This window comes from Nipponia nippon, unplaced genomic scaffold (genome assembly GCF_047370975.1).
Source record: "Nipponia nippon isolate SJK-2023a ecotype South Korea unplaced genomic scaffold, ASM4737097v1 scaffold_18, whole genome shotgun sequence".
Classification (NCBI taxonomy): domain Eukaryota; kingdom Metazoa; phylum Chordata; class Aves; order Pelecaniformes; family Threskiornithidae; genus Nipponia; species Nipponia nippon.
In genome coordinates, this window is record NW_028262334.1 from 10,027,007 (window position 1) to 10,164,103 (window position 137,097).

Here is a 137,097-nt window from a genome sequence, read left to right on the forward strand (position 1 = left end):
TAGCAGCTATTCTTCAGTACGGCATCAGTGAGTTTTCAACAAGCGGTGGGAAATGCAGTGACAGCACAGCTTGATTCTGTGTGTGCCTGGTGAGCAAAGCGAAGGTGATAAGGAGAGCCATCCAGCTTCCCCTGACCTCCAGTCCAAAAAGTTTAATCGTCCTGTGACAACCAGTCGTGGTAGCTACGGATGATCCATATGCTGCTGCCAATTAGTCTCCACTCATGGGAACAGGCATTATATTCCTCATAGAGTAGAACTGTAGAATCAGAGACTGTTTGGGTTGGAAGGGACCTTTAAAGGTCACCTCGTCCAACGCCCCTGCCGTGAGCAGGGACGTCCGCAACTGCACCCGGCCGCGCTCATCTCGCACTCGCGTGCGCAGGCAAGCAACCCCCTGAAATGATTAAAATAGGAGGCAGGCGCCATGTTCTGGGGACAAGGTGAGTCCGGTCCAAAGCCTGGTGTGGTCAGTGGGCGCCTGGCTATCAGCTGCCGTGGATTTCGACTCCCAACTGTTCTGTGTAGGCAGCTGCCGGGCTGGTGGTTTAACGAGGAAAGAACAAACGAGCATGGATAGTTTTGGAGGTGTCTGATGAGCGAAAGCTCTCAGGCAGGTGGCTGCTTCCTCCTGCTAAAGGCAAGATGTCTGGATCCTGGCCACCCTCGGTCCAGCCTTCTGCTGCTCATACCAGTCCTGTAATGAATGCTGTTTAATAGGACCTGAAGGTAATCAGCTAAGGGAAAGTAAGTTCTTCTTCGCCAAGTCTTTGAAGAGATGCTGAAATACTTCTTATGAAGAGCTGTCTCCACGTTGGACACTATGTAGGTTTTTCTACCCATTTTTTCTTGGGAGGTTCTGTCACTGCCTGACAGACCAGGAAGATTACGATTTTAAATTCCATGCAACAAAATATGTTTAAACAAAGGTGATAATTTTTCTTATATTGGATATTTTGGCATTTTCTGCCTACCTTCAGCACCTTCCTTTTTCAGAGGAGGGCTGTGAAAACTCTGTTGGAGGCTGTACTGCGTTACCAAAGGAAGCCTGCGCCAAAATCAGCCAGGAACGCTTCCCGTCTGGGAGCGGGGGCAGGCTGTTGTGAACAACCACGGAGCTTTCATTAATTAACGGTTTGGACGGGGAAATGGGGAGGGTCACAGCGGGGATTCCGCGTTCCCGCCGGGCGACCTGGGCAGAAAGCACCCGCCCAAGCGCCCTCAGGGCTGCCCCGGCCTCCCTGCCCCGGCGCGGTGAGGGGGGGCCCAGCCGCAGCCACGGCAAAAACTGAAATACAATTAGGTTCGGCTGGGCGCCAAGCCCTGGGGAGCGCGCCCCTCCTCGGGCAGCCCAGGGGATACGTGCCTGCATCGGCTTCGTGTGCGCGCTTCGTCCCGCTGGCGGGACGCGGCCGCCGCGCTCCCCTCAGCCTTCCCGCGCTGCCCGCCCCCAGGCCGGCGCGGCCCCGGAACGCCGCTCGCCGCCCGTGTTTCCGCGGCGCGGCCTTTCGCCGCCGCACCCGCACCGGAAGGGCGCCGCGGCCGCAGCCGTCCGGGCGCCGGCTGCTCGGCGGGGCCCACGGAGCCGCGTCCCCGAGCGTCCCCGGGCCGGGCCCCCGGGCCGAGCCGCCGCCATGGGGAAGAGGCAGCACCAGAAGGACAAGATGTGCGCGGGGGCGGGCCGGGGGGTGCGGGGAGGGCGGGGGTGCGCTGTGGCGCCCGTCAGTGACCGCGCTGTCTCGGCAGGTACATCACGTGCGCGGAGTACACGCAGTTCTACGGGGGCAAGAAAGCAGGTGAGGGGGGCGGGGGCGGGATGGCGGGGCGCGGGGGCGCGGGGTGAGGGGCGGGATGGCGGGGGTGCGGGGTGAGGGGCGGGATGGCGGGGCGGGATGGCGGGGGTGAGGGGGTGCAGGTGGCGGGGTGGGGGGGCGCCATGGCGGGGGGGGGGCGCTGGTGCGAGGTGCGGGGCGCCCCGTTGGCCTCAGCGGGGTCGCCTCACGGGGGCGGCCGGCGGAGCGACCGCCTCGCCCAGGGCCTCCTCGGGCGGCGGCGGGCCCGGGCTCCCCCGGCCCCGGGCTGTGCGGCGGGGGGCCGAAGGGCGGCGGAGCGGGGCGGCGTGGGGAGGGCAGGAGCTGGAGGTGCAAGGGCGGGTGAGCTCTCGGTGCCCGCGGCAGCTCGGTGGCCGCGGGCAGGGCAGGGCTGGCAGGTGGGCAGCGTTAACCCTCGCGGCTGAACCCGGTGCCGTCAGAGCTCTGTTTGGATTCTTTCTGACTCTGGATCCAGTTGAGGAGCCTACCTGTGCTCTGCACGAGTCCGATCTTAGTTACGGTTTTGCAAGGTTTAGTGTATTTGTCCCTGTCATCAGTAAATTGCCACCACGTATATGGCAAAATGTAACTTTCAAATGTTTCTTTGTTACCTGGAATGCCACGTATTTATTAAAATTCTCTTGTGTCTTTTTTTCCATAAACAGACCTTCCACGAACAAGTTTCAGACGCTTATCATTTGATCACTGCAGGTAAGGCAACAAATTTACATTGTCGTTATTAAATGACTGTCCTGGTTTCGGCTGGGATAGAGTTCATTTTCTTCCTAATAGCTGGCGTAGTGCTGTGGTTTGGATTTAGGATGAGAATAAAGTTGATAACACACTGATGTTTTAGTTGTTGCTCAGTAGTGCTTGCACCAGTCAAGGCCTTTTCAGCTTCCCCCGCGCTGCTGGCGAGAGGCCGGGAGGGGCGCAGCCAGGACAGCTGGCCCAGACTGGCCTAAGGGCTATTCCCTACCATGTGGCGTTTAGCTCGGTATTTCTGGGGGGCGTTGGCCAGGGGGCAGGGACCGCTGCTCGGGGACGGGCTGGGCATCGGTCGGTGGGTGGCGAGCAATTGCATTGTGCATCACTTGTTGTTTTTTATTATTATTATTATTATTATTATTATTATTATTATTATTATTATTATTATTATTATTATTTTCCCTTCCTTTTCTGTCCTACTAAACTGTCTTTATCTCAGCCCATGAATTTTACTTTTTTTTCCCCGATTCTCTTCCCCCATCCCGCTGGGCGGGGGGAGTGAGCGAATGGCTGTGTGGTGTTTAGCTGCCTGCCGGGTTAAACCACAACAGTGACACATCTGTTTATCAGGCTGTTGACACTGAATGATTACTGAAGCCATGTTCTTCAGAGGTAGTTACTTTCATTGACTTGTGCCTGCTATGATAGTAGTGCAGCAAGAAAAAATCCAGTAAGAACTGAAACAATATCTGTACTTGCCATGATTAGTGTCTGCAGAGTTTGGAGCTGATGGCTAAAAGAATACACAAGTGATAAAATAATTCAGAGCGATTATCATGTACATTCCAGTCTTGCAAATCTGTGTAATCGGGGCTTGAATCTACTTTTCCCTACTCAGAATATGCTTGGTCAACCACTCATCTTCCTGAGGCAGTGATTAGGTAGATGGAAGGAATATTTGTGCTAATTTTTTGTGTTTTAGAGTTTACTGCTTGAAGTGCTGGAGTGAAAGAGGGGAGTTAGCAGAGGTGGGTTAGAAATCCTCTTGTAAATTGAGTAGTTCAAGAAGTTACCGTCGACATCTGCCAGCTCCTGCTGCTTGGCTAACAGCTGGCTGGATAATGGATGCGGCCCTAACAGGGGATGCTGAGTGTGATTGCCAGTTACTCCCTAGCCTGTTTCCGTGCAAAGACAGTGAGTGTTTCTGCTTGAACCACCTTTTGTGCTGGTGGGGCCCAGCATGGCAATGGAAACGGGCTGGGGAGTATTACAGCACCCCATGGATCTATGGCTGTGGCACATTACTGAACTGCACCAGTTCCTTTCATGGATTTTGTTGTTAACCTAATTTATGTAGGATCAGGTAGTGGGTATTGGCAGCCACTCAGTATTTTCATTGGTATAGGCCTTGCTTTAATGTGTAAGTGAGGCAGCAAAATGTTATTTGCTTATATCGTTGGGATTTCCAGCTGATTTTGCTAAAAAGAATGTGTACTTTTTTTCTAGTTTGTCTCTGCAGCCATTTGAATATCCAGTTTGCACACCAGATGGGACAGTCTTTGACATACTGTAAGTTACTGTCTCTACTTAGCTTTATTTTCATGTTGCTGAACTGGTTACAGCTGTGTAATCACCATTTGCTCTTCGCAAGTTGGCAAAAATAATCATGCCCGTCAGTAGAGGTTTCTGATGGTGCTTGTCGCTTATTACTTTATCCCTTCTCTTTTCAGGAGCATTGTTCCTTGGATAAAGAAATATGGAACCAATCCAATCACAGGAGAAGTAAGTAATGATGGGTGTATTCACATGCTGTCTTTGCATTCCTTATGCTCAGTTTTCTATTTAATGTGTGGGAGAAACAAAAATGCCTTAATGAAAGCAAAAGAAGTTGAATGGGAGTGCTATTATGAAGTATGGTGTTTGTGAGATCAGGTTTGCTGAAATTAATGTCAAGATTTACTAGGGATCTCTTTTTAGCTAAAAAAAAAAAGGGGCTTCTGGATTTGAGACCCGATATCCCCTCAGTGTCATCCTGCTGATGATCGTTGTAGTAGAAAATAATCAGCCTCGGACTGTGTGTGCGGAAGACAGACAGCATTATATATGGGGGTTTTGTTTGTTTTTTGTTTGGGTTTTTTTTTTTGCATAGGGTTGTAAATAGTACGGCAGAGGAAATGTACAGTTCATTTATATAACCTCCCAGGGAATCTTGCCTTTCCTACAGGTGTGGCATAATTAAAATCTGTGTAGATGGAAACACGAGCTCTTTTGTTACTGCTAGTGATGCCCAGAAGCCCTGACTGGCCTTTAGCGGCAAAGACTCTGCTGCTGCCTCGTATAAGCAGAATTCCAGTCCGTACAGGGCAAGGGGCTGGCACGCTCACCTCTCCCTCTGTGATTAAACTTGCAGTGATGTTTCCTAACCAGAAGGATATTTGGCTTTATGGAGATTAAAGAGATTACTAGGTGATATTACGAATGGTACGCTTAAACTGCAAAATCTTTGAGTTGTCTTGACAATGTGTTTCGGAAGGCTTCAGACCTGCCTCTGCCATGATAGTTCACTGTGAGACTGGGATTTCACACTATGATCAGCAGCTTAGTGGTTTTTCTCCCCCCTTTTTCTGCGTAAATGGAAATTATGAAGGGACTACTTTCTGTAGTAGTGTGAAGTTGTAAAGCACCGGATAAATATGAAGTACTGGAAATATTTCTGTGTTGGAATTATTTTTTTTATGGTGTGTTAAAAGAGAGTGAAGTGTTTGTGAGGGCATAGAGGAAAATTTTAAACAGAAATTGTTGCTCGAGCTGCTGAAACTTGTCTTTTCCTTCAGTAAGTGCAGTTACTTTCCTGAGCATTAGGTGGCAGCCATTGCACAGGATTGTTGGTTTCTTGCAGATGGCTTTGTGGTATGAGATTACCTTTGAAACATCTTGTGTTTGATTAAAGATTTTCCCAGCAGACAGATACGAGGAGAAGCTAAATACAGATGCAGCGTTCCAGACTCTAAACATGAACAGGCTGGCTGAGACTCAATATAGCAAACTGCAGGTGTGTTTGTGTGATGGAGAGATGGTTGAAGGTCTGTCTTCACACATGAAAAGGCCGATGTAATGTTGAGAAGGAATGGAATTACAGCTATTTCATTTGTTTTCGCCAGCCTCTCACCACCTTGCTGCTCTGTGCATTGGTTGGGAGTTTTGGGGTGTTGCCAGATCATTTTTTTTCACTTAGAGCAGCTCCATGACACCTGTTCTCTTTTCCGACTGTGAACCGTGATGTGGTTTAAAACTACTTCGGGTAAATGCTAAGCAAGAAGTGTAACGTGTTTAGTGGTCTTGTGTAATACAGAGAAAGGGAGATTGTGCAGAATATACTTGGTGAACCGTAAATGCTCCAATGAAGTCAGACTTTAAGATCTGTTAGTTTACCCAGACTTGTGCTTCTGTCGTTGATCTGCAGCGTACCTCCAGCTCTCCTCAACACGCGTCCCCTTTTCCTCTGTATCGCTCTGTTTGGGGAGCCCTTTCTTCTTCCCTTTCCTGGAGGGGTGGCCTTGTGCTGCACAGGACGAAGGCGTTCCAGACCACTTGGAAGAAAAAGGAGGTGCTTGCTCTCCAGAACAGCACACAGCCCTGCTGAATCCAGCCCTGTGGAGCTATACGTTGAGGAGTGGGGTTGAAGGAAGTGTTGTATTTTAGCCTTTGTTTCCAGAGGGCCAGCTCCAGTCGTCGTCGTTGTCGGAAGGGGAGGACGGCGTTGGCAGGGAGGGGATGGGGGTGCTGGGACAAGGCGGGGTAGGTGGCAGGGGCAGTCAGTGTGTTGAGCTTGGGCGTCTCTAGGCTGTACTGCCCTCTATTTAATCTGTCGTGGTGTGCGTGCCTTCTGTTACTTCTACAGCTTGCTTATTGTGGAAACGAGAAAATACTTTCTGTCATGAGTTGGTGACTTACAGAAACTTAGGACTCTGGGTTTGTTTAAAAAGGAATTGAGCCAGGTTAGCTGCAATGCCATGTTTCGTACGGTGACTTATGAAGTTACTTTGCACAGATTAATGATTTGTCATTGGCGATGAGGCTCTGGAGAATTTTTCCATTTTTTTGTCCTGAAGTTAAAAATGATAATGAAATCCTTTGTGGCTTGTACTTGGTTTGCTACAGGCCAAACATTTTGGAGAATAGGCTACTTGGAAGCGGTGTTGTTAATGGTGCGCTCCTGATACTCACTCATTCTGTCTATAGCTGTCTTATTTCTGAAGCGGACCCCTCAGTGGAGAATTGGAGAGCCTTGCAATCATTAGTGTATTTATCTTCGCGGTGCTCCCAGGGGGTAGGACTCTGCTAATCTTTCATTAATTGGATGTTTGTGAACTGATCTACAAGTGACTACTCTGATTCTTCTGAGTCCTAAACTACTGGACCAGCCTTCCTCTTTAAAGAAATTTTGCAATGCCAAGATCGCAATTATTCTTTGATTTGTTTAAACTATTTTAAATGTTTTTGCTTTCCTTCCCTATACTTCCTCATGGTTTACTTTTTCTTGCTTTTCTGAACGTTCTCCTGAGGTGCAGTATGGACACCAATATGCATTTAGGAGAAACAAATCACCATTGACCTTTGTCTGGAGTTTCCCTTGAGCTATTCCAGAAAGTGACTTTAGATTTGGGTTTTTCCCCCCCTTTTTAATAATGCATTGGGGCAAAAAATACTTCTGTTATTACACCAATAATTTTGGAAGAAGCAGTGCATCTCTTGCAGCTGAACTACAGCCTGTCAGATGGCACTGGCTCACTGACATGTTTTGTCAGCTTTGTCAGGACACCGCCCTAGCTGACGCTTACACTAAAATTGTGTAAAATAAAGAGGAACGTCATAGCTAGCTCATTCCTTTCTACTGAGAACAGCACTTTGGCTTCTTGGGCTTGCAGATAGTTGCAAGCTTGCCAGAACGTTTCATGTAGCAGCGATATGGCAGCAGTGACCAGCATGCCCACACACGTCAGCCAGCTGGGCTCAGGAGTACCTGTTCCCAAGAACAGAGATTGGTCAGAGCACGTCTGGCTCGTTGGAATCTCAAACAGGAACAGATGATAGATCAGCGTGCCTTTTGACAGGAATTTCAAGGAAATTGTTCTTTGTTGCATGGATATGTTGTATGTGGGCTGAGCCATTTTTCTCCTTCGCATTGTAGCGTTTCTGATGTAAATACCTATTTTTCCAGTCTGGTTCAGTGACACTCTAACTGCATGTGGGCAGGCCAGATTATTATGGTTGTAATTCAGCCCCATTCGAGGCTCTGTAGCCTTGGGCAACTATCTTTTTTCTCCATATCAGAAATAGCTACGGTCTCTGTCCCTCGTTCCCCCTTTTCTGTGGGAATTTACTTACTTTGGACAGTTGAAAGTCAATTAATCACTGGTGTTTGCTTCTAAGGCTTTGTTCGAAAGAAAATTTTGTGACTGTTTTAAAGTGCATCTGCTTTTAAACTCGTACAAGAGGGCTCACCTCTGTGAATTCTTTCTGCACGGCTCAGAGCAAACTAAAATCCATGTGTTTGCTGATCCTGCATAACCCAGACAGGCAGTCCTCATGTTAAGGGCCCCGTGCAGCTGTGCGGTTGTTGCCTGTGTATGTCTTGAAGGGCAAACAGGATTCGGTCGAGTTAATTTAGCTTGGGCTTAACGTATGCCTAAGAGTCAGGTTAAGAGACCTGAAGATGCTGTGTGGTGGATGTGTGAGGCTAGGAGCCAACGTTTCTGGTCCAGATGGGGCAGAGCACAATTTGTGTTGTGCCCTGTCTCGTGCAAGGTTAGGATCCAGACCTGCAGGCCAGAGTGCTTTTTCCTAAGTGTCACAAGGTTGTAGCTTCTTACTAGGTTAAATAGGAAAGTTTTTGTAAATTCTGAGGATTTTTCTTAGGGTTGGGAAAGCCTTTTGCTTGGGCTGCCTCTGAAGATAACCATAAAAAGGAGTCTAGGGCATATAAAGAAGTAGTAGAAGGCAGAGCCACTGACATGGAAAATGAGGACTAACTTTGGCCTCAGAAGGCTGAAAATCTCTGACTTTTCCCTGTAGGACATTTGCCTTCTTAAAAGAGAGAGCTGTACCCAAAGTTTTGCTCTGTGTGCAAGATAAATATTTGCTATTGTTCTCCCACACTCTTAATCCTGTATTTACCAAATAAAAATGACTTAGGGTGAGATTATGACTAATATGATCAAATAATTGCGGCGGTACAGGTGCCTGCCTCATGCAGTAAGCATGTCTGATCCGCGCTTTGAAAGCACCCAGAGGCACGCATCTTGTACCTGCGCTGCCCTGCAGCAATGACGGAGCCTGCAGCGGACACCTCCTCGCTCCAGCACTGCTCACGTAGGAATGTAAGCGCTGCCCTTTTTTCTAATCACTTGTTTGAAATACAGTTTGATAGGATGATGCCTGGCTGAATAATTACAGACACTTTCAAAACCAATAACTTCTTACCCTCAAAAGAAAAAATTGCAACCAGGTCTGTTATTTCAAAACTTTGGAAAGTCATTCTCAAATACACTCCTTAAATATGTTTATTAGCTAATTCCTCTCCCAAATGCTGGTGGCTATTGTCACTTCATTTTACTGTGAATGCGTGGTTTCTTTTCAATTTGATCAAATAGATTTCAGTCTGTCTCATAGAAATCAGTTGCTGGTCTTGCAGTGAGAGGAGCTTGCTGACCAGGTTAATGGAGAGGATATGGAGAAGATTACATTTTTAGTGCTGAATTTATTCATACCACTTTAAAAATGAACAAACAACCTTACAGCACTTTTTTTTTTAATGCACTAAAGTCTTTGGCTGTCTAAATAAGGGAAATCCTGCCTGAAAAGGATGCAGAAATTAGAGCAAAGGTGAAACTTCCTTAAACATAAGTGTGTTTTTACCGTGTATGTATTTTGAAAGCACAGATACAGAAATAGAAAGCACTGGTAATTGTTTCTTCACCCGAGAAGCGAACATAATGAGAAAGAGGGCTTAAGTATTTTTTTTCTTCTTTTACAATATTCTGAATAAAGAAACGGCAGCCTGTCAGGAGTGTGAGAAATATCAAGTACTGTAGGAACAGGTGTCAAAGTACAGGTTAAATTCCAGGCAAGGCTTTATAGTTCACTACAAATTGCTCTCCACCTCTATCAAATAATCAGCGCAGAGCCCGTGCCTTCCTGCAAGTGCATGAGCTTCACACGTTGCTGAGTCAGAGGTGTCGAGATGAAGATCACAAACAAAACTCATCCAGCCATGAGCTGAGTGGAACAGGTCTCCGGCCTGACCAGGGGAGAGGACAAGTCAAGTTTCATGTGACCCGTATTGGCTAAATCAACAGTGACTACAGCTTTTAACTCTGTTCCTATGGTCTGTGTGGTAATTTACTGCAGATTGCTGCTTTAATTGTGTTATTTCCAGGTGTGTTTCTAGATAATGAGCAGCAAATAATGGATGTCATCAGACAAGGATTTGTGGTTTGAAGCTGACCTCTTTCATGCCAGCCTAGCAGTAGCTGCTGTTGGAATACCTTGTCAGGAAAATGTAATAGCTGCAGATAACGTTCAGTGTGATGCACTTTGAGAGTACTTCTACCTTTCTGCAACATGCTGGTAATACTGTCTTAGGATTTTGATGGTCTTCTGAAGATGGCATGCTGCAGCAGGAGTCAGGTTTTCCTTGTGACTTTTCATTTTTTTCCTCTTGAAAAGTTTTCTTCATTCTTACTGTTCCCAGCGGATTGTGCTTACTCTGAGCATTTCCATTCTTTGTCTAGATATAAAATACTGAGAGGAAAATGCTGTGTAGCCCTCCATAGGCAGGCCATCTCCACATCAGTTTGCCATGTCTAGAGTGCTGGGACGGTCTAATTAAGAGGAAAATAATTTGACCAATTGAGATATTTTTCATTACGTAGAAAAATTCAGAAGTGAGACATTTTCTTTTTCCCTCGGCATCAGAGCACAGCACCTGAAATCCGAGTAGTCTGCTACGTTTTCTCCTTGGGGCTTTGGAAATGAGTGATCATTTGGGTGGATCAGTAACTTCAGGTCTCATTTGGCTGTAGCATAACTGATGTATAAATGAGAATTTTAATTCTTCTCTAGAGAATGCTTTTCACATAGACGTCAGAAGAAGTCGGCACATCTTCAGCTTTGAAATTCAAAGTATATTTCTTAATTTGTCTGATGCAACTCAGTGAAGTCTTCAGATACTGCATAGGTGTAAATGTCGGTTCCCCCTTTTTCTCCCTTTTGTTAAACTTATTTTTTCCTGTACATTCGAAGTGAAGGAGGGAGGGTTTTTTCTTGTTTATTTGTAAGAAAAGTTTCAGTGGGGGGTGGGAATGCAGTTTTGTTCTGGGTGAGTAATAGCTTATTACGGAGCAGAGAACAAAGCTTACAGAAATAAAACCCAGGGAAGCTTTGTTGTTGAAAAATGATTCAGACAATTCCAGCTTAGTTGGTTTTCATGCGTTGCAGAAAGAAGGGTGAAGTGATCAGGAACAGAAAACTGGAAGACTGTCTGAGGTCTTCGGCTCTCGCAATCTGCTTTGCAAAGTGCATGCTCTGTCTTGAGCCGGCGTTTGCTTTCTTCCTGCTCTGGCTGCCGAGAGGTGGTTCTGATGCTTTTTCATCTGATGGATATCTTCTGTAAATGTTGGGTTTGACCAGCTTAGTCTCGTTTGTATTTGTGCCAAACCTGTTCTTCCCTCTGTTAGTGTTTACAGCTGTATATTTGGTATAGAGGAATTTAATGCTTTCTTGACATTTTCTTGTTGAGACTTGTATTTTCCTGTCAGATGTTCTTCTTGCCTTAAACTTCTCTATACCCTAAATGGTCACAGTTGTCCTCCGCATCTGTTTAATTTATCTTCTTTGAACAGAGTTGATCTTAATCATACACAGTAAATGCTGGGTGAATGCCTGGTACCGTGGTGGGAATATTTGCTGATCTCTTCCTGAAGTACTTTGATAATACTTTGATATGTTACACATGATAGCGTAAGACGGAGAACAGCTTCAGTGTATGTGTTGAGACATGAAGGGTGCTGCCAGAATATGATAATTTGTTGCATTTTCTCTTGCTAGCTTGGGTCATTTCAGAAGCAGGGACTTGTTTATAAGTAAGAGAGAGCCAGGATGAGCAGTGGTTCTTCCTTTTCTTTTTTTGTTTGTTTGTTTGATTCCAGTTGAATGTTGCTGCCTGTATTTCTGTGGCCTGTAGCAGTCTTTCAGGCATGGATGGTTACAGCCGTCATCATTAAGCATCTCTCTCCAGGTGCGTTTTTGTCTCGGGGCAGCAGACATAGGCTGCTGTTCAAACGCCTAGAATCCACTTTGAACGAGATGAACTCTTCAATATGCAGCAACTGAACCGTGTCATCTTACCTCATTTGCTTCAGAAATTATTAGCTTTTAGTCAACAGTCTAGATGAGTTAATATTTGACTAGTGACCATAAATTTTCAAGGCCCCTGGATAGAAACATACGAGGATATGATTCCTGCCCGGAGGAACGGCCAGAAAGTCGTGTGTCATAGCTGGAAATGGTCATAAAACAGGGGGGGTCAAGGCGATGAAGGTCCTGGTGAGGCTGATGACCTGGAAGATGACGCCTATTTTGCTGGGTTTTCTGAAACTTTCCCACTCTCCTTTGTTACCAGCAAACACATGGATAGTTGGTTGTTTCTCTTCCAAAGCTGTATCTGTGTGTTTTACAGCAGTACACCCAGCACCACTAGGAGTTAGCCTTTACCTGTCCCAAAAGGAGGATTTATGTTTCGGTTCCCTCTATCTTTGGGAAAGAGTGAGGGCGAAGAAGATGAGATTTGCCTAGACTTACTGTTCAAGTGCTTTATCAAAAGGAGACGTTTAAAACCCTCCAGTGTTATGAGTCAGTGGCCAAGCTGCTGTGCCTCCTTCGCACCTTGCTGATGGGGATTGTGCTGGTGATGGACAGTGTTTTATCTAGTAAGCCAGCTCGGGACACAGGCAGATAAATATGTCTAGCATTATTCCTAATGCATTATTTCCCTTACGGCAAAAAAGTATTTACACCTAGGTTTTCCAGACCGAACAGATGGTCTCTTTTTTCCCTTTTCCATGTTTTGGTGGAAGTGTGCACATTGGATGGGGTTTTGTGATTGTGACACTTGAGAAACTAGCAGCTGTGAAATGCTCTAGCCTTAAATGAGATGCGGCATGAGGTTTCCCCCAGATCCTCACTTGCCTATTTTTCCCTAAAATTGGAGACTAGCTTTTTGATGCTTCTGCAAAGCTTCATTTTCCATGAACCAGGTTGTATTTGGCTGCGGGTCTCTGGATTGGTAGACTTCTGACTGCATTAAGACTGCAGGTTTAATCTTGCACATGAAGGTACACATCTTTTTCTCATGGTAATTTCTGTTAATGCGCTCTTTGATAGAGCAACATTATTGCTAGTATCTGTGAGCCATGTGTGTTATCAAGCATATCTTTATGATTCTCTGGACAAGGCTTTGGTGACCATATGGTGTCAGTTTAATTAAAATTTAAATATGGAAATACAGGGGTCTGGAAGTGGGTAGTGAAGTCTCTTTTGTGTCCATTTCCATACCAGTTCAGTAGTAGATGAAAGCTGCAGTTAAACAGCAGCTTCATCCAAGAATGTGAATTGAGAGTATCTTTTTAGCATTTGGCAGACAGTTGTCCACGTGATAAATATCTAGCATTTTTGCTGTTGAACTGAACATAGAAATGATACCTCGAATCATGAGACTCTTCTGGCCTCTTGGCTGCTGACCCCAAATTTTTCATGAAATATTAAACTACGTGAAGATGGCTTATCTTGTTAAAACAGCGCTGCTGTTTCCAGTCACATTCCCATAATGTGTAGACTTGCTGAGGATTTCCAATGCCTTTTATCATCATTAAATCCATTTACGAGGTCTGAAATAAGTAACAGTATACATGGAGTTATTCCAATACTATTCATTCAATTCATATTCCCACATTTCTTGAAGGTTTTATAGCAGGGAAAATTGTAAGAGGGCTTCTTAAAATGTGACATTGTATACAAAAAGTAGCAGGTCTCCTCTTTAAAGGAACCCAAGAATTTAATACAAAATTCATTTGCTGTTAAGCTAATTTGGTACTTGGTAGGCAACATTGTGTTTTAATATTAGTATTTGGTTTGGCTTTCTCTTCTATTTGAGGTAAGGCTGTGTTGCTTGTTTTGGTGGGATGAGAACCTACCAAATGGCCACGTCAGCCATGGATGATTTTGTCCTTGTGTTGTCAACCAGTTCAGGCGTGACACGTTAATTTTTTCCCTGCGATTATTGTGCGTTCCTGCCAGAGGCCATTCGGAAGGGTGTCCGACCCCCAAGTGCGGAACATCTCACCACTAACTCAATTACTGTTGGTAGAGCGGGAAAGTCTGTATTTGCTAAATACAACTCTTGCCGCACATCTACCAATGGGTGGAGAATCAAATGAGCCCATTTTGACTGCTTTTCAGCCTGGTGCGTATCCAACAGGGTCAGAGCCTCATTAACAAGAAGAACATGCAGCCACGGACCAAAGGGACTCGGAGAGTGTAACTAATTGATGCGCGGGGATTGTAGGTCATATCTTCATGAGACACACAGCGATGACAGAGAATGATTTAATTCGAAGCAATCGGCATGCTTCATTCGCGAGCTGCCACAGTGCCCCACTAACCTGCGCGTCGCAATAACCTCTGCCTCGGCTATCAATAAAGGATGCTGCCCTTCGGGATGCCGCAGGAGCGAGGGCTGGCAGCTGACAGATGAGAGCGCGCGGGGCGGTGGGGCTTCTCGCTGCTGCGGGAAAGTAGGTCATGGCCAAAAGTAGCCCTGGCTGCCTTTGTGGAAGTGTGCCTGCCAGAGAGGAGTCAGCTGAGAAAAACGCTTGCACGGGTTTTGGGTTTGTTTTTTTAGCCCTTCCTTGCTGTGGAGCAGCTGGCACTGTGCGCTGTGAAATGCGTCTGCTTTCCAGTATTCTTGCATAAAATATTTTTAGAAGTGAATCTGCAGCTCTTATTTCTGCTTAGGGGAAGTGGTGCATGATTATGGCCTTTTGTTTTCCTTAAGAATTTAGAATTTTAATTAGATGAAGTGTTTTTAATAAACATTGCTTTTTCGTTGCTTTCTTCACTGGAGATTGGCTGAAACTGGACGGTAGGTGCGTGTCGGGGAAGCTCAGGTTGAAATAGTTTTGAAACTCAGCTGCGTATGCAATATTTGAACTCTCTTATGCTTTGTTAGTAATAAGAAATACATGAAAGCAAGTACTTTAACTCATTTTAGGATTCATTCACTCCTGCTGTCTCTTCCCATGAAGACTGGTGCCTGTTTGTGGCATAATGGTCATTTCCATGGCAACAAACTGTGTGATGGTGCTTGGAAAGCTCTGACTTTTGATGGAGAATAAATAAAAGCGGATTCACCCACACGCAAGATAACCCTGTTTTCATGTGAAATGAAGAACTCGAGAGGAAAAAAAAAATATGATACAGGTTTTCTATATCATGTTCTTTCATGGTTTCCTGTGTAATGTGTAGGTCTTTCACAACTGGACCTACTGGCAGTCCTGGCACGCGGGCTGGGCTCCCTCCTGTGCGGCTGCTCCGTGTGCGGTTGCCTGATGCTGCAGCCTGGCCACGGGCGCTGAGCTGCCTTTGTAGGCTATGGCAATCCTTTGTAGTAGATCATCGCCTGGTTTTGCTGTTCTGGTGCTCCAAAGGTTTCCTTTGACGAAACACTGAATCCCCCTCTTGTCTTTCCATGCATTAAGACATGTTAATCAACTTCCCAAAATATTTTTGAGGTGTTGCCCTAATTATATTTCTCCTACGTATTTCTCATATACAACTCTCGGTCCATTTCCGTCCCTTTTCATAAATGCCTTGCCCAAACAACAGCCTTTATCGGTAGCAGGAACTTCCCTCGTGATGCAGCGTGGGACTGCTTGGGCATGGAGCAGTTGCCAGCTGGGCTGAAGCGCGGGGCGGCTCCAGAGGGTGTGAGCTGACGTGCCAAGGTCACTTCTTCAGCACGAGCTCCACAGGAGGCCCATCTGCGGCAATAAAAGTTTATAATGTTCATACGGCACTTCAGTATAGAGTTCTCATCCTGGAAAAAGACTCCAGACAGTGCATGTGTTTCAACTCCTATATGAAAATCACTTTTTTTTATTTACTGTTGACATATAAGACTGTGTAAGTGCTGGTCTCAGTGGGGAACACATGCCAGCACGAGCAGCTGATGCACCAGGAGTAACTGGTGCTGAAAACTAGCCTTTTTCCATGTTATGGAAATATGTGACCTGAAATACCATACTATTTCCCTGGGTATGGAGTAAGAGTCCGAGGACTTGGCAGCACTTCTAACAATACATCATACGTTGACAGATGAAAGAGCGTACTGCAGCTTTTGCTGCCTTTAGAGTTTGTACAGCAGCTTAGTCTGTCTTTTCCACTAAATTTCTGTCGAGGTATAAATCTGAATCTTCAGCCATGCTAAACTGTTTCTTAGGGAACTGCTTCCATTTTTGTTTAAAGATGATCTGCTCACATGTTTTGGGGATAGCTCAGGTCTGCCAGGAAGATAATGTAAAGGCCTTCCTTCAGATTATCGATGTTCCCAGCGGCCGTATTTCTAAAGAAGCTTTTACCGGAATGTAATTTTGGGGCTTTTGCACAACATGTGCACAGATGGATGCTGCTTTGTGTTAATAAGTTGTTTAGGTTGAACAGATCTGTCCAGGATCATATGTTCATTTTGGCAACTCTGCTGTTCCCCTACTACTTCTTTGACAATTTTGTTCTAGTTAGAAGATAAATAAATGAATAAAGCTCCGCATTCACTTAGTCATTTCAGAACCTGCCCTTGCCTTTGCTGTCTTTCTTTGTACCCCAGCAACGTGCAGATGTTCGGGTTGGATTTTTTTTTTTTGAGAATCCGCTTAAGGAAAAACAGCAGCACTGGTCTTCCACTGCCTAACTAAATATCACCTAACCTGGCTTCTTCCCTTCCCCGTCTTATTCCTACTAGCCCTCATTGCTCTTCTTGCTAATAAATCAGAGAGATGGTTACCTTTCTGGCAGCAAATGAGCCTGCCAGTTGGCTGAAAACAATTTGAGAAGTGCCTTCCTATAAATGAATGAGTCCAGTTGTCAGGCCGTGTACTCTCTGAACCAAGAATATGAATTTTGATTAGGCAGAAAAAGCACACTGACTTAGTTTCACATGATTTCGTTATCAGTCTTTGCCATAATGATTGAACTAGGAGCCTCGGCAGCGCGGCTGGCAGATCTCCACTCGTAGCTGTTTATAAAGAACTGTCTGGGTTATAAAAACCTCCCTAATCTGTTCAGGTGCGTGTTTTGAGAAGAGAACCGATTGTTTCTTTTAAAAGGCTTGTGCTGTCTGTGCTTTTAACGATCAATTTGGCAGTGGAACAGTCTCTGACAGCTGATACAATCAAAGGGCTTGTTGGGAGGTGTTTAAACCTGAGGTCCTGACTCAGCCTTGCAGCTCGCTGGGCTGGACTGTGTCTCCAGCCGGGTGCCCCCGTCGAGCGCTACCTAACCATCCCGGCGGGCTGGGCTGGCGGGCGCCCCGCTCGTGGTATGCCCCGTCGTGCCAGCGATGCGCCCAAATCATATATCCACCCTATTAAATGACTGGCACGCGTGGGCCTGCCCTGTCATGTTGCTGAAGGCGCACTGTTATGGTGGGCATGCTTGTGGCTTTCGTGTCTCAGGGAAGGCTGCGGGGAGGGAGCGGCCTGATCATCCAGAGGGTTTGCCAGCCCGATAGCTCTTCCCTCCCTGTGTCAGAAGGCCCCTCCGGAGAAAGGGCGGCAGAAAAATGCCGTAGGCATTCTTCTGACGAAGTGTGGGAGGGCAGGAGCTAGCTTAGTTTGCGGTGTCCTCTCTGGAGCGGGAGAACATTGCCCTCACTTCGTCAGCCTGCAGGACCTCCCGACCTCGGCTGCCATCTCCGTTCCGTCTTCCGTGGAGTTGTTACCTGGGGATTAACTGGCCAAAGATCCCCCAGGGTCTGCCTTCGTGACCCCAAGCGCCCCTCCAGAGAATTTGTGCCTCCGTTTCTCTTCATTATTGCTAGTTACCATGCGGGCTCCACTACACGTTTCCTGAAGTGAAAGAAAAATTACAGTTATTTCAGAAAAGGTAGCGAGCTTGATTGCCAGAATGATTTGTTGGCTTCGCGACTTTCATCAGAGGTCCCTTCTGAATTGCCACTTCTGATCAGCAGCGCTGATCTTTGCCTCTTAGCTTTTCATGCAAACTCACCTTCCAATTTGTGCTAAGACAGAGCTGCACAGCTTCTGAAGGTTGTTCGCTCTGGTTAGCGCTGTACTGTGTCCAACTACAGCGCTGTAAATACACATATCCCAGTTCTCAGGCTCCGTGAGCCTTGGTTTTGTGGGCTGGCTGTGACTTAAATTCCCAGGGTTCTGATGATTCAGATAACTTGCAATATATTATTAATAAATTACATGCTATTAAAATCCTAACACTGATGTTATAGTTTCCTTTTATTTCCACGGTTAGATTCTGTTGTGATTAATTTTTTTAATGCTTCATTTTCTTTAGAAACTAGATGCCAAATCACTTATAAAGCTGAATTTTGCTAAAAACAGTGAAGGTAAGTGCAGTAATTTTCTGTCTTTTTTTTTTTTTTCCTTAATGAGTGCTTTAATAAATCTTGGTGTGTCTTACTCATGGTGAAGTTATGTGGTTTGTGTTTTCTATCATGGTTTTTATTTTCTGAATAGAACAACTGTTTCTTGTGACATGTTTACCTTTAAAGTTCCATTTCTGTTTTCTTTACGCTGGGGAGCTGTAAATTATTCAGCAATTTCATTTTACTATAGCTAGTACTGCGGTAAGGTACTATTTACTTTAGGGAAAATTTTCAGGAAAGGCTAAATTTCTATGATATGTTACCTTTTTTCTAACTTGCCTATGCCATTATTTGCTATTCAGTTGGTTTTGAGCAGCTTTTTGTTTATCAAATGATTTAGACTTAAATAAACATGTGGGATTTTATGTATAGCAGCACACGAGAAAGCAGCCTTGAGCTTTACTTCTGCAGGGTTAAAGATATAAAATCTGCCATCTAAGAGCAGATGCTATGAATAAGAGAGAACGGTGGAGATGAATTCATCTTTTACAAGGCAGATAATGATTTCTTTGAAACGAGAGTGGCCAGGATGAGGTGGGAATAAAATTTTGGAGTGTCTGTCTCCTTATCTTACCAATAGTCCATAGACTACAAGGTCTTTTTTCTAGCTGATGGATTTCTTCTGCATTTTGTGTTCCGTCTGTCTCAAGAGCAGAGTGTTAAAAAATGATCGATAGTCACTGTGGCCAAGGTTTTTGAAAAATATTGTGATATTGTGCTTTCCTTAAAGAAGTCCAGTTCACGATGCTGGGGTGGAATGACAGCAGCCACGCAGTCTCAGAAGCCTTTTCCTTAGAAAGGTGCATGCTGTGTCATTAATAGATCAAGGGAAGATGCAACAAAAGAGGAAGAGTAAAATGTTGCATTTCTGTCTATCAGCAAACTTTTCTTTAAATCTTCACATATAGAATGGTAGCTATATATGTAGGATCTTCTCTGTTCACACCTATACAATAAAAATGGTCTTCAGATACTGCAGTTTCCTCCATTTAATGATCACTCCTTAGCTGGGTACTTTCTATCCAGATCAGCAAGTGTGGCCCTCAGCAGCTCCGCTTTTGCGAGAACAGAAAACACGGTGATTTGCTCTTTTTTATGCAGCTGGAGTGAGGCCTCACATTTTACCAACATGTTTCTGTACCCATCAGTTGGGCCATGCCCTGCTGCCACCTCCAAAACCCCCTTTCTAAACTTCCTCTTGCGTTGCAGACCCTAGTGGCAGTGGCTTTCCTTCAGCGCTGGTGGCACGAATGGAAGCAGTCCTCAGCTTTTGCTCGATCTGTGTGCTGGAGGTCAGAGTGCCTCCTCTGGCTGATCAGTTCATGGGTACATACTCTGTAGGCGCCGGCCTCTCTTACCTTTGCAGGCGCTGTGAGCAGTCTCTGTTCTGGTCTTCCTGCTGGTTCTGATTTTCAGATGGTAATTAGGAAAAAAAGAACCGAATAGGCCCAACCTATTTCAAAAATCTCACCCAAACCCCCAGGTCTAGCAAACTGATCAAGTATTAATAACCTTCTTCTAATTGCTTTCTGCTGAGATCATCCAGACATTTTTCTTTTTCCTCGTACATTGCCTGCCATCAGTTTGCTTGTTGTTGACGTGCTTAATATTTATGCTGACCCTCCTGGGGAAATTCACAGCTTGATTAGAGCAGAAGCTGGGTTCCTTATTGAATAACGTGTTCAGATTTAATGGCATTCTGCTTGCCACATTTGAATACAAAATGCTCTCCTCTCCTAACAGCACAACAGCTGCCGTGAACTTTTTTGTTGGGCGTAAGCTAAACTTTATTCCTGGGAGCGCCACTGAAAATAGGGCACATTACAAGGTACAGGCTCATGCTCTCAACAGAGCTTTGATTACAACAAGAACAATTATATTGTGGTACTTCATAGATAGCAGGCAAGTTGGACAAAGTTGTGTGTTGGAGGATTGAGGGCAGTAGATTTCAAAACTGCATTTTCATTGCTTGCTTTCCGGTTCTCTTAAGTGTGACTTTTTCTATTTGGCACTGAAGAATCGAAGCATAGTTAAAACACCATTAAATACACACTAAAGTTACACTTCATTTTAAAAATTAATGTAAATATCCTTCACAGAGATAAGAGAAATGAGATCTTTCAAAACAGTTGCAGTGACTTCATGCCAAATTTAAACTTTTTTTCGCCTTCATCAGGTAAATACCACTGTCCAGTGCTGTTTACTGTATTCACCAATAACTCCCATATTGTGGCCATCAAGACAACTGGAAATGTGTTTGCCTATGAGGTAGGTTCTCTGTTGCATTTCGTTATTGATTTTCTATACTCGATGCATTTCATTCAAGATCACAAAATGCTTCAGAAAGATAGCTAAGTTTTGTTCTTGTTCTACAGCCAGGGAAATTAAAGTACAAGGAGATGGACTGACTTCACGAATTGTCATCCGACTTTTGCATTCAATATATGAACAACACTAGAATATGATTTAAAAGATATTTTTAAAACCTTTTCCTAAGTTAATCTGCATGCACTGAATTTTGTAGACTAAATGGAGTAGCTTTTATATGCTCCTCCGTTGGATTAATAGACAAATCTTCTGTGGTCTTCATTCTGATACAGAGTCATCACCATAACACAAATTGCCTCATTTCTACTCATATGAATGAATGAAAAAGAGTATTTTAAGTGGAGCTGGGGAAGGAGCAGAGAGAATGCCTTAATGGACACTTGAACTGCGTTTTTATTTGTGTTTTGTGAACGTTTGTGTGAACCCAGGTGGAATTTTAATTGTGACTTGTTTGCATAATCCTTACTGTAAAAGCAAGTTTTATTTATTTTTCAGTAACAAATCCTTCAATTAATGGATCCATATCCAGTGTTGTAAAAAGCCTGAACACTGAAGCAGCTGCTTTTTGAAATCTGTTGATGGGAAATTCCGGTAGAACTTTCAGATACTGAGAGAGGAACAAGCTGAAAGCATTGCCATCAGGGAAAAGGCTGGATTCATCACGTTTTTGAAAATTTGCTCTGTTGTAGTTGAACTGTCTTCATTCCAGCTGTGAGAGCAGTCAAGATTAGGTTAAAATAGGAAGTATGTTCTGTTCCTTCTGGAAGCATGATGCTTTGATTGCTGTGGTTAAAAGGCAAGGATGAGTTTAAGAGTAGTCTTTGTTAAATGCTTGGCGATACTGTAAAACTATTGCTCAGTTTGCCACAATTGGTAATACTGGGCTTCCTAAACAAGCTGTGCCGAGAGGGCCTGTTTCTCCTGTGGTGTGCCACTTGAAGCAATAGCATTTATCGGCTTGTTATAAGCACAGAATTAATTTATGGACTTCTGACGGTACTGGAAAAATATTATTGCTTTCATCTGAGGCGAATAGAGGACATTGGGGTGAATAAGACAGATTCGGGATTTTTGCAGGTAGACCTCCACAGTCGTCTCTCTGCATGATGTATTTGTTCGTAACGACAAAGCATTGATTCTCACTATGAAATAACACGCTGCTGCTTTGTTGAGCATCAGTTAATTTTCTCAGGTGAGCAGAAGCGTTGCTGCAGGCTCGCCGCAGCAGTTGGGGCGGACAGAGCGCGAGGGGCTAACGCAGCTCTGCCGTTGTGCGCGCTGGCCTGGGGCGCACGTGCCTCCCCGAGGGGTGCTGACGGGGGGAGATGCGGGCCCCTTGTTAAAGCCGCCTGTCTTATACCATCTGGAAAATACTTAGAAAACTGCAAGCAAGAGGTTTTTATTTTGGCAGTACTTTTATGATGAATTTGGTTAAAATGATATGCATAACTGTGGAATGGAGACTGCAAGGTTCTTTTTGTTTGTTTGTTTAAAACAAGCCACAGAAAACTGTTGAGTTTTGTAGGGGTGAAAGACTAAAGCTTCTCGTCTGTTAAAGTACACAATGAAAATATTGCAGCTTCCGGTTAGAATGAAGGGTGAAATTGTTATCTTTATCATTTGTACTCTAAGGTTTTATTGGTATCGCATATTTACTTGTAATATTTACACATTAGAATCCAATTTTTAATATCTGTGACTTTTGCCTGGCTGTTAGGCAGTTGAGCAGCTGAACATAAAACCAAAGAGCTACAAGGATCTTTTGACAGATGAGCCCTTCACTCGGCAAGACATTGTGACACTGCAGGTAAACTTTTCTCTCTGTTACGTGTCTTATAATACGGCTTTTTTTCAGAGGGTGAAATGTTGCTATGTACAGTGTTATAGCAGGAATCTAGAACAATCGAACAGAGAAACGTTGTCTGTGTGCGTGTCTTGGAGACGGGTAGAAGGTGAACTGCTGTATTTTCTTTGTTATCCAGATGAGCCACAAAGATGCCATATAACTTAGAGCTTGACAGATCCCTAGAGTGATTATTGTGTGCCTTGTAGATAAGCAGATTGTTCAACTTTGTAAATTGAAGGAGAGAAAAAAAGATGGACAGAAAAAGTAAAGGATGCCATGTAAAAATGTGAATTTTGACAAATGTATTTGCAGTTGCTCACTATTTCACTGCATCCGACTGAATATAAGATCTTGTGCGTAATTGTAACTTTTAGATATAAAACTACACATAAGATTCTGGGTTATTTTCTGTTAATCTCACCTGAAAAATTGCTGTGACACCTCTCATTTATTGTGAGACTTAACAGAAGTGCATTTGGAAAAGACTGGGTAGAGGAAAGGGAAAGATATGTCCAGAACCATCTTCAGCTCTGGACAGCCAACAGTGCGTGGTCCATGTTATCAAAAGAAATGTGATTTAGAATGTAAAGTATGTAAACTGTTAGGAAGTCAACACGTTACATTAAGATTGTGCGCCTTACTCTTTTGAAGGTGCCTAAAAGAGTCAAAGCTTCAGACAAGCATTTTTTATAGAACGTTTCTGTAAATGTAGAGGAAAACAAGCAGCAAACCAGAGGGTTTGCTTTAAGTGCTTGCTTAGAATGGTTTTCTTCTGAATAGAGTGAATACTGATTTTGACAGAATTAAAACCTAAACTAAAACTGCATTGTGAATTTCAGAGTGTAAAGATACTTATTTACAGATGAAGCTTAGTATCAAAAGATCTAAAACTTTTGTTTAAAATTAGGCATTTTTAAGCTTGCATGATTTCAAAATAGGGGAGGATTGTTGTTGTTGTTGTTGTTGTTGTTGTTGTTGTTGTTATTATTATTATTATTATTAGAGTCGTGAGTTAGTATGCATCTCATGAACAGTTGATTGCCACTAACCAAGACTAATGCAGTCTAATTTTAATAGAAAAGTATTTTTCATTTATATCTAAATTTAAATGAAATGTATCCCTTCTTCCCTACTCCCCAGTGCTGAACAGTAAATATTTTTCCTCTGTTCCTTTGGGCTTATGGCTGTTCAAGCTAATGCAACAAAGTAAAATGTTTTTAATCCAATAGAAGCAAAAAACATAGCTTTTTCAGACTGAAAGCTCCCAACAGAATGCTATTTGAATGTAACTGCATGGTTGCTAATGGATTTGGAACGGTAAAAAAAGACAACATGAGTGACTAAAAATGTTTCTGTGCATGAGTATGGAAAACCAAATTATTTTGAACAAAGAATTGCAACGTGCAGTCATTTAAAAATATTTTGGTATGTTTTGTAGGTTTGGAATTGAACGTATGTATCAAGAGTGTGTTGCTGTTACGTGCCTACCTTTGGTTTTTCATAAAAGCAAACAGATGCTATAGTCCCCTAAATCTCAAAATGCAATAGCTAGCAATTTAGGTGTTCCATAGGTGGATTTTTATCAATATTTTTCACCTTCATTCTGTTCTTGACATGTCGGGTTTCTGTCTTGCTTGGAGGAGTATGTCCATTAACAGAAACTAAGTAGACTGTGACAGTTGTCCAGTCAGTGGTGCAGTCATCCTGCCAGCTACGTGGAGGTCACAGCCAGACGTTGCCTGTACCTCTCTCACCTCCGTTTAGGATGACACTCGTAATGCCTGAGCAGATTTGTTTCTCTTAAGTAAACAGCTCATTATGGATTGGCGTTAACTTCTGCAGTGTACAATCTTGTGGTATGTTCTTCTCAAACAAGTTTAGAAATAGCAAAAATACCCCCGTCTTGGGATTGGACTGGAAGAGATTTTGACCACCTGAATGCTGTTAACCAGCTAAAGTTTAACCCTTCACTCAATTAGTTTTAAAGTATTTTTTTCAAAAAAGGGTTTTCAAGAAACAGGCTAACATGGCTTCGGGGTGCTGAATGAGAAGTAAGAGCCAGTTAATGCGCTGCACAACACCCACTGCAAACTTGCAAGTGTACCTTGATTTCCCTACTCAAACGCTGCCTTGCTGTGTTGAGGCCAGCATGCATCCCAAAGCGGTATGACTAGCCTGGGCATTAAAATTGCGTACGTATACGTGGTGTAGGAATCTGTTGTTACTTTCTTCATGTAAATTGTCGAAAGGCGGACCGATGTCTCCTCTACAAGCTCTGCTGTTGACAACACTGCAGGCAGCGTGGTGGCTTCCCACTGCCAAGCTCTGCCACCTGTGGCTTTGTTGCTTAGCCAGAGTTCGTGACTGCAATCTGTTGTGTTTCAATTTGTGGCTCTAGAGCTCTGTCCCAAATCCCGCTTCTCTTAAAAACCTTTCAATTCTGTGTTGAAATTTATCACTTTGTTGTTTTCCCATTCCCCCGCGTAAACTGGGTACTGTGGCATCTGAGGGAGCTGGAATTGAGGGTGAGTGGGTAACGCTGACCCTGCTGTTTGGCAAAAAGGTAGATATAAAGGAAGTGGCTACAAAAAACGTTCTTTGCTTTGCAAATAACAGCTGAATAGGACTGTCTGTAATAGCTGTGTTTATCAATAGAAAATAGCGTTTCCAGAGGCTGATTCTGAATGATGAAGCAGATGAGGTACCTGTGTTTGGTAGTGAAATACAACATGATAAATGGAAATTTTGAATAATGTATGTTTGCAGATTATTTGTATGATCACATTTTTCCTTATTGATACAGAAAGGGCAATCCTACAGCTGCTAGGGATGTTCTTTTACAGAATAGCAATTGACCTCAAACTTGACCTCTCTCTCCTAATGTATATAATTAAAAACAAAACAAAACAAAACAAAATTTACTCTTTCCAGAAGAGAGAGAATTGCATAAAATTCGTTTTTCTGCTCTCAGTGCTAAACATTCAAACACTAATCATAATCCATCCCTGTTATCTTTTCTGGTGAGCACCATCTCAGCTGGTCGCTTTGCCTTCAGTGATAGTTATTTGTGTCCTATTGCTCTTAAGTTTCCTTGTTAAAAAGGACAAATTATTTTGGATCTGGAACTAAAAAAAGCAAAATCACAACTTTAGTTGTTAGTAACACTATCTTAGATCTATGATGTGCTTCTCCTTGTAAAGGAATCCGCAGTGCTTCCTGCACTTCCACATATAGAAATTGCTTTTTTCCCCTGTTGAAATGCAAATGTCCTGGGGTGGAGGATGGCAGTTTTTCATCAACATATGGCGATATTATCCGGCCCCTCGGGGCAGGAGGTAAAGAATAATACCGTATCCTGGTGTGAAAGAGACATTACCAAAACTGAAATGTAGTTATTCAGGCAAAAGACGCCATGGATTCTGGCTTAATATCTTGCTGATAATGACAGAAATACACGTGACATTATTCTGCATGAAATCCTTCCTAGACACCAGCAGTCCTAGTATGACTGGATTTTTTAGACTGCAGCTCTTGACCCTCAAGTTGAAATTTCCTTTTCTTAGCTGTCTGATCTTGCCACAAACTCAAGTCAAGCTTTCCATCTTCTACAGCACAGGTGTTACATTTTTCCAAGTTTCTCTCTCCTTACAGTTTATCATTATTTCAGATAATTTTTCTCTCAACGGTACTGGTTCGTATCTCTTCTAAATGGAATATTGCTGTTGTGTTTTGTTTGTGTTTCTCATGACTCTAAACCCGCTTGTATTCTTTTACCTTGAAAGATGATCAGCTCAGCCTAACTTAGCATGCCTTGCAAATGTCGTGAATGTGCTACCAGCTGACAGACAGCTCAAGTACTTGAAGATTTATTAGTTATATTTAATGGGTAAGGTATGATGTAAAGCACTCGGAGATCTGTGGGGACAGGCCATCTGTAGGAGGAAGGCTGGTGCTGTTGCAGCTTGCTTGCAGTGTTCTTACCTCCCTTTTCTGCTTCCCATTCTGGTACGTTGCTGGTCATCATTTCACTTTGCGATTGTTTTAAAGGTAGGATTCAGTATAGCTTTGAAAGAGTTTTGACATAATAAGATTGCATTAGACTACGATTCAGAACTAGGTGATTCTTTCAGTCCTGTGTTTTACAGGTCTTCAGCTAGTTTTCAATCTAAATGTTTAACCTAATTTGAAGTTATCTTCCAAGTAAATTTTTTGGGGGTGTAATTCAGTGTTAGATCTCAAGGTCTGCTGTCCACCATTTAATCTTTGTGACAAAATCTGGTCAACAGTCTGGTAGAAATTATTATTCATTAGTGTTACTGTAAATTCCATGTGTTTCGATCATATATTTTGCAAATTATTCTTTGTGTAATGATGTGGAACTTACGAGCAAGCACTTAAATAAGTATAATCTGGCCTCCCTCGCATAAGGGTGGGCAGGCTGAAGCAAGCGCCTGCCCCGGCTCCAGATGCAGAGGGAGGAGCGGGGTCAGGTAGTGCTTTGCTGGGCACGGTGGTGGGCTCCGGCAGTCCTGCGGACCTCTTCCCATCGCAACAAGTGCGAGAGGGTCCTGAGGAGAGCAAAGTAAGAATGCTGCAGTACCCTGCTTTCACATCCCGTTTGGTAGGAAGTGTCCAGAGGAACTAAGAGCAGTTTCCCCTTTAGGCCCCTGTCCATTCTTCATCCTCCACTGCGGCTCTCTTCACAAACCAGAAACCACAGCTCTCAAATTTTTGAAGGTACAGCAGAAATTATTCCTGCTCTGGAAACTCTCAGAAGCTGTTGCTGGGCTGTGTGCCGGCAGGGGAGGGGGCTTAGTGAGAAGTGTGGCTCTGCTCGACGGGAGTGCTTGCAGGTAAAGCACTCTCTGTGCCGGAAAAATTGCAATAACCCCCCCAGCCCTGCTGTGCCAGTGGTAACAGGCACAGTCCTCTGCAGGCAGCCTGCCGAGAGCCTTCCCCGATAGATGCACGCGAACAAATGCGTCTGCGTTGCGCCACAGAAATGGAGGTGGGGTCCTGGGAGAAATAAATAGGCAAAAAGAAGTCTGGATAGAATGCAGACAGGTTTGCTGCTGTTAAAGGAAAAAAAAGGCTCATACTGTTTTGTGCTTCCTTATGTCAATTTTATTGTTTCTGTACAACCTAATCAGCCGTGGACAAGACATGGTTCCCGACAAGCTGTAAAACACCACTGGCATTTGTGGCGGGAAGCATAACTAATGAGCTAAGTTGGAGGTAGCTGAGCTGCACGCTGCTAATTGATATTTCACTCCTCAGCTATTTCTCCTTTGCTCTTTGTGTGACAGAAGGTCAGAGCAGATTTCCTCTCGGTTGTGGGTGAGGGCGAATCCTGCACCAGTGCATGTGCAGAGTGGCTGGTAAAGAAGTGACGCGTTGGGACGTGGCCGGCGTATGAAGGTAACGGTCCTGAAGAGAATTAGGGATGCAGCATGGCCGACAAAAGGAATCAGGCCTCAAAGAAATCACACGGTCTAAAACTGCGCTGCATTTGGACCTGCTTTTGGGGGGGGTTGTGTGTATGGTGCTTAAGATTAACGGCGTTCAAGCTGTTTCCCTAAGTAGGTGAAACTGAAAATGATAGGAAAAAAACAAGTGGAATAAAACTTGAGATTAATTGTTTTCAGAGCTCAGCTTTCAGGAGAACATCAAATATGAGAATTTTAATAGTCATGATAGTTAGCAACCCTTTGAAGTCTGTATCTGTGCTAGTAATTTGCTAAACTAAAGTTTATGGTTTGTAACCTTAATAAGAAAAACCCTGAGACTGCTACCCATGGTAATTTGAATACACATTTTTAAACATGCTAAGACAAACAAAAGTAGGCCAATTTACTCTTCGTGGTTCATCTTCCTTTCTGGTTTCTGTGTGCTTACGCAGAACTTATTTCTTCAGGCCTTTGGGCTTGAGGCCTTAATCTTACCGGGACGGGGAGCATCCCCGTGAGTCCAGCCTTTCTCTGACCAGGAGAGGCCGTTCATTCATTCGAGCTCAAGGCTCTGACCATGCAGGTACGGGGTGCCGTCCCTGGGGTGCCTTGGTCGGACTGCTCTCATTCTGTGCCCAGTAACTGTCGTGGGTGCAGTGAGAGGAACTTGGCAGGCTAATTATTAGGGTTTAGGCAGTTTTCTTCCTGAACTGGTATGTCTAAAGACCATGTGCGCTTTTAAAATTTACATAGACCTACCTTTAAAAAATGTGTATCTTGTGTCGTAGGACTCGGTGCCATCAGTAAGGAAATGGTTTGTGTCTTCTGCAGCACAGGTTGGACTGGTCAGATGTGCGTCTGCTCTTGGGGATGGTATAAGCAAATGGTGTCTTGTCTTTAATTTAATATTCACTGCAGTACTGTCACACTTAGTATGCGCGTTTGTCTAATGCTAATCAAACTAATTCTAATCAAACTTCTCCTAGTGTGTCATGATGCTATATTTTAGAGGGAGTAATCAATATGTCAGCCGCTTGTCCTAGGTGTCTTGTGTAAGATGACGCTCAAATTTCGACTTGGGGAACCATTTTTGAGGGTTTTTTCCACTGACAGAGAGAAACTGGGTGTGGAGTAGGCATGTGGGTTGTCTGCCTTCTCAACGCATGCTGAGACTCCTGCTTTGCAGAATCAGGAACACGAGGGACAACACTGTAAATCAAACCTTTGTCAAGGTTTCCATTTGAACAAATGGCCCACCTAGATGTGATGAAGGACCTTGTGCGGAGGACCTTGGTCTCAGTTCTCGGGCTTGGGGTTGTCTTGGGTCTCTCAGAAAGCAGATGGACGGCTGTGGTCCGCAAGGAGCGGGAGCTGCCCTGTGGCCTCTGCTGTCCTTCATACCATAATGGACGCGTTGCCTGTGGGGAGGTGAGCGGCGATTTGGAGAGCCCTGAGAAATCCCTTGCAGGGAAGGAGACTGTAAACATTTTTGCCAGAGTTGGTCAACACCTGCAACTGGGCTGGTTAAGCCAGGTAAACATTTGAAGGAACTGCGGCTGTGAAACAGTTTGAACTGACCTGATTTGTGGTACCCCGAGCACAAAATACTTGGTTTCATAAGGCACTGGCAGATGTGATGTCCTTTTATTTATTTTTAAACAATCAATAAATCAGTAAATCAAGAAGCTTTACTTAGAGGAATATAGTGAAGATGTTTTCTGGTTCATCTTTACTGCTGTCTCCTGCCCTCCCTTCTGCCCATGAAAAGTCGGTTTCAGGAGTCAGTCTTGCTCATCAGCTTTGCCATGAACAGCAGACATGTGGATTGCTATAAATCCATTCGTCTCTATTAATATTAATATACAGATTATTTTTTTTCCTTTCCTGGAAAGGGTAAGAGGTCTTACTTCCTTCACCTTTTGAGGTGGTACATTTATGTGCAAGGCGGTGATTTCTGTCTGGGAAAGCTGCAGCTCGTGATTACTGAAGAGTATCTGGGAGGAGGCGACCTGTGTGGAAACACAGAGCTCTTTCTCCAGACTTTCTCCATGCATCTTGTTGACTGTCAGACAGCGAGGCTGAAATTATCTCTATTCATACATACATAAATATGTATGTGAGGTAATAAATAATAAATACACCTGAGTGCCAGTGTCAAAGGATACAAAAATGATTAAAAAACAGGTCCAAATTTCGTATTCCTTAGTAGTTTTATTTAAAGATTGTCTGTTTCTAATGCAAGATCTTAAAGATAAAATATCTGGGTTTTTTGGCAGTCCGTGCCTTGATGAAGATCTGTCGGAGTGGTATAGTGGGGCAGGAAACAACAGAAAGTTATTATATAGCGGTTGGGAAAGGGGACAGCAGAAAGCCAGGAGGTCGTCATTAGGGTGCAGAATCACACAGCTTGATTTCAGAAATGTGTTTTGCTTTTACTACCAGCAGTTAAACTAAAAATGCACTCTTTGGTGGAAGCATACCATTACAGGGATGAATAAAAGGCATAATTCGATAATCTAATAAGTGATGGAGCTAACAGCTCTGCTTGTATTAATCATTACTTTTAGCAGAGGTGGAATTGTTGGAACTTCTTACCAACAGTGGTGGTCTGAGAAGCTTTGTTAAATTTATTTGGGATAATACTATTCATGTCAGTGTCACAGTTCTTTGCATAATACGTTGCATTATTTTTCTTCTGAACTTGAAACTATTGCATAGTATTAAGATATTTTGGGATTTTAGATTTTGAATTGTTTTCTGTAAGATAGACTTTCCAGAAATGACTGGGTGTCCTGGGCTGATGTTTTGACCTTTCTGTGCTGCAGAGGAGCTTGTGGAGAAAACCTTGAAGTCATTGTAAGAAGAGGATTAAGGGCTGTTTAATAATAGTATAATGTAACCTAGATCACCAGTAGGCATTCCTTGTCTTACTCTCTCTAACAAAAGGTCAAAGTTATGCAGAAAGTTGCCTAGAGGTAGTATAAAGACTCACAATTAATGGACTGTGTATTTTTGCTCTTTTCCTTGAGTGGTCACTCAATAGAGTTTTCATAATACCACTTTTTGTTGCTTTTTTAATTATTATTTTTTAGTTTTAAAAGTAATTCTGTAAGCACAGATTTCACTAGTAAAAAAAAAATCAAAACAGTTCTGACTGCAAAGACTTGCTCTGAGGTTTATCTGTATTTTGAAATGTGTTACAAAAGTTTACAGAGCATGTGCAAATCAGGCACACTAATGTGAATTTAAATCATAGAATCATAGAATGGTTTAGGTTGGAAAAGACCCTTAAGATCATCGAGTCCAACCGTTAACCCAGCACTGCCAAGCCCACCACTAAACCATGTCCCTAAGCACCACATCCGCCCAGCTTTTAAATCCCTCCAGGGACGGGGACTCAGCCCCTGCCCTGGGCAGCCTGGGCCAGGGCCTGACAGCCCTTTGGGTGAAGAAGTTTTTCCTAATATCCAACCTAAACCTCCCCTGGCGCAGCTTGAGGCCGTTGCCTCTCGTCCTTTGCATAGCTCTTAGACCAAACCACAGAACGAAGGAAAGAATCAGGATTGCATCTCCTCGTTCTTTCTTCTCACTAGGATAGGGTAGACTCAGCTTAGTTCTGTTACTAACTTCTGTAGGCAAAATATGTGTAATATTATGTTTGGGACTCAATTCCAGATCCCTAAGGAGCCTCCTGTGAACAGGCTTATTGCTGACGTCAGTTGGGCTTGATTGGTTTATATTTTTTCCATCTTTCTGTGGTTTGGGGAGTATGGAAGTTATTCCCTCTCTCCCTATTTGTTTGTTACGGTGGTGTCTGCCCCTCAGACTGGTCTGTTGCATGGAATGGGTGCCTAGCAAGGTCTCTGATATTTGGGTTTTCAATTATTATTTTCAGGATCCAACAAACCTGGATAAGTTCAATGTCTCAAACTTCTTTCATGTTAAGAACAACATAAAAGTAATTGATCCAGGTAAGGATGAATTGAAGGTAGGCTGAGGCAAATATGCAAATTCTAAAGACGGCGTTATGGAATTGACACTGTTTTCTGGGTGGACATCCCTTTGTGGCTAGTGGTAACTTTGAAATCTTCTTGGAAACATGAACAGCTTGTTGAAACTGTGCCTTTCACATCAAATGGTGGTAACAAATTTTGAAGCAAAGACATCATTCTTTGAGAAATCATTAACTATCGCTATTGAGTGCTCTTCAAACATGGAAAGCTTTCCATGTCCTTTAAGAGTAGGTAGATGAAAGAGAAGTGAGAAGAGGAGGAAAAATAATTTGCCAAAAGGTCCGTTAGCCTTGTACCAGAACCACGACAAGGAAACCTACATCTTCCCATACCTGTCTGCTAGACTCCCTTTCATGTGTATCAAAAATGTGTTGCCCATCCTTCTGTCTGGATGACAACGGACATCTTCCAAATTAAAGATTGGTATAGATTTTTCTAAAATAGTCCCAAAATTATTTTAATAATAAAAAAGAAAATGCCTTTTTTTTCTTTCTAGATATCTAAGAAATTTGCTTCTCAATTCTTTTGTGATTTTTTGATAGCTAAATGCTTCGTAATATCTGCTAATATGAAATTGCCGAATGAAGAAAATTCTCTCCTTTGTACTTGTGATTTCTTTTAGAACTGTTTCTGATGAGGTCTAATTGCTGATTCTAAGCATGGTGTGGTTTTCTGGGTCTTATTATGCTCATCTCTTTTTTTTTTTTTTTTAAGCTACTAGTTCTGCAAGCAAGCATCTCTCTCTCTGTTAACCCACTAAAAACAAGTGGGTATTGTCTCAGAGATGGAATGTTTAATATCCAGCAAATAGTAGGCATACCAAGACAGAGAAAAGTGGAACTTGTAAAAATTAAATTAAAAAAAAAAAAAAAAATCAAATTCTACAGTCCAGTCCACCAGCCTCCTCCCCCTGGTGTTACATTAAAGATCTGATCTTGGGATTTTTGCATCACAGGCCTGGCCATTCAGTGAGGAGACAAAGGACAGAAGTTTATATCTTGTCTTTATTGTTCTATAAAAATTTTACAAGACTTGCATGAACTTAGATAATTTCTAGTGGCTTCAAAGAAATTTTTGCAGTAGTTGTTGAAGTAGTTTTTTTTCTTTTGTTATACTTCATCATGTTGGTGTTTATTATGCTATATTTCAAGTTATACTGTTGTTAGTATTATGCATCGCTATTTGTTACTGTTTCTGCAGGAATAAATATGTTACTAGAGCTTTTTGTTTTAAAAAAGTAGAAATAATACCTGGAAGATTTTTGTGTGACTAGATGTGTAATAAACTGAAGAACAAAATAGAATTTTCCTTTTAACTCTGAATTATTAACTTTGTCTTATCTAGATGAAGAAAAAGCAAAATTAGATCCATCTTACTATTTGAAAAATACAAATACAGAGACCCGAGAGACTTTACTGGAGCTTTATAAGGAATTCAAAGGCGATGATATTCTGGCAGCTACTATGAAGGCTCCTGAAAAGAAGAAAGTGGATAAGCTGAATGCAGTAAGTTGATTTAATTTGTAGTTTGGCACTGATTGACTTCTTCAAGAATGGTAATAGATGTTCAGCTTAGAGGCCATATTGCAGTCTAAACAGACACTAATCCTTCTGTTTTCTGTTACAAATGGAAATTTGTCATAGATGAGAATGAGAATCATATTGGGATTCCTTAGAAATACATCGTATGTGTCAGTGAGTTTCTCTTTGTTAAATCACTGTAAATGAACCTAAACATTTTAGAAATGGAGCGCAATAAGAAGGAAGAATCTGTATGATGTGGTTATGAGGTATATGTTGGCAGAACCTTTTTTCCCAGGTTGTAATCTCTTGCTTTGAATTTGTTTATCATTGCTTCCTGCAGTTGTTGGCAGAGAGAACACACCTTAAGGGCAGCGCAAGTGAATCATTTCTGGTGTGGGGAAATACATAAATGATCCACAGCTGCTTCTCCATTTTTTTCCACTGGAATGCAGGATTTTTAGTGGAATATTTTAAAGGATGTTCTTCCAGGTGCATGTTACTGTGTGTTCATGGTTGTCAAGAGAAACAGTTGGTCTGCATCTAGAGTTCCTACATCAAAGGCTGTTTGAAATGGGCAAGGCAGAGTAGTATTCTTTCCTTTAGTTAATTCTGGGATGTATGTGTCTTCATGCTTTGATTATACTTAGACAAAAACGAATAGCAATGCAGCATACGGCTTTTAATGAGGAGGCTTAGTGACAGATTAGGGAGTGTATGTGACCAAGGAGCAGGATCACTTCTGCCCCTTTTTCAGGGCATCGTAGTATTATAAGAAAACAAAAGATGTAGGGAGAAAAAAAAAGAGGTGAGAGACAACGGTGGGTACTACACATGTTGGAGAGTCAGATTGTTGGCTCACGATGTGGATGGGCATAACTGTAAACTTGCATAGGGTGCAGGGGAACCTTATGGACAGAGCATTGGCCTGATCTGTGTTCTTTACAGGCGTTGCCCCAGAGCCGCTAAACGTATCTCTGGGTTTATTAGATCTTTGTCATTTACTACAAAATCCATGTGTGACGTTCACATTTCCTTTCTGCAGGAGAATTACAGAGCTCAAAATTGACATTGGGAACCACGGGACAGTGCCTCTGCACGCAGAAGGGCCATGCGTGGGGGGGGGGGGTTTGCTTTCCTCCACAGTACCTCTGTGGTTCACTGGATTTTCCTTCCACTTACTCAGCAACATTGGAGAATTTTACAGATGTCTTGCCAGCACTACGCCTTTCATATCCCCACCTGTGGACATACAAATAAATTCTGATAATAGAATCTGTATAATGATGTATTAAACAGTAGTGGAAGCAATAAACCCCTTCAGCTCAGCGCATGGGTAGCCTTACCTAACTGGAGTTTCATCAGAGCAAATGTTATGGGGAACAGATGGAGAATTATCGCGGCATCGTGCATTTGTTTCTTTCTATAGGAGCAAGAGCGGAAAGTCTGCCTTCAGAAGGATGACGTTTGTGTGTCTCTAGTGCTTATATAGTATCCTTAGTAGATAAATTCTAAGATCTAATGTCTTTTTCTCTTGCTTTTTCTTCTGCGAACAGGCTCACTATTCCACTGGAGCAGTAAGCGCTTCCTTCACCTCCACTGCAATGGTGCCTGAAACTACCCACGAAGCAGGTACCAGAACTACCTAGCTACAAGCTGTGTATTTACTGTCCGGTTTTAAGGTGTGCTCCCTAGCACATATACATTTATGAGGACTGAAGGAATGCATTGATAATTGATCAGTAAGGATGCCACGGAAATGTATTCCCTGAGCAGATATATCCTTTCCAGTGAGCTCATTCTGAAAATAAGGGAGCAATTATGAATTAGCTTTGGCTTTGCATGGCAGTTACATATGTTGAACTGAAATTAATGAGGTATTTTCTATGCCCAGGGACCACAAAATGGGATATCCACTTATGTAAGCTAGGAATGAAGTATAATCTCTCCTCAAATAGCATACAAAATCTTTACCACCGTTTTGGCCTTGCTCGGTATTGGTTAGAATTGACAGCAAATTTTATGGTGATGACTTTCGATTTACTGCTTTTCAAGGTTACACAAAAATGCATTTTAGTACAATAAAGTTATCCTTTCCTTCTCCAGCCTAAACACAAATGTATAGAATTTATTTAATTTTAGTATTGGTTAAATAGCTGAGCAATCAGCATTCCCAGTTGAAGAGAAAGGTCTGGCTTTTGGCACTAGAATTTAGAAGTATGTCACACACTTAGGCAAAGATTGAATACATTGCTAAAACTACGTTTACCAAGTTGAGTTCCTTTCCTTGGTGGATTACAGTGATTTGCAGGTGAATCTTTGAGTGTTGAAAATATCTGACTAACTGGACGTTTTGACAAAATGGAAGTGGAAACGTCCTAGATTGATCCTTTGGTTTGACTTTCCAGTAATGTTTCCAGTAACTTAGCTTCGTTTGTTTTCAGAAATGGGTAGGTCCTCATATGTCAGCAATTTGTGGTTGACTGATGACTACCTGCTTGGCTTCCAAGTTTGACAAGAAACAATTTGGTTTCAAAGTAACATTTGTGATTGGTAGACATTACTTGAAAATTATAGTTTGTAATATTGAATGCTTCTGTGTCTTAAAAATATAGATGATATTGTTGGCTCTCGAGGAGTTGGTGGCTTTCTATAATGGAAAGTGTTTTGCACAGAGATTAATGTGAGGTTATCGTAGTTGAATTGCAGAGTACGATCCTTGAATTCCCAGTACCCCAGGGGAAGAGGTCAGACAGTAGAATCTAGCAATTTTCTGATGATTTCTAAAAATCAGTGAGTAAGCTTCCAGAGAGCTAATTATTGTCTTTTGCTTTGATACAGCCGCTATTGAAGAAGATGTCGTGAGATACAAATACGTGAAGAAGAAGGGCTATGTGCGACTTCACACTAATAAAGGAGACCTAAACTTGGAGCTGCACTGTGATATGGTACTGTGTGCCCCCATAAGATGAGCCTCTCTAGATAATAAACAGAATAGGAGCTGGCAATGGAAATGTCCAAAGAAAGGAATAGTGTGTAGTTGTAATAGACACAGGTAAATAACTAGCTTTCAGTTGTTTTGGTGTGTTTTCATACATACACAAAACTCCATTGTAAAATGTATATGTATTATTTTATATACTATATTACTATATATATAAATGTTCTCTGTGAGTAGTCCCATACATTTTAGTGGACTACTCACAACATGTCAAGGTACGTGTTCAGAGCTTCAGAGGGTCAGGATGATAGTGACCCAAACAATGACAAGGAGGGTAGAGAGAAAAAAGAAGGAAGAGCCCAGAGAAGAGAGAATAACCCAAGGTTACACAGCAGGTTACTGGCAGAACCAGGAAAAAAACCTCAGTGAAACTGAGAGCAGTCTGTCAGCCTGAGTACATGTAGTTAAGATCCCCAGAAACGGTTAGATTTGCTTCTAAATCCTGAGCTTTACAGAACAAACCTAAATAAAAACCTTCAGAATATGTTTTTTACTTCCTTCTGTCTCAGTTTTTAAGGTTCAGGTTTTCAAAGATCTTTCCTTTGCCATTAAGAGGTAGAAGTTCATTTTAAAAAACAACGGACTAGAGTTTTTATAGTCAATACCATCTGATTCTGGGGGAAATCTGTGGCTCTAAAAATAATAAACATGGCAAGGCTTGTGGTAGACGGATGAGTTGTGGTGACACTGATGTCTCGGACGTCACTGCTTGCTAGTGTGCTGGCTTATTTATTTGTACAACTACATCTATAAAAGGAAAAAAGTTTTCAATGTAAAAAGCCCAAAGCTTCCGTTGTTTACGGATTTTTTTTATCTCAGGAGATTATAGGCCTGAAGGTAGATGTTTTAGGAAGTTGCAGGATGTGAACAGGGGTTTAAATGGTAAAACTTCTGCTTTTTAGAAGTTTTTTAGGCCAGTGGTGCTAGCTAGGAGCTGGGGTGCCTGGTGTGAAATCCAGAGATGCGCTGGGAGAAGGCATCCTTTTTGGCTTGGGAGAAAGAAAAAGGAGCAAACAGGACAAGCCTGCTAGCTTTCCCTTCCTTTCTCTCGTACGAGCAAGGAGCAAGATACGTGTAAACATTGCAAGCTGATCTATGGAAACAGTGTGAGAACCTCCACAGCAGCGTAGCATGCTAGTAATTCTGTAGGTCCCTGTCATCCCTACAGGTGTTTTCCATGCTCTTAAATAGTAACACTGTGTAATAAGGCAAAAAGCAGAGGATGTTAGTACAGCAATATTTGGGGGAAGCAGCAGAATGAGCAGATTGCATTGAATCATTTGTTTTGCCGTATGTTCTCAAACTGGCTCCTGGCTAACGCAGGCTGGCTGCAGCTATTCTTATCAGCGTGGTTTTTCTGGCCACATGTGGCTGGTGTCGCTCAGTCCTGAGGGCCCAGTCTCAACTGCCCATCATAATCTCCCTGGATGATATCCATTGCGTTTCCTTTTTTCCAGATGAATCCCTGTTCATCTCCCTTTCACACACGCTGCTTCCTCATGCACACGGTGGAAGTGTGCACTGTTTTACACAAGCAGACCTGCCTGAACACTGGCCTCTAGCCATCTGTTTCTTTCATTTCTTTGTGTCGATTAAATCTGTGTGAATTAAGCAGACCTTTGGCACTGCAGAGGGGAAGAAGATATATATTTAGAATAAGTAGGAAAAACTTGCTGCTTTAAGGAGGTTTTCACAACATCCACTTTAGGTCATCATCCTAGGTCTATTAAATCAGTTCTTCCGGGAGGTGCTTGTTTTTCTCCCTTTACTATATAAGGAGTTTCTGCTTCTAACTTTGGTTTTCCTGAATCACGCTGAGGTTAGGCACATAAGGTAGCTCAGTGCAGATAGAGCAAACATCTCACAAACACAGAACACATACGTAGGTCACAAACATATACACAGATCAGCTACAGTGGATCTGTTGAGATTGCAAAGCCAGACACAGAAAATGGGGAAATGCCAAAATCAAGCCTTTCTAAACACATTCAGTTCACCGTGCTTGTGAATATGCATGGTAATAGTCTCAATTAATCATATGCTGAGTTTTTTATCAGCTCTCCTGGCTTATTCGGTGCACAGACTGAACCAGTTCTGGGAGCTATTTGGAACTGCGTAGTGAAATGGTTTATATGCAGGATTTGGTTTTCCTGCAAAAGTGTAGAATGTGGGTAAGGTCCGTGAATGCAGTCGGGGGGATCTGGACTGTATCATAATGCTCGCCCAAATTAATGTTGCACAGGCTTTTTGGTGCCTGACTTTTCAGCCTTCATGATTTTTTAATGTAGTTGGCATGGGTACTACCCCAGCTTTTCAGAAAGAAATGGAGAAACAAATTTCAGCCGAAGGGACTGTATTGCTACACACCTGTATCACCAGCAGATTTGGGACCCCTGGACTCAACGCCCAGATCTGCGCTACTTGAGTGAATGAGAGAGACGATAGCAGTATTAGGTTGTCACTGCTGTTTGAATTCAGCCAAAATATGTGTGATTTGGGGAATTCATACCTCTCCTCTCTCAAGCAGTGCAACTGCAGGAGCAAGTATGTGATTTATAAGCCATATTATAGTGGTGCTTAGCTGCTTTTTTTTTTTTTAAAGACTGAACACTGCCTGACTGGTGGTTGTCTTGACCTGACCACAGGCTGCCTTTTTAATTGCTGAGCGATATCCTGCGCTCTGGTTATTATGGAAGCCACCCTAGCAGTGGTTGTATTTGCACAGTACTGCAAATACACGATTGTGAAATGCTTTAGGAAGCTTGAGGATGAAGTTGCTATATAAATATGACAAATGAATACCTGTGTCCGGAGGTAGGACTTGCAACATTCAAATTACATTTTAAAATAGTCTTACAGGTTAGATTTCAATATAGACTTTGAGGTGAAGTCTTCTTGCTGAAATAGAGAACTTAAGAGTGTATGTCTACTGAAGCTTCGATTGTATTTTCATGCCTATGGACTGTCTGTTTAAGCAAAATATCCTTGCAGTTGTGCTCTCAGCAGCCGGCACTGCTTCTGAAGTCTACCCAATATCCCCTTTGCCTTCGGAACCCCCCTTGGGTTCTTACTGCCTCTCCCTTCACTGCTCTTCTGCCTCCTGTTCTTTCTTTCCCCTGTTTTTTATGAGCTATCTCATATGGAAGTATGGATTGTTTGGAGTTCAGTCTATATCTGTATGTATGTGTGGAAACTTTTGTTTCCTGGGATCTTCGTACACTAGTACTTGAAGGTGCCAGTCAATAAGATTGATAGTGATGAGATCCTTCCTAGCACCAAAAACCTCATCAAGAAATGTTTTGTATTGATCCAGGGGAGGAGATCAGTGCTGCAGTGTGATTGAAGTCATCAGTTACTTTGTGACAGAATTCAGAAAGAGAGCATGAAATAAGGCTAGAATCCCAGTGTTTTCTGTGTTTGAAATCACTTGTTCAGAGCATCAGAAAACTTCACTTAGGTTCCAGAAAGATGATGTGTGGTGTAAGTCGTTGACCTGAGAAAAGGCAATAAAGACTTTGGAAGATAAGCTGGAATTTTTTTTTTTTTCCTCCCTTTTGAATTTGTGCCTCAAATGAGCAAAGGTACACTACTGTTCTCTCTCTGCGTCATAGCGGTGTGTAGTGCTCTTTGTTGCCGTTTGTTTTTCTCCCAGTCTTCCTATTCAGATACAGTATGTTCCTCCTGATGGGGACTAATCAGATGGCCATTTGTTAGGGACATTTTCCAGGAAGCGGAGTTCAGCTGGGCATAAGCAACATTTGTTGTATACACTAATTGGAAACAAATTTACAAAAATTCTACTTGCCAGAAGTAATTCTGGCGAGTACAGAAGATTTAACAGCATCCAACAAGTGTTATTCTCTCAGCTCTAGTCTTATGCATCGCCAAACAAATAAATTACGAAAAAATAACTGATGAAAGGCAATGAATGTCACTGGATTTCTTGTATTTTATTTACTGTGATTTTTCTAATCTCATCAAGTTCTTTTAGCTGCTTTAATCAGGATGCTGCTGGGAACAACTGTCTATATCATCCATGTGTATTCTGCTGTATTAGTGACTGTAGTGATGCAGTTACACCTTGCAGGTGGCGGAGCAGCCTCTTAAGGCAGGGTGGAGGCTTTACCCTGTGCAAAAAATCAAATTGACTTGGGTTTGGAAGTAGAAAAGCAGTGTGGTGTGAGGGATAGAGTGGAGAACTAGGAGCTGGTAAACCCTGTGTTCTGTGCCTTTGCCACGGACTTGCTGCATGATGTGGCTATGTCATTTGCTTACAGGTTTTTTTAAATCAGCGGCATCACATTTTTTTATTTCACAATGAGCAATAAATACGGGCATAATTTTTAATTCTCAGGCAATAAGATGTGTCATAGATGCCTGATCGCTGGAGGTAGGCTACACAAATAACCTCGGCTGCCTGTTGGAATCAGCAGCCCTGCATAAGAAGAGGCAGAGTAGCAGACTCCTAGTCTCTGCACCTCTGAAAGGGAATAAAAAAAAATTCCTGCTTTCGCCTCTAGTTGCTTTGAGGCTTTCCTGTTGAGTGCTTTACTTTATTTTCATTGTGCTATGGAAACATAAATACAAAAAAATCTAACACTCCAGAAGACCCCGTCGAAATGATGATCAGGAGGTTTGGTGTGCTGTCGCCCTGCTCTCCTTGGTGAGTTCTCATCGTACAGGTGGTCGCTGTGGGGTAACGAGCTGGTGGTTAAGCACGTGCCGATAGCAGTAATTGAATACTAATCCCTAACTGCCATGGCAGTTTTTGTAAATTCGCCCGTCTCTCTCAGGTTTAATACTTTTAAGGTTTAAGGGCAAGTTGGCATAACAAAGAAGAATGTGAGATGCATTTCAAAGCTCTATCCAGCACTCCACAAATGCTTTTTGAGGTTTTAGGACCTGGCAAACTCTGCTTAATGATGATGTCTTGGCATAACTATCTGAAGAAGCCATTATTCTACAAACACTGGTGTTTTAATCTTTTGAGGCCCTCTGACCTGTTAAATATGCCTGTGCTGTATAAATGTGTAATCTAGCCCCTGGTCTTTGAAATCGTCTCTCCTTTTGTGTGAGGGACTTGTGAAGATCAGAAGCCTGTAAACTTCTTATCCATTTCCAGTGGGAAAGAAGTGAGTTGCTGGAAAAATCCTGTGACCTCCTGGCATGAGGAGGTTCCCCAGTCTTCCCAAATCTCTCGTTTTCTTTCTGATTTAAACGTCCGTTCTACTCACTTTCTGTCAGCATTGTGGTGGCACTGTCCGGCAAATAACTGGCTGATGTCTTGAGCCGGTGCCTTGTTCACTCAGTAATATGGTTGTAGGGATGAAGGACAGTCATCTTGGCAAGGTTGTAAATGGCTTATTTGGTTTTTTTTTTTTTATCAAAGTAGGTCATTGTAGGAAGAGCTGCAACTTTCAACTTGAGAAAGCAGAAACGCTTTCGTGCAAGATGTTAGTAGGAGATGCCGTATCTGGATGCTGCCGTTGTGCACTTGTCCTCAGTGCTCTGTTGCAGCAGCGAGGGGACAGTGGGAGTCCCCGATGTCCCCTGCTGCCCGTGCTCGAATGGGGCGTGCGGTGTGGGGTTAAGGGAGCCTCTCCCTGCGCCCCGGGGCTTGCTGCCCTCGGCGCTCTCTGCAGTTTTCCGGCAGCCTTTGGCCTTGGGTAATTGGTGGGAAGGCATTTTGCGCGTTTGGACCTTTCTACCTCCCCAGCCCCCCGACAAGCTGGATCTGGGGAGGGAATCGATTGTTACTGGATTGTGTCACTTGTTTTTTGACATTTGACGGTGCAGGCATCCCATAGCAGCTGCGTCTGCCACTTAGTGATCCCGAACCCGAGGATGAGGTGGGCGGTGTGGAGTTACACAGCTGCTGCTCTTCATCTTCCTCTGACACGTTCCTGTTCGTACCTTGGCCGCTCCAGTGAGAGCGGGGTGACCTTGGGAGGCTGACAGCTACCAGAGCCTCGCTGTCTAGCGTGGAAGTGCTTACAGGTAGCATCTTCTGAAAAGGTGGAATTTATGTGCCAGTTGCAGACTGCCGAAATGCCAGGGAGCCGCTGCGGGACCTGCGATACTCCCGAGTTTTACAGCTGCTGGAGGTTACTCAAGCAATTAAAGTTGCGTGTCATTTAGAGTATACCTATGTCCTGCTTGCCAGCCCCATCCTCATCAGCACCCAGCCCTGCACCGCGCTGTCTGACGAGCTCCTCAACCCTTGCGTGACTGACAAATCTGAGAGGGGGGAGACGATTGTTTTCTCTTCTACCACTGCAATAAATAAAAGTTAGAGGAAAAGTAATGACTGCGGCTAGGGATGATGACTCTGCCTCTGGAGAGCTAGTAGTTAACATTGACAAATTAGATGAGTGAATTAGATGCCTTGTTTAACTTGAGTTGTGCTCAGCTAAACTGATTGATGGGCACTGTATTTGCAAGGAAGTGAAAAATAAAACTGGAGTATGTCATTTTTTTGCTGGCATCTTGTCTAAGCTGAACATTTCGCTTAGGCTTTGAAAAAGTTTTTGGTAGCATCATTAATGTCAATACTGTTGAAGAAATGGCTTTGAAAAGTGAAATTTAGCTATCTGCTGGAATCTTTGCTAGGTAGCTAATGAAATTATGGTGGGTTTCTGTGTAATGAGAATGCAATAATTCTGCTCTTTGTTCTAAGCAAACTTTGAGGCTTTGAGGTAGCAAAATAGGCAAATGTTTGCTATCGAGTCAGCAATCTATTACCTGAGGCATCGTTTGCTTGTTCTGATTCTTTTTAATATCAGTCAGGGTTTGGCCAAGTGTTTTACCCCGCAGCGCCCTGGTGCTTTCATCTCTCCCAGTGCTCTCTCGCTGGAACCGTGCTCTTCTGATGACGGATCACCAACTGACCTGGGCGCGTTGGCTCGCTCTATGACCAGATTGAGAATGGTGTCCCTTAGGTGAACGGTGTCTTTTTTGCGCTGAGCCACCCTAGGCAGCTGGTGTTCGCCACCACAACCTGTCACCGGCCCGACCCCTCTCGCGTGTGGGGAACTGTTAGCAGGCAGGTGGAGCTGGCAGGGGGTGGCAGTCGGGTCTGTAATAAATGCGTCTCCAGAAGGAAATGTCATGGGCTGCCTGCAGTGAAATTCCCCCTGTGCTCTCGCAGTGGGCTTTGTGGAGTTTGGGATTTTCTTGTCTCTCTTGCTCTGAAACAAATGGAGTGCAAAGTGAAGTAGGGTAGCTTAAATTGCCTTCCAGTGCAGTATTATGCATTGAAATGCACTAGAAACATTTATATGTCCAGTTTCTTTCCGTGACTTAGTGGAGGGAAAACACTTGCACCTGATAGATGGAGATGCCTGAAACTGCTCCATTACAGCTGCCTCTGACTAAGCCTGTGGGATGGGTAGGCTACGAGGACTGCAGATTGAAAGGGATGGGGTGAACCGAGTTTAAACCTTACCAAATCACCTCTTTATGGGCTCACGCATTAAAAGAGTTGCTAGAATGAACCATTGCAAGAGTGAAAATGCTCTATGTAAAAAAAAAAAAAAAAAAAAAAAAAAAAAAAAGGTAAATGGACTAAAGCAAAACAAAATCCACCTTGCCTTTTAAGGGAGATCTATGTTAAAAAAATTGCAAGCTTCATTTGAAGCTTTAGAAATTTCCATCACTAGTTCATGCCTCTTAGTAGCGGGATTCTGGCATTTGTGTGATAAGATGAAGGCTGTAAAATGCAATTTTAATTTGTGTGGAACAAGCTTTTCATTATTTCAGATTATTTCTGCTTTGAAACATGGGGTTAATGAGCATATATCAAGGCCCTGTAGTTTAGTGCAAGTACTACAGTTCATCCAATTTAGAGAGACAAAGAGAAATAAAAGGGAAGTGGAATTAGCACAAGGAAATTATACAGATGTGCAAATGACAGCTTCTGAATGCTTAGTGTGAAATTTCTCTTCAAGGTTCATGCAGATCCTCAAGGGATGGAGCATTTTGAAATGATTAGCTCTTCACATAGTAAAGCCTTCTTCCTCGCAGTCATGGCAACGACTCAGAAGCTCCTCTCTTTTCCCATCTCCCGTACCTTGGCAACAGGAGTGCGCAGGTCTTTAATCTACTTCTGGTTGGCTCTTCAGCTGCCTGATACAAATTCTGAGTTAAGGTAACTTTTACAAATGTAATGACCCATTTTAACTGATGAGAAAGGAAAGCTGCAAACTGCGGAAGCAGCTAGTGACCTGGCTTGGTTCGTCTTACCCCTCAGGTCTCAGGATGCAGCAAGAGAGGTTAATTTTGCCTGGTTTGGAGCCACCCTTGCTGGCCAAAAGGAAACTAAAATTGGCTCAGTTAATACTTACAAGGGGAACAAGAGAAAATCTGCATTTCTTCTAGAACTTTATAGTAAGGACTCAAGGTTTTTTTCTGTTTTGCTTGGGTTTTTTTTAAATTTTATAATCCTTTCTTTAGTGTTTTCTCAGTATCCATGATTTCATAATCAGCCTCTTGTCACTGTTGTGTTTGCATGGTCATAGTAGCGATCTTTTTTCAATTCTGAAATTTGTCTGGGCCTGGTAACTAGTAGAGTGTTGGTATTTCCATGTAGAATTACCTACTAAGTGTGTTAGCTAAATGGAGACTTAAACACAATTAGAAAACCATTGGGCTGTTTCCCCATTAAATATACATGTCTGTGAGCCAAGCAAAGCATTTGTGTCATCTTCTGGGATAAGTATTCCTCTGGATTCCTGTCTCAAACCGTGTATTAAAATTTTACCACTTGTCTTGGGTGTGAATTTTCGACAGTTGAAAGACAGTTATCTGGCATCTACAAAATAAACGGGGAGCATACTTGGAGCAGGAAACTCATTTTGATATAAGTAAGTTGTTTGGGGTTTTTTTTTTCCTACTGTTTGTCATTCGGAGAGAGAAGTGTCTTTAAGTTGAAGGACATCATACAGAGACACTGCGTTCGCCTATGTGGTCCCAACTTGACCGAAGAAAAGGAGGATTTCTCGGGACTGTCCTACCACACTCTTCAGAGAGAAAAGCCTTCCACAATTTTAAAATTTGACTTCTTAGGACTATCACTGCATCCTTCTCAGAAGATATTGCAGTAGATTTAAAACATCACCTTTTTTCTGTCGGTGGGTTTCAGATCAACAGGTTAACAAATTAAGGTGGCATTTTTCCCTTGACTTTCTTACATATATGTCTAAGTCATAGTCAGCAGATTAAAATAATTTAAATCATTTCCTGCTTAATGGGAAAGGAATAAAGAGGGAAAAGTTAGCTGCTGCTGTCGAGGTCCATTTGAGACAAGAACAGCCAGAAGGACAAAGCGAGCCTGGAGTCCATTGTCAGTAATGAGGCGCCAAGAAACCGGCGTTACCACCTGCACTTCTGCATTTCCAGGTGCCTTGACCATCCCCTCCTCCTTCAGAAACTGTGTGAGGCAAGTGGTATGGAGGAAGTTTCTGAAGAAGTAGACAGTTTTGCATTCCAAGACCGCCAGTCTGACATCTTCCACAAGATCTTACACTCAAATAACAAAGTCAGGTTTGTTTATATGTATTTCTCATCAGTCTTTGTAGTTGGAACAAAGACTTCAAAGACTGGCTATGTTTGTATGGTCAATGCAGAATGTGACTTCATTACTTAGGATCTGCACCTTCCCCATAAACCTCAAGCGTTTTTCTCCTGCTTTGGGCAGGATGCTGCTTTAAAAAGTCCCTGAAATGTGCTTGGCAGTGTGAGATTTGGCAGGAACATTAACTGCTTTGAATAAATCAGATAATCTGAGCCAGATATTCTAGATCAACTGCATGACTGAAACTGGGGTTTATTACTGATTGAATGCAAGCCTTTTTATTTGTGTCTACTAAAAAGCACCATAAAAGGTAGCAGTAATGTTGCTAAGGAACTCTTTACCTGCCAGATGTATCTGTATGATGCATCGGGTGACCATGGGAACCAATTCGGTGGCAATTATTTAAAGAAAACCTTGCAGTGAAATGATTATTGCGTGTATACTAAATATTTCTGCAGTTGCATTTGAAAAGCTTGTTTCTCAGAAAAGATATAATAACTAGACATCCATTTAGAGAGAAGGGTCAGCATAGGTCCTACATAAAAATACATTACTAGAGCCAAGTTTTTTGATGTATATTTTACAAATCATGTTTTGAAAATAAATAGGAAATCTGTATTGGGTTATCAACGTTGTGCAAATTTAAAATGGTTTGGTATGTATTCCTAGGGGACTCCGACTTTCGCCTGATTTCATTTTTCTTAAAAAATTAATTACAGGTTGCTGTATTCCCCCCAGAGAACTTATTAACTATGTCTCTCTCTCCAAAGAGTGCTTGGTTCTCATGAGATGAAGTGCCATGGGCTAAAAGCTGCTGATTCCATTTCTGATTCATAAAGAAATTTTTTAAACTTATTTTTATCCTTACTGACAGTTTTCATGAGTGATAACTAATAGCACTATGTTAGGATCAAGGCTGTTACGATATTGTCTTATAAAGGAAGCATACGGTGCACAACTGATTCTTCAGGGGTTGAATTTTACTTGAAAGGTGATGTACAAAGATTATTTTCAAGCATATATGTCCAATTCGAAGAAAAATTTTCAAATTTGCTATAAACATTGAAACTGTAGGAAAACCTCCTATTGCTTGGAACAATTTTTATGGAATATATTTACTTACAAGTTGCCCTCAGGATGCTACCAAAATACACGTCCTAGTGGCATTCTACCATAAATCCGTTATGGTACCATTGCTATTTTAACCCAGTAATGAATTATATAGGAAATCTGAGATAATAACTGGTGTAAGATTGCATTATAATTTGTTTATTTTTCCAGTTATGGCCCAGCTGACAACTGTCATCTATATCTGTGTAATTAAGAAAGAATCATTATAAAGAATTTGTAAGGGCAGGTAGAGTTTGTTTGGATAATTGAGACATTTCAGTGTCAATAAAGAGGGGTGAGAATGATTGTGTTTCAGATGAGAAAATATAGAAAACTGAAGTTCTGTATGGTTCTGGATGAATACTTGTATGGATCTGCTTTTAAAACGGTAGAGATTATTTCATCCTTAAATGGTTGTAATTGGGTTTGCCTGATTTTTTTTGCTTTTAATCACTTCAGGTTGCATGGCTCGGTCTCGCTGTCTCTCTGCGGCGCTCAGACCAAGAATGATGTCATACCGATGCCAAGTGAATCAGGGTCTTTCAGAAAGAGGCTTCAAGTTTTGTGTTCATTTACAGACATTGCGACTCATGCTGAGGCTTTACTTGCAAGCACGTACAACAATAAGGATATTTTCAACACCTGTAACAACTCAGATTAGTTAGATGTATTCTTTTGTAAAACTGGAGTATATTTATGCACATGATCCACAGTGGGGCTGGAAAACGTGTCCAAGTATAGAAAACAGGCTGTTTCTGTACTTGTACTGGTACACGTGAAGGTATTTTAGTGTTGCAGGGAAGAGAATCTGTGCAATTACAGTGGAAGGATAATTAGGTAAAGTTTTTCAGAAGGTACTGTTCGAATGCCATGGCTCATAAATTTAAATAAATGGCTTTAATTTGCACTGTAAAAGCAAATTAGAAGTTGGCAATATATTTAGCTTTCCTTTTTTTTATTTTTCCTGTGGTCTGGTGACTTGCGGGGTCAGTCCCGTTTTTAGTTCCAAGTGGTCAAGAGGACCAGATGCTTCTCTCCCAGTTAGATTCAATATGCTCACTTTGAAATAGTGGAGAAGAGAAGTCAGGTTCTTTCTTACTCTGGGAAATTAACTTTTTTCAGTGCTAGAAGTCCCCCTTTGAAACAGGATTACAATACACTGCTGGAACTAAGTTACTTGAAAGTCTCTAAGCTTACCTGCTTGCACCATCATTATGTCTACTGGGAGCTCATGTTATCTGAGCTAGTGTTCAGCACTTCTTTGTGCTAATGGGAGGGTCTGGGTTTAATTTACTTAACGCAGTGTGTGTCTCTCTAGCATACTTTAAAAGAGCATATATTATATCTTTTTTCTGTAGACAGAGACTCATTCCTCTTCAAGAAGAGTCCTGCATGATTGTTTCTTTGCAAGGCAGAAATGAAAAGTGATTCTTGTAAACAGTGTAGCGACAAATTTGATTGTCTAAAGGTATTGCTTAATTAAAACTTCCGTTTGTCTTTCAGACACCCCGAACATGTGAAAACTTTATCAAATTGTGCAAGAAGAACTACTATGATGGAACAATTTTTCACAGATCAATTCGTAATTTTGTGGTGAGTATTGAATAAATCCCGTGTAATGCACAATATGGGATGTCCTCAAAATACTTATTTACCTTAATTCGGTTGTAGTTTCTTCCACCCATGACAACTTGCAATAGGTGTATATTAAATATACCACCAGAACAAGGATTGTCCTAACTTACTAAATTTGTACTTACTAGTCTTACTAACAACTCCGTCTGACTCATACTGTCACTTGGAGCATCATTGCGTTTAGTAGTGCTTTTGCTGGCGTTCCAGACAAAGCCTTTGAGAGTCATTGCCTTGGCAAGGCTCTTGTTATCTTCCCCAAGCTGTGGGTGGGTGGTTAATGAACAGAAGCGGGGGGACAGAGGGAGAGGGAGAGGGAGAGAGAGGAATGCTAATTTGGATAAGTAATACTGTGGCCTGTTGAAATCCCATTCATATGAAACTTTAGAAAGCAGCTGAATTTCTGTTTCAGGCTGTGGTAGTTGGATACTGTCAGATCATCCTTTCCCGAGTGTGCTGCAGGTCTGTCTAGGTGCCCAGGCTTTCTTTGTGAAGGAGTTAAAGAGCACCTAGTGAACCAGAAAGTTGACTTTGGTAGTCAAAGGTCTCTATTTACATAGGTGGAGTCCGGGCAGCTTCGGGTATCGTAGCTGTCCTCTTAACTTCCTTTCAGAAGAATTAACAACCTGATCCTGAAGACAGTGCCCGTCTTTCAGGGGACATCACTGAATGTTACATTCCATCCTGTCATCCTAAAAAAAGCTTTTTTTTCTTTTGACAGCACTGTATATCTCGTTCGTAGTTAAACTCAAAATTGTGCTTGTGTGCTATTACTGTGAAGCTAGTTATGGCACGCTCCCTCTACTGGCATTAGAATGCAGAACATAATTTCTATAGATCCCGCATATATATACAGTGATTAATTATGCTGCTGAAAGATTGGTTTCACATGGGGATTTGTTCTCCTGCAGATAATGAGGGGGCTACTGGGAAATATAGATTCAGATACAGAAAATATTCCATATTCCCTCATTTCTTGCCTTCCCATCATGTGGAGGATTGGTAGCAAAATGTAAAGCCTTTTCATTTCCAAAAGCAATGCATCATCAGTTAAAAAGCAGGCTGTGACCCAGCACATACTAGAAAGGATGATCTGGTTAACCCATTTGAGACTGTTTATTTTCCCTATTTACCCACGAGAGACCTATTATTTTTATAAAACTGTCAATCTGCTCTTGGGTAAGTAATGTAGGAGATGACAGCCAGCTGATAAAAGAAGCTCCAGATAAATACTAACGGTTTCCTTGTTGCTAACTTATCAACGTGATACAATATAGAAGGAAGAAAATTGAGCAGAATTGGCTTTTATGGCTTGTATTTAATGTCTTTCACACCGATATGTATGTAACCTATTGATTTTATTTAAATTCTGCAGATCCAAGGAGGTGATCCAACTGGAACAGGAACAGGTAAGGTTGAGTTTGAATCAAGTAAACTCTTTTCACTTCCTGCGCTGTGTTGCTACATTAATTTCCAGACACCTTGTAGATTAAAGATCTCTAAATGATGATATGTGGTAGATTGTGAGTATTTCTACTTTAAAGGAGAGGTTTTATCGCTATATTTTTATGACCATTTTAACTATGCTCAAAATTTCATCTGATATATTCTCAGTCTAAAACTTGGGCACTCTTCCATGTAGAATTCTTGTTGGGTCTTTGCTTCCGTTTTCTTCCGGAAAATAAATAAATAAAAATTATAATGATTTTACAGCTGGCCTTCCAGGGCAAAGAACAAAGGAAGAAACACATTCATGCAAAGTTGCTTTCAAATTCAGCGTTAATGAAAAACTTGAGACCTGCCTCAGAATTGGTGAATGGCCAGATACCATCTGTTCTCCCAGCTAGTTGCCTCGTAAAGCCCAAGCTGCTCTTTTTCTAACTTTTAAGGATCACTGTTAATAAATTCTTCTGCCTGTTCTTTCTCCCTTAGTTGGAGATCTGCATAATAGTGGTATCGGAAACGGTCAGGACACATAGCAGCTGAAGGCTCCTTGGAGCACTGCCCACCACAGTAGAGATTTCATGTAATATCTCTAGTTGCTGCTGTAAATTTGCACATTTTCCACTTGCACCTTTTATCTACCCACTTGCAGATGTCACCAGCCCCCACAGCTCCTCCTCATCTGGTCCTGTGGAGTTCTGTGCATTTTTATTCTAGTTCGTACATGTGTCGCTCGTATTCTTCTGTGTGTGCTCACAGGTCATCCAAAAAAAGATGTCTTTGAAGTTGTTCAATACTTTAGCTCTGTTTGCTTTGTAAATAATGTTAGTGTGAGTTGCCCGACAGCTTTTCTTCTGCTGCATGTGATAGTCAACAGTTGCATACTCTAAGATTTGAGACTAGTTAAAGGTTCTGTGTTTTGATGGCAAAAGCCCATTAACAAGATTTGTTACCATATATGCTTGGACTGTCAAAAGAAATGTGATTTGATTTTGTTATAAGGAAAGTTTCTGTTGAAATCCCAAAAGACATCATTAGGAACATCTTTTAAAATGAGAAATTAAAGAGGTGTCAGGAGACAGGAGAAATTTAATGGGTTGACTCAGACACCTTTCGCCCTTGTAGGGTGGAGTTCAGATCCTGCTGTGGAATGAAAATTAACTTGCTGGTGTCGTTCTTGCCTCTGTGCAAATGGTAGAAGTATTGTGAGACAGCACAATTAACAGTTGGCAGAGGACTGGCAGTGCAGCTGCATTGAAGGTCAAGACTCAGCTCTACTGGCAAAGCAAGTAGGAAGTAAAATGCAAATAAGCCCATAGGAGGAAAAAACTCCTATGTACTCTTTTATTTCAGAAAGGAGTCTAATGACCTCTAGTCTTTTCCATCTTGTTTTTCTCCTTGTCATTCTTAATTAAAAATGAATATATTGCAGGCGAGATGTCTTGCAAACATCTGTCAAGACTATTTAAGTTCTAATAAAATGGACAGTGTACACTCAGATATGAGTGTTGCAGATTTTTAGAGACTGTTTGCAATTAGCTGCATCGCTTGGACTCTGCAATATCTTCTTTGCAACTGAATGGATTTTATTTTTTGAATACAGCTGCATTTTAGATAGCCTTACTTAATCACTTATTGAATATGATAATATCACAAGAAAATGCTGTAAATGGACAGCCTGGTGGGCTACTAGATTTCTCTTGAACTGTCACGCCTGTGTGTTTAATGCTTACTTAAATGAAGCCGCTTAGACAGTGCCCAGAGTGCAAGTAGTCGATTTGTTCCTGACTGCCTGATAGATCCTGGGCACTTGAACGTGAGGCAGAAATTTCACTTGCCTATCTCGAGCCACATGCTATCAGAAGGTGGCCAGACCTAAGGTGCCTGTCTGGCTTTATATTCTCTCTGCAGCAGGATGGCCGGAGGAAGGTACAGCTCAGCAGCCGTGTAAGAACATGGGGAACGTAGTGACGTTCTCCCAGGCTCCCGTGTCGTAAATATTTTGGTCCATTGGTTTGCGCATTGTTAATGTGATCACAAGCATTCGTGTTAGGAAGGTGATCGCAAGCATTCATGTTAGGAAAGCTTTGGGGTAAAGCACTGGGATTCAGTACTTTGTACCTTTTTTACCTGGGTCGTATATGTTATTTGCAGTATAAATTCCCTTTTTTATTTCTTCTGGCAGCTGGAAGGAATTTCAGTATGTCTTCAACTCACTGCTTCTCAGGAAAAGAATAAAAACCTGAATCTTTGAAAGCTAAAAACTCCGTAAGATTGAATGGTCTCTAGAAGTTTACTGGGGGAGTACATAACTTGACTTCCGTAGTATCGGAGAAGCATATTAGAGTAGAACAGGGCTTTCTTCCTAGATATTTCAACTGGCAATAGGGAAGACTATTTGGAGGTTACCTTTTAAACATCAATATTTTAAACTGCCAGAATTGTTTCTGTTACAGCCTTTTGTAAGAAGACTTCAGGAAAAAAGAACATCCTTTGTTTCCTCTTCCACATAGAACATTCGGCTTTAACTGAAATTTTCTGGCCAAGAGGTTTGGGATGGTTTTTTGTTTCTTTGTTTTTAAAAAAAAAAAAAAGCACGTTTTCCAAACTCATATGTGGAAGGTGCATTAAGCCTTGTATATATATTTTGTTTTGTTATATTTACTTGATTATTCCTGTTCATCAGCTCAGGAACTAGAACAGACTTGTTCAAAAATCTTCCCACCATTTGGTTTCTGTCATCTGACATTCATCCCATGTTCAGCAACAGGTGTCCGGTTTATGGTTGCAACACCCAAATGCTTAGATGATCACCCACTCCATTGCTAACTAAGCCCAGGACTGTTCGGCTTCTGGGTGGATTTGGGCACGTTCAGTACAGCATGGCGTAAGGTTACATGTACGCAGGCTGCAACTGTGCTCTCGGCTCACCTAGACAAGTGTGCTCGTGTTTTGGAAACATCTCACAGATGTAAGACGCCAAGCTGGTTGTCGCTGCCTGTCCACTTCCACGGCTACTCCAGCTGAACAGTCCTGTCTGTAAGCAGCACTGATCCTTACTTCTGTTTTGTTTGTTATTCAGCACCCCAGTGTGTCCTTTTGAGCCTCTTGTTAGGCTGTCAGAAAAGTAACTGTGACCCAGCAGACACGTGAAGGACAACTGGTTCCTGGTACTCAGCAGTTAACCTTGGGATGGAGGAGGGTGGAAATTAGCAGCATGGCATCTAGAAGTTGAGATGCCACACTGGGAAAAGAGTGGGGAATAGAGTTTTACCTTAGCTTAGCTGGCAGACCTGCATTGCCAAAGCAGTTAGATGTACAGTCCTGTAAGGCTGACACTGATTTAGAGGACCAAACTAATTTTCTACAGCCTTCAACGTAATGTTTCATAAGACTACTGGGAGAAATTTTATTGTGCTGCAGCAGCTTATTTCTTTTCTAACAAAATAACCACCCATAGAGGCAGTATTCAGAGCAATAAGCTGAGTCATGGTCATTCTTTGTAATGATTAATTATTTGAAAATGAATTTTAGATTTGTGATGTATTTCTTTTCCTGCTGTTCATAACAACTAAGAGGTTGCACATTGTGAGTAATTCTGTCTAACTCATGTTAGTGCAAGTGGAGCAGCTGCTCCGTATTTTCAGTGTTCCAAATAATAGAAGAAAATTTGCATGTCGGAAAAATAGGTTTAATATCCTAAGCCCTTTGTATGAAAAAGGGAAAACTATATGCAAAGCATTACACTTTCAAAGCAGCACAGGCATTTTTCAGCTACTCTTACTTGCAACATGTTGGAAGGTCTTATGAACCAGTTTGTGTGTGCCTCTGTCCATTTATGAATCCCGGAGGGCACAAAGGAGGCATATAATAGCTGTAAAAGCCCAAGATAAAATACCACCGGTAGGTGGGAATTGCATTTTGGCTGGCAACGAGCAGAGCGAAGGACTTTGCCCACTCCTCCTCGGAGCTGTCAATAGCGAAGGGACTGTGGACAAACTTGGTCCGTTCCGCAGTGCGATTGCCTAACAAGGCGAGTTCCTAAAACGTAGCAGGTTTTAGAGCCCCTTTTCTTGCATGACTGAAGCTCAGCAAAAGGACAAGAGCAAGACCTTTTTATCTAGCAATATACTCCTTTTAGATTGCAGCCCCTCTGAAAATCCAGCCTTTGGTATGTGGGGTTAAAAGTACCGTGTCCTCCTATCTGCAGGGAGAGAGAGGCACTACTGCCTGGGCTCAGGCTTTCCTATTTGCAACATGATTCAAGAATCTCACTTGGAAGGCTCTGTAGAAGTGTCAGATGTTATTATGTACCTCGTTGTTCCAAATGACAAGAAGAAAATTACAGAAAGTAAGCCATCATTTTTGTGAATCAGAGCCCTCCCACTTCCTTACCACCGCTTAGCAATTTTTGTGCCAGAAAAAGGAAGGATTTATTTAAAATCACAGCTGTCATGAATGATGATTCCTAGCCCACACCTGGCTTTTGGAATGCTACATTTCTGAAGCTTTAGGTGCCTCTCTCAGCTCTTTGCAAGAAAGTTGTACAACTTATGTAATTTTACCCCCAAAAATTACTTTCGGAAAAAATGCCTTTAGAAGGAAGAAAGACTGCCGAAGAGTAAGCTGCTTTAGTTCGAAAGACAATCTGAAAATGTGGCTTTTTTCTGTATAGTTGCTAATGTGTGATTGTTTCAGACGTCAGTTTAGGTCTCTTCACCTTTTCACTATCAGCACAAGACACAGATACGAGACTGAATAACTAATTGCGCTTCAGTTACGAGCTAAATATGTCTTGCCACTGTGGATAGCCATGGAAATGATGAATACAGTCTAATTTTTTTTTATGAGCTGTGTGGTCTGTTTGGTTTCATCTCTGCGTGAGAATTAGGTAAACACCTCTTTAATTTCAGAGAATTTTTCTCTTTTATTAAACGCGGGGAAGTGGCTCCCAGCTGCCTTCAGCTTTCAATCTTGCGTATCTGGGTAGGCACGTGATTTTTGTTTTACAGAATTGTGCAAAAAATCTTCCTGGCTCCTGAAGGCTTTGACGCTGTGCAGGTTAAATGCTGTTAGAAGGCCAGTGTATTTCCGTGGCTGATCCCAAGCACATTTCCAGCTTTGTGCAAGCAGGGGACCCCACGTGCAGGGCTACAAGTGCTGCTCCATTTCGCGCTCCCAGCACCAACCCAGCCAGTGGCAGTACCTGCCTGGGGCCGTGGCTGCTGCCATGGGAACTCCTTGGATTTTAACACAGAAGCCCCCAGAATTTTTTTCCGGCACTTTTTCGAATAGGATCTCAGAAATGTTTGCAAGTCCAGTAGGCACACTACTCCACTTTGACCGAAGATAATCTTACCGGAGAGTAAGCTGAGACAAAGGTGAAGTGACAGGCAGCGCTGCCCGCCGTCAACCTAACACCCAGAGTCAATTCTTGTTTTCCGTGGGCTTTGTTTGTAGGCTGGTACGTCAGCGTTGGGGTGAGGTTTTTGCATCATCGTGACTCCATATATAGTCAGCAGTGATCTGTGTGCTCTCAGAGGAAGACTGGGGGAATATAAGGAGTCTCTTCTCTTTTTGGCGCGTACCGGGAGTGTAACAGGAGGGCTAGAGCTAGACCGTGCGACGGTCCCACCTCCTCTGTCTGTCTGCATCCATTCTGCTTTCGGAAAATGAGGAAGATGGCACAGCCACACCTCCCAACCATGCAGAGAATAAACACAGTAAAATCTGCCAGATACTTCTGAATGCCTCATAACTATTAGTAAGAGGTCTGGAGCCTGTGGCTTGTTTTCCCAAGTTTACATTGAGCTTTACCATAGAGTAAAAATGTAAGATTCCGAAATGCCTGTTCCAGACCCCTCTGGCTGGGCATTAGGCACTGTGCTCCCATGGCAGTAGACTAATGAGGGATCTGTACTTCAGAGAGAAAGTGATTCTGGATTTCAGTAATTAAAAAAGTATATACATTTAACGCACCATCTTCTGGCTTGCTGTGTCTGGTCCTGCTTCAAGCAGATGCTTGAAGCCTGGAACAATTCCAGAGGTTAGCAGGAGTTTGACAAACAGCACATTCAGGCTATTTTTAATTTAAGGAGAATACTTTTGGGTTTTTCCTTTATTTACAAAAAAGTATTCTCTTCAAATTATTTTTTTTCCTTTTACAAAAACAACAAACAACCCCAAACCATTCCTGTACTGCTGTCTGACTGCCTTTGCAGCGTCTCCACTGCCCCTTGCCAGCCCGTGCTGCCAGGCCGCCGCAGACACTTCAGCTATGTCCTTTATAGGATGCCTGGCCTTTCGGGCGAATGCTGCACAGGCCATTCTCTGTTCTTGCTGCAGCTCCCGGGCAGACAGAATTAGCCTTGGAGACAGCTGCGTGGCAGACAGAGGGAGGCAGGGACTGGATCCCATGCTGTAACTATCTACTAAATATTAGCACTTATTTCCAGAGAACTGGAATGAACCAAAGTTAGCCTTCATACATATGAGATTAATTCTGACCTGCGGTGCATGATCTGAAATGAAATCATACAAAAATAAATATTCCAAAACCTAAAGATCATGGCTCATTGCTCCTGTTTGCAAGCTCTTGGGTCTGGTTGCTTGTTGTGCCAGAAAGAGAGAGTCTCTCTGTCATTCGCAATTTTTTCTCTTTCCTTTTGAATTATTTTTCTGACCAGCAAAGGCTTCAGGGTTGATTTCGCTCTCTTCCAGCAGCTTGACAACGCTGTAATTCCAGCGTCAGCTGGAAGCATGTGAAGGGTGTAACGGACTCGAGGTTTGGCCGCTTGCTGCTGTGTACCGTCTCGATGGGCTGTGTTCATGTTTGCATACCATCTGAAAATTTCAGACAGCAAACGCTCCTCTAGGTTAGGGCTCATAGCAAGTACATCTGCTTTACAAATAATCAGGAGTTCCTTCAAGAGATCCTTTGAGGCAAAATTATGTATTTCTCTGAGCGGAGTCCAAGTGAAGTTCGTTATTCGGGTGCAAAGAGCTCCGGCCGTGGAGTGCAGGGCCTGAAGCCATGGCACCGCAGCGGCGCAGTGGGGCGGGCAGGGAGCCCGTCCCCAGTGCTGTCCCGCCAGGCCGGATCGAAGCGGAGCGACGAAAACTGTGAAAGGCAAAGAGGGAAAGAGAAAAAGCGTGCAGAGCACAGTGCTGTTGATGGGCAGCGGGTCTGCGGGCGCTGCAGGTGCGTTTCTTGTTTCGGGCAGCACCGGCTGGCACAGAGCCTCGCTATATTCTGAGCGTAACTTGTTTCTTTCCTGACCTACAAGAACTTTGTTTTTCTGAACAAGGTAGGTAGCAGGCACTGCACAAGTAACCTCTCTTAGCAAATAGGAACACGCAAGGAGATTCATTAGCAAAGAAAATCACTGGCTTCTGGCAAGACATTTTCTAAGAGGTTGAACGCTTTGGATTTGGCTTGGATTCATCTCCAAGACAGTAGAGCTGGCCGCAGCGTACCATATCCCTTTCACCCGCTACTGGACGAGATTGGCATATGGGATCAAGCTGATGTGATTTAGCTGATTGTCGTGGTTTAACCCCAGCCGCTCGCTCGCTCCCCCCCGTGCAATGGGGGAGCGAATCAGAACAGTAAAAGTGAGAAAACTCGTGAGTTGCGATAAAGGCAGTTTAATAAGTAAAGCAAAAGCCGCGCACGCGAGCAAAGCAAACCAAGGAATTCATTCCCTCCTTCCCACCGGCAGGCAGGTGCTCAGCCATCCCCAGGAAAGCGGGGCTCCATCGTGCGTAACGGTGACTGGGGAAGGCAAACGCCATCGCTCCGAACATCACCCCCCCTTCCTCCTTCTTCCCCCAGCTTTAGGTGCTGAGCACGGCGCCATACGGTGTGGGACAGCCCTGTGGGCAGCTGGGGTCAGCTGTCCCAGCCACGTCCCCTCCCCGCTCCTGGTGCCCCCCCCCGCCTGCTCGCTGCTGGGGTGGGGGGAGAGGCAGAAGAGGCCTTGACTCTGTGTCGGCCCTGCTCAGCAATAGCTAAAACATCCCTGTGTTAGCAATGCTGTTTCCAGCACAAATCCAAACCATAGCCCCCCGCTAGCTACTGTGAGGAAAATTAACTCTTTCCCAGCCAAAACCAGTGCACTGATCTTAAAATATTTAATAGCCAAAGACTGCTGAAGTAATCACTCTTCCTTTACTCCTGATTATAGAAAACCCCTACAGGGTTTGTCCCCTTTTGCTGCCTCTTGTCAAATTGCAGAGCAGGCAACACTCAACTCTATTAATAGGTCTTTTGAACATGATTAATTGGGTTTTTAAGTGGGTTGGTTTCTTCCAAAATTTCTTGCTTACTTGGTTCCACTTGCACTTGCAGCTGTCCACGTGCGATGCTTTGGTTTTGTGGTATCGTCTCAAACTCTGTTCTCATTTGATGCACTCTTGTGATTTTCTGCATAAGGTTTTCAGTAGAAGCCTGTTTTCTTCCTCGGTTTTATTTGCTGCTTGCCTGTGCAGTCGTATCATCAAATCGCATTTCTGTATTACATGTGCAAATAGCTGTTGAGCACTGCAGATCCTTTACTGGCCTCCTGCTTCGCAAGTGATGCAGTTACTCTAGAGGATTCTTGAGCCAATTCTGCCGATGGACCGGTCTTGCTGCCTGTTTGGATGGTTTTGTTTGTTTTATTTTTAGTACTATCCTAAGGTGAAATATTTTTTCATGGTTTGTCAAACAAGTTCATGGATTTGACTGTAAAAGTATGACTCATCTCAGCCTTCGTTTTTCTTATTAAGAATGATCCTGGAGGAAAATGCAAATGAAAATGTCAGATCTGTCATAAATAATGTAAAAATGGCAGCCAGGAGGAGAGGTCTCCCAGACCCTCTCTCTATCCACAGACACAGAAGAGAAATCGGTTTTGGAGGGCAGGGTCTGTGGCTTGTGCAAAGTTTTATCATCCTTTTGACTTCATTGCATTTAAGCGTTTACATCATCCAGGTATCTAGTCCAAATACCTAATTTTTGCCTTTTGTTTTGGAGGAATATATATCGTCATTCTTCATTGTTTAGCCAGGAATTAAGCATTTGAGCTTATAGCTCCTATTCTTAGTTGATTCTATGAATGTATTTCATCTCCCTGATATTTTATTTCCAGAAGCAATGCTGTGCCCCGAGTGCAATTAAACTAGTAATTCTTTGGTCTGTGTTTTGTCAGGAAGCCACTTTTAAAGATTTAATGTCTCAAAAAAGAGAAATTATGGTGGACCAGCAGTAAAAAATTAAATCCTTGACAGTTCTTCAGCACACAGTCTGCAATGCTGTGGATAAACGGTCGGGTCTGTTGCAGTTGATAGTGTGGGGGCACCGAATTGTGTCGCCAGTTACAAACATCTGATTTCAAGGGCGTGCTCGAATACTAGCCTAGCGATGGGGATGAGGAAAGAATATATGATGCACGTAGTGATCAGAAGCGCCAGAAACCCTGAATTTAATATCGGTGCCTGTTATAAAATGTAGTGGGAAACTAATGAAAACAAACATTTCTTCTATTATCTTTTCTCTCTTAAGGAGGAGAATCTTACTGGGGAAAACCTTTCAAAGATGAATTTAAGCCCAATTTGTCCCACACGGGACGCGGTGTTCTTAGTATGGCCAATTCAGGACCCAACACAAACAAATCGCAGTTGTAAGTACTCACTTGCTTTTTGTGTTTTATTGTTTCCCTCTAGACATTGTGTCTTACTCTGTTAAGAAAACAAATGACATTTTATGAGCTGCTCTTTGAAGTTCAGTCAAGTGAAATATTCTGTCGAGTGCTGCGTATGAAATCAGGGTAGCTGTAGCTGCTGTTACCCAATCTAAGAGCAAAGCGAAGCATGGCAAGAAGACCTGTAGGTTTATTATATCATCATTAATTTGTCTTTTCTGTTTTTATGATTGGAAGTTTCTGTTCATTTTTGTCAGTGTCCCCCCGCTGTTCTCCCTGTGAGATCATTACACCTCTCCACTCCGTTTAAATTTAGCCCTGTATTGAACTTTTTGAAAGGGCTTAATGAAATGAAACATACAAGCTATGGAAATGTTGCTTCTTTTTACTTGCCTGATTTTAAATAAATGAGAACAGATCTGCACTGTTGAAATGTGTAGAACCCAGACGTGGCAGAGTGCAGAATCTGGCATTGAGAATGACTTGGTTTTCAAGGTACAAAAGCAGAATGAGGACTAAAATGAGGAAAAAATGAATGAAGAAGCAGGAAGAACAGCAACTGAAATTTAAAGATATTGAAGTTGTAATAACCTTCTTTATGTGTAACATTAACACGGGTGTTTGCCTGCAGTCTTTTGAAAATGTTCTGTGTCGCTTTGAGCCAACTATTTATTAGTTGCTCTCTAAGTACTGCAACAGAAAGAAGTTGTACTTTTATTGGGAGCCCCAGGAAAGAGCATGGAGGGTGTGTGTAGGTACAGTGCTGTGTGTTGGGACGGGGAGGGAGGGGGTTCTTGGTGTTGGTCTTCATGATGCTGAGTATTATTACGGCTTGTAAACTATGCAGTAGTGTGGTTAGCTTTAATTAAACGCAAGTGCTTGTCTTAGGGCCTTTAATAGGCTTACTCCCGTACTCAAGGCTAAGCACATGTTGGGTACTTTGCAGGATCGAGTTGCTGTAGAGCTTATTTTTGGATTTTAATGTTATTGCCAGCACTCAGGTGCTAAATTAGGGGAGAGTAGAGGCTCTTTTTTTGCCTTTTTTTTTTTTTTTTAAAAAAAAAAAGGGGGGGATTCTAGAAACAGAAGTTAGAGACATTTCAGGAGTGATGTGCCATATTGAGTCACATCATCTGCTGCTGTAAATGCGATCGTATGTTTCCCTAAAATTTAGAAATGAAATACGAAAATCCTTTATATGTGAAGTCCTTGAGAGACTCCAGCTGCCCATATTTATAAAGCTTCCTAGGCAGTGTTTAGACACTTCTGGCAACTGCGGGGACCTTAGGGGCTGGGTGAATAGCTCTCCCCATGGGTGACAGACACCACAATGCAGAGTGAGCTGAGATGCTCGAATAATGCCCAGGACTCCGTCGGGATCATCCTGAGTTATGTTACTTCCGTTGTCCTTAATTTTAGTTTGACTGCAGTGATGGATGACCAGCTTTCTCTGTGTATTTGCTACTGCTCAGATTTTTTTTTTATTACCATGCTGACCCATAACTGACCACTTGATAATCTGAAGTATTGGGTATCTGGGAATAAACTGGTGCAAAGAACCCATGCACAAGGCTGAGTTGTAATGTTTGCCCTGTGTAGGAGTTTGCTTTCTGCACAGCATCTCGAAGCTTTCCTAGGGCAAGCTACGTCTTAATAGATTGTCTGGCAGATTGCAGCCCCTCCTGTTTGCAATCATATAACTTCCTGAGGCAGTTGCTTATATGGAAAAGAGCTTTTGGAATGCTTATATATTTTTAGCTGTCTCTAATGTAGTGTAACAGATGGAGACAGGGAGGAGAGCCAGAACTGCATGTCCAGCCAAGATGGGCCATCGTGGTCTGCAGACCACAGTGTGGAAACCTCTGTCTCATACACTTGTAGTCCAAGTCTTCCAAAGAAGCATTAAGCTTTAGGGAAAAGTTGTAGTAGTAAAGTTTGCTTTGGATTTGGTATTTTAATTCCCATGTTTAAGTTTAAAAATACAACCCCCAAAATTAAAAGCCCAATTAATTAAAAATAAAGAATCCAAGTTTCACAGGTTTTCATTACTTTTGACAATTTGAAGTATTCTTCTGCCATGTTTGTATCCGAAGCGCAAATTTGCACTGTCCAGAGGAGAAATGGATCACCGACAGGCCAATTTAATGGAAAAAAAGGGAATATCCTAAAAGACAGAAGTTTACGCTGGCAGCGGGCTGTCGTGTTATACAAGTGTATTTGCTGGCTACGAGCTGCCAATGACGCAGAAGGAATGCCCTTCCCAAGCAGGACGCGCGCCTCCCTGTCCTGTGCGGGCTCCCCAGGGCCTGCCCGGCCGAGGAGGCAGATGCTCTCATGAATTCTGGACTTTGTGCGAGTCACCGTGCTTGGAGTACTGTTTAGGGATGTTAGTAAGGTATAAAAATGAGAAGTCAAAACTCCAGAAATCCAAGACAAAACCCACAAAAGAGAGGAGTTAAAGGATGTTTGGCCAGCAGGCCTCCCAGAGAGCAGCCAGAGAGGGAGAGAGGGGCTCGTCTTCTCTCAGAGAGCTGTTGCATACGCTCTCTGTTTTTAAGCATTACTGGCTGTTGTTGAGTCTCAATGAGATAATATGCTAACTGTTACGTCTTTATTCCTTCCAGCTTCATCACATTCCGCTCTTGTGCATATCTGGACAAGAAGCACACAGTTTTTGGAAGGTAAGTGAAGGATATTATGAGCAGCAGTCTAGCAGACATGCTCTCCTGTGTGTCTGAAGCCTGAAGAGAAGAATCTAGTGACTCTTGCAGTTGAACTGGAGCCAAATCCTAACTCACAATCCAGTTCTCCTGGTCGCGATTCGGTGGCCAGCGTTGCATCAGTGCCAGTCATCAGACTCTGCCTTTTTTCCTCTTTCCATCACTGTAAGTTGCCTTACTTCCCTTCTGTGGATGGCCCTCCAAGGAGTCATGAACAAAGTAATCATCGTCCTGTAACCAGCCATGTTCATAATTGTGCATACGAATTGCTGGGACACACGGTTACCTCTTCAACGCTGCTTTCATCCTCTTATGAGCTGTCAGCTGGGAAATTAGTCATGACAGGGCTGCTCTTCATCACAGCATAGAACACAGAGCTTCTGCATAGCTTAGGTCTTTTGGCCCCTTTTCTTCTTTCTTATTCTATGCATGTGTGTGTACGTACGTATGTGTTTATGTATATACGTGTAAAGGTATTACCAGTGCCAAGATAGCAGGGGAACTTCATTCTTTATAAAGAAGTCGCTTCCAAAAGTCTTTTCCAGTCAAGTCCTCACGTGATAAAGATCAAGGTATTTATTACAGAAGATACTACAAAATCTTTCTACTACAGTTTGTCCTTTGCTTCCTTTGCTGCAGGTACATGGTACGTACCAAGTAATGCATAGCTGTTACAACAAATGCCTCTGTGCAAATGGCAGGAAGGGGAATTTTACTAGCCTGCTTCATTGGTAGTTCCTGAGGATTTTAGAGTCTTTTTTAAATGAAAATTTGGTTTTTATTCTTTTCATAGTTTTATCTGTTTGAAAGGCAGCAATTGAAAAAAAATGCATGTGCTGTTTACTTTGACTGGATGTCACACAATTGTGCTGTACAATGGAAGTGATATATTTAATCCATCTTCTCTGCCTGTGAGTTTTTGAGGCAGAAACTGGCTTCATTTTAAACAATTATTTCAGTGCCATTAGTTCCAATACTGATTCTGCAATAACTGCAATCTTTGAAAGATATTTCTTTTTCCTTTCTCAGGTCTGTCCTAGAAAAATTTAAAGTTCCCTTGTCATTTGGTGAAAGCAGATAAATAAAGCAAATTCTAATACTGAAAGCTGAAGCAAGTATATTCTTGGAGGAGTTACATTACCCCATCTTAAGACTATTCTACTTCAGCTACAGTTTGAGTCCTCCTTGCAAAAACCCTATTAAATCCCATACGGTAATGCTGTTGACCTGAGCTTACCACCTCATCAAATAGTATTTGGGTTAGGACAGCTCCGCTGAAAATGTGACTGTTCTTCAGTTCTGGATGCAACCTGGCTTCAGTGAGCATCCCCTATAGTCCCCCAGCGTCTTTGTTGTGTTTCCCCAGTGCGCTCCAGTTTTACCATTCACCAGGAAAGAATTTAGAGAGTAGCTGAGCTTACTGCGGCGCAGGGAGTGTGCTCCCAAAAGCCTTCGCCCCGTACGTCACATCTCGAGTACCTTTTGAGCAAAATAGCTCAGCTGATGTTTCACACTGTACGTTGCCCTTTAGAGAGGAATTACTGTGGTCCAAGTAAATCTGGTAAGTGTATACAGCAGAGATTTGTGCAGTTTTAGCAAAGACTGTCTTAGTTTTTTAACTGTCCTTGCTACTGCAGAAATCTGAACTTGGTTGCCAGAGTAAAGAAGTGCTGCTGCTTCTTTCTGAGCACTGCAAATATCCTTAGCTGAAATACAAAGGAACAACTTTATTAAAAATGTTTTAGAACCGTGTTTGGCTCCCTGCATGAGCACTGACTGACATCTTCATCTGAACACAGAGTAGGTGAATTTTGCTCCGGACCTGCTTGCATGTAAATGCAGATTAATTCAAGGAATGTAAAAAATGAAGATGCTGGAATAGATGGATTCCAGTTACTCTGTATTTATCTACAAATTGAATACTTGAATAATTGAGTTTACCTACAAAATTAATATAAAAGGGTGATGTGTGCAGCTCTTAAGATCTGTGTTCTGTCATCAAAATCCTTCAGCTGTTTTTACCTGCATTTGTTTTTAAAAGCCATAAAAGCCAAAAGATTCAAGAGATTGTACCTCTAGTGAAACTCCAGCTTCGGCTTGCTATTTTAGATCCTGGGTGTTTCCAGGATTTGGCGACTGTATCTGATCTTAGATTGTAGTACAACAGTATCTGGGAGGCATATCTAGGAATACTATCTAGGTTTAAGAATAGAATGAACCCATGAAATCAGAATTCTTTGTTTCCATGAACGCTAAATTGGCTTGTCTTAATTGGATGCTTACTGGCCTGTTGTGACTTTCATGTAGATTTGAGGATTACTTATTTCAGTTAATATAAAAACCTAAATACTCTGATCTCAACTGTACCCTCAGCTATTTCTGTGCGGCTCTGGTTCATGTTAGTGAGTGTCGCATATGTGTGTTTGAGAGCAGAATTTGACCTGTTCGTAATTTGTATAGAACTTTTCAGCAGGCTTTCCATACTTTGGAGAACAAAAAAGAGTGAAAGAGCAACCATTCCCCACCCCTTTCTTCTTTTTTTGGTCCTGTGTGGGATGGAACATTGAAAAGTTCCTTCTCTGGGGCTGCATCTTATTCACGTCCCCACTGGTCTGAAACACAATTTTTGCGTAGTAGCAGCTATTAATGTTGGATGTTTGGCTGTTACGCGTGTTTGAAAACCACACCAGCTGCAGGCAGTGGGACTGTGAAGAGGTGGCACGTGTCTGGCTTGGTGCACTGGAATTTTCAAGTCTCGGGAGAAGGCTGTGGCTGGAGGACAGGGAGGGCATCTTGTCGCGATTGTGCTGCCCACCATAGCAATAACGAGGATGGATGTTACTGAAAATAAAGGAGATAATCTGGCATGGTGGGGCTGCAAAAACAAAGGCAGAGAGTGAGAGATGAATGCCTTCCCCTGGAGGTGTGTTGCAAGCTGCATGGATTTCCTGCTCCAGCAGAGCTGCCTAGATTAAATTAGTAATTACCATTTCTAGTAATTACCATTTCTCCTGACATAGAGAATGCTGTAATTAACGTAGAAACTAACTGGTGGCTTTTGTTGGCTTCTAGCTGGCTGGTAAGAGGTTTAATTTAGAAACTCGCATAATGTAAACCAACCGGCATGCGTTTGCTCGGCACAGAGCGGATGAGAAGCGTTTGCAGGTGACTGCTGGGTGGGGAAGGTCCCGGCCGCTGCTGTTGCGGGCTGGGTGTGCAGGGGCTCCCTCTTGTCCATGCCGCAACCGGGAGTTCAGCTGCTGTGTGAGCTACAGGGATGCCACAGCCCAAACACCAGTATAGGCTCACAGCCCTGCCTGGCGTGCTTTATGAAATTTAGATGCAAGCACATCCCATCCATGTTGTTATGATATTTTCTATTACTCCAATAGCTTACAGCTCCTGTGGATCAGAGACCTGCTACGTTTGCCCTTTATAAGCAGCAATAGAAACATAATCTCTGTCCCAGGGGCTGTGTAAGTAGAAAAGAGGCTGCATACGACAGGGAAGTCACAACAGTGACCCCTTTCAGCCTACCTTCCACCGACAGCTTGCACCTTCTTCAGAACCAAGGGAAAAGAAAACCCCAGGAAGAATGAAGTGGCTTTGTGGATGTTTTGGGGGAGCCTGTTCCACAACTCAAGGGACCGATGAAAAAGTGCATGTTTAAAATAATAGTGGAAGGTGATTGAGCCATGCTGATCAGCAGGAGGAGAGAAATGCTCTCTCTGAATTTTGGGTGCGATTTAGGACAAGCAGGGCACAATGGGCTTGCAAGCGAGGGCAGGTTGCAGGTATGTGATGTGATAAAAAGAAGGGCAAGAGAGGGAGTGGAAAGAAAAGTGGTGTGGTCGGAGTGGCAAGGCTGGAAATGACCTGTGCAGCAGTTCCGTGTGGTTATTAGAGCATCACTTGTGTTTGTCAAGAACTGAGAAAAGGATGTGGCAACTGAGACGGGAGATGAGTGTATGGAGGAGAGTTTTCCCCTTTGTACGTGGCTGCACATATCTGCTTACAGAGATAACTTTTAACTGTCTCTCAAGGTTTCTGCCGCTCATTCTTCCGTTCCCTTGTTCCTGGAAGTAATGAACAAGGGGGTTTGGGAAACCTCGGACTTGGTCAGATTGGAGGCGCGGGTCAGCGGCTGACATGCGCTCAGCTTAGTCTTCTCTTTTCTCCCCTCCTCCCCTTGCCAGATGCTTTTGTGGAAGAGAGTTTTCTTTCCTTGGATAAGTATCACTCTGTATTAAGTATTCCTTAACCTGTTCAATGCTTTCTACTGCAGTTCTGTAGAATGGGGCAATGAAAGTAACTTTTGCCGTCTGAAGTAATTAGCTACGTAAAACAACTACCAGGCATTATTCAGTTACCCAGGTACGGTTAAATAACGCACAGTGTCTGTTTCCACTTGTAACGTTCCCTGTATGATGTTCATCAGTGGACCCCAGTGGCTTCTAAGGTGGAAAACTCTTGTTGCTCTTCTGCTTTAATACATCCGAAGAACGGAGAAACTGCGTGACAGCAGACGAGCCGATTCTGTTGCTGAATCTGCGTAGGGAGCCTGACCTAATTTTGCGCTGCAGAGCCTGCTCCCCAGGCACCGGGTCAGGAGGGAAGAGCAAGGTGGGAAAACAAACCCGGCCTCCGTGTGGAAGCCATGGCCGTGATTTCATGTGGCACACGAGGACTGGGCTGTCGGAGTCGCATGAGGGCTGCTACCGTTTCCAAAACAGTTGTGTGATCTCTGAAGAGGAGCCTGTGCCAAAGCAGAGAAGTCCTTACGTGCCAGGTTCATCTGTTGAGTCTAGTTTCAAAATGCTTTTTCCAAGTCGTTTTATTTTTTCAGCACCCTTCATTACTGTGTCTCACCTGCTAGATTAAGCCCTTATGAGAGACTGAGATGTTTCGACTGCATCCTTGTTGCAAGTTCAAATTGCTCGCTGCTTTCCAGGTTGGGTGTATACAGAGACAACATTCTGTCCTGAGTGTACTTGTTTGTGCATGTATGTGTTGTTCTCTCTGTGTGTGCATATAAATGTATGTACTCCTTTTTATAAAAACAACCTTGAGGGCAGAATGTGTTTACAAAACAACAATATTTCTTTCTGGTTTCTGTTTCTAGTTTACAACACTTTTTAAAAAAAGTCCAGACGTTGTTCTTGTATCTTCTTCTGACCAGGAAACTCTTATCGTCTTGGACCGACCATCCCCAGCATTGCATAAAGCTTAAGTCCTATAATTCTTCCAAACTGAAATAGGAGAAATAGGGAGTCTGTGTGTGAATGTCTGTGAGGCTGCTAGGGAGTGCAGTTTTCTTTGGGAGCAGCACTGGCTAATGTAGCAGCGAGACTTTCATTGGCATATTGCAAATGGATGGAGCTTGTTCCAGATATTTCACTTATATTTATGCGAAGACATTGGCAGGGGTTATGAAGCAAGGTTGCTAGTTTGCATTAAGGAGCCTTAACAGGAAGTAAGATTTTAAATAACATCTCTAAATTTGAAATGCAAAGATTTCCAGCGTTAACTGAGCTCAGTTTTCAAGAAAACAGAACTGTACGAGTAAGCACACATTGTTGTTTTCATTCCTATGCTAACAGAAAAATCCTAAATGTACTTACCTTGTCATCCATGCTTAAATGTAATGCAACATTTATCAAGCTCCTCTAAAAATACAACAAGCTGTCTCAGATGCTGAGCTAAATATATAGTTGAGATCATCATTTCTCTGTTCAACATCTACTGGAAGTACACAGCAAACCCTCGGTTTCACTGGTTCTTCTAAAGCAAATGCAGGCTTGAAGGTATCATCCTTTTCGCTGCTGGATGTCATCTGAACTTCCGTTTAAACCTCACTTGGTCGATTGAGGACAAAGCATCTGTGGCACCTTATAAAGGAACAGAGCCACGAACAGTGGAAAAGGTTAAACTTGTTTCTGCCCTTCTCCCTGCCCTCCCCTGCTGTGCTCCCAGCTCAGCCCAAGTGCCGCTGAATGAGAAAGGCTAACGCGGTGGCACCGGCCGCGTAACGCGCTTAGCACGTGTCAAGGGTAGAAAGGGATATCGGTCTGCACTTCTGGAGTCTGCATTTTGTTTTAATGAAAATGATGCACAGAGTTCCTTATGCTGAGACTCAGATTTATTCACAGAACAGGCTTTATCTCTTTTTGTTCAAAGTTAGCGGATATTAGAATAATATTAAGTAGTGACTCTCTCTTTAGAGGTTTTTTTAATGCTTTAATGTACTGGTCTGATGGTCTTTTCTACGTATAACTTGTATGGGCTTTTTTCTTGGCAAGGTGCCTGTGAGCTTGTCTTCTTACATCCAGAATATGTGTTGTGGGACAGGCAAAGAATCCCCAAAGCTTCTCCAGTGTATTGGTTTCCTCACTCCGTGAGGAGCAATTGCTGTAACGGATGCCAGTGCATGGGCTTAGACACATTATATCTCATCAAACTGGTTTTAGTGCTGCAATGCAACGTCATGAGATTTGACAGTAAGAACATGTAATGTTTTGAGAGCCTGCATGTATGTTGTCTCTCTACTTGGACATATCAGAGGGAAGTTTGCCAAATCCTTTACGGTTTGAGACTTTGAGTTGAAATATTCCTTTTTTTTTTTTTTTTTTTTTTTTTTGCATCCAGCCGTGAGTGCCCTGATTAATGTGTAGTTCAGTTTTTACTGGATAGGTGATGTTTGCAATCAGATCTTGTCCTTTTTGGATTTTAATTTTTACTGATGAAACACCAGCCTCAGCTGGGCCTGATCCTTCGCAAGGCTTCCAAGTGCTCTGTGAACAAAAGTGGCTAGTAAATTACTTTCAGTTCCTCTGGTCAGAGCTCTCTTCTCTGAGCTGGTGGTTTGTATTCAAATTCAGCTTTATTTTTTATCGGTATTATGGCAGTGTCTAAAGACATAAACCTACATTGAGAGCTCACTGCGCTGACACTGTAATATGCATAGAGATACACTCTGCAAAACGTTAGAGAATGCAGGGGTGTAAAAGAAAGCAGTTTTCCATTTTAGAGACAAGAAGCTAAGAAGAAAAGAGAATGACATGCTCTGCAGGCGTAGCAACTTTGTCTTCTCCCCCCTTAGCCCTTTATAATCATGCCAAAATAGACTATTTAGGTCATTTACTGATGACCTGTGAATGCCATGTCTATCACAGCCTTCTAAAATGTGCAAGTGACAAAGTATTCCCAATAACGTTTAATGAGCATAGCAAACGAAGATCCGTGAGCATCGCCAAATTGCATTAGGGCTAATATTGTGGGAGGTCTTGCCATGGGCTAAGGGATTACTCAGTTGCGATTGCCAGTGCATAGCTGATGTGGCTATTTCAAATTATCAGAACCTAATTAAATGAAAACATACGAGCTGATAATGAATGAAGCTGTTGGCTAGAAAATCCTCCAGTATTAAATCAGAAGTTTCCTTTAGGGGCAATTAAAATACAGTGAATATATCTTCGGCTGTGTGTTAATCATCAGTATTATAAGTGAATCTGATAGTGGCCTGGAGGAGGATTTTAAAATTGAGTTTTTGTTATGAACTTTCCAAAGTTCATGCAGGGTCTTCAAGCCCTGTGCTGCTTCCCCCAGTGTGCTACCTCCAGTTGCCAATGAATGAGGCTGTTCTAGCCTGCATACATGTTTTTTAATTGTTCTTAGAAGTCACGACCTGATTACAGCATATCGGCAGGCTTTGGGGAGCAACCGGGAGACGTTTGGAGCAGTGCAGCAGCAGCGAACTGTCGGCAAGGATGGCTCTGCTGAAGGCGGGTGCGGAGCAGCGTCCTCTCTCACTTGCGTGGTTTTGCTGGCTGTGATGGGGTCTGTCTTCTGGGTTGCATTTAGTGCCCGTCCCAGCCCGCGGGCGGCACTGAGGGCAGCGGTGCTGCACTGCGCACGGGGGTGTCGAACGAGAGGGACCCGCTTGCCTCTCAAACCACGGTGGTCAGCCTGTTCCGTTTGGTTAACGTGGCTCTTGGGAGGAGCGCGTGATGCGTGTAAATGGTGCGGTGTGGTAGCAGAAGTTGTACGTCTCTGTTGGGTCAGCCGAGACCATCGCGGGTGATAGCCAGGGGCCTCTCCCGGTGCTGGCCGCGCAGGCTGTCGTGCCGGGACTGGACAGGGCTGCCTGGCTCTGAAACAACTGCGAGAGAGAGATATCGTAGTAGAAGTAAATGTGTCAAATACCTGTGATATGATGTATCTTTTGGTTGAGGTATTGCTCATTTCTCTGATACGAAAGCAGAGTTCGGTGATAAAACACTACATATTCCACCAGTTTGATTTTTTTTTCCCACCAGTTTCATTTAATTTGATTTTCCTCCATTTCATCTGCATAGCCTTTGGCAGCCTACCTGTGCTGGTACCCGTAATCCCAGCAACAGGCTTCAAAACAGCTGCCACCCCGCGAAGGCTGGAGGATTGCTGGCTCTGGGATTGCCCCGTCCATGGGAGCCCTGGGCTCCTCGATGGCCGGCTCCTGCCCTCACCGCTGAGCTCCTGGCCCCAAGCTCCTCTGGCTCCAGGAGCAGTGTTCTTGAGAATTACGGCTGCTTCTCATTGTCCCGCAGCCATTAATATGGGCTGTATTTTTGGTTCCTGGCCATGTGGCTTGGCTCTGTTAAAACAGATGTTGTCCAGCTAAAGCCTGCTTTTCTAAGGGATCTGGATCGCTCGGCATCAACGGCCCGTCTTTGTCTTTATTTACTGCTCTTCTAAGTATAGCTGTTTTCAAATTTAATTGGGGATGATGATGTGGATAAAAGTGTTAAATACCCTGGGACCAAGATCTGATGGCAGCAGGACCCCTCTGGAAACGTACTGACTCAGGGGTTTTTATTTCAAATTAGATTTTGACACCTGTCAGCCAATTTTTTTATTTAATGTGTGCTGTGTTCATTTCGTATCGTTCTGGTTTCTCAATCAAAATATCAGCTGCCTTCCAGAAGTCTGTTCCACGGACACTGTTATCCCTGTTAAGCACATCTGTCGTCTCAAAGTAGAAGGTTGTTTGACAGACTCTGTTTTCCACAAAACCTTGTTGATTGCCGTTGCATATTTCCTTTCTTTCTTAATCATGTCCTGTCTCCGCTATTCCATTATTTTGCTAGGATAGATGCCAGGATGACAGGCTTATAATTATCTGGGTCACCCCATTTATCCTTCCTGGAACTTTCCCATTGTTCCATGTGTTTTTTTGAAAATGAACATACAACAGTCCCGAAAGTCTTCAGCCTTTCTTAAACATTGTGAAGCAAGTATTTGGATATGTTGACTTGAAAAATGAGAGGCCGGGGAACTAACATCCTCATAAATAAAAACTGTGACGAACAGTGTCCCGGCGTTATCTTGTGGCTGTGACTCGATGCTCTGCGGCTTTCCCAGAGCCCTCGCAAGCTCACGGCCGTGCTGCGCTTTTGGAGCAGCCCTCTGCTTTCTGCGTTGCTGGTGTTATTGTGGACAACTCTGTCACTGCTCTCCCGTAGTGCTGTAGTCATGATTCCCTTTCTTCCTAGTATCACTCTTTGGTCTCATATACCATTTTAAAAAAAAAAGGTAAAAAATTGGAAGTTAATGAAACCATTTGCTTTTTTGACTGGATCGGTTGGGTTATTTTTCAAGGCTCATGGGAGTAACAAATAAGCTCCAAATTTATGGATGTAGCATTAGCAAGTGAACCCATTTTGGAATGGGTTTGTGTCTTTTTGCACGGACAGCTGTCCACAGTCACTTGTTCTCCATCTGGCTGGTTTGTGTGGCTACTGGGTTGTTGGAGAAATGGCTTTGCTTTGCCTCTGAGTGTTTGACTTTTCCGTGTTCTGTTTAATTTTAAATTCAAATCCCAGATTTGAGAAAAAATTCTTACCTTCCACACTGAATGACATTATCTTAGGTCTTCCAAGTACAGTTACTGACTCCCCTTCCCCCAAACACGGTGGTTTAAAAATCTGCTAGAGTAATGGGCATAAATTAGATATATTAGATGTAAGGGTGCAGGAATATTTTGAGTGTGTTCTGACAGCTGGAAATTGTGTCTTTCCTCTTTTAGAGTGGTTGGTGGCTTTGAGACTCTGACTGCTATGGAGAATGTGGAAAGTGACCCAAAAACAGACCGTCCCAAGGTACGTGTGAAGCAGCAGGGGCTGCGCAGGAGGGAGTGAATGCACATGGCCTCGCGTGGCACTGCAGTTCACCCCGCTGCTGCTTCTCCGAAAACCGAACCTGGGGGAGATGGCGCAACTTAATCAGCAGATTGAATAGCTCTTCTCTTCTGCTCCCAGGAGGAAATCCGAATTCAGACAACAACCGTTTTTGTTGATCCGTATGAAGAGGCAGATGCCCAGGTGAGGATAGTTGGTTGGTTGGTTTTTTTTTTTTTTTTGAAAGGCCAAAGCTCTTCTTTGGAGAACTTTGTAACTTAATGCCTTTTCTTGGAACATGGGCAGCCCTCTGGCTCATATGGTTGCAAACTAAGATTAAACAGCTGCCGTTCAGCATTGCCTTCTGTGCCAGGATCATCGCCGCTCTTTCAGCGGAGAGGTCTTGTAACTGAGTCTGGCACGGCTCCCAGTCCATCACGCTTCTGATGGTTTCCTTTCTAAATGCCCACAGTAGCTATGGGTAGCTGCAGGTGAGAAGAGAGGAGTCTTGTTATAATGGCTGCAGACAGCCTGTTTGTAGTGGCCCTTGAGGTCTGCCTCCTAAAGCCTGCCCTGTAATCATAGCAGTGCCTTAAAGCTTCAAAGAATTGTAGACATTTTCTCCTTACTCTGGATTAGCTCTTGCAACAGCTTGTACTCTTTGCTTCCCACAGGTTGCTGCAGAAAGAGAGAAAGTCCAGCTAGAAGAAGAAGCAGCCAAAACAAAAGCTGAGGTGGTCCCACCAAAGAAAGAGGTCCAGACTCCTAAAACTTACCGGCAGGGGATTGGAAAATACATTAACATGGCTGCAGCGTGAGTTCCCTGCCCATCTGATCTTTGTTCAGTGTTTTAGTTGCCTTTCCTGCTGGACGCTGACCCTGTCCAGTGCCATTACTCAGGTGTTTGGTTTGTGCCAGCAGGCTTTGCAAAGACACCTTCGTGCAGTCCTAACAGTCAAGAGTTCCCTCTACTTCTGTTGTTTTTCAAGATTACAAGCTAACTGAGCTTTGCTTTTAGCACCAGCGTGTGCTGACTTCAGAACTGTAGATGCGTTTCCACAACTCAGAAGTCCTTGAGGAACTGTACTGTGTCGCTTCCTGCACCATCTTTTATTCTCTTCCTCTTCTGCAGCTATTTCTGAAGGCCATGGTCCCACAGATGTTTCTCTTTTAGCAGCTTCTCCCCTGCACAAAGCAGTTGCCTTAAACCCATATCAGTCTGCTGATCTGGTTCCCTGTTCAGCTGCACAAACAGTTGTACCAGCACAACTGAAACGGCCGGAAAGGGGAGCAGGTTCCCAGGCTCGCCGTGGGAGCACGGGGCGTCTGGCAAGCAGCTCCAGGGAGCCTGGCTGGTTGTACAGGCTTGTCCTAAAGCACCCTCTCCCAGACACCCTTTGTACACCCGTTGGGATTGGCAGCATCGCTTGCTTTCCTAAGGACAGTACAGAATCCCACCTGAGTGGCAGCTTTGCATGAGTTTTGGATAAATTAAAATAAATGCCTTCCACTTGATTTTTCGCAGACTTCTCTAAAAGCATTTGCAAAAATGCTGTTGTCTGTCTGCTGCATAAAGGCATGTATTTATGCATACGCAGATCTGGACAGCGATTTAATCAGCTTGTATGTGCCTGCGTGACTTACAGACATTTGCATAACTGAGAACAAAATTATGTTAGCCCATGTAGGTCAGTTTGGTGTGTCAGTTAAACGTCTCAGTTACAAAATATTGCTTGTCCCTTAAAATATTATGTTCAGCTTAAAATTGCTGCCATTCTGCACTGTATTTACAGAGGAAACCCAGGCAGAGTTTGCAGCTCTGTGGAAAGGGCCAAGTAGTATAGAAAGGACTTTTCTTTCCTAGGCCTTTGCTCATCGCAGCCTGTCTTGAAACTGGGATTTTGGTCCGTAGCAGCCCTTTGGCAGGTTCAGGGTTCTCGGTTCTCCCTATCGGCTACTGATACCTGACAATAAAACCACAGTACGTGAGCTGGCTGTGTAGTGTTTCCATGGGGCTGCAAACTCTGCTCGAGGGAGGCTGAGAATAGCAGCAGCGACTGCAACAGGCCGCACTCAAGGAACAGGAAAGGATCTGAAAAACTTACCCAGCTGCTTTACACCTAATGCCCCATAAATCCTTTTGCTGCCACAAATGCAGGTGAGAAGGCGGGGAGAGAACTTGTGGCTCACGTTTTCATTGTGACTGTGCTAAAAAAGTACAGCTGTTAAATCTTCAGCTCTGGCCTGGAGAACTTGTTGGGTTTTGAACGTGTTCCTGGAAGCGTTCAGAGCCTGACCTGAGCCATCCGCACATCCCCACCCTCCCTCTTTTTGGGTATGCCAAAGGCCCCCGTCCCCACCCGCCCTGCGGTGCCCACTGGCACGGAGCTTGTGCTCCTCTCTCGTTGATAAGGGATGGGCTGGCTCCGGCGTAGCTGTTGCTGGGGGAGGAAAGGCATCCAGCTGCCCTGTCCCATCGAACAGTAAAGAGTCCCTGAGAGCTGTTTTCACTTTGGCTCCAGGAAGCGCAGCGTGGAAGATGACGGGCCCTCAACCAGCACAGCTGCGAAGAAAGAGAAAAAGAGCACAGGCTTCGGGGACTTCAGCTCCTGGTAGCAGCGCGGGGAGCCTAGCACTGGAGCAGCACAGCAAAGAAGAAAAGGCGGCCTCCCACGTGTCCTCAAAGAGCCCGAAAGACAGTCTGTCCTGGGGAGGGAAGGCACCAGCCTGCCTTTCCACTGGGCAAGAAAACTGTTGCTTTGTTAAGGCTGGTTAATGTGGCTTTGTTTTCTAGAGAGCTGCATTCCCCCCACTGCATCTTCCTCGAAGGCCTTTTTGTTGTTGTTTTGCTAAGCGGGGAGCAGGCAGCCCAGCTCCGCTGGGGATTAGCTGGAGCCTTTCTCTGCTTGGCTGGCAGCAGACCAGGCAGCGCCCAGCCTTGCAGGACGCTACTTCAGTGAGCAGCTGCGTTGGTGAAAGGGCTCCTTTTACAGGTAATCGTTTCCAGATGAGCCAAGTCTGCCAAAGGAAGGAACGAATTAAAGTGCTGGGGAAGCGCCCATGCTGCTGTGGTGCTTTGCAGAGGGGAGGGAGGGCTTCAGCCTGTCCTGCCCTTCCCTCCCAGCTGCCTTTTGCTAGTTCTCAACAAGGACCAATTCTGTCTCTTGCTCTTCGCGGGCCCGCGTCCTGGCTGGGCTGACTGCTGTCAGTCTCCGCAGGGCCTCGCTCTCTCCAAAATGAGCTCTCTCTGTACCCGGTTCAGTCTCTGCCAGCCTGGGAAGCAGCGGATCTAGACGGGGAGCCTGGGGTAGCTGCACCGCTTGTTCCTCCCAGCGGCTGGCCTTCCCTCAGCCACTGGGCAGCCAGAGGGGCCAGGATGGTTCAAACCTGCCCTCGGGTCCCACAGGCCACACAGCCTGGAGCAACTCAGCAGGAATAGAAACAACTTTTTTTTTTTTTTTGACCATCCCTAAAGCCTGCTGCTTGCAGGGGAACACACACCATAGTCTGCCCTGACATCAGTCTTCCCATCCTTAGGGAAAACCATATAATATAGGTGACAGGCGCCTCGGAGATTTCCGTTGCATACCCACAAATTATTAGGAAGCTTGATAAAGGCGTTATGGGGTAAAGATATATCAGCCTGTGAAGTTCTAATGTTTTAATCCAAAATCTAGGTTAGATCCTGAATATTACTTTTCAATTCATCTTACGTGTTTTCAGATGACAGAAATACCCTCCCTACCTCTCTACGTGGCTGAGGAGATAGATAGTTTTGTAATCAGCTTTGTAACAATACATTTATATTGGTGGTTTCATGTTTTAAGAGAAGATTCCATTTATATGAAATTGCTGTAAAAACTTTTGGTAAAATGTTTTGCATTAAATGCTTTTTATTTACTTTGGAGTGCTTGCCTTTGACTGTTCAACTGTCATTTCCAAGATCATGGCATTGCAGCGTTGATTGTCGTACAAGGAAATGATTCATTCCTACTCTTTAAGATGCTCGTAAGGAACTCTGGGATCTTTGCGGATATGATTACATCTTTGTTAAATCATAGGAAGTTCAAACTAGTCTGAAAGAATAATAGGGGGTTTTTGTTTTGCAGCATTTCGCAGTGCCTAAGTTTGAAATAACGTGTTTGATTCCTGGAACAGGGGATGCGATGGTACTTTCCTCAAGCTGAGATTCTTGGGTCTTGCTGAAACGTCTTGCTTCTCCTGGGCTGGCCTTTTCCTGATAAATTGCTGTTGATCCCTTCTACCTAACCTCTGCTTCAGCGCGTTTTTGAGTCGTCAGGTTCACAGTATTGCTAGAGCTGGAATAGGCAGTTCAATGAAATCCGTAAAACACTTTTTTTGTACTATATTAAAATGGAGATTATTATGAAAGAAAGGAGCTTTTGACTACAAGGAAGGCGGCAGTGTGGCAAGGACTCCCATTTCAGCAAGAGTCCTTGTTACAGACTGATAGGAGGGACAGTTTCCTTTCGCAGCGGCAGGCTGCAGAGATACCCACCCGCTTTCCCTTTCTGCTCCAGCTTTTTGGCAGGGCTCACTGTGGTCCGCGAAGGACCGCTGCCATGCGAAGTGCAGACGGGACTGCTGCCTTTCCAAGCACTGCCTTTGCGCTGCCTGTTTCATTACGATTTCCCACCATAACATCAGACACGCAAAAAAAGAGCGATTTCCTGGCTTCGTGGAGGGGCTGAGTGCAGCCCTTTTCGTTTCGCTCTGAGCAGGGGTGAAGCTCTTCAGCCTCCGCTCGCTGCTCGGCCCGACTCCCGGTCTCGGGCTGGTCTGCTGGTGCTCCCCGCTGCTGCTGGTACCTGCCAGGCGGGAGCCGCGGGCGCTGGCCCGGCCCCGGGGTGCCGCAGCGGGGCTCAGAGGCTGAGCCGCTCGGCCGAGGCTGCGTGCTGAGCCAGCAGCCGGGCTGGGCTTTGTACCCAGAACCGTCGGTGCTCAGGCAACCAGGCCCTGCAGCAAATTTTTGTTCTAAACTCCCACCTCTCTGCTCCCTCCCACACCTGTGTTTTTGCATACGTGGTCATTTTTTTTAACTTCAGCTTTTCTTCAGATCAACAAAACCACAGGGACAATGTGGCACAAGCTCTTCTCTAAAAGGTGAGTGAAAATGGTGAACCGTGCGGATGGGGGCACTGCCCAGAGAGCAGGGCAGTCTGGTGTAGCCCTCATTTTTAAAAAAACTGGCTCTTTGCTAGGTGACTTGCAGAGTTTCCACTGCCTGAGTCGGGAAAGGGGAGGAAAAAGGCTTTGCTGAAACCTTTTCTGCCCCTTTCATCGCTTGGTTCTCCAGCAAGGACGGTGTGTTAAGGGAACACCCAAACCAGCTCCCGCTGTGGCCGGAGGGGTAGGCAGGAATTGTGCAGCCTTACGACAGAAAATCTCTCCTGGGAACCGCTGTGCTATTCGTAAGCACATTTTTACATTCTTTGTCTTTGATACTTTTCCAGTAAATGTGCTTAGAGAGAAAAAGTAGGATTTTAACCAGAGGCTGAAATAGCTTTTGTCTGGCCTTGGTTAGAATAACACCAGCGCGCCCTCACTTTGCATACCTGAGTCGTTTTGCTGAAAAGCAGAGGCACTGGGTGACCAGTAAATTCATCGTTTCCTGAGATCTGGCACTGTAGCAGCAAACACCAGAAGCACAAAACACCCTCGGGAAGGCGGTGGCATGCGGGAGGGCTGGCAGCCCTGACCGCTCGCTTCCACACCGCCGCACGAAGACGGGGGGGCTCGCGGGAGCCTCAGCACTTCACCTCTGCTTTGCCTGGTGTGAATTCAGCCGGACCCCTCAAGGACCGTAGCATTGTCTGTCTGGGAAACAACGCTAATTCGATGGTTTTCAAGCTAAATAGCTGCAACTCTGCTTCCATATTTACCAAGAAGAAAAGCCCAAAATACTGCTGTTCAGTGTAATTTTGCCTGTTACCTGCTGGCTTGAATTGCTACAGCCCGCTCTCCTGGAAGCTTGTACAAGCAATTGCTCTGCTTCAGCGTAAGATGGTGGATTGTGCTGGTTCCCGCCTCCCGTGGGGCCATGAATTGGGAGCAGTGTGTAGTCAGACTCTGTGTTCCAAGGTCTCCGAGAAAATCCTGCTTCTCCCTCCAGCTCCTTTCAAGACAGGGACCAGGCAACGAGTGTTCCTCAGAGCCCACGCCGCTCTCGGCCGTCAGGGCAAGGGGCTCGATGGGGGGGAGCAGAGGCACGTGCAGAATTCAGCCCAGCTTGGCTCACTGCCCATCTGTGCTGAATTTACTCCAGTTTACAGCTTCTCACTGTGAATTAAAAACCACGCAGAACATGCCCCTGCCAGGCACTGCTCCAGGCAAAGGGCTGTCGTATCCTCTTGAGCCTGACCAGTGGGCACAGGGAAGATGCTCAGGACCCGGACCAGCCGCCATTGGGATGCTGTCAGTACCAGAAGCGGAGCAGAGCACGGGCAGCGACAAATGGACAAAGACAACCTGGAGGCGCCTGTGGTGGTCGGTACGACGGGGACGGGGGAAGGAAGGGCTGCTGGGTGTGCCAGCACATCTCGCTGCAGCCTGGCGTGCAGATTGCAGCTATCAGACCCTTGAGGTGGCTGCCGGACCCACCAAGCAGCGGAGCTAAAGCAGAGGAGGTGAGAGAAGCGCCGGTGCCGCCTCCCAGGGCGCTCCCCGCCTCGCAGGCTTGGGATCTCACAGCGCACATCAGGAGGTGGCACATCCCTGCCCCGAGGCACCTTGCACAGGCGTCCTTGGGAACCTCGCAGAGGGGAACCAAATACCTGATGGGACCCATTCTGCTCTCCAGGTCTTCCCTCGCCAATTCCTGGCAGTTTTTGCAGAGGTTTCCCAATCCTTAGTGCCTCCATATGCACCTGCCACGTGGCATATGCTTGCACGTTGGCTCTGATACAGACCTACTGACCCCAGCCTCTGCTGGGGCTGCTGAGCTCTTTTTCTGTGTTTTCCAACCCGACTTGGCCCCAGAGATGTCAGGGTGAGAAGCCAGGACGAGCACCCACTTCCCTGCCCAGGTGAGGGGCACTGGTGCCCCTTTGGTCCCTTGGCTTTGACTTGATGTCCATGGTCTGAGCTTTGATGCAGCTTCTGTTCAAGAGCGGTGTTGAACCACCCCTAGGCTGGCTGCAAAGTTGCCAGCAGAAAACAAAAATCCACTTCTCAGGTCGTGGTGGGGCTCCTGTGGGTGCTGGGCATCCCCCCAGGGTGAGCTGCTTGCCAGTGGCTCTGGGGCAGCTGCGGCAAAGGCCATCTTGTTGAAACCAAGGGAGCGTGCTAAGGCTGTGTGTTCCTCGCCTAGCAGGAAAAGCAGAACTAACAGCAGAAATAATGGCAGCAAAAGCTGCTCTTTATCTGCCCAGTTCCCTTTGGAAGAGCCCGTGGTCCCATAGGAAACTTGCAGGAGCAATGCTGTGTCTGGCTGGGCCGTGCGGCGCAGCTGCCTGGGAGATCGGCTCCGAGTCGATGCATTTTGTGCCATTGGCACCGAGGCTTTACGGACAGCGAGGTAAAGGCTGTCTTTCGAGCTATAGAAATAGTTTAGGGCAGCTGCAGGCCTTGTGGTTGCATGTGGATGGGCTTGCAGGGAAGTACAGGGTTTTGGTTCCAAAGCAGCAGCGCGTGGGTTTAGCACTGCCTACGCTGGGGCGTGGAGGGCTGGTCTGCACTGCCCCAGTCCTGCACGCGGGTGGCAGATGCCCGTACCACGACCAAGCAAAAGCAGTGAAGAGCTGTGCTGCTAAATGCAGCCAAATCATGGCCAAGCCCTTCCAAGTAAGGAGGACGCTGAGCGTGCTGGAGCCGACGGGTGCCAGAGGGTCCGTGCCGCTGACTCCGCGCTGTCGCGAACGCAGCCAGATGGGCGCAGCACTGGCACCGGTGACCCCAGCATGGGCTGCGTCAGTCCCCTCGGCTGGTGGCAGAGCCGCGGGCATGGCCATGGCCACCCTGCAGCCAGTGGGAGCAGCTGGCAGATAAACCCAGTGCTCGGGCGCTGGGTTATAAGTATCGCTTACTTCTGGGATCCCCCGCCACCCCTCGGCAGCGGCGTTTGGAAGGAACAGGACGCCGGAAACCTTGTGCCAGGAAGCAGCTTTTATAAGCAAGGGAGGGGATTTGCCAAACACCCCCCCAAGTTTCAATGCTGTTTGCTTTGGAGAAGGCAAACAAACTAAATCAGACTGCACAGGAAGGAGGCGGGCAGCTGCCTGCCCCGGCCGGCAACGGGTTACACCGCACCGCGCAGCCAGGAATTTCTCGCTTCCTCTCTTTTTTTGGAAAGCGAATTTGTTGTCATGGCTGTGGCAGAGGATTTAACCGCCCTGTGCCGTGACTGCGGGGAAGGGGCCGGAGCTGAGGCTGTGCTCAGAGGTTGGGCAGCACAGCCCCTCCGCTCCAGGACACCCACCTCCACGGCAGCAACATCCAGCTCCTGGGTGTCCCCGTCCCTGCCACCCACAGGGACCAGGTCCCCGCTGCAGTGCAAGGCTGTCACCGGGCTGCGGTGCTGGGGGGGACAACAGGGTGGCATCACACCCTCCTGCCCTGCCGGGCAGCCACCAGCGTCCACCTGCCCAGCCCACGCGCTGCTTTAGCTCACCGATCTGGCACAAACAGCCAGCGGCGGGTTTGCTTCTCAGGCCTTAAACCCTGCAGCAGAAAACACCTCTAAAAAAGCAAAAGGAGCTCGATGGGTGGATCGGAGAGGAGAGAGGCTCCCAGTGGCGTCAACGCCTTCCCCACTCCCACAGCTCCCTCCTCCCGCACGTCTTTGGGCAGCCCAGGTGGGTTTGGGGAGGCTCCAGCCGTGGCTGCCGGTGCCCAGCGAGCAGCAGTTACGGCCACGGAGTGTCGTGGCCGACCGCAGCGTGTGCGTCTCACACTGGGTGTCTTCACTGGGAGGCAGCGGTAGCTGGTGAGCTGCGGCGCTGCATTGGGGCCAACAGCCACAGCACAGCTGTTCGCAGCTGAAAGCATGCATGAAAGCGTGCATAGGGATTTTTAAACAGAAAGCACGCTGTGACCACGGGCTGGGGCACCCCATGGCCCCAGGAGGGACGTTGCCACTGAAGGGACATGGGGCCCTTTGGGACAAACACCAAGGTGGCTCTGAAAAGCATCGGGGGGAGAGCTGAGTCTGGGGGGCATCCTGCAGCGAAGCGGCGGTGGGGCTGGGGAGCCTGAACCCTACTGAACTTGGCCCTCGTGCCTCGCGGCGTTGCCACGTTAGCGTGGGGCACGGCGGGTTGCTGCGCGGCAGGGGGCCGTGGGGGCTGCGCACGGCTCCTCGGCGAGGCCGGCACTGACTCACCCTCCACTGAGCTCAGGCGCTGCAGCCCGCTGACTTCATCTGCTGGAAATAGCAACTGAGGAGGAACCGTCTCTCTGTCACCACCGTACCCGTATAGACTCACAGGCGCTCGCTGCTGCCTGCGCTGCTGCCTGCACCCCAGCCCCAGTCGCGGGAGCTGGTTGAGCCCCAAGGCAGGAGCAGCCCCCCGGCTTGCCCCAGCCTGGACACATGCTGGAGCTGCTCTGCGCGGGACAGGACAGGATGGGGCCCTGTGGCTGCACAGGGCCAGCGGCATTTGACAGCCGAGGTGCTGCCGGCCCCGCGAGGGACGGTGCAGGATGCTGCTGCAGGGGTTGGTGAAGTCAAAGGGTTTCAAGGCCAGAGAGATCATGGCTTTATCTACCCCACCTGCTCGTACAGCACAGCCAGCGCAATTTGCACTCAGGCCAATAATGGCTTCTTGGCTAAAATGTGTCTTCCAGAAAGGCACCCGGCTCTCTGCGAAGGCTTCAAGGGAAAAATTAATCCCGCAGTTCCCCTGGTAGCAAAGCCGAGCCATCGCAGAAGCCTGCCGTGACTGTAGCAGACAACAGGGCCCCTCCGCCTGCTCCTCCCCTGCGCAGGGCTCTGGCAGAGCTGTTCTGAGGTTTGTACAGGCAAAGCGCTGCGGGGCTGCTGACAGCGATCCCCAAACAGCTGAGCTGTGGGTCTGCCTCGAAGGCTGGGGGTGTCTGAGTTCCCACGGGGGCATGCTGTGGGCCTCCATCCTGGCCTTTCCCAAGGGGACGGTGCAGGGATGGGGCTTGTGGAGCGGGGGCCGGCACCGCCAGGGCAGAGGGCTGACGTGGGCATGAGGCGGGTGTCCTGCCGGTGCCAGTGCCTGTATCCAGGACAGGGCTGTGCCGCCTGCCCCAACGGCTCTGCCATGGGGCGCATGTACGGGCATGACGGGTGCCCATCCACCTGTTGCTCAGGGCAGGGGAAAGAGTTTTGCAAATTCTCCCACCAGTTGCTGTTTAAAGGCCAGCAGGGCTGAAGCAAGTGAGCTCAGGACTCTCTGTCGCTTGTCCCTCATGTACTTGTTTGCCCAGGTTTGCTTTCGTAAAAAGGAAAGAAAACCGACCACCTCTCCTGGACCCCTCTGCTCCCCCCACTGGGGCTCTTCCCACGTCGCTGGCCCAGAGGGCTGCATCTCTGCAGGGTTTTCTTCTATGCATGGCTCCAGGCTGGTTGCTTTGATATTTTCCGGAGATGAGGAGGGTGCAGGGGCCTCATGCCTTTCTGACACACAGGGCCCTGGGCTGGCTGTGCAGGATGTGGCCAGCTGCAGCAGCCCTTTGCTGGCCGCCGCGGGACAGGCTGGCAGGAGCTGGTGCTGCCAGCACGATGCCTTAACCGTGGTGAGAACAAAACCTCCCAAGCCCCACATCCCCGGCTGGGGCGTGCCTTCGGCAAGGGGCCAGCACCTGCCCTCCCGTCCCAGCACTGCTGGGAAGCTTTGGGGATTAAAGAGTCCCTCCAGGCAGGTTTGGTCCGGACAGGGATGCAAAGGGCAGAGTGGGCCCAGAGGACTCCAGGAAGGGCTGGGATCCATCGGTCTGCCCAAGGGAGGAGGCAGCGGCGGGGTCGGGGTTGCACCCGCAGGGCTGTGCACGGGGCAGCTTCCCAGGCCCCTCTGCGGTCTCTGACGTCGCGGAGAGGCCAGATCTTCCCTTTTACACAGAAAAAAGGCTCATCTGCAATCACAGCAGGCTGCATTTGACAGCTCATAACTTAATGGCTTTTAAAAAATAGCCTCAGCCTGTCTTAAACGCTGGTCGAGGTCTCCTCTACCCTTCCCCTGGAAAGCCTCTCACTTCTGTGATATTAGATACTTTCTCTAATCTTTGGCCTTCATTTATTAATGGCTAATTATATCTATTTGCTTTTGTGCCAACATTGTCCTTTAGCTTGAATAGCTTTTTTCCCTCTCTAATGCTTGCTTCCCAGCGTTATTGTATCCCCCCGCGGCCGCTATTTCGCTCGGCTACGCAGGCTGCGTGTCTTCAGCCTCCTCAGAACGCCCCCGCCACCCCCTGCCTCCCGGCCTCCCTTCCTGCGGCGCAGGGGTCAGGCGGGCGCCCGGCGCTGCCTGGGTCTGGCAGAAACCGGGCGGGCGGCAGCACTGGCCGTGAGGCTGTGGGGCAGAAAGCCGGGGGCCGAGCTGTGTGCCTCTGCAGAGCCCTCTGGGGTCATTCTTTAGGGATCCTGGGGGCATCCCAGTTTTTCGGCAAAGGCAGAGACCGCTCCAGGCCCCCGTTTGCCTTCCCTGCCCCTCCTAGCCCATTTCTATGGGGGCAGAGCAGCACGGCCCACCAAGGCAGCACAAGGAGTTGCGTGATTTCTATCTGCACTTTCATCCTGGGATGAAAGGGATGATAGAAAACATTTGTTTTTATGATAAAAGCAATTGACCTTGGAGGAATCCGCCTCGCCAGGGCGGCCTGCAGCAAATCGCGGAGATAAGGCACTGACATGCAGCAAACGCCAAGTGCTTCCAAGCCTCTGAGCGGGTGCAGAGCGCGTCCCTCCCCACATGGAAGGAAACCTGCACTGGGTTTCCACGGCTGCTCCCAAGCCTGGACCATGCAGCCGATGAGGATTTTAGTGGATTTGGTTGGGGCCAGGAGGATCTGCAGAGAAGGACAGTGGGGTTTGGGTTTTTTTTTTAACAAATGGCCAGATTTTTTTACTACAGACATCTTTGCCACGGATTTCAGTTGAGCTTTTAATAGATGGGTTCCTCGCCAGTGGCAACTGCAAATTGATTGCAGCAGAAATGGCAAGTGAAGACAAATATAGTGCAGGCTCCCTGCAGGGAGAGCGCACGGAGGAAACTTCGGATGTTATTTTTGGTGCTTTGACTCCACTGCTTACAGTATTTCTAATCTTTGTTTCTCCTTAAAAACATGTTTGGGGTTGGGATTTTTCTTTTTCTTTGGTTAAAAAAAATTTCTTTCTCCAGAGAAAGGGTGGGGTGCCATGTCCGTGCTCAGCTCCACGGAGCTGGTGGGTGCCGTGGCCCTGGCGGCGCGGCGGGAGGGCGAAGGCAGGCCGGCGATGCTGCCTCCATCCCCTCCGCTGGGACCAGAACCGGGCCCGTCTCTCTCCCAGGTGCTGCACAGGGGCCAACATGGAGCCAAGCCCTGATTTTACCCCAATCCATGGGAACGTCGTGAGGGTACAGGAAAGTTCAGCACGCTTGCTAATAAAAAAAGGAAACTCCCACGCTACCGAGCTGATGCTGCAGCACAGGGGCTGGCAGTGGCAGCCCCAGCACCAATGCACCGAGTTTTGCTCGGTCCCAGCCAGCAGCCGGAGCCGCAGTGGCCTGACGCTCCTGAAACACAGGGGGACCCAGCTGGGTGCTGCGGGCAAAGCGCTCGCCCTGGAGGGGAGAGGCTTCAGGCTGCAAAAATCATAAAGTCCAGGTGTGACCGGGAGTGCGTACGCTGGAGCCCGACTGCGGGGAGCCGGGAGGGGAGCGCTGGAAGTCACTCAGGTTACTTGGCAGAGTGGAAAAACACTCCCAGTTATTGCCGTGCTTGGGGAGCCACAGCTAGGTGACACTGGAGTGATGTTTAAGGCTTGTGGCACTGACGCCCTAAACTTCTCGACCCCGGGGGGACGATGGGGGACACGGTGGCAGATTGAGGCACATCCCCAGAATGATCAGCCCCTGGTGCAGAGGCGTCTCGCTGACACGTGTGTTCGTGGGTGTGAGAGACGAGGCTGCAGTTATAAATAAAGGAGCAGAAGTGCTAATAAAAGTGACAAGCAAGAATGGGGAAAATCTGGGTTTAACCACGGAATGAAGAAATAAAAGCAGCTCACGGCAGGGCTGGCCGTGACCGCAGGAGCCTTGGTCCTGCACTGTCTGTGTCCGCCTGGAAACCTGCGATGTTTGCAGCAGCGGCTCGGGGGGGACCATCACCTTCTCTCAGGATCTGGCAGCGGTTTGGACTGTGGGATAGGGTTTGTTTTTGCCTCAGTGGGAGGCTTCTTGATATGAGAAGCCCCAGATGCTCTGCTGCTGTCTTTTTACACATCCACGTTTGTGCAGACCCCATTTTGCTGTGATTTGATCAAGCTGCAATCTGACATTTGCAAAAAATCCCTTTGTTTCCCATCTTTGCCTGTAAATAACATTAAAGGCCCAGCTCCGCCAGCATGCTGGATGGTGTTGGAGTTATAATAACTCCAACTATATAATATATATAAGATAACAAAAATGGGAAAAATAAATGGTTCATCAGTGGCTCATTGAGCTTTTAGCAGAGGGCACCTGTGGCCCTTTCACACCTGGCCAGGCTGATGTTGCACGTCCAGCACAGTGCAGGGCTCACACCCAACAGCTCCGTATTGCCCACCCCAAGCCGGGGCAGGCTGCGGCTGCTGAGCACCCCCTGGAAAGAAAAACAAAATAAAAAAGAAAAAAAAAAAACCCTAAACACACAAAACCAAAAACCCCAAACCCATTTAAAAAAAAACAACCCTTTTTTGAGGTTTTTAAGGCAGACACTAACATCCACTTCTGATAATGCAGCTGTCCGTGCAGCAGCGCGGGCCACCCGCTGCGCAGTGCCGCACCCGGCCCCAGCACCGGGGCGGGCGGCACAGCCTGCCCTGTCCCGCCAGGCATCTCCGGACGAAGGGGCTCGGTGCTGCGCCGGGCACATGCCCTCTGCTTGGCGTTTCCCAACGGGGAAGGTTTTTAGCTGGCCTTGCCACGGCTGGTATGTGCAGAAGTACCGGGGAGGAGCGCAGCAGGGCTTGGGAGCAGTCCAAGGTATTTGGTGCAACATGCATCTGCCTGGCACCAGCACAGCACCTCTGTGGGATGAGGCTGCGGGCGATGCCACTGCTTACCAGCCAAACCCCCTTTTCTGGGGCCACGAAGGCAGCGGGGGCAGCACGCATCAGCTCAGCCCCCCAGGAGGTTATTTTGCAAGAGAAGTCAGCTTGTGGAGGAGGTTTTTATGGCTGGGGATCAAAGTCCTTGGCGGCCACCCAGTTTCCCAGTATTTAGCTGTTGCAGAGCCCAGGTTTGCAGCTGGGTCTGTGGGCCAGCGCCGTGACGGGAAGGCGGCAGGGAGGGGGGAAGCCCAGGGCTTGCGCGGGGAGGAAGGCTCGGCCGTCCCAGCACCGGGAGGCTGGGGTCAGCCCGCTCGCCTCTCCCACGGCTGCTCCCACCGCTGGGCACCCTGGGTGGCACAGAGATGGGGGTCAAGCCCTGCGGCCACTCCCGGGAGGGCAAGGGGAGCGGGGGCTGCTGGGGAGAGGGGCTGGCAGCGAATGGGACTCCCGAGCTTCAGTGGTCAAAGGGATGCGGCTTTTCCTTGCCCAGAGACAGAGGCATTGTGTCTGGGTCCTGCAGGCATCCCAGCTAGCGGGAGCATGGCTGGTTGCCAGCCCTTCCCTGCCCCAGTTTGGGCAATGCCAGCCTCACCCAGGGAGGTGGATCCTGCTTTCTCCATCCTGCCGCATCTCCACCGGTCCTGGGCTGTCCCCATCATTCCCAGGGCCTCATCTGAATATGCTCATTTTTGGCTGTGCTTATGGCCACAGACCTTGCGAAGCTCTGCAGGGAGGCAGGCAGAGACACAAGGAAGACGTTAACTAACTTTTACAGCTTTGATTATTTAAGAGCATATATTTACATAGTGAATAACCTGCAGGGTCACATTTTAAGACACTGATGTATTCCCCCCCCAAGGCAAACAGGGTGCTTATCCACGCCGGGTCTGCGGGGATGCTGGGCAGCATCGGTTGCGGGGTGGAGACCATCGGGGCAGAGGTCTGCTCCCTTGCCAGCCCTGCACCCAGTGGAAACAAGGAAACCAGTTAACACAAACCAGCCCCACCTTTCCAGGGCTGAGTCAAACATTCCCAGCTCCTCCTCTGCCCATCGCGGCGGGGCTTTCCCCAGGTCCGGTCTTGCAGGGGCACAGTAGGTGCCCCCCCCAACACCTTCATCTCGTGGGACCAGAAAGGCTGGGAACCATCTTCTTATTTCCAGAATAAATGTATTCCCGAAAAATTCCCATCCTGAAGCACTGGCCTATAAGCCTTATCTGTCTGTGTTGTTTTTTGCATTTCATCCGGCTGCATTTCCATAACCAGCTATTTGGGGGGGGGTCAGCTGTCACCTCCCAGTGACCGCAAATGGCAGCAAAGGGCTGGGTGTCACCCGCCGGCCCCATCACCATCTGGGGCTGAGGGAGCACGGCTCGCTCACACCATCGCTTATCCCCAGCTGCGTCGCTGCTGGACACTTTGTCAGCAGACATTGGGCTGGCAAGAAACCAGGCTGGCACTTGCTACAGAAAAGGGTAGAAAACTGCCGGTTATGGGGCCGGGAGCTGTTCCTGCTGTATTAGTATTGGCAGCTTCTGCTATAAGAAAAAAAAAAAAACCAAAATTAAGGATAGACGTAAAGAGCAACATGTTTTTTCTCTCCACCCAGCTGAGCTGTCGAGAATAAATCATTGGGTTTTTTTACAAACACTTGGCGAGGCTGGGGAAATCTGCTGGGAGCCGGAGCGCCCAGGTCAGGGCTGTCCTGCCAAGAGACGATTACAGCCTGTCCTGGGGACGGAGGAGTGGGGAACGGGGCCAAGAGCGGCTTCGGGAGGTGTCTCACGCCCAGGAGTAAGATTACAGGCTGTGGGGTCAGCAAAACCCTCTCGTGCTCCGGGCAGCACCTGAAACCTTTCCAGAAAGGAAACCACCCAGCAAAGGGCCCTCCCGGCGGGGGCAGAGAGGCCCCGGCAGCCCCTGCGAGGAGACGGCAGATGCTCGGGGAAGAATGAATCGGTCGATATGTGGCATTTCTGCTTAGCACTGCAATGAAGGGTCTTGGCTCCTGGCCATGGCCGTGTCCCCCAGCCCCCGGGCTGGGGTGCTTTGAGGCGGACCCTCCTGCTGCTGGCCGCCTGCCTGGAGATCCGCAGAGGCAAGACAAACATCTTTGCAGTCTGTGACCTCCCTGTAAAAGCACAGATGGCAATTTGTAGTGCGCCTGTCTTAAAAAAAACAAGCATCGGAAAAGTAGGTTAAACGGCCAGTTCAGCAAAGTGCCCGGCGTGTATTGCAGCAGTTAATCTATAACAAAAGAAGTTACACGTTGCTAGAGCTTGGCCTGGTGTGTTTTTTTTTTTTTAGCGTGTGTGTGTTTTTCCAAGGGTGAGGGCTTGCAAGCGCCTTCCCTTGCTGGCAGTGGCAGGGCCGCACGCTCTGTCGAGGAATCAGCACCAGCCTGAGCTTCATTCAGCACGGGGCTGGCTCCGCCACCTCCGTGACCCTGCCGCGCTTTCATCTTCCATTAAAATCAAGCCTGTAGTGCAACGAGGCCGCAGGGAGCAACAGCGAAGCCAAACCAGATGCCACTCACAGCTCGCACCAAGGAGACGCTGTCCGGGGCGGTGGCAGGGTGCTGAGCAATGGGCAGCAGAGGGGACGTTCCTCAGGTCCATGTCCCTGCCCATCAAGTGGCTTCAGCATCCATCCCGTAACCTGCCCACATACAGGCAGGTCCCTGCTCAGCACCCTGGGCCCCAACAGGGCTGCAGCAGGCCAGGCACAGACATTTTCAGCCAGGTTTTAGGCAGCGTTGGAGCCCGGCTGTGCTGACTGCAGGGAGACTTCCCCGGAGGACAGCAACCACTTCTGCTTCTCTGTCCAGCACCTCAGGGGATCAAACACTCGTGCAGCTCAACTTCACGTAAAAATGGGAAAAAGAGGGGAAAAATGTGAAAAATGGGGAAGAAGGGTAACCACCAGCTCTGACGACATTGCTGCTGGCTGCCGGTGTCTGGGGAGCCTGGCTGGGCCAGCCCGGGGTCAGATTTCCCCGACTCTCGGTGTGAAAGCTGGAGATGCTCGCACAGCCCAGCTGCTGCCCTTGCCTCTTGTCCATAACTCAAATTAGGGACCCACTGCCTGGCTCAAAGGAGATATAAGCTTGTTTTTCAGAGCCGACATCCACAGAAACCAGAGAAGTTTCCATGAAGCACTTCACACCGACAGCGTTGGGTGAAGCCCCAGCTCTTATTACAAGTCTTGGGATTTTTGAGTGGCAAAACTGCAGTGTGTTAATGCTCGCTAACAGGCACAAGAACAACAGCTCGTACGGTCAGAGGGCTCGGATGTTGCACCTTGAACCAGCCAGGCTCCCTCCCAGGCAGCTGCAGGCACCAGAGCTGCTCCTTGCCCTGGGGAAAGGGTCATGTCCCAGCCAGCAAAGTCAGGCCATGGTATTGCTGGACACCAGTGGTTCACAAAGCCAGTAACTGCTCCTGGCTGTCAGGCTTTGTCTGATTGTGGCACAGCAGAAAGAGGCAAGGTGTGGAGAGGAAAGGCAAAAAAAGGGAAAAAGAAAAAAGCAAAAAAGGCTTCCCTTTTTTGAAGAAAAAAAGAGAGAAGAGAGGGAAAAAAAGGCACAGTGAAAAGAAAAGCCAAGAGATGCAAAGGAAAGCGATGGCAAGGGGAGGGGTTGTTGCATGGTCAGCGATGCAGTCGGGGCTGGAGAAAGGCTCTGGGTGCTCCCACCCCCCCAGAAGGACGGCTGGGCACGCTGCCCATGTCCCATTGCTGCAGCCTCATCTCAGGTTATGTTCATTGCACTGAAATAATTTTTCTTCCAAGGCCACTAGCCTGAGCACCTAACAGCCGCAGCGCAGCACCTGGCAGCTTGCTTCCCTGGGCTGGGGCTGGTTTCCAGCAGGATCTCCCAACATCTTCGCCTGCTGCCCTGGGCTGCCCGGCAGCCTGCCCCACGCCAAGGCTGGCAGCGGAGGAACTGTGCCCGGATGCTGCCGGACGCAGGCAGGGCGGCCTCATGGGCTCCAGCAGCCGGGCACAGCTCAAACACCCTATTTGCCCACTTGTGCACACAGGCTGTGTCCCTCTGTGCCCTTTCAAAAGGCTGCTTTGCCTCTATAGCTTAAATGGAAAAAGCAAAGATTAAAAAACACCCCCCACCCTCTGGCACAGCTGCAAACACTTCATCATGCAAACCTCTGTGTAATGGTCCCTGCTGTGTTGATTTAACGAGCCCTGTGGACTGGGTTTCTGCTTGCCAAGCCAGCCGATGGATTTCTAGGAAACCAAGGGACGGGGCAGGTAGTTTTGCTGCGAGTCTGTGGCCTGATGCGATCAGATGCTGCGCAGCAGAGAAGGACCACGCGTGCCAGCCACCCCGTGCTGTGCAGGGAGCAAAAGCCCTTGATCAGGCGAAGCTGCAACTGCCAAGGCAAAACAAGTAAGAGATCCACACCCAGAGCCCCGAGCAGCAAAATGAGTCACTGCCCCGTGCCAGCAGCATCCAGCACCGGGGACACGCTGGCCCCGCTCCCCCGTGGGGTCTTCTCAGGACAGGGGTGGGCGGCTGAGCGAGGTGGGGGTTCTCATTTTGGCTACACTACAGAGGGCTCCAGCCAGCAGGACCCATGGTGTGAGGCAAGAGCATGATGCCTGCCTTGCTCAGGGCCCCACATTAACCTTTCGATAACATTTTTTTTCCCCCCTTCCACCGCTCCTGTGTGCAGTCCGGAGCTGGACAGGCTTTGGGACAGGACAGGGCACAGGTTGGGAGATGGGGCACAGAGCCAGCCAGATGCGAAGGGGAGAGTATGGGGAAGCAACAGGGGCTCTGGGCTTCATGGGGCATGGGAAACTTCCCAAGCATTGGCTAAAGGATTTTAATAAAGGGAGAGGGATAGGGGGGAAAAAGGAACAGTAAAATGAGGCTAAAATGTATGGACAAATGTCAACAGTGCAATGCAAAAGCAAAACCCCAGGGGAGGCCAGCTGATCTGGTCACGATGTGGGCACAGTCGGGTGCTGGCTGAGGGTTGACGGGCACAGGGGCTGCTGCAGTCTTTGCTGACAGGCCATCAGCTGCAGGATGGGGCTGCTCCGGACCCCTCGGCCCCCGGGCGCTTGCCCAGCCGGGGAGGAAACCGCTGCCAGCAAAGCGGGCCCCCGTGCATGCACATGCGCACATAGGCCTGGGCAGATAAACAGCAAGCTCAGTAAAACCCCAAGTTCAAGACCTTGGAGCCTCTCGGGAGGAACATGCTAAATAAAGAAGCAAAACATGCCGTATTTATCGTCTTCCCCATGAATGTGTGCTGCAGGCGGGCTGCTGCAGCGTGCACAGCTGCACTCGGGGACGGCGAGGGAAGAGGAGGCTGGGAGGTGGCAGGGGCTTTTCCTGGAGAGGCACACGGTTGTGCACAGCCCAACGATGTTAGCACTGCTCGGTTATCTGGGGCTCTTGCACATCTCAATTAATCTCCCAAGTTTTATTAAACTTTTTTCCCCCTCCTGGGTTTGGGAGGTGCGTCGGTGCAGCACGCTGCTGCTCACCACCATGGTCTCAGTTCATGGTGCCTTTAAACCTTCCTATCGGTTCCTGCAAACCCGGGACTGGTGGTGGGTCTGCTTAAAATGGCTTTGCAGAGCGTGAAGTGCAAGTGGGATGACAAGCCCTGGGGCACGGAAAGAGCTGCCCACCAGCCTGAGCTCCCCACCGCCTCTCCATCCCCCTGCACCCTCTCCCAGCTGGGCAGGGACACCGGGCTGCACGGCACAGCCATACGGGCCAGGAACCACCGAGGCAAAGCCCCAGATGGGGCTCAGCCGCAGCATCCCCTCCACGAGCAGCCAAGACACTGCTGAGCACTGGGACAGCCCCCGTCACTGCAGCACCCTCCAGCTGAGCCCCTTTCAGAGCCTCTAGCTCTTCAACCAGAGCCTCAAAGTCTAAATATCATGCTGGGATGCAGGGAGCCTCTTAAAGCTCCTGTAGCAGGAGGCGATTTAACAGCCCATTGCCTGACTAATACCGCCTGCTTGTGTACAGCCATGCATGAGGATGCTGACTCGCCTTGTGAGAGATGAGTTTACATTTATATAGCACCTTTTGCCAGAGGGATCCCCATTAATACTGCAAAAATCACATACTTGATGCAAGCTACCCACATCAGTCATGTCACCCTACCTCTGCAACACATCAGGTCCTCCGAGACAGTCAGAACCACCCAGGGAAAGGTGGGCGAGAGGCAGATGCAATTACCCCAGCTGGAATTTAGCCAAGGTACCGGGGCAAAACCTCTGCTCCTGTGAAGCTGCTCAGAAGGCTTTGACTGCTGCACATGTTCAGGCCATTTCTGTCTAATTTGAAAGCCATCAGACAGCACCAGCCATTGTGTTTGTCTCCAGAAAAGCAGAGGTTGCTTTCAGTCCTCAGAAAATATCAAATTAGGAGCCGCCGTTGCATTGTATTTCTACGCAGACGAGCCTTCGGTAACACAGGTAAGGCGCAGCCCAGTCGTGGCATCACCCACTGGTCAGATCTGTCTCACCAAACACTTGCAGCTATTTCTGCCCAGGCAAGCATTGCCATCAGTCCCCTGACCCAGTAAAGGCTGTAACCGAGAGGGGTTTCTAATAAAGGCCTGGGAATCGCAGCATGTTACAGTACAGACAGCTTTGCTGGATTAGAAACCTGATTAATGGCCTTGGGGGAGATTAGAAATTGCTATTTTGAGAGGGGGTTTTCATAGCAGGCTCCATGTAATCGCCAGCCCGAGCAGGACGGTGTTGCCCTGCCCTGGCTGTTTTCTGGGCGTGCAGACACTTCGGGGAGCCCGGGGAGCCCAGGCAAGGGAGTAACATTTCTCTGCTAATAGACGTGTTTATGTTTTCTGTGGTGCTCATCGCTGGCTGACCACAGCAGTTGCATGGGGGAGTCATATTTACATGTTTTAATGCTGAAACACTGAGCAAACAAGGAAAGATAATCATTAACTTTGGGAGCTGTTAACCTTCAGCATGAGTTTTGGCTGGTGAAGGAGAGGTCTGCCAGAGCAAAGTCTCTATTTTAGTAAACATTGCAAGAATGATGTGAGAAACCTTTTGGTTTTGTGTATTATGGGTAGGTAATTAAAGGGCATTAATGTGTGTCTCCAGCCTCTACGCTGTGAGAAACTTTTCATTATAGAAGAGAGGGGGGAAGGGGAAAAAATTGCTGCTAAAGCAAAATCCATTGGCTTCGTCAGCCTGGGAGCAGGAGCAGAGGCGATAAAGCACAGCATCACTGGAGGGCTATGGGGCAGTTCATACCTGCTCATTTTCTGTTGATTATCGTGCCAGAGAAACAGTATTTAGGCCTCAAACTTGCTGCAGGAGTTTAATCAGTAAATCAGCGATAGGTTAGTAGCAACGAGCAGCACCTTGTTGTCTGCCCTCGAGCCTGGGGGACTGGCCGTGCCAGCTCCCCGGCGCGGGGCGCAGTCCAGCCGGGGCAGGGTGGAAACACGGCGGCAGGGAATCGAAGACCATGGAGTATCAGTCTTGTGCCTGACCACAAATTGTTAATGCTGCCCCTGGGGTAATGCGTGCTGGATGGGAAAGAGGAACAGCAAAATGCAAAATGCTGCAGACTTTGGACTGTTATGGTTATCATAAAAGAGTGGGGAAATGAGGAAGGAGGAAGATAAAAGAGGAAGAAAGGGAGGGAAGATAATTTAAGTAGACAAGCAGAAGCAGATTTACAGTCTTATCAGTTATACTAGGTAACGAAGTGGAGCATGCCAGCCAGTTTGCACTGGCTTATTTGACCACCAGTGGGAAACAGATGATTAATTCAGGCCCGTAAGGAGATTACGGCCAGAAACAGCCCTGAAGAGCAGGTGTCAGGAGAGCGGTGGGCTTCCCAGCGGAGCCTGGCTTCAGGCAGTGCTGTGCCCACCACGGCATCGCCTCACCGCCCAGCACAGGCGGTGGTCAGCCGGCGAGCAGGGTGTTGGGGCAGGGGCACAGCCTTCTCCGCAGGGCGCACAAAAAGCAGTTTCGTTTGCCATTTAACACACGGCACAGAGACGGGTAGCTTCTGGGAGACCCGAATTGTCACAAACGTTCATCTTTTCCCATTGATTTGCACTTGCACTCCTTCTGCAAGGCAGGCTGCAAGAGACTTCTCTTTCACAGGCTCAGCTTTTTCCTGCCAGCCCTGCAGAAGCCGGTGCCCACCGCCCTGTCCTAGTGCCCTACATACCTTTCGAACCCTGGCTTTATGGCACGTAGCACGTGCCTCTCAAAACGGTTTCACAGCGTACAGCAGCTCCAGAGCAACAGATCGAAGGTTCACTGTGATAATACCAGCAGGTTTCCCCTGCGCATGGCAGAGAATCTATTTATATTTGTTTAGGAAATATATTTGTTTAGGAAAGCCCCCAGCCCTCACCAGCATGTGTTTTACATCTGCAACCCAGCTCCCAGATGTAGCAATCCCCCCGGGCCCAAGTGCAAAACAAGCTCCTCTTGCCCCTGGCAGCCCTGCTCCCTGTCACAAGATCCCTGGCTTCTAGAGGGCTTTTAAAGAAAGTTTTGGAAAAAAGTTTGTTTGCACAGACAATGCACAGAGCTCCCGCAGTTGGGGTTTGGCTTTTTTCCCACTTTTAGTGTTGCACCTCTGTGAGAGTGGTTTTATAGGATTCAGTATTAAAACATTTTAAATAACCTTTCCTGCAGAATAAAGCTTGTTCGATTTTGCTTTTAAATGGACAAATAACTTGAATCATAATTCAAACACAGCTGACTATTAATGCCACTCAACCCAAAGCTCAAAAAAATTGAAACTTTTACCCCATTCAGTAACACACTTTCCCTGTTCTCATACCGACACGGGGAGCTTTCAGCCTGACCGTGCAGGGACTGAAGGGGCCTGCGCAGGTGAGCTCTTGCTTCTAGGGACAAAGAAAGAAACTGGAAGAAATCCCATGCGTGATCAGAAATGGATGTAGCCAAACACAAAGATGTTATTGGTTGTAATCTCAGATGACCTTAAGAGTCTGCCTTGTGCAATAAGGTACAAGGCCACCAGCTTTGACGTGTATATTGTACAGACGCGCAGAACGGAAAGGTTAGCAAAATCAGTAGCCATCAGGCTGCTGTTTAATTCACTGAAGTTTCAATCTTAACAACACTTGAAACATAAGAGCAAGAAAATTTTTTCAGACGCCCATACGCCATTGCTGCACTGTCATCAGCTCCAAGTCCCAAACTGGAGGCTTTTGCTCATAAATGACTTTGTAAAACTAACTTAACTTTCGTCAGGCGTAAAATAAAGCAGATGATCATTGCTAATCATGTCATGAAGGCGTTCCGAAGATTAAATAACATTCGCAGCCCTTTTTGCAGGTGAAGGGCGAGCCATGATGTTCCATGCTGTGATGGAATCTGCATACATGTATAGATTTTAATGTCAGGATGCAAACTCCCTTTTGAATAAAGGGCTCGTTTGGTCCTGTATTGCCTTTGCTTGAGCTAGAAACCTCTAAAGTCTATTTGGGCCAGAAGGGAAGTTAAGCTACGCTATTTACTACTAAAGTACAGAATCGGACCATGCGAAAACTGCCCATTATTTCGTTAAATACTGAAAAGCCTGTATTGTCTGCTTTCTAGAGTAATGTTTACTAAGTACAATCTTTGGGCAATCGGGTTTATACCTAATGCAAGCATAGATTAAACTGCTACCGGGATCACAGAGCATCTCAGACGCTCAGCTCTGCAGTTAGTGACCTCAGCTTGACTCTTATTCAGCAATACTATAGAAATGAGTGAGCCAAACCCTCAGATGAGCTCAGCCTTTACCGGAGGAGAAACAGTTAGTGCCCATCAGTTCCATGGCTCAGCAGAGCTGCTGCGCAGCCAAGGAATTACTTGGTCCAGCCTGAGTGAATCCACGGCCGCGTTGCTTGTCAGAGGCGCGAGCGCCAGCAGCAGGGCAGGTGCTCTGCTCTGGCTGGACCCATCTGGGGAAGAGCCAAGGGGAGGCTGCACAGGAAGGGACAAAAATGGAAAGAAAAACCTCCCGTGGGCAGAGTCACCTAACCGGAGCCCTTTTCAGAGGTTAAACCAAGCTTTAGTTGTGACTGTTTTCCTGTTTAGGCTACCTGGGGTTTGTAGAGAGAGACCTACAGCTGCCCCTTACAGCTATGGTGCTTCCTGCATGGGGGAAGAACCCTCAACCGAGGCCGCTGTCCAGTTGCTTCACAGGGGCAGAAAGACATCTAATGGAAGGTCGCCAACTTTTAGATGAGGCATCTGCCCATCTCTGTCCATCTGGAAGTCAGAGATCCTCCAAGGTATTTTCCAGCTGGCAAGACATAACACTGGAATTCACATTTCCAAAATTATTCTGGTAATCCAATTGCTGATGGTGTTTTTACAGTCCCTTTGCTACACCAAAATTTAATGGGATGTTACTATGAACATCTTCAATACGAAAGATACTTGTGTGTTATTTGAATCTTTATTACTTTGATTATATCCATGTCAAAAATTAGTTTTTTATTCAATGAATACCATACATCTCTCATAAAATGCCATTTTTATCCTTAAGTTTTGTTTCAGATCTGGAAAGATCCTTTTTTCTTGCCCTAAGACAGTAAAGCCAAGAAAAGGTTAAAAAGAAAAAAAGGAATCTGAGGTGACAGCTTATAAGCGCATGAATAAAAGAAAGGGTAGCAGGCTATCTTCTTTTTCTCAAGATGGAAATACTACATTTGATCTCATATGCAGAGCATCCCCATCCCTTTGTGATATGAAAAGATGGATTATTGAAGAGACCCCGACTAAGCTTGCACTGAATGACCTCATTCTCAGCCTCAGGCAGTCCAAAGGGGTCACATTTGATGCACTGTTGCCAATGGTCAGTAACTGAACATTCAACTAAACCAAATAAAAACCAAACTCCCCCCAAAATCCTACATGAGTCGTTGCTACCAATTTCCTACTTCACTCAGGGCGTTCAAATGCAAACAGCTGATGTTTTGTATCTGAATTCTATGTACCCTACTTGTTTTTCGTGCTAAAAATAATCAAATGATCACAATGAAATAATTTAGCCTACCTTGGAGTTAGGAGAATTTCCAGGAAAATTTCATTAACGCTTTAATATCACCTAGCACGCACCTACATCTGGTACTAGCAAGCAAGTCTGATGTTGAAGCACTTCCTTGAAAATTATTTATTTCACATGGTTTAATGTGATTAAGGATAATCCTACACCTGTTATTATATAGAAGAGTAAACTAGATCACTGCAGTGGTACCTTGCTACAATTTTAAGAAATTTTAAAGGATATTTGTACTATCAGTAAACAAAGCTTTATTTGGGATTTGTTTAAACTGAGGTATTGGTTGAAGTCTTTCAAATCAATAATATGAAGTCTTTCAAAAATGAAGCCTTTCATAATAAAGTCCCATTTCACCTTTGCTCTGGTAATCACAACCATTAAGATCAGTATCACCATCTTCAGATTAATCTTCAGGAGGCAACACTGCTTTGCTTGGCAAGTTTACTAACCCATCGATGAGTGCCATAGACTGGATTTTGAAACTGAAAAGGACTGGGGCTTACAGCGGGTGCCAGGCTGAACACGAGCCAAGCGTCCCCTCACTGTAAAGGAGCAAACCACATACTGGGGCTCCAGTAGGAGAGCAGCCAGCTTCTCACAGAAATCATCTCCCTCCTACTTAATCATCCCTTCTTATCCAAACTTGCTTTTTTGCACAGAGATTTTCCACTGTCACGCCTGCTGCTACGGACAGCTGGTGATGTACTGACGTGATCTTTAGGGAAAAGTTCATATCCGAATGCTGGTGGGAGCCCTCCACGGTTACGCAGGCAGCACACTGTGCCTCCTGCAAACACAGAGGTGGAATAAATCTCAGTCAATATGAAGCCCACCGTGACCTGGGCTCTTGGACAGAGAAGACCAATCTTCATCACATCCTTGTTACTGACTCACAGTGGGGACTTTAACTCCACTGGCACGCGAGAAAACCCTTAATCTGGTTAGAGGAACTACACACGTTCCTCCCAGCGAAAGCAGAAGTAACAGATTGAGTACCTGTGCTCAGAGTGCTCCTTTGGTCTACGGATGACCAAAATAACGCAACAGAAAGCACACACACACTTCCTACAATTTCTCCGAAAGTTAGTTTTGGGGTTTGCACAGACTGACTCTCTTTTTGAAGGCACTTTGCAGAGGTTCCATGATTGGCTCAGAATGAGCAAAAGCTCTAAAAGTAGCAACACAACTTCCTATTTAATGGCAGTCTTAAAACCACATAAAAATTGGATTCAACCCACATTTAGAAGTTTTTAAGAGCAACTAAGAGCACTGGCTTTTCTCTCTGGCCTTATCAGATAATAAAGAATGAGAATTTAATTAGCAAGAAAAGACAGCACAAAACCAACAAGTAACTCAACAAAACAATTGAAAGCTTTTATTGTGATACCTCAAGTAGATACAATATAGTGAAACAACAAATGATGTACAGTATTGCTAGGACAAAACAGCAACACAGCCATGTCACCTGTAAAAGAAAGCATCGTAAAGAGTAAGAAACAATGAGGCACAACTCAACTGCCATTTACGACTCATGCTTTAGGCCTTAAACCACTTGTAACAGTCCTTTTACAAGAAACCTCTGAAGTGTCTGTTCCTTTTGCAGTAAGCCAACTGCCGGTTGGTTTAACATGAGTCTCAATGAAGTACAATAAAGTGTCCAAAAAGTTTAACAATAATTTGACAGCTCCTTCCACTCATTGCCATTATCAAAGAATGGAGGTGTTCGAAATTTGGTCTATGAGACCGTAGGTCACTACTGTTGCAATCTGACTGCCGAGATGAGCGTGCAGAAAAGCTCTACAAGCATTACTCAGAGGGAAGCAGAAGTCCACCAAAAATGGCACACAGCGTTCATGAACTCTTGCACTAACTTGATACACCAATAAGAAATACAGATGACCATTTGGTTATGGGCGCAGTGATGACTCTTTGTCAGAACCTCTGAGGCCAGATTTTAATTCAAAGACACTTCATAAGCTGTATTCCCCCTCCTCTCCCACAGATTGCGAAAGACTCCAAGTATGCAAGGCATACCACTGGCCATTATACCAGGCCTTGCTAGTGGGAAATTAAGATGGAATTATAACAAACTTCATTAACACAGTTTGTCATGGTATAGCTTACAATGAACAAGGGAAATTCATATTCTGGCCCTTTTTACCGGCAGATAAAACTGAGATTGCTAGACTGCTAAAAGCATACGGCAAGAGTGGTTAGGTCGATGTGTCAGCAGTCCCTCACCAAATTCTGCAGCTTATTTCACAGCAAGTTTGCAACCTAACAGAATTTTCACAGATGACAGCATTGCCTTTTATTAATCAAAAAGGTACTCAGCGTGACCAGACAAAGAGTAACTCCAGTGTTTGGAGGCAGACTCCGTCCTGGAACACCATTGTTACAGCCAGTATTTTGGACCTAGACAGAGAACGCGTGGTCAGATTACTAACGTCGCATCAAATTATGATTAATTACTTTAGGACAGGCGTGGCTTTAGAGGTTCAGAGAAAAAAAAATTTTTCAATACATGTAGATTTTTGCTAGCAAATTCCTATGCATCCCAATGAACAGTTCTTCTAAGCCAGCTCATAGTCAGTTCATTTGGTCCAAGAAAGAGCCAGCAAGAAACAAAGGTTCACAAAAGCTTTTTGTTACAGTATATAAAAAACAAAATACAAAATAAATGTTAAGACCAACAATAAAAATAACCAGTACAAGTAACAAAAGTGCTCAGGTTGGAGGGGAAGTAAACTTGCCCAGAGCAAACACATACAAACTTTAAATATAATCTTTAATATATTACAAAAATTGGTTAGAGGGAAAATGCTTTAGTAAAATTTTTTTTTCAAGTAAGTTTATTTTTCTTTCAAATGACTGCCAGAGGGTTCAGTGACCAGACTGACCTCTTCACATCAGCCAGCAGCCATTGCTATCTGGATTCTACTTTCACCAAAACCAATAACAAGAACTCTCTACATCTTTACAAGGGGAGAAAATAATAATTGACACTGCCAAGCAACACAGGAAGAAAATTCACGTATTCCCTCAATAGAATGAGCCTCAAGAATTGTTACATGGCAGCATGAAATAGCAATTCTGTACTAGTTCTACTCTTTACTCCTTCTAAGCGTCCACTCTTAAAAGACCAAAAAGAATATTGCTTTGTTTGGTTCTCTTAAAAGCCATAAACATCACATATAGATCATTAACTCTTTATGCCAGTAGTCTGAAGCTCTATGTGCTAAGCACTTGATGAAGTCCCAACCTTTGGCATCAAAGTTAATTAAGGTTTTGGTGAAAATGTCCAGTTTGAAATATAAATAATGCACTGAAAAAAGAGGTTGAATTTCTAAGTAAGAATCAGACTGTTTTACAGACAGCATTAACTTACTAACAAGAGATAGCCAAACCCCCAATTTTAGAGAGAAAAATCTTTAATACTTTACATATTTTCTTTAATTTCAACTCTCTACTGAAAAGCAGCCATTACTTTTGTCTTCAGTCCAGTGTACTGCTTCAACAAGTCTGTAGCCAGGAAATAAGAAAAAGCCCAAAGATACACAAACTTCACATCAGCATGTCCACAAGTATCAACATTGCAACTGGACTTTGAAGCCAACACAAACTTTTTGCTGACAGACATTTTAGTGCCTTCTTTGTTGGCACTACAATGGAGGAAAACAAAATCCCAATAATTCCAGGTCAAAAAGATCAAGAGACAGGCAACACCAAAGCCCATCTTGCACCAATGACATTGTTAAAGAGGAGACTTTGAAGCCTGATGATGTGAACGTGAAGTAGTCACGTGTAAGCCACAAAATCCAGACTGAACACAACTGTACCACCTCAGGTCTCTGGACTGAAACCCAACAGCTCTAACTACTTCTCTGATTTTTACATTTTTAATTCATAGGTATAGATCACTACAACATCTTGAACGCAGTTTCGCCAGCCTGCATCACAGAGAATGTGTACACATGGGCAAAATCTCTTCTCTCTTCCTCTCCACAAAGACACCGGAAAGCTGGTTTTAAAGATTTGTATTGCCCCTACCCATTGGCATAATTTTTCACGTATGACAAAATTTCTAAAGTGCAGCAGAGTTCAGAAAGCCTATCAGAGATTCCCAAAAACGTAACAGCAGCAACAGCACCTATGACGAATTTTGCAGGTGCCGTATTAGAATTGTTATTGAGAGAAAATGATTTTGTATTGCAAGGCTTCCATATTGTTCAGTTATAGTCCTTACGTAGTGTTAAAGGGTTTTTTCCAGACATTTTGTCCTCAAGCATTAAAAGGATTAAAATACAAAAAGTCTTCAGAGACTGTTTAATTTGAAAATAAAGTTAGCAAATTTATGTAGAGCATTTCTTTCATAGTTGCTCAGAATTTGCATGCACAGATACCAACAGCTAATATTGTCCATACACCTTCCAGAAGTTTCTCTCATTAACTCATTCCATTTAAGAAACAGTGTGAGAACAAAAGAGAAGGTGAGTTTCATATAAATTTTTATTATAAAAGGTACTTGGGGATGATTTAGCCAGCAAACCAAGAAACCCTTTCCCCACCCCCAACTTTTAAAAACTATCTTGTTATTTTATGAAAAACTGAGTCAAACTTCCCTTCCCTCTTATTACCCCTCCTTTTCCTACAGGTACTATATTAATTTTCATGTCATAGGCTCTGGCCATTTCTCACAAAAATAAATATTTTTGTTCAAATGTAGCAGAAGCAGAATACTTCAACAGGTTTCCTTGATATCAACCTCTTTGTCCAGTGCATTAGGACTATACAGTTACATGGAACCAGCCATAAAACTTTACTGATGCACAAGTCCCTGTTACTGGCAAAGGTACAGTACCAAAAGTTCTTTTTTTAATACACCGACTGATTTTTTTTTTCCAAAATAGAAGATGCATATATTTTTCTGCCTTTTTAAACTTGCAAGCTATAGTTTTATAAATTTCTTATCCAGCAAACTCCTTAGGCAATATGTTGGTCTTAAATGAACATATTCTATAGCATTATAGATTTAAAATCCTTCTAAGGTATTTCATTAAGATACCAAACCTCTAGCATAACCTTTCCTAACAACTTGAGACCTGCTAACTTCAGTCAGTGCAATTGAAATATTTTTTAAAAGTGAGCACTGTACCTTTAACCAATTCACCTACAAGATGTACACAGGTTGTGGTACACTCGAATTTAAAAAAGAAATTAATAACTACAATACTGCATCCTCTTCACTGCCAAACACATCAGAAATTGCTACATATAAAAAAGCACCCCATCCCATACATTCTTTCGGACTGCTCAGATACAGAACTTCTACAGGACTGGAGTGTAGGTGTTTAGGCAAGAAGCATGCACAGCAGAAGGTAGCATTAAAGGCATAGGTCAGAGATAGATGCTAACCAGTAAAATCCATTTTCAATTAGTGAACTGTTTCTCTAGTTTGAGAGAGTTTAGAAAAAGGTCATCCAAAATGTTCCAAAACAACTGTTCACACGATAATACACGTACAAAAAGAGGGAACTTACACAAGGAGAAAAGGCAAACATGGCCTGAAATAGCCACTTACACTACACTACTCATTTGTGAGGTTTCAGAGTTCAGTGATATTCTCAGGGCCACTCTAGCCAAGCTCTTCCTTTACTTTGCGTTAGTCTTTGTAAAGCATGTTCCACAGAATATTGTCCAAACAGAAGGAAAAAAGGTCATGATTCACTCCCAGCCATTGTCTTTTATCATGTGGGCAAGTTCAATGATAAATTTTCCTTCTTTGTATTTCTGACTGCTCTCAAAAGCATGTTCCTGTAAAGAAGAAAAATCAAGACACTGAATTAAGCTGGGGGAAATTAAGTATTTTAAACATCAAACTTGCATTAAAAATACAAACGAGGAGACGTTCCAGTTAGCATCCCATATTGGTTACACCAAATCAAGGGCGGGAGGGAGGAAAGAGAGGATGAAGAGGGTTGAGAAGGAAACAGGAGCAAACTCTCATAAGCGGAATCGGCAGATCCACTGCACAACAGATCTTGCTTTAGGACTTTCCCTGTTCTCTCACTGCTTAGGGAATTTTAACACTTTTTTTAAGTGAAGGTTAGGAAATGGCATGTTATGTCTGTTCAGTTCCCTTATTCCCAGAAGCAATGAAAAGAGGGAATGGGGAACCTTTTCAAAAGCTCTCCTCTATACTCATCGTCAGAGGGAATGCATTAGGACAACTTCTTTCTACAAGATCTGAAGCTATACTGAATCAATGAAAATCCAGAATCTAACATTTTCAAAACCTGAAACTTGCAACACAGCTGCAAGTGTTACAGGTAACTGTACAAGTGCAACGACAAAATCAGGTTCACGTTAGTTTAAGCAGTGTAAACATGCTCAGTACCATTTATTGTAATCCATATTTTTGCTATATGAACCAACTTTTGCAACCTAAGAAATTAAAGACAACTTCTTCCATCCGGTTTAGTGTACGTGGTTGGTAATCTTGCAGAAAGGTATTACAGAGGTATTAGATAGCTGTAATAGTACCTACATATCATGCTTTTTTTGCAGCTCAGAGTAAAGTTATTACCTACTACAACATTCCAGCAGGTGTAAGGAAGCAAAACTACATTACAATCTGCTATACACAAAAGCACTAGAGCTAACTCGCTTAAGCTATCAGTATAGGTGCTACTCAAGGGCCTACTCAAACATCTGTGCTTCAACATATAAACATTTATTGAAAACTTAAGTATATTGCTTACGTATTTCCATCCAAGAGTGGTTTTACAGTTTTCACAATAGATATCTGCTACAGCATGTAAACCTGTCAGAAGAACTCGCTCCTCTGCTGGACCACAGCCCACGTTTACCCTGGGAAAAAAAAAAAAAGGAGCAATTGCTCTACATTAACTGCACAAGAGTGTTTCTTTTCTTACCTGTTACCCACCTTTTCTCCAGAGGACAAAAAATAGTTAAAAAAAAAAAGTGCCTAACTTATCCAATGCTGTAAAAGTAACCTCCTCTGTTACACTGAGCTGGAGGACAGGAAGAAAAAAGGGGCTTGTTTTTGTTTTTTCCAGTGGCTAGTCCACACAGCAAACTGTTGGTGATGCCCACTTACTCCCATCAACAAAGGCTAAATAGTTCAACTTTCAGAGAACAGAACACTAAGCAGTAACTGGACACCGCTACAGGTTCGGGCTTTTCTTCAAAACCAGTTTGAGACCTCTGTAATGGAAGTCTGTAGCAGTAAATCACCACAACAGCTGAATTTAGAACCAACTCCAAAATAGCAGCAAAGAAAAAGCCCCATAAATATTTCTTTGCTACAGATCAGCAGACTAAGCCATGATGAACAAACAGCAAAAACAAAACATCCCATGAAGTACTGCGTCGAGCTAGCTTTTTCATGAGTAAGTGTCTGTGCAGAAAACGTCAGGTAAGACTAAACAAAGTTTTTAGACAGTGCTATACAAGAGGAAAGTTTTGCCATTTTTGTTGCCGTATTATCAGGTTCGTACTACTACAATTATACTAGAAGTCCCAAGTCACCACTGAATGACTCCACATATAAAAAGAACTTTGAGGATCCGCAATCAAATCCTTTGCAGTTATAGTTCCATTATCCTGGTCTAAAATAGACTAAGGCACTTAACTGCTTTTCTTTTTTCCAAAATGCTGCAAGACAATAAACTGCTGAAAAATAAAGACAAAAATGCAATCCTGCATATTAGAAACTTAAAATACATCCATTAGCAAATTCAAAGAGCTTTGTATCATGAGTAGGACGTGCCTAAAATGGCAAATATTAGGCTTGATAAGATCAGAGAGACCTTTTGCCTCTAGCACATTTGCAATATTCAAGGTCATTTAAGATGTACCAAGTTTACTGCAACATTAACCTGTAAATGTATCTAACTATCACCCTGGAAAATTCTTCTTTGGACTACAGCAGAGTTGTCTAAACCAAATCTACAGTCATGCAATACATTCTGATTTCTGGAATATCTCAGAATGGCAACTCTTACTCAAGACAGTTACCACTACATACACAAAAGGAATTTCACATTAACACCCTCCCCTAAACTTTCAGCTATTAGCAGAACTACTTAAATGATAAGACAAACTAATGCGTGTGTAGGGATACTCACAAATCAGCTCAGTAGCTCTGTAATAACTGTTGCTGGTGAGTAAACCCAATGTTAAAAAGAACGGGGCAAAGTGCAGCTACACGAATTCCTACTGTTTTTCACTTATGAAGCATACAAAAAAAAAAAAAATCACACTGTGTAGGTAGTGTGCATAACCGTAATAACATACTTACACAGAATTAAAGAGGTAGGCTCGTCCCTGGCTTCCCTGGAAGGACTGCATAAAAAAAACAAATGCACTTGTTAAAACCCACAAAAAAAAACACCAAACAAAAAAATAGTTCCAGAAGGGTGTGTTAGTAAGAATATAAACATAGGACAGATATAAACTCTTTCAAATGAATTACTTGAAGTTAAAAGTTTATACCAATCCTTTATAGGAAAGCCTGGTCAGCAGAGTTTTCACCCACATTAGGTTTTTTGCAACAGTTTTAAGTTGTTAAGTATTATTGTTCAAAATAAGACGACCGTAATGCAAACAAAACATACTTTTTTCCTACCCCTCTGCAAGATATCAATTCTCATTTTCCTAGACATCCATCATGCTAATTGAAATCTGCTTTTAAGTCAAAGGGAATTATTTCCATCGCCTCGTCCTCTCCCGCTGCACCCAAAAGATGATTTATTTCTATTTCATCGCATCATTTCATGTAAGACCAGCAAAATTCCGGACCAATCATAAACCCAGCATACTGTATGCAGGAAATGCATCTGATCAGTTTATAAACTCAGCTTTATCTCAATAAAATAACTGTTATCATCAAATGCCTAAGCACCGCCAAATGCTTTCAAATCTCTCACGTACCTGATAGATTATGGACCAAGGTGACTGTTAGACTTTCTTGGCTGGATCTAAATTAATGTTTTAGTTCAGAGCAGTAGCGCAGTTTTGAAGTAAAACCCCTCATCAGCCACGCTTACTGGGGGTTGGTTTGGCTTGCAGAGCAGTTTCAGTGCCTGCGAACTGCATCTTTGCTCCTCCTGTACCAAACTACACCAGAAGCTCTTCTACTATGCACTCTACAAACGCTAATGAAGATACAAAGGCCTGAACCTACGATCAGACAGCCTTGAGCTACGAGCATCCTGGCAAAACCTGTGAGCAGACTAGATCCAGCCATAGGTAAAACATTCCAAATGTATGCAAGACACATCACAGCTTTCATCTGTTGATTTGTTCCTTCTGTATTGAATTACTTGATAATTTAGACATAGCCATTATTTCCCATTCAAACAGCATCACACTGAAATAGGCTTTTTCTTTTTTCTCTCTTCCATACTGAAGTCCATTTTTAAAAATCCCTAAACTGTCTTAATTTCTTTTTTTCCAGAATTTCCCTTTCCTAACCTACTTTCAAAGAAAATCAACAATTTTTTTCCATGCTGACGAGAAAGTACAATTGTTTTCAAGAATCCTTGCAGTTCTAGTATTGAAGATCAAAGAGCAACCTTTCTGAAACCTACATTAGATCAACATGGAAGGTTTTTGGAAGGAAAATCTCACCTTGAATATTTTTGAACGGTTTTAGTAACATGAGGCATGGAACCATAGGCAGAAGGACCTTTCTGCAATGGATTCTTCTTCTGGTATGTATTTAGTTATATAATTAGAAGTCACTTGACACCAAAATAGGTATTTTGCCAGTCTAATGATTAGCAACACAACACCAATAACTGTTGTATCTTAACTGCTTACTCAGAACAGTTTGCAAAAAAAAAGATGTAAAAGGGAAACGTATATAAATGAACACTTTTTGATCAACATTAACCAGATTATATACTGCAACAAAGAATGTTAAAAGAAATCCATGACTCTGGACTACTCTAAGTAGCAATGGCAGCCATGTAGTTACATACAGCCCTTAGCTACTCATAAAATCCCACCTTAAGATGAGAAGTTCTACTTAACAGTTTATAGCATTAATATTTTATTATTATTTCAGCAACCACTTAAAAGAATTATTAAATGGAGATTTTGGGGCAGAGAACATATTTCTTCATCTATAGCAGTGACAAAAGAAGAGGTACTCTCTCCATTATCAAGAGCTGCAGGTCTTACTTTTCACAAGGTGAGGAAAAAAAGATAGGCTATGCAGTACAGTGAAAGCTGAAACTTCAGGTAGGACTGACCCTGAAAGGAGAGACTCAGTGGAGTAGAGAGTCTGAACAGCTCTGCCAGAAAGTAATCCTTACACCTACCGTTACAACAAACAAAAAATCCCATCACTAGTTCGGGTCTCCTGAGATACTTAAAAACGCATCACGGAACTGGCAGAATGGTACAAAACCTGCAACCTGTAGTTTCTATAGAATAAGCAGTGCTCTCTAGATTAGAGCCAGAGTCTCACAATCAAACGAAGCAGAAAATGCATACTGCAGATGAAGACAAAAACCATTCATGTACATACTCTCAAAACCTGCCCATTAACAAACGAGTAACTAGCCTGAGTCAATTACACATGAATGTAGAGACAACTACAGTTGTGCAACCCCAAAACTTAAGAAAAAGCAAAGGAAACACTTCAAAGGTCCTCTTATTCATTAAGAGGTAAACTTAAACTAGAACTTCCTTGTTCCATGTACCCAAAAGAAAGAAGAACTTTCAAAGCCATGATCACCATTATTTTTGGTTAAGCTACTGCAAAAGTTCTTAAATTAAAAAAGTGGCAGCCATTTCTCCTTGCTTTAAAAACTCTGTTGTGAATTAGAATTCACAAATCTTTTTTTCAAACTGCACCAAGAAATCTCTCCTGTTAAACTAATCATGTGCTAGTTTCTCTATTTACATGTAATTACACATGCCGGTCGCATACAAATTAATGGGGGGGGTGTGGGGTGTGTCTGCCCCTACACAATCACTTTTTAAACCACTTATATGCCATACTTGACATTCCCCAGCTAGCTGGGAAAGACGACGACTCCAGAACAAATCAACAGTCAGGAGACCTTTTGAACTACTTTATGCAATTATTTCTGCCAAGTTTATGTTTAGCCTTGACTTAATATCACCTAATAAAAGCTCTCCTTTGACCCTGCATTTCTCAAAATTAAGCAGAGGGCAGTAACAGGATGCCAGGAATGGCATAAAAAGAAGCCCTTTCCCTCTCTTGTTTCATAATAAGCTGAAAAAAAAAAACATCTAGCCAAATGAAACACAAACCACAGGTTGGAAAGTACTGCTTTAGTTGTTCTTTTTTCCTGATGTATTCTTAAAAGTGACTTTTCTTTTCGTGCACCCTTTGCTTTGTTGCCCTAACTATGCTGGAACCTCCTAGGGTTTTTTCCCCTCAGAAATGGCCATCTTCGTTACCTTTAATTTTCGGGATTATCAGGGTACAGTGGAGAGGGAAGCAACACAAAACAGAACCTTTTCCTGGGACAGTGGTTTTAGAAAGAAAATCCGTTCACAAATATCCCACCGTGAAAAGCTCCTCCATTCCCACCTTCTCTAGCTTCTTGTTAGCAGAAGCTAGCTGATTCACCTTTCTCACCTACATACGTGTGTAGAGGCTAAATATTATATTTACATCCCACAGAACAATTGTTTCTTTGACCAGCCGGGAAGAGCGAGTTCCTCCATGTTTACATCACCCACGATAACTTGACAGCAACCTGTGGCAACTTGTGTGACTGTGTTCCGGAATACAGAACGTGGGTCTAGGCAGCTCGGGTGTTCCTTCTAAACCAGCGTCAAACCACAACATCAACGTGTCATTGAGCATTTAATGGTCTGCAGTCCACCCATGTGGAACTCCTATACACTGAAGTGAAAGCACTGTAAAGATATCAATTTTTAAATTCCTGTGCCTTTTCATTTTTCTTATGAATTTCTCAACTTGTCAGAGCTTGGCAGTCATAGTTTCTTATTCACACGAACAGCTGAGGAGATTTCTTTTCCTAAAAACTGTATTCAAACAACACAAGAAGGTATACATCTGTCACATATGCATTCTCTTGACCACAGAATATTGATTTACATGGAGGGTCCACCTACTAACAGGTATAAGAAAGATTTATTATCAGAGGTCTACTTCATGATGCATCCTATTACTAGAAATGAAAAGAGGACAACTCATTTTTGGACTTGAACTGCTTGCTAAGCTTTTAAGTTGGCTATAAACAGGGTATTTTGCATAACCAGAAAAAAATTAATATTGAACAAACATTTGTTTTTACCAGCACTAAGTTTCTCACACTCTGCGCTGTATGATTCAGTTCTACTGATATGAATTTTAAGAGACTGACAGGTTAAACACCTTGTGTGTCAACTCCTCAAAGGAAATGAAAGACAGGAGAATATTTTAAATGGCAGCACCAAGGACTAACAGGCATAACCGTTCAAACCAGTCTCCAGACAAACTGCTCTTCTGAAAAATAAACATCACCCATGCAAACGCACACTTTTACTTTGCAAGATGCGTTCAGCCCTTCCAAGACTGCTAACGCTACACATAAATCATAACTAAACCAGAACATTCTATTAAAACTGAGTCTTAAATATGTGTCTAACCCAGTAGAGAGGAATTAGAAGGTAGTGGCAAGTGTGACCAACTGTCACCAATAATGACTCCCATCAACCAGGATTTTTACTTAGAAGCTGAGCAATTTACCAGTTCAACTAATATTCGCAATTAAAACAAACTGAAGTCTGCTTTTTCATGGTCCTCAGTTAATAATATTGCATTGATTTGTGAGTTAACTTTTTCCCTAGAAAGTCCACATCTTTGACGAGCTGTCTGTTCCTACAGGAAGATCCAAAAGATCCATAACTTCTTGTTTCAGCTCAGTTGAAAGTATCCAGAATGGCTGACAGTGTAAGCAAAACTGTTTAACTGTACTTGGGAACTATACCAAAATTGACTGCAACAACAGTTTGGTATTATGATCTTTCAAGTCATCTGACAGACCTCTGTCATCAATACATTTTGTAGTAAAGAAACTTTATAAATGTTTCCCTTACATGCTAGTACATCCCTGCAGAATGAGATATGACCTATGCTTCTAAGTTAAACCCATCATTACCTCTAACGCCAGGATTAGCTGTTTTACCCAGGAGAAAAGGAAGTGTCGGTTAAGCAGGACACGTATTTACTGCCCTAAGGCATACCTAAGGGTGGGGGAAGCTCATGTAATTAATTATTCCCCACAGATGGGAGTAGATCATGTGGCTAGAGATCATGCTCCACAGGAAACATCCAGAGAAACTGCCATTTTAGCACGTATTAAAGGTATGGCAGGCATTATTATAAGCAAGTCAGACTGGCATTAACAGGATCTTCCTTAAGCACAGCTTGCGAGCTACTCGTAACATGGCAAACTAATATTAAAGAATATTTCTATGAAAGAAGTCCACGGGGTTTTGTTTGTTCGTTTGTTTGATTTTTCTTGAGATTCCCTTTCATTTGCTAGAGTTCCCTTTACAAGCTAAGATAGATCAACCTGAATTAGTATTCTGAACAAATATGCAATTCAAAGAAATATCACTGAGTAGATCAGAAGACAGTACTCTTAGGGGCAGTATTCTTAAGGTAAGCCAGAAACACATACAAGTGCTCTGATGTCTGAAATTATCTTCTCAGTAAGATGCATCGGGATAGGATGTAAGGATATCCTGTCACTTCAAGATTTGCAAAATAAATTCAGAACATTGAATTCAACATAAGCTACAGACAAAAAATTTATCAGGGGAAAAAAAAAAAGATTTGTTCCGTTTGATATTTCTCTCAGATCCAACTCCTCGATACTGCAGACAACTGGAGATAATGCTGCTCAGCTGCTTACTAGGCAAGTTCTAGATGACTCCATAAGTATTAAAAATTTTTTTTGAAAGTACATTTTCACTCAATTATTTATTGATTTTAATAAAGGAAGTTATAAAGTTCGATATGTAGAGAATAACCTTAAAAAATTCCACGCCAAAAACTGCATGCCTGAAGATTTGGCAAATGATATTTCCCGAAGTGAAGACTTTGTCAGGCAGGACAAGTTATCCTGAGTTACACAGCATCTTGAATGTATTTCAGAAATAATTATGTCAAAACACATGTCGAGTAGCACACTTCCCTTGTACGCTTTCCAGCTCCTTTAAGCCTTGAAATCTATTCTTGGATGTTTTCCAAAGATTGCTTCTCTTCCAAAAACTAGATTCTTCCCCCAAGAGAAAAAAAACAGAACCCAAAAAACTAGAAGCCTCTTAGAGAAAATAATTATCACGAGAATATTTATGAAATTAGGCCCATTCTCAACTTTTTCAGCAGGGAACAAAAACGGCCTTCAAGCATGCAACAGGCCCAACTATCTTTCCAAGTACTCCTTATATCATAAGCAAAGGGGGATTGCCAAATTGAATCAAGCTAAGAACAGCACCTTTACTTCAAGACAATAAACCCTTAAAAAAATTCCTCTTGAACTCATCAGTTAAACAGCGGAGGACAAAAACACAGATTGCTAAGCAAGGCTAAAAATGTTTTGGCATCTATTTAAGGTGAAGGCTTTTCCTTCTCATCAATAATATAACAGCAGACATACTGACTGCCTTGGAGAACTAAATTTAACCACCAAGATTGTTCTTTTACCCATAAGGTGCAAGGATTTCCCAGTGAAGTCAATGACAGTTACGTATATATACCTTTACGCAGAACTTGTTCTTGAAAATATTGACACATCTAGTCTTGTCTGTGACTTCATATGACTTTTTCCCCCTCTGGTCAGATATGCTTTGCAATGAATGAGACAGAAGAAAGTGACAGTATTTATACAGACATCTATACAAAGTAATCCAGATTTTCTTCCATCCCCAGCATTAAGGCACATTGTAAGACAATTCAACAGTCTTTCAAGCAGGTCAACCTTGACTAATAAAAGCATCATCCTTTGCAATACATCCACTAGGTTCCAAAATTCCTATTATGTATTTGTATTCTTTGTAATTTGTAGGACCTTCACTGAATTTCTACATGACGACTGGAATTTAGTGGGTACAAGCCATTCTCAAGTGCTTTGGACCTTATGCTCTTCAAGCAACACTGGCCTCCTATAAAATTAACTACTGTTAATAATCACTGCACATCAGAAAAGCTCTTTCAGTTAAGCCTTTCACAAAACTTATTTCAGAATCACTTTCAGAGCAGCATATATATAACATTTTGTGCAGGCCACACAAGAGGCAACCTCCCCTGGACTTCAAAGAGTCTTTTAGAAGTTTTCCCTCAAAACTTAATTATGTCAATTTGTTAAATTGTTGGGATTTTTAAAATTAACATATACTGTTTAGATGCTTTTTATGTACGATTTTAAATCCAGCAAGTGCCTCCTATGGCATCAGTTTTTTGCCTTGCTCTTTATTAAGGCCCGTGGTTCTTGCTGATAGAAGTTACTTCTCTTCTGTGCCTGTAGTCATAGTAGGATATGATTCTAAAAATATCCATTTGCTTCTTTAAAGAAATAAAAAAACTGCAGGTTCTTCCCCTGTCCTCTGAACACTCCCCAATGCAGCAAAGACTGGTATACTCCTTCTAATAGTATTTTTTTTTTTAAATGTTTAACGTTCACTTTGAAGTCTTCACCAAACAGAAAATCCAGCACTTGCAGACTTGTTAACAATGCAAATTAGTAGTGTCTAAGATGTGCCTAACACCGCTTCAAAATTACACTTATTTGAATTAAAAGTCATCTACAGTTTGTTAGTTCTCGTATTATGTATCCTTCAAATCAGTGTTTTCCCCAAGATGACTGGAGTTATAAATTATTATGGTAACTGCTCATACATGCATGCGTGTGTTCAGCTGCACAGACAAAGGTTTGTCAACATCTCCACTGCTGATGACCTCCTGGTTTTGGACTCCTATTCTCAACCATTCCTCCCCTTTCCCCAGGCTCCTCCCTAGATGCAGAAAACACAAGGTTACAGAGTGAAAACATCTAGAAATATATGCTCTGATCACTAACACCCAGGTTGATTTCAACACGAGGCAACCCATTGAGTCATTTCGTAACAGCAGAGAAAACTAAAACTACAGATGAAGAATTCACTTGTGCAGGTAGCACATTTTCATACTGTCTTATTAGTCTGCATTCTTATTTCTAAGCCATTGCCAAGACTTTTGGTTGCCATTTTATCCCTGGCAAGGGCACAAGAAAAAGAGAGCTTCATGACTAATTCTAAGGAAAGAAAGATCCTGCTGCTCAAACAGAACAGAAATACAATGAAAAGGTGATTCCTGTGTGCTGCCACCCCTGTCAAACAATTGGCATCAAGTTCTCAAAAGCAGAACAACTGCAAATCTGTACTGAAGTCTGGCATTCCGAGGACCAGAATCAAAGGGATGACTGACAGAAATATGCAGCACTCTGCTCTTCCATGACAGACCAGCATTTAAGAGAAACAGCACTCATTTCATAGCATAGCTTATCTTTTCATCTTGAAGCCTTATAGTGTCAGGTATAACACCTGCTTGTATCTCAAAGCAGGTTAGAAAGCTAGTTGTAGCTGCCTTAAATTAAGCAAGCAGCATGTATTTTGGCTCCTTTTCCCTGACCATGCACCCAGGAAACGCGGGGCAGGGCAGGGGACACCCACATGAAGCAGTTACACCTAGGTATCAAATACTGTTTGCCTTTATCTGCTGGAGAGCATTTGTGGCACTAGGGTTCTGGAGTGAGACTGGAGAGTAAGCATGTAGAAAAAAAGTAAGAATCTGTAACCAAAAATTGTATTTAGTAAGTGTTATGCAGAGCTTTAGCTTTTAACTAGGCCCTCAAAGTAAGGCAGGGCGGAAATCAGGTTGAGCAGTCCAATTCTCCGCTCCATCAATAAATCCAGAACAGCACAGGAACTGCACTGTTCTTAGTTAACTTTAGGTTGTATAGAATCAACTTGCTACACTTCAGGTTATTTTAAGTATTTTTGCTGCAGCTGGGTAGTTATAGTAACTAGGATTCTAGATATTATTAGTATAAATAAAAAATATCTCTCATTAACCTAAGTTCATTGCACATAACATGCATCAATGAAAGCACTTTAAGAGAACTTCAGAAAAAAGACTAATATTAAAAAACCAGTTCTGAAGTACACTCATCTGTTAGTCCGTTTACAGTTCTAAGTTATGTCTACACATGTTGTCTAGGGTATTTCTTCAGTTTGTTTTCCAGGTTAACCTGTGTTTTCATTTAAAACAAATCATTTCCTCCCACCGCTCCCACTGGCACTCCCCAGGACGGCACTACTTATTCGTAATGATCCAAGTGTATCTAACTACTGCTTTGCAGTTGTTTCCATCAGAAGAACTTCTCCAATGGTGGAATATATGCAAGTTAAAGGAAGGCAGTTTTTTTAAAGCTATGTTCCAAATACAAGTACAATAGATAAGAATTTTTTTATTTTACAAACATACAAAAAGATACACCTCACATTTAAATGTATTTCTCATTATCACACAGATTTAGACAACAAAATATGGTCAAGAAATCTTAAGTTGATAGAATATGGATCAGCTGTCAAATAAGCATATGGTCAACCTGCAAGTACAGAAATTTCTGTTGAGATGCCTTCACTGAAAATTATGGAAGCCAGAAGTAAAGCAGAATCCATATTAACACCCTTCCCAACACCATTAGAAACAACTTAAAGTATTTGTATTTACTTGATAGATTTTTTAAAGAGTTCTCCATGTTCTTTGACTTGAAAATGTGATTTTTTTTTAATGTTTGAAATTGTTTATGAAGCTGTAGTATGAACACATGATTTGCTTAAGAACATACTCAAAATATTCTGCTGACCAAAACTCCCAAGGCCTTGGAGAGCAACTGGCTCATGTGGTTACTGTGGCAGTTTAGTTGACATGCAAAAAATTAAGTCCACTAAAAGAAGAGCTTCCTACTAAGTATGTGTGCTTGGATTGCATTTTCTCAATGAATTTATACATCTCAAGAGACACAGCCAGCAAAGTTTCATTCTTCCTGTAGGCTTCTACAACCTGAAGTTCAGGAAAGATGTAACTCCTCCCACTAGTTTTTGGCCCAGAACATGTAGTGAATAATGAAGCTGTGGTTGCTTGTAATTTAGAATCCAGTGTTGCCAAAAAGACCCCTTATACTGAAATTCCAAAATCAACATGGAAACAAATGAAATTCAAATGGATTCACATTACTATTTGGATATTTCCCTTGGTTTTGCTGACCTCAAAACAAAATAAGATCAATCACTATGAAGAAAGTGAGGAACTTTTTTCAGCTTAATACAAGTAAAACAAGTCCTCCCTCTTAATTTCTTCACGCAATTTTGTATATGTAGCTAGCTCACTGCTTCACATGGAGTGTGTCACATTTGCAGTTCCATAATACATGTACTAAGTTGAGGGAAAGAATTGTTTAGGGGAAAAGACTAAAGGCAGAGCAGAAGTAAGCAAGCAGCAAGTAACACTGCCAAGAACTGTCACCAATTTTACTATTTGAGTCAAAAAGCTGTCTTGAGACCTAAACAAAAAGATCAAAAAGATTAGTAACAGAAGAAAAACTGTATGGGGAAAACCCACTATTTCCTGATAGCCCTCCAAGGCATAAGCAAGCAGGTGTCCTTTGTCCTCACCCAAAGAAAACCTCAGTTCAGAAGTAGCAGCATTCTCAACTCTGCCCATCTCTTCAGCAGTCATGAGCAGCATCACCTTAGTGCTGCTGAACACACAAACAGGCAGAAACAACAGAAAAAGTTAGTTATAAAGGGTTTGCCACTAAGAAGTGTTTGACAAAATAGCTATATAGAAAGCAATGTATCAAGAGGTTTGAAAAGCAACTGAAGTGTTTTCTCCGAGACACCATTAAGAGCAAATCCATCAGGAGCTTATTTGAAGCAAAAAATGAACCAGTCTGTCAAGTATTTATACCAAACTTCAAGTTTTCCTACATATTTCATACATCACAAAACTTGGTTTCTTCCAGCAACAGGTACGAAGGGCTGGCCTAGCCTGTTTCAAGGATCCACATATTGTCTAGGCTGAAGTTTAGACAGTCCAACTATTTTGAACATCTCCAGCTAATCATATTCATTCAGAACTGGCATACAGCAGAAGTGAATGTGTTTACAGATTCCATAATAGCAGCGGAACATTCTGGAAACAGGCAGTTTTGTGGCCTTCAGTCAAACAGAGTCAAAAATAATCTTTATCTGGAGTAACCATAACCAGAATAATTTCTCTACCCAAGGACCCCTGTTTTGTTCTGACAGTTTTCCTTAACAGACTTTTCAGATACAACAGCTCACAAACAGTACCTGCCTGACAGTAGACAGAAGTTATTAATATGGGGAATATATTAGATCAGCCTTTATGTCACATTCAAAAGTTTCCAGAATATATCCAGTCCTCAGTACACAACATGTATGACCCACGAGTGAACCCAGGCAAGATACTCTGAAGTACGCATCAATTTGCATCCCTTATCTACTGGGAGCAGTGATACAGTGATAACCATTTTGGTTAAATAATTCATGAGGTCTCTAAACAAACCACTTGCCTTGGAGATCAATTCATCATGGTTGGCTAGATGGGCTCTGCAGTGGATACAGCTGTAGGTTCGATGACAGTTCGGCAGGTAAGCCTGGAACGTTTTTGATTTTGTCATTTTTACCATCTCTGCTGGTGGCTCCTCACTCAGCTCAGGGCTGGCACTTGAAGAATTACAACTTTGCTGAACTCGCTGACAAAAGAAACACTGGAATATGCAAGCAAAAGCCGTTGTTGTTCTGGAGTGTGTGTGGCACTTTCCACACAAATGACAGAAGAGAAACAGTCACAACCTGCAGGTGAAAAGAACAGAGCAATTAGCAGCTTACAACAAGGCCGGAATAAACTTGTTATTCAACAGTTCTAGAGACAAAGTGTTATTTAGAGCATATGCCTGGCTACACTACAGGCCCCTTTTTTCTATGAAACTGCTCAATTCAAGTTGCATTCAATACAGCAACAAGCAGTTCTGTTCCACTAGTGGAGTCTACTCCATCACGTTTCTAATGAAGGAGGCGATTCAAACAGTTCTCCATGAAACATTATACCAGGTATACTCTAAGACATACAAGCAGAAAATTACAGCAAAAGGGCAGGGGACTAGAGAAAGGTAACAGTCTTTGAAGTTCCAGTGGTCAGTTCCAACATGCAAGTACTTTCCAAGATGCCTTGTCACTTGCTGTGTCCAACAGCAAACATACAATAGATATTTGCACTTTGGCTTTCAGCAAAAAGTCTCACTGTATTGCATCTGGCTTTAAGTCAAACACCAAGTAAGATGCTGCCACCCTATTCAGGGATCCGCATCTCCTCCTCTTTCAAGCTCAGCAGAATTATGCCTTTAGGCAAGGACCTTTTTGACTAGCGTCCTGATCAAAGCTGATTAGCTACTTCCTCACTCTACCAGAATAGTCTTAATGGATGCTACCAAAATCACCGTCAGATAAAAGCCAAAGTCTACACAGAGAATACCCAATTGCATTCTTAATCCTGAGAGTGCCTTTGAGACATTATGTGCATAAACAGAGAAGGCCAGACCTTCCTGCTATGCCAGAAAGCATGCCTTTTTAGAGTTTGCCTGAAAATTACAGATTCTAAATATTCATAACAAACACACACTGCTCTGTCAAAGGCCACCGGTTACCACACTGTATGCGTCAAGCTAATGAGCAATCCCAACATGAACACTGCACAGTCACTTATGTCATCAGCTATCAGGTGACGGACAGAGTGGGTCGATAGCACAAACACAGCAATGAGAGCCAATACAAAGAATTTACAGTATCTTGATCCAGCTATTAAAATGAGCATGCAAAACACTTATCACAGTTGTAAACTGCATGCAGGGCAGCAGCTAACCACTCTTCCAGCAGTAGGATACTAGTAATACAAATAGAACAGATATGAAAGCCACATAAATTAAAGATTGTTTATAGGAAGCAGTCACTGTGCTTCAAAAGATGCCTTGAAAAAGTAATCTGTACAGCAGGCCTAGCACAAGAGACCACAGCAAGATTTAAAGGGTTTTGGTTTGGGTTTGCTTTTTTTTGTTTTGTTTTTTGTTTTTTTTTTTTTTAACCTTAAGCTTATGATAGCAGCAGAAGAAAAGACTCAAGAACTACTAAGGACTTATGGCAAGAAAATTTCTAACATGAAGAACTGGAAAGGCAGAGAGAAGCCACAAACAGGACACATAGCAGAACACATGCAATCCAAAAAAACCAAAGCAACAACAGGAACAAGTTGCCATCCAAAGCACACATCTACGTATCAGACCGACTGGACTTTTGTTAGTCACTGAAAAGGAAACCAGATTTGATAAGGGAAACACTAATGTGTTTGAGATATTAACCCAGTTAGCATGAAGACCAGAACTGAATTATTAATAGTCATTTAAACAAATATTATATACATATTGTCCCAAGATAATTTACTTATAACTGCAAAGGCAAGAATGATTACAGTGTTTGGAGAAAACAGCTTGCTTTTGTAGAACAGCTAAATATCAAGCCACATTTATCAGAGGTAACAGATTATAGGCAAAAACAGAAGACAAGAAACAGAATCCTACAAGTTAAACGTGAGGTTCCCTTTAAATTCCCTGCTTGAACTCTTAATGTCAGAAAGAGACGGATCCTGTTTAGGTTCACAGAAATGGTAAAAAAGCCCCGGGTTTCACAATGAAAGGCACCACAAGCAAAGACGTTTTGATTTTGGATTAGACCCTTTAGATCAGTAATCTGATCTAAACGAGTTCAATGCTTGCAAAAGTTCAGCACGTTGAACATAGGAGGAAAATATTTTTCTTCAAGGCATTCCTAGAAGCTCATTTAACTCACATTTCTAACAGCCATCTGGACTACTTCAGGCTCAATATACCGAGTCCTTCAACTACAGAAATTAAAGAAATCCAAAGCTCTTTTGACAGAACTGTATTTGACACCGCTCTCTTCACAAAGGCGGCAATCCTAAGCGTTTGATATACAGCCTAAGAACCACAGAACTTTTTGCCCTGGGATGTTAGAGGCAAGGCTCAAAACGTGAACCACTTGTTAGCGTGCTCTGGTAGCGGTGCGTGAGGCTGGATTTACCCACCGCCACGAGCTGCCGTTCGTGGCTCTGCAGGAAGCACCGGGAGGCAGCGCTCTCCTCCTCCTTCTCAGGCAGCAGCGCAGCCTCCGCTTCGGCGGCGCGCACGGCAGCTCGGCTTCCTGCGGACCCAAGCCATGTGAAAGAAACGGCAAAACGAAGCGCAAAAGCGAGCGCACAGGCTGCCGCCGGCCCGTTCCTACGTCGCGGTCCGGACGCTGCTCCGTGACTTGTGTCGGCGTCCAGCAGCGGGGACCGGCGGCACCGCCGGCAGCCGGCGGGGGGACCCAGCGCACCCGTGACGTCAGCGGGGCGGGGCGCCGGGCGGCCAATGGGCGGGGCGGCCCCGCCCCGCCGGCTCCCGGATGTGTAAACAAACACCCCGAGGAGCGCGGCGGGGGGGGGGGAGCGCCGGGCCCGCGCCGCCGCGGGGAGGGAGCGCGCGCCTGGGGTGCGCGGGGGGGGGGGGGGGGGGGGGAGCGGGCGGGCAGTCGGGGGGGCCGCCGTCCTCTGGGCCCAGGACGGGGGAAGGCGACACAGAATAGGGCGGGGAGCCCCTGGCGAGCTCACGCAGCCCGCGCACGCACTCTCAGCAAGCTGCGGTTTGGTTGCTCCAGCAGGAAAAGCCTCCCAGGGTGAGGGGCGGGGGCAGGAGCCTCGCTGCCCGCTTTAGACACCGAGCAACGGCGGGAGAGGTGCGAGGAGAAAGTTCCGGGCGGAGGCCTCGGCCTCCCTGCCGGCAAGGAGCAGCTGCGCCCCGCGCGTCCGAGCCTCTCCCCCGCCAGAGCACGAAGCCGCCGCGGACGCCGTCGCCTTTTCGCTCCCGCTGGCCGCGCTCCCCGCAGGACGGCGCCTGGCCTCGGCGGGGCACAGCCGTGCGCACCGCCCCGGACGGGACAGCTCTCGCCCGGCCCCGGGCGGGGGCCCGCCGCACCGCTCCCGGGGCCCTCGCGGGGCGGGAGGCAGCGAGGGGGGAGCCCCCCGGAGCCCTGCTCGCCTCGCCGACCTCTGCCTCGCCCCCCCTTATGTAAACCATCGCCGCCCGCCCCGTAACGGGGAGGCTACAGGCAGGCAGCGCTGCCGTCATTTCCAGGCGCTATAAATAGCGCCCAAGCCCTCCTCCCGCCGGCCAAGTTGCCTCGGCGGCCCCCGCCCCGCGCACACGGGGAACCGCGGCCCCCCCCCGGCCGGGGGTGCGGCACGGGGCGCCCTTCGGGGCCGCCTCCCCGCCTCCCCCCCCCCCAAAGCCCCCAACGAGGAGGCGAGGGGCCGGCTTCCCGCGCGCTCCGGTACTCACCGCTGCGCCCCGCCGGCTCCGCTCTCCAGCCCGGACTCCGAGCAGCCGCGCGGCCCCGGGCCCCTTTCCCTCGGGGGGCAAGGGCAGGCGGGACCCCCGGCCCTCCGGCGGCGGCCGGCCAGGGCTCGGCACCGGGCCCCGACGGAAAAACAAAGAGGAGGGGGCGGCTCGGCGGCTCCCCTCGCCTAGAAGGTGCCTTCTCGGCGGCGGCCAGAGGTCACGGGCGGGGGCCGGGCGCGCGTCTGCCGCGCCGGGGGCCGAGGGGCGGCCGGGGCATCCTGCGGCCGCTGCGCTCCGCTGCCGCGCTCCGCGCCCGCCGCCGCCGCCTTTGTTTTGCTCCCCCCGGCCCGGCGCTGCTGCGGCCGTTAAACCCGCTCCTACCGCCGCCGGCAGCCAATCACCGCGCGCGCGCGCGCGCGCCCTCGCGCTCGCCCCGCCCCCTGGGGGCGGGAGAAGGAGCGGCGGCGCCCGCTGCGGGGGGCGCGCGCCAGCTGGGGGCGCGCGGCGCCCCCCCCCCCCCCCCCCCGGCGCTCCGCCCCCCCGGCTCCGAGCAGGAGGCGGAGCGGCTCGGGGGCGGGGCGCGCGCGCGCCGCGGCGGCGCCGCCCCCCCTCGCTCCGCCCCCGCGAGCCGCTGTGCGCGCGGCGAGGCGGGCGGGCGGGCGGGCGCGCGCGTGGTCCCCGGCGCGTGCCGCGAGCGCCCCCCCCGCCCCGCTTCGCCTCGGGCGCGCGGCGGTGCGAGGCGGGAAGCGGCGGCGGCGCGCGCTGAGGGCCGTCGCCCGCCCGGGCCCGGCTGAGGCAAATCCCGAGGCGGGGCGGCCGGCCCGGTGGTGGTGTCGTCCCGCGGTACCGCCAGAGGGGCCTTCACGTGAGGGCTCCGTGATAAGCAACGTAGGAGTGGTCAGACTTCTTCTTTCCCTCGCCAGAGAGTATTTCTTTTCCACGTTTCTGCTGAAAGTAGGTAAAACCCGGGAAGATGACAGGGGTCTGTCAAAAGTTCAGCGCTGTAGAAAAAGCATTAAGACAAAAAGCCCCTTTGGAGATTGGAAGATACATAGGATAGCTCAGAGCACTTGTTTCCGGAAAGGGGGTTTTGGGAAGAGCTCATGGCTTATAAAGAAAAAAAATACACAGGTTTTAAGGTACAAAAGAACAATTTTGAAGATGAAGAAAGCCAAAATACAACTCACATACAAGTAGTTCCCAAAGCATCTGAGGTCTGTTGGCAATGATCGTGTTTTCCTCAAGAAAGTAAGTAGAAGCGAGCCCCTGGTTGGTTTTGCCTGTGCTCTTCTGTTTGCACGGGCAGAGTATAGAGGTACAACCTGACGAAGCCTGTGACGAAGCTGTCATTCATACTTTGTACCCCAAGGCCGGGCTCTTCTGTCGTGCTACATAAACGCAGCATCAATAAAATTTTCTTCGCCTCCTTTTCTTGTCGGTACTGACATCTTTTTTTTTTTTTTTTTTTCCAAATCTTTATCCAGTGGGGTTTTTTTACCCAAGGGGCTTTGGTACTTTGCAGAATATTAGAGAAATAGAATCCCTTACCATTCAGCTAGTGGTTATAATCAATAAACCATATGCTAGTTGATTTTATTCTGCCTATCCATTTTTTAATAGAATTCACATGTTTATACATTTTTTTTGTCATATGCTTCTTCCTTCTTAATGGCAAATTAATGGTCATTCTTGAAGAACAGTACAAAAAAGTCACACTTGCACAATAATGAAGAAATACATTTTGGCAGAACAGCAGGAAAGAAACAGCTGTGAGAGTAGTTCCAGTAGGGCTTTTACTGCAATTTTCCCATCATCTGTCTAGCTCCAGCGCTGGTAGCCTTGTAAAAAGGAGAAAGGTGATAATCCTTTTGACTTACTCAGCTACACTTCAGAGTGCACCAAATCAAGCTTCCTAATCCAGTTCCCACAGATGAGTTAGATGAGGCGTATGATAAAGATGTACAACAAGATAATAACTGGAACAAGAGAAAGAGGCAGGGATGTAGAATGGTTTAACAGAGAAATGACATTAAATCTGATACAGTGCAGAGAGTACATAAATCTTGAGATGCTTCTTGAAAAACAGCTCCAGCCTGTTAAAAATATCCCATAAAGGACTTTTACGCATTTTTAACAAGCTGTTTCTTTCACTTCATTTTGAGGGGCCTGTCACTCCTCTTCCTTAACAAGATAAGACTTCTTAGTCCATTCTTCTTTAGTCGAAAGATACCTGACTGGACGGACGGCTGTTGTCATCTGGTATGGCTGATCCCGTACCCTGTCTACGCAGCTGCCATACAGTTGCCTATAAAAATACTCCTGTATGTATGCTTTAGAAGTAATCACTTTGACCTTTTAATAACAGTTAATACTTATATTGTATTTTACAGGTTCTAAGTACTCTGCCACAGTATGTTTACCATAGTTCCAACTTTTATATTCTTTTTGAGGATTAGGAACAAGGAATATTAAGCAGCGAGCAGAAAGTCACAATAAAAACAACACTGATCTCTACAGGTAGTCCTCCCAGCCCACGTAGTGAGGTGTTGGTCCACCTAAGTCACGACTGACACCTCACTGGTTCACTGAAACTGGTGGCAAAGCCCCCATCACAGTACACAGCCCCCGAACCTCAAAGGCAATGGTATCGCACGCGCACAGTCCTCTTCAGGGATGGTAGCTGCACAGGGTCCCCCGATGCTGAAATGCGGCAGATGCTGCAGTATGTCTTGCGCTCTCTAAAGTCTTGCTGATGCTCTGATTCAGTACCGACTCGAAGAAGTGCAAACTTGGAATGACTAGTGCTGCTGTATATGCTTTCCTACAGAGGTGGATGCAACATCGGGTTTCTCTCTTCTGTTTACCTTGAGAGACATGCTGTGATCTTGGTTTAGGTGTTAGGAACTGCCCAGGTTACACAGAAATGGGAATTAAACTACATGAGACATAAAAAAACCAACCAGCAGTCCAGTCCTGAACGTAGAAGTGACTCTCCTTTTCAGAGATGACAAGATGGACAAGGGGGAGAAAGAAGTGTCTGTCATTCAGCGAGGACAGCAAAGGATCCCGAAAGCTGAACAATGTTCCCATTGTTTTAACACAAGCTCTGCTTCTCCACTGAAAGATCCAAATGACAAGGACACTGAGGGTTTCTTTCTCTTTGCTGTTTGTTTCCCTAGTAACAAATACACAAGCTGCACTGTTAGAATACCATCCTTTTCACTTTTTTTTTTTTTTTTTTTTTTTTTTTGAGATAAAGACATGTCAAGGATGTATTCAGTGCTTTCAGTAGCAGGTTAAGGTTGCTTGTACGAATGAACCTCTGGTACAGCATGATGTACTTGAAAGGACTGCGTGTTGTCCACTGAGACAGGGAAAGAACTTAAAACAAAAAGCATGGAAGAAATTAAATGCTTGCATCTCAATTTCTATACTGTTGAGATTGTAAACTCTTAGGGCAAAGTCTGCCTTTCGCAGTGGAGCTCTGATCTTGATTAGCAAAGCAGATGGCATACTACTACTACTACTAAATCCTGGGTAGTGTCCTAATTACATCACAATCATATTATCATCAGTAATATAATGCACACCATTTTCATGGGACTGATTTTGACACTGACGACTCTTGCCTATGTTTTTGTTGTGAGCTCTGCATCACAGAGCTCTGCTCTGCACGGAGTTTCTGCTCTGAAACTTCTCTTCAAATATAATTCTGTAATAGGAGGGGCTGGTGGGGCTAGTGTTGCTGTTTCTCGTTAGCATTCTAATCAAGGATTATGGCCCTCTTTGCTTCTTCAGGATATGTTAAGTCTCAAAAGTTTGGAAACTTTGACCAAATGTAAAAAAAAAACCCAACCCCGATTAGTCTTAGAATTGTCAAGCTCCATGTTCTCCGTTTTAGCTGAAAGACGACTACCAAAAGAAGGAAAAATCATTTTTTTAAACAAAAATAATTTCTTTCCTATATGTTTTGCCATAAATGTGAGCTTAGTAATGAAAAAAAAAAAAAGTTTGCTCTTCTCGTCCCAGTTACTCAGGTTTATAAGATTGTGTTCTCTGAAGTTCTCCAAGGAAAAGAAATATGCGTCTATTTCTTGGGACATGGCAGCAGCCGGCCTAAAGAGTATAATATAGAAATAACTGACAAAATTAATGTCAAACTTCTGATTATATATTATGAAAATATAACATTATGCATGAATTGCAAAACAGCTTGTTCACCTGAAGGTGAACAAATAAATTAGTATCTTTTCATTTGGGATGATTTTTGAAACCAGTAGGATTAAGTATTAAATTGTACTGCCTATGCCAACGTAAAACCTGCAAACCCAGAAAAGATGCAGTGAAGCTATTGCTTCAGTGGATCAGGGAATATCAAGCGATATGATCAGCTGTCCTGAAATACTTTGAGGACTCAAGCTATCCTCACGTGGAGAATAGGCAGAGGAATTTGTTTGGGGGCTATGAATCATGGTTTTTATACGATGCAGACATCTGCTCATATACATATAAATGGACGTGAGGTGGAAAAAGGTCTGTATCACCCAGCTCTAGATACCTAGTTCAGGGGTGTATGTATTCTCTCTAATCAGAGGGCTGAAATACACACCACTAGAGGGTGATTTGTCATCTGCAAAATCTGAATTGCTCTTTTTATCCCCACCATCACTGTGGAAGTGCTACTTTTATCTCTTGTGTGACTTTTGAAATAGCAAAACCAGATGTTAATTAAACTTTTCTAATATTCAGACTGACAGACATACAAGTGTCCTACCTAAAGCAGAGAAGTTCACAAGGGAGTTAGCCAGCATACAAGCCCTTCAAGCTTCAGCATGCCTGAATAGCTAGGTTAAATGTCTATTTTTTTTTCCCCCCAGAATTTGGTTTTATAATACTTAAGTATCTACTTTCACTAGAAAATCTAGACCTTTCACTGCAGGATAACAGTAGTAGGCGCTTATAAGCGTTCAGGTTTTGTTATATACTCCTTTTGGTCTTCAACAAAAACATAAGGCCAACAGACAGAATCCTCTTGATATGAGCACAGTAATGAAAATGGTGATTGTAAGAACAAGTGACAGCCATATTTACTCCTGAAAATTGTTTCTTGTCCTAGCCAAGCTGTGGAGAGAAAAAGATACCGGCTCTATGAAGTTCTGACTGTCTGCAAAAGCGGAGGCAGCTGCAGGGACTGCGAGCAGCTACTTGCCTAGTCCGGTAAGTGGGGAAGCCCTGCAACTGGTTGTTTCTGCTTTTCCTGGTAGCTGTTGTTGGATTTGCAGAAAGTCTTTCAAGAGACCCAAGAGCAGAACAGGCAATTGTAGTGTGTGAATACATGTGTGTATCTCTCTATGTAAAATGAAAAACAGTGGTTTTCTAATGGGAGGCTTCATAACTGTTCCATTTGTGTATATATCTGGCACAGTCAGTCAATTACAACCTCTGGAACTGTAGGATTCACAGATCAGGATGCAAAGGTGAGATACAGTAGAAATTAAGTCCTGAAATTGGGGACACAAGTATTTTGACTCGTTCTAATATGCTTTAGACTGCTACAGAAGAAGATTCAGGACCAAAAAGCAGTACCAAAAGTAAACATCAGAAGGTCTTCCTATTTTAATTAACAGTGTAGATTTAGCCAGTGGTGTGAGCTGAACATTGTATCTCCCAGTCCTAACTCTCAAATTCCAAATCGTACTGTCTATGGGCAATTTACCTCAGGTTTCCCCTTATGGGAAATAAGCACAAGCATTTTATCTATCAAATGCAGACTTGTTTTGATAATTAATGTTGTGAAAGCATACTAGAGATGGAAAACAGGATGAAAATGGTAGGCAGTCTTAACATTTGTCTGTGACCTGCTTCAGAATTCAGTATTTGGATTTAGTTTCTGATTATGAAAGTGCATTGATGTACATGAGTGGACTGGACAAAATCTGTCAGCGAACTAGAGCCTAACCCAGGAGTTCTGTAACTTCCCCCTCATCTCTGAAAAAGTAGTAGCTATTTTAAACTATCCCAAGCTCGTTTGGGAGGGGGCGTGTCTAGATCATATCCAAAGACTGAAAAGAGAACTGTTCTGAACCCCTGACAGTGGCTGGATAGTTCTGAATGCAGAGAGGGCTAGGTTGTGCCTCCAGCAAGATACATGGGGACTGTAGCCAAGAATCAGACTGCACTTTACCGTGAGACTGGAAATGGCATCATCAGTTTTGCAGCTATTCACTCCTGGTAAGTAAATTACACAGTACAGTGGAACATTTGAATCTCAGTTTAGCATGCAAAGAGGAGTGGCAACACAATAAACCAGCACAACAACACAAACAAACTAATTGCACTTTGTGAGGACCATAGCATTTTAAAGCGCAAAAGCAGATGCTAGCATGTATTGTCTGTATTTAGCAGTGAAGAAAGCAGAAGATGCGTCTCTCTAAGGCAAAAGGAAAAGGTACTAGACTTAAAAGAACTACATAAGCTTTTCAACATACACATACTTAGAAAATCCCCCTTTATACAGGATTGTCATCTGCTTCATGCAGCTACAGACTCCTTGGCTAATTGTTGGCCAGCTATTACTTACCTGAGAAGTTAAACCTGTGTTTTGTGAGCCGTAGAAACGCAGAGATTAATTTTCTGTTGATTCGTGTTTTCTATAAACACATTCTGCATATGCTTGCGTATATATGCAAACCAGTTGGCTAAAGGCAGGGATTCAAGCTTTTTCTGTTTTAGGTTGGTTTGGTTTCTGTTTTTTCCTTTCTCCAAGAGGTGTGTTTCTCATCTCAAAAGCTAGACTTACATTTCCATCCTCATTTTATATCCTGTCCAGCACAAGCATAGTCTATCATTTCACAGATAAATAGGGCCAAGGGGATTACTGCAATCACGTGGTACAGCTCGCTGTAAGATAGAAGCCATGTGACTGGTGATATTACTTGTCATTTAAACCAGAACATCCCTTAAGAAAACATCCTAGAACATCCTGTCTCTACAGATTGTTAATTCCTTGTTCCAGGGCACTGGAACTCTCATTGGCAAATACATACATCTTATTTCTCCCTTGAACGTATTTAGTTTTCTCTTTCAGCTTGTTTTTCCCTTCATCCGTAAGACTGAGGAGACAATAGGACTCACCGTAGATAGAAGAGCAAGTCATCCTTTGGAGTAGTGGCATTTTATAAAGCACATTTTTCAATTTCTAAGTCATTTCTGTATCTCTTCGCAGATCCTTCTCCAAGTTATCAAATGATAACTGTGGATTCCAGCAGCGGTTTTTGTCCCTGTCAAGCACAGGACAGTTCTTTTCCTGTTTAGACAGTCTACTGATCATATCTGTCTGGTTGGTTGATTGCCAGGCGTTCAACTGATTTTTCACTAGGACCCCCAAAGGCATTTCAGAATTGCTGTTCCCACTTCAAGAACACAAATACCTGCCTATTCCCACCTTTCTTTCTAAGCAAGCAGATTTGCAAAGTTTAAAGCCCAGAGAAGCCCTACAGAGAGGGAAACGAAAGCTTGATCAGTCTGTTACCTTCCCTGAATTACAAATAGCGTTTCAGATACATCAGAGGCACTGAGTCGAATTTCTTTTTTTTGAAGTTGTAACCCCACTTTCCATAACTTACTAGGAATACATAGTAAAGTTTCTCTAATAGCTTAAATGCAAATTAGATTTGAAAATCACTGATGTTTAAGAGAATATAAGCAAAACGGACTTCTGGGAAGAGATAACATGGCAATTGGTCTAATAAAAATGTTAGGCCACCCCACAGACCCCATCTTATAGATGTTTTTTAGACAATGATATCTTATACAATGCTAAGAAAATACATTTCTCTTACCATTAATCCGTTATTAATCCATCAGCCTCACGGCAACTATTTTAATATAGTTAGCTGTTTGAATAAACAATATATGAAAGATAAAATGACTGCTACAGATGTTTAACTTCTGTCTTTTCTACAAGCAGTACCGTTGTGCAGATCCTGTGTTATACAAACATATCCATTGTGAAGTTGAAAGAAGTGGGGATGTGACTGGCCTGTTCATAAATGCGCTGACACTTTAACGAAGACTTCTGCTACTGAGAATCTTATTATAAGGGGAAAGCACAAAAAATAAGTTAGCTAATTGATTGTAAAAACATTTTCAGCTTGTTAGTGTTTTCTCCTGAATTGGTCCGGACGTACTGTACAAGTTAAAAGCTTGGCTACATTCAGGAGGCATCTTTGGTCAAGTACGACCAGCAGGTCACCTAGATTTTTTCAGAGATGAATCAGAACATAGGTTTCCTTAGTAAAGCTATACTCCAGGAAAAAAAAAATAGATACCTATTTTGATGAGGAGGATTGACTTCCTGTGGTAGCCAGCGCACTGTTTGCAGGGTAAAATGCAACAGGGCAGGGTAAAACTGCAAGGCATCACACTATTCTCTAGAATTATATGAAGACAGATGTTCTTAAAGAGCTTATTCTTCTTCGCAATGTCGAGATGACTATACAAAGTAAAAAGTAATGTTGGCCATGGAAATTTTCTATCAGAGAAGGACAAAAATAAAAGCTTTTATTGTCGTTAATATGAGTCTAGTCTAACTTTGAATGACAAGGAGACTGAAGAGGAGAACAGTAGTAACAAGAAGAAAACATAGATGCTCTGTACCTGTCAGAACACAGGATTGTACACTATAACTCGACACTGCAGGCAGGCCTAACTGATGAATTTCTTTTTGATAATTTACCAAAAGGTGTCTAAAAAGACACTGGAAGGAGAACATACATGGCAACCCTTGTCTTCCTGTCCTCCTCGCTGGGATTTTTATGTATTAAACTCACTGCGGTAGCTGCTAGAGCTGCCTCTGCTGTTTTATTACTTATATTGATACACCTGATTTTGTAAGATGAACCCAAGGGCCTTATTTACCACCCTTTCATTTTTCCCTCCTTTTAATCTTTCCTTCTTTCTTTTCCTCAGGTCACTTAATTTCATAAACCCCCAGAGAATGCAACTGAGTCTAAAGACTAGTTTTATTTAGAGTCAGGAAAGAAGCATCACTGATTTTTTTTTTTTTTTTAATCAGGTTAGCTGTAAGAGTGTCATTTGTGGTTTGGAATGATTTATATATGAACTTTGTACTCTAACTACCAGATATTTCTGGTTGGTTTTTTTTTTTCCCAATGCTGCCTCAATAACTAAGTGAGAAGCAAACAATCCTCTTAAAGCTGCTGAAGGATTTAGAGGCAAAATACCATGTAACATTTTCTTCAGTTGGGAAGATGTGCCTGGTACTGTACTGGCCCCATCTTGTGGTTAAAACTGTACCGATTTTTTTATAACAGGTTAAATCTTCTACCATCATCCTTACATAAATATTGATAAATAAATGCGTGAACTTCCTTTATAACTTTTAGAAGAAATGGGTCGAATGTTTCTGGTAACAGAGAAATAAGGAGACTGGTTAAAGACCAGATTAGCTCAAACATTGCCTGTTTCCCTGTGTAACACTATCAATCATGGTATTTGATTACATCCTCCTCCTTACTGTTAGAGAAGCCTCAGCCAGGCATAGTGAGCACAGACATACATCAGCACTTTTTGGCTCCAACCTGCAGTAATGTTGCTGTTCGGTATTAATTTGGTGCGGCCAGTGAAGTAACTTGCCACTTACCTTCAGGAGTTGCCTAGAATTTCTACCAAAACATAAGCACAAGATCGAGTGTTGTTTATTTTGGCCCCATTTTTTTTTTTCTTCTCTAAACCAAATATTTTTCAGGTGGTTGTCATTAAATAAAATGCTAGCCTTTGAATGGAAGAAAAAACCAGATAGATACCTTTCAATCAGCCTCTTGCCTGTAGAGCTCTTCCTGCATCCCTGAACTAGAAGTGTATTCAGTAACTGCCCCAATTTGACTGCTTGCCTACCCAAACCATGAACTCAGCATAGGAAAGGACAAAACAGACAGCAGAAATTACGGAAGGCCGCCAACACCTGGACTCACTGACCACATAGCTCAGCAAGTCCCCTGTTCATATCCCAGTTACCTAAGTTCATATTTTGGTATATAGCACAACTATATGTTTTCCTCAGACTGCAAAAAAAGTAAGTAGTTCACTTTTAGCACCTTCAGTGTTGGCAGCAGGAAGGCAGTGAGCTGACAGGGTATGCTGGATTTTCTGTGCTCTCGTATGTCGCCTTGTATATTACTGGATAGAGCTTCTAACAGTCACATTAGAAATTGCATTCATCTCTCCATAAATACTGTCAGAGATGCAAGATTGCAGAGATCAGGAGAATACAAATTACATTTCCAGAAACTGGTACAGAGCTGGTTACTGGGTACGTGACAGGATGAGGCTAGCTGCACACGTATTTTGTCAGTCTTAATATGAAAGACGTATCCCCTGATCCATATGACATGGAAACAAAGAAAGTGCCTGTTTCCAAGGAGTCGCAGGCCCCAGCAAAATATGCCTGGCAAGAACAGTCTCTCTTGCTATGTCATACCGAGCAGCCGTGATCTCCAAAGGTGAGTGACAAAGCAGCCTTACCTTGTAATATGAGTGCCAAGCTGGAGCACTTTCTGTATCTAGAATTCCATTTTATATCCCCTGCAGACGTGCTCAGGAATCTGAAAGTGCAGGTTTGCAAGACTGACACGTAGTGAGTTAGTAGTATCAAAGTCTCAGCCTTTCTGCTGTACATCATACGTGTTTCATAAATCGAATTTGCTCATAGCTGCACTACAGTTTTATATGAAGAATTCCTTGCTAGATTTTGTACTAAGAAAATATATTCCTATTAAATAAGTGCGTCACTTGGTCAGAAGGCAGCATGCGCACCGTACGCACACACTGTGCTACGTACTGTGCTGTACAGCTACTGAAGACTTATTCTGTTCTGCTCTGGTACTTACGCGTTTGTCAAAATGTTCTCTGAGCCTGGGACAGTCACCAGTGAGGCAGCACAGGGTGGAGGACAGGAGAGGAATGGGGTGGCCGGGTTGCAACCACCGCACGGTTAGCATTTTAAATGACTGGAACAAAGGTGGGAGGAAGCTATAAAAGACTATCTTACGTCTGCTCGAGACAGCAGCATCCAGCACTAAGCATAAAAGTTACCAGGCACATGTCACAGTATGCAATAACAATTACTTAAAATAAAGACAGAGGTAATGCTGCTGCTTCACATTCTGCGGTGTGCCAGGACAGAAGGTTGACTGGTGATACAGGGATGAAATGCAAATATTGCAATGCCATCTCAATCGGTATCTAAGTTTTGGAGAGGCTGGCACTCAGGTGTATCTTATCCACACCGCCTATGGGCCACAGTCTTCAGCATTGTTTCCTGCATCACTGTATTCAAAAAAAAGTTGCGTCAATGCTGGCATACCATGCAAAATAACTGTCGAAGGTGCGCTTGCCCTTTGCGTTTTTGAAATCCATTTTGCACCCTAGGTTTTGCTTTTGTACTCCCTGGTATCCTTGTCAAGACCCTGTTCAGCCATCCTTTTTTGCAAGAGCTTCAAAAATATCCACATTCCATTGCCTCATTTCTGGAGTATCTCAAACTTTTAGGCTGTAAAAAAAAGGTCAACCGAGACCTCTGCATGGCTCAGTGAGGCACAGGGCGGGACCAAACCAGCCGCTCTGGCAGGAGCACACAAGCACAAGTCAACATAACTCACATTTAATCAGGAAAGTGATATCTGCTCTTTTGTCAGCTCCAAGAGGTACAGGGCAGATAGCGTACCTGTCTGAGCAGGGTGGGAAGCAGTGCCTGGGAACCATTGCAAAGCCTTCAGAATAACTGTCAGAACCAGCGAGGTCCCCCGAGCGTTAGCATCCAGAAGCTTCCTGCAAGACACTTTGCTGCTGCTACAAACAAGATTCTGCAGTCCCTTGGATATTATTACAAGAGAGAAATCGAGTCACATATAAGCTACAGTAAAATTAATTTCTCATGTTATCAAGCTGCAATACTGTTTTCTCTCAGTCCTTTATCTGGAATTGCTTTTTGATACTTATGTCAGTATGTATGAAGAGGGGTGGATGGGTACAGAGACGTGAAGAACAGATTGTACGAAGTTCGACCATCATAACTAGCATAATAACCATCATTAATGTTTATATTAAGAAAGTACCCGATGCTTCACCTTGCTTCTGTGCTTCATTCCCTAACATGTGCTTTATTCATAGGTGGTTGGAATTGCTTGGACCCACACCAGAAACTGGGGAAAAAGGGGAAGAATGATCAAATCAGTCCCCGCACACCAAAATTTTCTTTTAATCCTCATTTCTACTGCCTTGACCAGTCATACTGCACATCCACTGTGAGACTCAGCCTGCTTTAAAAAAAAAAATCACACACAAAAAAAACAAAACAAAGAAACAAACCCAAAAGAAAAGAGCCCCAAAACCTACCGTGTAAAACCATAAATCATTCACTAACAGTTTCAGAGGTATGTTCCTGCTCTAAACTGTCACTAGGTTAGCCTTTGATAAACATCGGAGCTATAATTCTAGAGGATTTAGATGATGTTTTACAGAACACTTTAGGTATTATTATTATAAATTTTGCTCTTTAATGATCACTGTTGTTCAGCAAGGTTTTTACTTATATAAACGATATTCATGGCACTTTCCACCAGCAGATGGCACGACTACAGACCGCAATCATTCCAACAGCTCTGCAATTACTGGAATGGGCAGGAGAGCTTTGAAGCACGTAGGTCTAAGCTACGGTTATGCTTTTCCTTTTCTTTTAACAGCTTTTATCTGGATTTTCATGGAGGCAAGGCTTCTAGTGGGAGGCTGAACAAAAAATATTATTACGTCTTTTCTAGGGCCAATTTTATCTCTGTTCTTTTTCCTCTCTGGAGACTATATAGCCCCGTTGCTGAAAAATTTGACCTGTGGACAAAATTAATAGCAAATGTTACACGAAGTGGCTTCTGATTTCTAGAATATAGATTGTCTTTATGTGTAAAATCCAGTGCTTGAAACGTGCAAACGAGTAGCACAAGAATGAAAGCTCGGCCCAAGAGCAGGAGCAGCACAAACGGTGGTGGTGCAGGAAGGGCAGCCTGAGGAGCAAGGAGGGGTTCGTTGTGTGCGTCTCTGCGGTAGCTGGAGGCTCTGTACAGATGTGAATGATGCTCTTTGCTCCCAGTATCTTCCAGTCAAGACGGAAAAAAGGACGTTGTGAGTGGTAGCGCCCTGTATAGCATACAGGCAATGGGACTGAAGTATGGGCAAAAACAAAAGTGAAAGGGTATATTCCATGGCTAGATCTCTGACTTTATCAGTTACTGCAAAAATTAGCGGTGTAAGGCATAAGCAAGTAAGAACTAAAGCTCTACATCCTCCTCCTCTTCTTGAGTAGGTCTTCTACAGCCCCATGCAGTCCGGAGGTGGCCCAGGGCACCACCCCTTCATTGCTGTCAGCGGGGGTTGGACCGGATGACCCTCAGAGGTTCCTTCCAACCTCAGTTTTTCTGTGGTTGCCTTCATTAGCTTGCACACGTTTGGCAAAGGCTAGCATATAATTGCAAAGAATTACAGCAAGTTCTCACGAGGGACTGCCTATTCTCCAGCTAAGGCTGGGCATTCATCTGACCCTAGACAACCTTTAAGTCTGAAAGGACTAAAGAAAAAAATAAAACAACAAGAAAATAACTGATTACAAGAGACAACAAATGGAAAAAGGGAAAATCATTGCAAGAGGATACCAGGTAGAGCACCTCTGACTGCACCCATTACTTCCTGAAGGAACAGGGCACCGGGTTAACCCAGCTTTTGGGCTGGTGTAATAAAACCAACGTGGCATCGGAAAAACCACCCAGTCACATGGTAACTTCTGCTAACTGCCAAGCCCTGGAAGCTGGCGGCCCGTGGTTTAGTCACCAGCAGGATCTAGGAATTGTGTTTATAGGAGAGCATGAGCTGGGTTTACACTGTCTATTTTCCTGAAGCTTTTTAGATATTAGGTAGCTCTTCACTGCCTAAGTAGGTGCAAAGGGTATACGATGTATTTATTACCCCTGAGCAGGCCATACAGATAGTTTGTAATTTTTAGTAATTTACCTGAGGATTATTTTATTCTAAAGAGATTCCAGGGCATGGAAGGGTGCACCCCAAAAGAAAAGCAAATAAAGTTTCCCCCTGCTCCAAATTCAAGGACAGTCAGCAGGCAATAGCAAGGCAGGATCCCTGAAACGCCGTCACACTTCTTTTCACAGTGAAAATTACGAGGTGTTCAAGTGATTCATACATTCGAGTAAAACCAAAATATACACATGCAAAATTTCAATAATTTAAGCCAAAAAAGTCATCATGAAGCCATTCTCGGTGCAAGTGAATGCCAAGGCAGTACTTGAATATCCTGAATGAGCACCTTAAGAGCTGCAATGGACTCTCCTGGTAATTAATTGCTATCTTTGTTTGAGGAGGTGTGTGGCAATTTGCGGATAGGAATGTTTATACAAGAAATGCCAGGGCTTCATTGTTGCTGCCCACCTCCCTACCCACAAAAAACGCCTGGGTTATAATCGCCGCCTTCAGACGATCTCTGGTGCACGCACAGATTTCATTCATTCAAGCGCATTGCTTCTGAGACATTTTTGTTTTCTAGTACCTGTTTTTTTGTTTGGTTTTTTTTGGTCAGAGATTCCATTCAATTGCTATCATGGACATGACATTTTATTCTGAAAAGGGTTGTATTTGTTTATAGCATGCTTAGTCTTTGAACTAAGCGTTTAGTTTAATATGCTTGCTGTAAATAAACTCAATTACCCCTTACAGTAAAAGACCACAAGCTCCTGCTTTGAGAAACTGTTTGATCCATGTTAAGTGGAACTGTTTCCAGATAGATGTTTCCATGTGGGATTTGTCTCTTAATTCACTTAAATACCTTGAAAAGAGTCAGGCTCCCAAAGACTGTACGTAACAGTTGCAGGGAAGGAGATTTAAAGGGAAGACTAAGGTGCAGAATTACAGGAGCAATTGGAAGCCGAGAAGCAGAAATCATATCCAGGCACTGAAAGTCATGAGCAGCACTGAACGGTCATGTCTTTCTCCCCCGACTTTAAAGGATTGGTTTGAATGGAAAGCAATTTTCTTTGTTACTTGATAAAAGTATGAAGGGAAGCTGTAGTGAAAAATGCATGCGTTACTACAGCCGCTTTCAACAGACTGACTGACTGGCAGTGCCTGAAGTCGAGGGGTGAAGGCGTCTGGCCCAACTGCTGGTTGTCCGCATCTTGAAAGTGAAGGGCAAATTATTTGTTCTTTGCTCATTTATTTGGCACTATTTAAAATCTGAACATAGCTAACATTCTTAGACAGCATCACATAGCATTTTGTGGCTGACCAGTTGCTTTTAAAAGAGTTAAGACTCTTCTTACCTGCTTTTCCCTTCCTGGGCAGTTTCAGGGGAACTCCATACTGGATGTTGTGCAAGTGCTGCTGCCACTGGACCTCTGCAGCCCATCCCGCCAAATAACTGTACTTGCACTGCAGATCGCTAGGACAATTATTTTTAAAAATGAATGCACAAAATG

The 137,097-nt window shown here is 44.5% G+C and overlaps 2 protein-coding genes across 12 annotated transcripts; one reads left to right on the forward strand and one right to left on the reverse strand.

Annotated features, from left to right (window-relative positions):
* Positions 1 to 1,532: 1,532 nt before the first annotated feature.
* Positions 1,533 to 76,632, forward strand: PPIL2 (peptidylprolyl isomerase like 2). Of its 10 annotated transcripts, none has more exons than XM_087754486.1 (22): positions 1,533 to 1,666; positions 1,747 to 1,796; positions 2,477 to 2,522; positions 4,026 to 4,088; positions 4,250 to 4,301; positions 18,162 to 18,213; positions 20,429 to 20,520; positions 22,298 to 22,387; positions 31,769 to 31,844; positions 33,231 to 33,391; positions 34,963 to 35,038; positions 36,248 to 36,354; positions 44,354 to 44,553; positions 45,804 to 45,942; positions 48,592 to 48,681; positions 50,096 to 50,129; positions 59,708 to 59,825; positions 62,471 to 62,527; positions 72,630 to 72,702; positions 72,862 to 72,924; positions 73,395 to 73,534; positions 75,243 to 76,632. In XM_087754486.1, the coding sequence occupies exons 1-22, from the start codon at positions 1,635 to 1,637 to the stop codon at positions 75,334 to 75,336; spliced, it is 1,905 nt and encodes a 634-aa protein (XP_087610612.1). In that variant the 5' UTR covers positions 1,533 to 1,634; the 3' UTR covers positions 75,337 to 76,632. The 10 variants fall into 10 exon arrangements, 7 of the variants coding, with proteins under 7 accessions (XP_087610612.1, XP_087610611.1, XP_087610614.1 ...); XM_087754485.1 differs by lacking the exon at positions 75,243 to 76,632 and adding an exon at positions 74,585 to 75,236; XM_087754488.1 differs by lacking the exons at positions 22,298 to 22,387; positions 75,243 to 76,632 and adding an exon at positions 74,585 to 75,236.
* A 22,726-nt stretch (positions 76,633 to 99,358) lies between these two features.
* YPEL1 (yippee like 1) lies at positions 99,359 to 121,935 on the reverse strand. Of its 2 annotated transcripts, XM_087754444.1 has the most exons (6): positions 121,544 to 121,935; positions 120,253 to 120,368; positions 117,668 to 117,950; positions 106,333 to 106,376; positions 104,771 to 104,879; positions 99,359 to 103,823 (listed from the first exon to the last, which is right to left on the reverse strand). In XM_087754444.1, exons 3-6 carry the CDS (start codon positions 117,782 to 117,784, stop codon positions 103,734 to 103,736), a joined length of 360 nt encoding a protein of 119 aa, XP_087610570.1. In that variant the 5' UTR covers positions 117,785 to 117,950; positions 120,253 to 120,368; positions 121,544 to 121,935; the 3' UTR covers positions 99,359 to 103,733. The 2 variants fall into 2 exon arrangements, with proteins under 2 accessions (XP_087610570.1, XP_087610569.1); XM_087754443.1 differs by lacking the exon at positions 120,253 to 120,368.
* Between the last annotated feature and the right edge of the window lie 15,162 nt (positions 121,936 to 137,097).

What these genes read in the sequence shown, in the direction of transcription:
- PPIL2 (XM_087754485.1), top strand. Translation starts at nt 1,635, where the DNA reads ATGGGGAAGAGGCAGCACCAGAAGGACAAGAT. An exon ending in TTTTGCTAAAAACAGTGAAG is followed by an intron (nt 18,214 to 20,428) that starts GTAAGTGCAGTA and finishes CGCCTTCATCAG; the next exon opens with GTAAATACCACTGTCCAGTG. An exon ending in GATCAATTCGTAATTTTGTG is followed by an intron (nt 48,682 to 50,095) that starts GTGAGTATTGAA and finishes TAAATTCTGCAG; the next exon opens with ATCCAAGGAGGTGATCCAAC.
- YPEL1 (XM_087754443.1), bottom strand. Translation starts at nt 117,784, where the DNA reads ATGGTAAAAATGACAAAATCAAAAACGTTCCAGGCTTACCTGCCGAAC. An exon ending in ATGATGAATTGATCTCCAAG is followed by an intron (nt 106,377 to 117,667) that starts GCAAGTGGTTTG and finishes TTTTTTATGCAG; the next exon opens with TCCTTCCAGGGAAGCCAGGG. An exon ending in CCACTCTTGGATGGAAATAC is followed by an intron (nt 103,824 to 104,770) that starts GTAAGCAATATA and finishes TCTTCTTTACAG; the next exon opens with GAACATGCTTTTGAGAGCAG.